Here is a 106,204-nt window from a genome sequence, read left to right as displayed (position 1 = left end):
CATCGATGAATGCTGCCCAAATCAATTATTTCATTGGCTTCTGCAAAATGGTGATTGTTCTAATTCTCCCATTCCTTCCAGTGTTTTTGGCCATGTCACACAGCTTGCGGGATCTTAGTTTCCCGAGCAGGGTTGGGGCCAGGGATCAAACCCAGGCCCCCTGCAGTGGAAGCGTGCAGTCCTAACCACTGGATCGCCAGGGACTTCTCTCCTTCCACATTTTTTAGCTGGCCTTCTTAGACTGTTTGGTGACCATGAAAAGTTACCACTGGGAAGGCAACATCGTGCCTAATTCCTTACTTTTAACTACCAACATTTTCGGAAAGGAGTTGGTTGAGAGCTACTTCCAATGGGTTAATAAGTGTGTGTGTGTTTTAACTTTCAAATCGAGGCATAACACATAAAGTGCACAGATTTTAAATGGAGAGCTCAGGGAATTTTTACGGCTATATACCCGTGCAACCACCACCAGATAAAAATATAGAGCATTTCTAATCCCACACTGCCTTCCCTGCCATTAAATTTTTTGTTTCTTTTTTTGTGGTACGCGGGCCTCTCACTGTTGTGGTCTCTCCCGTTGCGGAGCACAGGCTCCGGACGCACAGGCTCAGCGGCCATGGCTCACAGGTCCAGCTGCTCCGCGGCATGTGGGATCTTCCCGGACCGGGGCATGAACCCATGTCCCCTGCATCGGCAGGCGGACTCTCAACCACTGCGCCACCAGGGAAGCCCTATAATGAGTAATTTTAATTGAAGAAATGATTTCCAGGCTTGGCTGCACCCATCTTGGGGGGTCAAGGACTTCAGGAAGGTGGGGAAATGGGTGAGAAGTAAAAATAGGGCTTCTTGGCACTCCCCCACCCAACATGGCTGGCTCTGGCACCCAAACCTGTCTCACAGAAGTAGCTGCAAGGGTCAAGCGACTTGCTTTGCCAGTCAGGATTTATCCCAGGCACCTCCTGCCTGGAAGTCTCATTAATTCTTGGGGCTCAGCTAGCATTTCCAAGCAGAGGGGGTCTGCCCCTTCTAGTCTTCCATCGAGGGTCACACCCAGGGGCAGAAAAGCACACTGGCAAGTCCCAGAAAAGGAGACAGGCTGTCTGGGTTCTGCAGCCTTCAGTTACATGATCCTAGAGGAGGTACTTTCCCTTCTGAGCCTTTGTTTGCCCACCTGTCAAGTGGGGGGAATATTCCGCTTTGCTGGGTTCTTGGGAGGATTTCTGCAGAACCATCAGACTACCTTTACATTTCTGACCTCACCTCTTGGCACCTTCCTCTTTGCTAATTCCACCCCTGCCAGATGTTTGTTCCAGTCCCCAGGCCTTTGCTTCTGCAGTTCCCTCCACCTCCGTTTTGTGGGGCTTGCTTGCTTTCTACAACCCAGGCACAGTTCGAATGACCCCCTCCTCAGGTTACATGCGCTACAGTGGGCTCTCTTATCACACACACTCTAATGTTGCTTTTTTTTTTTTAAGAGTTTTTGTTGTTGTTGTTGTTGTTTTGCGGTACTCGGGCCGCTCACTGCTGTGGCATCCCCCGTTGCAGAGCACAGGCTCCGGACGCGCAGGCTCAGCGGCCATGGCTCACGGGCCCAGCCGCTCCGCAGCATGTGGGATCTTCCCGGACCAGGGCATGAACCTGCATCCCCTGCATCGGCAGGCGGACTCTCAACCACTGCGCCACCAGGGAAGCTCTGTTGTTGTTTTTTAAATTGAAGTATAGTTGATTTACAATGTTGTGTTAGTTTCAGGTGTAGAGCAAAGTTATTCAGATATATATATATATATATATATATATATATATACACTTTCTCAGATCCTTTTCCCTTATAGGTTATTACAAAATATTGAGTATAGTTTCCTGTGCTATATTATCAGTCCTTTCTGATTATTTTCTATATAGTAGCATCTCACAGCTCTTACGAACCTATCTTGAGTATTAATTTCACTGCTTATTGTGTCTCCTCCTGTAGTAGAATGCAGAGTCTAGGGACTTGTCTGCTTTTTTCACTTTTACAGGCAGGGCCTTGCACGAGGAAAGTGTAATGTTCGTTGAACTAGGAAACATAAGCCCAGAGAGGTGGAGCCACTTTCTCATTTGTCACACAGCAAAATCTGAATTAGAACTTTAGGCTCTGAGCCTTTGCTTTCTTTTCCCTCCCTCTTTGGTGGGGATTAGGACACAAAATTTAAGGGGTGTCAAAAAAATTAGTCATCAAGATATTTTTAAAAGTCAAAATTGGGAATTCCCTGGTGGTCCAGTGGTTAGGACTCTGCGCTTTCACTGCGGAGGGTCGGGGTTCAATCCCTGGTCTGGGAACTAAGATCCTGGTCAGCTGTGCCGCCGCCAGGAAAAAAAAAAAAAGTAGAAAGAAGCAAGCTGTGTGTCGCCGCCAGGAAAAAAAAAAAAGTAAAAATTAATGTCAACAAAAAGCAAAAGATAAGATTCGACCTTGCACTCGCATGACTCACCCCGCCCTAATCCCAGTCCTGACACATCCCGTCTTTATTTAAAATTTTGCTATTCTGTTCACCATGGATTTACTTTTTCCCCATTAATTTTGATATTTAAAAAATATTGCAATATTTCATTAGAATGTTATTCATCTTGATGATTGAGTTTTTCCACCCAAGACGCTCACCCTAGTACAAGCCCCGCTTCTGTCTCTTCTCCTCCCCTAGAGAAACTGAGGCACGGACGACTCGGGGAGGGATTCGGGGAAGGATGGGGGAGCTGTGTGGAGCCGGTTGAGCAACGCGAGCTGCCCCGGGAGGGGCTGGACGCTGACCTTTGCTTATCGTCCGCGGTAGAAGCAGCTAATTAAGTCTCCCCCGCCTGCGGGAGACCTTTCCCAGGTCGGCCCGCGCCTCCTGCAGGGCCGAGACAGCCGCCGTAGCCCCGGCAGCGGTGACCTTTCTGGGTCCAATGGGGCGGGGAGGCGGGAGAGAGCGGGATGGGTTTAGGCGGAAATGGTGGCGGGGGTGTCGCGCCCCTGGGATCGAACCCCGCCTCGGCCCACCACGTTCATCCTACCACCGTAGGGTGATGGGGGAGGGAAAGAGCGCCCGGTGACGTCATCGAACCCCGAGACCGGCCTCCGCCGCCAACGTCACAGACAAGAAGCGTAGCGTCACCGCATTCCTCCCGTGACGTCAGCGCGCAAGGCCAAGAACTGGTCCACAGGGGAAGGGAGAAGTCTGAAGGAAGAGATCTTTCCTTTCACGCACTTCGTATTTGGTAAGGCGTTTAAAGTACGCAAAACTGACTACCACTCCCATCTGGCCTTGCGTGCTGCGCATGAGCGCAGCTTCCAGCGAGAGAGGGCGGCAAACCTTTGGGCTAGATTGACGTCCCTTTAGTCGAACCAAAAGGCAAGTTTTACGGCCGCACACCAGTCCCGACCTTACAGGCCCCACCCCTTTATTCTTAGCCCGCAGCTTCCTTGAGGGAGTGACGGGCTCCTCTGCCTTTGAGGGCTTAGTTTCCCTTGATGGACATTCACACCAATGAATCAGAGCGCCGGGAAGTCGAGAGGATGTTGAAAGATGTGCCTTGGAGCCAATAGCTTAGCGGCAGGGCCTGGCGCCATCCAATCACTTTTCTCAGTGCCGCCAATCACCCTGGACCCCGCCCCCGGCGCGTGACGTAAGTAGGGTGGGTAGCAACAGTTGCCCCGGTGAGGGAAACGGAGGCGCCATAGCCACGGTAGTCGTGGCGACCAAGCAACCCGGCAACGCGAGTCAACAACAACAACCGACCGGCCGACCCCCACCCCCACCCCCCCGGCCCGGCCCGGGGACCCCGGCACGTTCTGTCCCCCTCCCAACATCGCCTCCGAGACCTGTGGAAAGCCCTTCCGCGGACAGAAGTAGGGAGAAGCCGAGGTAACCCGTGCAGCCCCAGGGTGGCGGTCCGGGCCGGGGAGGACAGCGAGGCCCGGGCGGCGGGTGTCTCTGTAATCATAATCTTGGGGGAAGGGGCGGGCGGTCAAAATGGCGGCGGCGACTGTCGGGGCCGTGGGGGAGGGGGCTGGGGCCCGGCCGGGGCTACACCACCCGCCCCCGGGCCCCGCAGCCCGGCCCCCGCGAGGGGCGGGCGCTCGCAGGCAGACGGCGAGTGGAGGTAGGCCGGCCAGCCGGGGCGGGGGGATTTTATATGTCGGGAGGTGCAAGGGGGCGGGACTGGGAGGGCTGGGCCAATGGGAACGAGGGAGGGGCGAGGCGGGACCGAAGTGGGTGGGCGGGACCAGGTCATAAGGTGTGGGCGGGACCGGCCGGTGCCCCGGGAACCGGGTGGGGCAGCTGCCCCCTAGGCATTCCTGCTCGCCTAAGCGATGGAACCTGTTCCTTGTCACTTTAGAACCTACCAGGACTCAAGTGTGTACCACATGTGAGGCCTCAGTTTTCTATCCTGTAAAGTGGGGAGAATCACTGCCACCGCTTCTTTTTTGCATTTCAGGGACTCCTAATTCCTAGGCATTTCTCTAGGGCTCATTCTTGAACTTTTTATTCCTATCTACTTTTTCTGACTTTTTTTTTATAGATTAACTGTTAGTCTTGATTTCAACATTGCTGTTCGCTCCTAAATCTGTCTTCTCTCTGAGAAGAGGTGAAGGTAGACAATTTCATGAAGCTGTGGGATAGGGGTATGGCTTTAGTCTGGACGATCTGGTTCGCAGAAAGCGAAGCCCATGGCAGAGAGGATTGATCTTGGGTGACTGAGTTAGAAGAACAGAAACTTGATTGCTTCTATGTGGGCAGCTCTAAGATCTAAGATCTCGTCTTGTCCCTGGGCAGGGTGCTTGTTCCCGGAGATGGGACCATTCCTAGCTGTTCTGCCCATTCTGGTCTTCCTTTGGGGAAGGAAGTAAATGATGCAGTAAAGGGCGCCTGAGGAAGTTTCTGACGCTGCTTCTCTTGGCTAGACACATGTTTTTGTGTCAGTCAAGTTGGTGTCAACTGGGTCACATGTCACTGAGGAGGTACCAGCTTCCAGAGCCACGTGGGCAGGGAGCCGGGACACCGAGGTCAGAGGGAAGGGGAAGTGTTCCACATTTGTTAGAGGAGAATCTGAGTGACTGCTTTGCCGGGAGACAAGATCTGCCAGCTTGGGGAAGATTTTTTTTTTTTTTTTAAATAGCAGCTGGGCCAAGTCCACTGTGCTTATTCTCCGTCTTGCTTTGGAGCTTGGCATCAGCAGAGCCGAGTGCATGCTGCAGCCGTTTTCTTTTAAAATCAATCAGTAAACTTCAGGGAGAAGGAACGTTTCAAGTTCTCCCACAGCTTTCCCTCAAGAATTTGAGATAAGGCTTGGGAGTGTCACTTCTCCAGGGACTTCTCCCAGGTCAGGAAATAACCTGATCTGGGAAATATTTCTAAAATCTAGAAATAACCAAGTTGCCAGGTCATCGGCACCTGTTAGAAAGGCGAGCTCTGAGCAGAAAGTGATCTAGTCTTGTTAACTGCCCCTCCCCCTTCTTATATCTTATGCATTTGAAAGGCCCAAGCCCAGAGGGGTTATTAGACTCCTGAAGGGAACACTGGCTTTGGTCACTTGTCCTTGAAACAATCAACTGCTTTCTAGCTGTATGCTCCTGGGCAAGTAACTTAACTTCTCTGGACCTTAGTTTCCTCCCATCTAAACTAGGGACAGTGATCACTGGTAATGATTTTAATCTCATATTACTGTGCTGTGGATCCCATAAAAGAATACATGCTGAGCATCAAATACATAGTAATTGCTCAAACTGTGTTGGCTACTACTGTTATTATGATGGTTGTTGCTTCCTGCTCAGCCTTTGGAATTATACCATTCGCATTTATTTTTATCATTTTGAATCGGGTGACAGCCTAGTGGCTTTAAGGCTTGACTCACTTGCTGTGTGGGCCGATGACTGGGATCCCGGGAAGCTGAGTGCTAGGACTCTAGTTTCTAGTGGGAAAGTGTCACTCTCCTAAGGCCCTTCTCCAGCTTTAGGAGTGTAGCCAGAAAGAAAATTTTTCCCTGCGCCCAGGCTCAGACTCAACCTTCCGGGAGGCAGCTGGATGAGCTGGGGCTGTGGGTGTCATGGGAAAGGTGGGGACCTGGGAAGGGTGTCTCTGGAGCTAAGGGTCTCTCCCTGCCCTTCCTGCCACACGCCCCAGCATTTTGGGGCTGAAGACAGGGGTTAGGCTAGGCAGGATCCACCCCCTCCCCATCACCACCTACTAGGGACACGGCCTCCAGATAGCAATCACACAGCGCCTAGTCTTCCTGGCCTAAGGGGCCTGTTCTGGACCAGAAGGCATCACCTGCCCCTGTAGCACAAGCTTGCTGCTGGCAGGAGGCAGTAACTTTTTTACAAGGTCTTACCAGTCTGTAGATTTGAACCGGCTTTTGACAGTCACTAGCGGTGTGTTCCCAGCATTGTGGACACTTATTTGACAGTAAAAGTTGAGCCCCAGCTGTGTGCTTGTCAGTGTTTTAGTAGCTGGGGATAGAGTCATGGGCAAGGCAGGTCACATCTCCACCCCTGGGGAAAGCTTACCTTTCTTGTCGTGGAGGGAAGAGGAAAATAAACAGGATACAGGGCCAGGAAAAAAAATAAAACAGGAGTATGTACTCCAGAGGGCTTGGAAGGGGGTTACTTGAGACCTGAGAAGGTGGCATATGAACTAGGACATGAGTGATAAGGAGCCAGCAGGTGGAGGTGAGGAGAGCATGCCAGTAGATGGAAAAGCTGGTGCAAAGGTCCTGAGGCAGGAGGAGGCCTGGAGCATTTGGGAAGCCACATTGTGGCTAGAACATTCAGAATGAGAAAGGGGAAAGGGCCAGATCCCACAGGGCCCTATGGGTCATGGGGAGGGCTCTGGATTTTATTCTCTGTGATGGGGAGCCTTAGAGCCTTCTCAATAGAGAAGTGACACGATAGGGTTTGTGTTTTCAAAGGATCTTATAGACTATACAGGCAAGAGTAAAGCCAGGAACCAGTGATGAGAGGGTCCAGGCAAGAGATGATGATGGCCCAGACTAGCATGGTATTGATAAAGATGGAGGGAAATGCCCAGCCTTAGGATCTATTTTGGAGGAATTATTGACAAGTCTTAAAAACTAAGTGGCTAGGGAATTCCCTGGCAGTCTAGTGGTGAGGACTCCATGCTTTCACTGCTGGGGCCTGGGTTTAACCCCTGGTTGGGGAACTAAGATCCTACAAGCTATGTGGTGTAGCCAAAACAAAAAACAAAAAAAAACTGGATATAGAGGATGAAGGAAACACACATTATTATATTTAATTTCCCCATTCCCCCAAAAGTTCATTTTTGAAGCCAGTCTACAAGTGAGGGAAGTGAGGTTTTCTTTCCATTTCCTTGGGAGGGCCTTGTCCAAGATGTAAACCATTCAGTTAAGTATCTGGCATCTAAAACAGTTGGCAAACTACAGCCTTCACCTGTTTTATATGGCCTGTGAGCTAAGACTGATTTTTACATTTTTAAGAATGATATTTTGTGGCATGATTAATATATCATGATATGTGAAAATTATGAAAATTCAAATCTAAGTATCTAGAAATAAACTTTATTGGCACACAGCCACACTTGCTTGTTTACATATTGTCCATGGCTACTTTAATACTCCAGTGGCAAAGTTGAGTCATTGCAATAGGCTGTCTGCCTTCAAAGCCAAAAGTGTTGACTGCACAGAAATTTGCCAGCCCCTGACCTAAAGAATTGATTCATACATGCTCCAAAAGCAGGTGTTGGCTTTGAAGATAGGTGCAGCCATTGGTGCTTTTTTTTTTTTTTTTTTTGGCAGTTTCGTTGCTAAGGAACAGATTTGCTGAGTCATGCTCAGATAGACCGGGGGGGGGGGGGGGGGATATATGCCTCATCCTGTATAAATATTTGTGACTTATTCCTCTCTAGGGAACACCCTACAGAACTCTGCTTAACCTAGTCTTCCACAAATGGCAAAAAAAAGGGTGAAATAATTATGGGAAATATGTCATTCTGTATCATTCTTCCTGGAGACTAACAATGACAGTGCTGAGAAGGTCTCCAACAGAGAAGTTGGTTTAACTGTTTTATCCATCTCCTCTTCCCCTTTTTGAGCTCAGCCTTTTAGTTGTCTCATCGCCACCTCCCCCTGCCCCTGAGGGGAAGGGAGGAGGCCTGCAGGGTTGGCACCTCGAGGAGGAGAAAGCACCAGTAAGTGTGGAGCTTTTAAAGCCCTTTGTGGTGGGAGGGGCCCCTAGGGGCCAGCTCTCCTAGGTCTGGGAAAGTCCAGGCCAGGGTTTCTCAGTGCCCCCAGAACCACCTGCCTCTGAATCATCCAGGGGACTAGCTCAAACAGTAGACTCCAGGGTCATCCCAGACTCTGGCAGTGGAGCCTAGGAACCTGCATTTAACTAACTCCCCAGGTGAGGCCGATGAACACCAGAGTCAGAATCCCCCTTGGCACCTCTTTCCAAGAGCTTGAGGATTGTGTCTCTCTCCCCCTTCCAGCCCCAACTGGCATGGATGTTTGTTGAATGAATAATAATAATAGCAACTTCCATTTCTCAGTGCTTATTGGGTGCTGGGCTGATCACATTGGATCTTTACAACAGCCTTATGAATCAGGTGTTCTCATCATCCCCAGGTGACGGATGCGAAAACTGAGGCCCAGAGGAAAGTCAGTTACATGTTTATGAATTAAGAGACAGGCCAGGGTTCATGTGGAGGTGGGTCTGATACTGGGCAGACAGGTGCTGATCAGCTGCAGTGACTTGAGCACCTGATCTGGGCCAGAGTTTGGACCCAATAGTATGAGACCTGAGGAGGTGGGCCTCTCTAATGCTGGCAGAAAAGAGTTTGGGAAGGGCAGGGGCTGGGGGAAGATGTCTTCTCTGTGTGCATGGCAGGCAGTAGCCTCTTCCCTCTCCCGGTGGGCAAGCTCCCCCTGCTGCCTGAGTCCCTGGCAGGCCACCCTTCCATCCTGCCCAGTGGGAAAGCCCAGAACAGCTCCCCTGGACCTGAACCAGGGCCCATTCCCCCTTGGCAAGAGAGACCATGTGCCTCACCCAGCTCCTGGGAGAGGGACCACAACCTTTTAGTAGCCACAAAAGCTGCCTCTGCCTGGTCAGGTGGGCCCCATTCTGAGGTCAGCGGCGGCTGCTGGGCCTGCGCTGTGGCCAGGACCTGTTCCCAGCCCAGCTGCCCCTGGTCCTAGAAGGCCACTTTCCTTGAGGAGCTCACATCTGGTGTCACCACCCATAACTGCCCTCACTTCTGTGGCAGCAAGCAGCTCAGGAGGCTTTTTGGACTCAAACAGCTTCCCTGTGTCTGGCACCCCACTGGGAATGATACTCAGCCAAGAATCCAAGCCCAGATGGCAGGCAATTAGGGAACTGGCACAGGTTGGCTGGGAGATAGCTTTCCCCATGACTTTCCTTTCTGGCAATTATCCAACTAGTCAAGTGCTTAGAATGCCCAGGGTTCAGACTCAGTCTTGCCACTTCCCTGCTGTGTGGCCTGGGGCAATCTCAACCTCTCTGAGCCTCACCTCCTCCCCGGGCAGAAGGAACCCAAATTCAGATGAGATTGTTGCAAAGTTTTAAATTAAGTAATGTAGGGGGACTTCCCTGGTGGTGCAGTGGTTAAGAATCTGCCTGCCAGGCTTCCCTGGTGGCACAGTGGTTGAGAGTCCGCCTGCTGATGCAGGGAACACGGGTTCATGCCCCGGTCCGGGAGGATCCCACATACCGCGGAGTGGCTGGGCCCGTGAGCCATGGCTGCTGAGCCTGCGCATCTGGAGCCTGTGCACCGCAACAGGAGAGGCCACAACAGTGAGAGGCCCGCATACAGCAAAAAAAAAAAAGAATCTGCCTGCCAGTGCAGGGGACACAGGTTCGAGCCCTAGTCCGGGAAGATCCCACATGCCGCGGAGCAACTAAGCCCGTGCGCCACGAGTACTGAGCCCACGTGCCGCAACTAATGAAGCCAGCGCGCCTAGAGCCCATGCTCCACCGCAATGAGAAGCCCAGGCACCGCTCGCCGCAACTAGAGAAAGCCCGTGTGCAGCAACAAAGACCCAATGCAGCCAAAAATAAATAAATTAATCAATTTTAAAAAAAGAAAACCACAAGCTTAAAAAAAAAAAAAGTCATGTAGGTACTTCCCTGGCGTGGCGGTCCAGTGGTTAAGACTCCATGCTTCCACTACAGGGGGCACGGGTTCAACCCCTGGTCAAGGTACTAAGATCCCATATGCCACGTGGTGCGGCCAAAAAAAAAAAAATTAAAATTAAAATTAAGTAACGTAAAGAAAGCACTCAGCACCAGTGCCCAGCCTGCAGGAGCCTGCAGGAGAACTGTATTATTTGTTTTGGGGTGAGAGCTGGAGCTCTCCCAGCACAGGGGTCCCCCAGGCGCTGGGGCCTAGGAAGGAAGAAGGCAAGAAACCTGGGCAGGGAGGAGTGGAAGAGGTGCAGACCAGCTCCGGTCCATACTCAGTTGCCCTGCAGTGATGGATTCGTTATATCTTGCCACCAGCCTCGGGATTTAATTAAGTTACTGATGAACTCAAATGTGTCTCTAGGGAGCCAGGAGCTGTCCCTGGTTTCCTCTGCCTGTAGATTAATTCTTGTTTTTCCTTCTTTTTTCTTCCTCCTCTTCTCCCCCGCCCCGCCCCACCTTTCTTCCCAAGCAAGCAAAAAAAAAAAAAAAAAAAAAAGAAAAGCCTTATTTATTATCATTTTCCCCACTGTTGGCATGGCAACACAGGCGTACGTTACTGAGCTACAGGCAGCCCCGCAACCATCCCAGCCGCCACAGGCCCCTCCACAGGCCCAGCCCCAGCCACCGCCACCACCCCCCTCAGCAGCACCCCAGCCCCCCCAGCCCCCCGCCACCACCGCCACCCCCCAGCCCCAGTATGTCACCGAGCTGCAGAGTCCGCAGCCTCAGGCACAGCCACCGGGCAGCCAGAAGCAGTACGTGACGGAGCTCCCGGCCACCCCCACGCCCTCGCAGCCGGCCGGCACACCCGCCCCATCCCCGGCGTCCCAGCAGTACATCGTGGTCACCGTCTCCGGTAAGTGGACACGTGCTCAGAGCCAGGGCATTCAGTGAACAACCCCAAAGGGAGTTTTGGGGAGCCTAGCATCCTGGATGTGGGGGCACCCTGGCGCCCTCTCATTGTCACTTATTATGCCTGTTACCAGGAGGGCAGCTTTTAAACTCTCTGGGGTTCCCAGGTGGGATCTGGAGGGCACCTCTGGGGAAGGAGTAGTCAGACCAAGCAGGGAGGCCTCTGTGCCCCCAAACTCCTCCCCACCGGGGCAGCTCTTAGAGCTGTTTCTGTCTCTATCCTCAAGTAAGGTGTCACTTGAAGAAAGGATTGGGCAGTGGAGTTAATTTGCAAACGCCTGCTGGAGATGGAGGGTGAGCACACAGCCATCATCCATAAAGGCATCATAACAGCTTCGAGCGCTCAGGGGCTGCGTGTGAGGTGCTCCCTGTGGCAGTTCAGGGAGGTCCGCTGGGAGGCCTGGAGGGACCACTTCCCCTCCCCTCCCATTTCATTTTTGGCAAGACTCAGGCCAAGCGGGGCTCTTGGCTGAGCGAGTCTGTGGGCATGTGATGCGGCCAAGGGCTCCTGTTTGTCACTGTGGCCGCCCCTTGAGGCTGCGGAGCAAATGACTAGGAAGCTTGGGTCATGGCACCCATGATTCCTGCCTAGAGCATCTTCCCCGTGCCCGGTTATTCTAGAATGGGGGTGGGCTGAGCAGAGGGAAGTGGGAGCACAGGGTCACGACAGGCAGTCTCTCCCCTAAGGGAGAATGTGGAGCTCCGAACAGGGCTCGGCGTCATTAGTGGTTTCTGATGTGCTCTGTGTAGAGGGGAGGATGCAGCGAAACCTCATGTTGAGGCTGGCTCTGGTCCTCCCAGAGTGGAAAAGGAAGTGGTGGGGATCCTAAGGGCATCCTGGGAGGCAGCGGAAGGAGCAGGTCAAGACTGCGTTTAGGACCATAGGACAATAAAGAGTCAAGATTTGGGGCAGTTGACATGGCCCCATAGGACCAGGACAGAAGCAGCTGGGCCCCGGCAGCATCCTGGAGGCTCCTGGCTGTGTCGGGGTCCCCAGGGAGGGCAAGGGGGCGGGGCACGCAGGGGCTCAGGACAGTGACTCTTTAACACACAGACTGGTGTGGAGGGATGGCACGCGAGAGTCAGCTGGGTGCAGAGTGAGGCCAGGCCAAGGATGTGGCCAGGGTCACCGGGCCACAGGTCTCCAGGGTGTTCTCGGTGCTGCACAGGGATCCTGCTACATTTCCTAGCCAGCATACCCATCACTGTCCGAGGAACCCACTCCCGCATCTCTCACCTCTGTCACCTCCCTCTCACTCTGTGCTTTTGACCCCTGACCCTGCTACTGACCTCACTGGGGACAAGGTATCATCACATGACAAGAAGGACCCCTTCTCCCACCCAGCCAGCCTCCCAGCACCCGGGGTCCATCTGCACCCACCAGCTCTGCCTTCTGGCTTCTGGAAGGGTGAATCGGTGCCCTGCCTGTTCCAGGCTGCCGCCTCCAAGACTTGCTTCTGCCATCCCGGCCCTTCACTTGGTCTCTCTCTTGCTGATCTTTTCCACCTGCTTGAAAAGATGCAACAGCTCCCATTTTAACTGGGCCCCCCCAGGCCCTGCACCCGCTTCAGCTGCTGCCCGATTCTCTTCCTTTTAAGTTAGAATTCCTCAAAGGATTCATGCTCCCTTCCTTAGTCTCTTCTCCCTCACCTCAGCCACTTGCACCTTCCCTCGCCATAGTCCTAGTCAGGGTCACCCATGGCCCCTATCTTGTCGATCCACTGGTCACTCTCTGTTCTTCTCTTCCTTGGCCTCTGGGCAGCGCCTGACACACTGGTCCCCCTCCTCCCAGAGGTGCCCTCCTGCCCTGGTCTCTGCCCACCTCCCTCCTTCCTCCTCATCTCCCTGACTTTGTCAGCAATGACCTCATCAGGCCTGAGGCTTCCTCTCTGCTCCCGTAAGTCTCCCTTCATGGTGGCCTTGTCCAGTGTCTCAGCTTGCGATGCCACCTCTTATGCTGACGGTGCCACATTGAGGTCTGCATCCTGGGCCTCAGCCCTGAGCCCTAGCTACCTGTGAGCCATCAAAGGGCCCTTTCAAACGAGCATGGCCAAATAGAAGTCTGGATTTTTTTCCTTCTTCAAGTCTGGCCTCCATTGAGACTTTCTTGTCCTTGTCCCAGACCCCAGGTCTGGGTCAACCTTGATTCCTGTCTTACCCATCCTTTTTTTTTTTTTCTGGCTGTACCGTGCGGCACGTCAGATCTTAGTTCCCTGACCAGGGATCGAAACCTTGCCCCTGAAGTGGGAGCACAGGGTCTTAACCACTGGACCGCCAAGGAAGTCCCCTGTCTTACCCACCCTTGAGCAAGCAAGATCTCTTGGCTCCACCTCCTAAATGCAGCCAGAACCCACCACCTCTCCCACCTCCACGGCCCCCTACCCTGGTCCAGCCTCTGCTCATACCCTTCACAGTCCTCCCCCCACAGCAACCAGAGGGAGCCTCTTGCCAGCTGTTGATTAGGTTCCATCATGTCCCAGCTCAACCCAGATTATTCCAAGGCAGGTGGCCCTGGGGGCACTCTCTGAGAAAACTTGGTCTGGCCTTTCTTGGCCCTAGGAGATCTGGCCCCCTGTGGCTCACAGGAAGGGGCTTAAAAAGCTCCACACTCCCTGTGCCCCTGCTGACAAATGTCCAACCTCCTGACTCTGGCCTTCAAGGCCTGCTGGCCACCCAGCCCTACCTGGTACTAACCTGCCCCCTAGCACACCTGCTTCAGCCCCACTGGTCTTCCTGTGGCTCCTCAAACCTTCCGGGCTTAGTTCGTCTCTGGGCCTTTGCACTCACGTTGCCCTCTGCCGGGAGCACTCCCATCCCAGACCTTCTGGTGGTTCATCCCTCGTGAATGCTGGCCTGACCCAGCTCAGCCCTCATACCCCATCAGCCCCTGGGCAGCCAAGAGCAGGTAGGAGGGCTTGTTTGTCACTGCTGGAGGACTTTTTGTAGCCTACAGGGTATCTTATTGGCCCTGAACCTCCTGAGTGCTGGCTTTTGCTGCTTCAGGTGTCCAGAGTCCCCAGAACAAGGGTCTGGAATGGATGCACATCTCCAGACCCCAGAACACCCCAAGTCCCAGCCTACCTCCTCTCTTCCCCTTGTCTTCTCCAGCTCCTCCTAGCGCTCTCCCCAGGGAGTCCCTGGTGCTTACAGGCCAAAGCCTTTGTTTCCCTCCTCCCCTGGTTCCCCCATCTTGCTGTGGGGCACTCAGTGTGGACGGGTTGCAGTGTTGGCGTGAATGGCTGTTGGCGTGAATCTTAGCCTCCCTTCTTTGGTCAGGCAGTGGCTTAATTGTCTTTCACAGTGGTCCTGGGGAATTTCATTTCCCTTCTGCTCCCAGTTCTGCCAGGAGCAAGCCTGTCCCCGGAAGGCTTACTGGGCAATGCTTCCTTGATTTGTTCTAAGAGGAGGTTGGGTTGCGCCCTGTCACTGAACTTGTGCTGCTCCGTTCACCCCTCCCCCATCCCCCTTGCTGTGATTTCCTAGGGTTCCTCCATAACCCTCTCCCAGTTTTAGTGTCCCTTTTAACTAAGGGTGGCCTTTGGGCCATGTGAGCCAGTCCTAGGGGTGGAGGTGTGTAACTGACACCAGCAAAGGCTGCAGCAAGGTGCCTGGGGTTCCTCCAGAGCCAGAAGCAATCTGAGCTGAGCAGGGACCCAGGGAGTGGCAGGGAGGAGGCAGGGAGGGGCCCTGGACCCAGACCTGGAGCCTAGACTGGAAGCCAGCCAGGAGCAGCACCAGAAGCAGCTCAACTAACCCGATCCTTGCAAGCTCTGCCCTAAGGTGACTTTGGAGGTGATGGGAAGGAAGCTCAAATTTCCCGGCTTAGGAACAATTCTCTAGATCCATAAATCCCTGTCCTCAGAGGGAACCGGACTCCCACCCAAAACCCGGGTGGAAGGAGGGCATTTTGGGTCCTGCCAGCTGTCCCTAGGAAAGTGAAAGTGAGCCTGTGGAAGGGGATAGGGCTGGGCTGAAGGAGGGACCATGTCCAGCCTCTCTTCCCTGCTTCTGACTTGGAGTCCTTGGGAGTCCAATAAGACTTGTGTCCAGGAGAGGGACATGGAGGGTGTTTGTCAGTGTCCCCAAGCAGATGGGGAAACCGGGGTCAGGGCAGACAAGGGACTCAGGACGCTGGGGGCAGCAGGAGTCCACAGGCCCCCCAAAGAACCTTTGACTGAAATCATCGGCAGGATGGGAGCAAAGGGTCAGGAGGGGGAGGGCCATGACCGCCCCATCTGTTGTCCGTGCTGAACTGGGTCCCAGCTTGGAGTCGAGCCTCTCAGGTTTCCCTCCGTCTTCCCCCAAGTAGCTCGTGACATTTGAGGCATGAGTAGGTCTCAGTGAGGAAGTGCAAGGTCCAGGGAGGAAGAGACACTCATCAGATTGAGGGACAGGAAATCAGCTGCCGCTTCCTGACTGGAGACCTGAGACAGCGGGGCCCTCTCTGGTCTGGTGCACATGCCCAGAATGGAGTTTGCAGACAGATGCAGATGCTTGCAGACTCAGTGACCCCCTACGCGCGCGCGTGCGCGTGCACACACACGCACACACGCACACACGCACACACACACACACAGCCAGGACTAGACACAATGGTAGGGAGCCTGCCCTTGCTACAGGCAGACAGGGGCTCACGCATGGGAAGCCCCTTGTCCAAAGAGTAGACTCTGGAACCTCACCTGCCCGGCATGCCCTCCTGGCCTGGCAAAGATGGGGATTCCGGCCTTTAGGGCTACCCCAGAGGCAGGAGATGGGCAACACTGGTTCCCAGGGCTTTCCTGTCCCAGGCAGATGCTTGATCTCAGCAAGTCCCCCGGCTTCCAACTGCTCAGGGTCCCGCTTAAGGATCAGCCTTGGCATTTTCATCAGAGCACCAGGGCCTAGGAGGTGGCTGGGGCCAGCCCCCCATTCGCTGCCCACCCTGAGCCAGGCTAAACCTGCCACGGGCCTCCTCTGTCAGGCACTATCCCTTGGGCTGTGCCTGTCTTCCTGTGCCTCATGGACACCCAGGTGTGCCGGGCCCCTCACATGACTTGGGGCTTTCTCAGGTTCCTCCCAGCGGGCCAGCTCAGTGAGGGCCTCCTCTTTTACCATTCAGGGAAGCCTAAGTACAATAGATGCGAGGGACAATTCCAGCAAAACATAGGAATCGGTGCCCCCTGGAACTGGTTGCAGAGGCAGCTGGCCAAGCAGGCCTGCGGTTCTACTGTCCGCCCCACATCTGGCTACCACTCCCCACACCCAACGTATATACATTCATGTGCTCTGCCCCTGAGGTCCTTGCTTCTACCTGGGGTGACCTTTCTGTCCCGGCCAGGCCCTTCTCCATGTCTCCCCACAGCAGCTGAGGCCCAGCTCCCCGCTTTGGAGGCTGAGCCCCAAAGGGACGCTCTGGACCTTGTGGTGTCCCCATAGGCCCCTGGCTCACTGTCCTCCGGTACCCACATGCCTGAGTCTGCACACCACTGCCTTTGGGCCCTCAGCCTGGGCCTGACCCTTGACTCTGGGTTCCACACATGGTGTGACATTCATATGGGCACAGACACGAGCCTGTGTTCTGGTCTGCCAGTTCCCGGCTGGGCGACCTCGGACAAGTTACTTCCTCTCTTCTGGTCTCTGTTGCCCTCTCTAAAAAAGGAGGTAATAAAAGTTCTTTCCGTTTCCAGCTGCCCAGGAAGACCCTACTGCAGTGCCTGGGGCACCGGAAGTGCTATAGTTACTCTTATTATTCCTTGCCCACTGCCCTCCAGTCCCACCAGAGGGCTCCCAGGGGATGGGACTGGGACCTTGGCTCCCTCTGGCAGCACACTGGAGGAAGGGCAGGCGCATGTGTGCCCCCAGCCCTACCCCACAACTGAAACTGCTGGGAGCAACCAGGCGACACAGAGCGGGTGGGGTGGATTGTGTCCCAGCTGGGGTGAGGGTCTCCCAACCAGTGCCTCTCAGCGACACTTGTGCTCCACGCCCCTCCCTCCCCCCCAGCTCGCCTGTTAATCACTTAGCGGGATGTGCATGAAACTCCACCCGTGCCTTCCTGATAGCATCTCTGGGTACCAGCCTCCCTCCTGACCCCACAGAGTGGCCCCAGCCCCACGAAGGCCCCACTCAGGCTCTGCCCGCTGGGAGGGAAGTGTGTTTATCCCAAGAGGACAGCCAGGAACTCTGCACCCAGTCGGGGGATTAGCTCCCCAAGGTTGCAGGTATAAAGCCGCCCGCACAGCCTGCTGTTCCCGAAGAGGTGGGCGAGGAGTGCCGGGCAGGCTCCCCGGGACAGACGGGGCGGTGGGGCAGGTGGGCACCATGTTCTATGATGGCCTCTTCTTGGCTGCCTGTCAGCGTGAGTACCCGCCTGCCCCCCCACCCCACCCCAGTGAGGACCAGGAAGCAGGGACGGTGGAGAGGGAGGGGGTGTTTGGCCGCAGGCCCGTGAGACCTTCTGGGGCGACTTCTCTGACCAGCTTCCATCCCTGGGAAGCCAGGGGTCATTTCAAGGAAGGTGGCCCCGACGCCTTGCAAGGCTGTGGGACCTGGTGGGGGGACGGGGGGCGGGGTCAGTCACGGTCCACAGTCCTGCCTGTTGGGCAGAGGCATCCATCCCTCCGAGCCTCCGCTGCATCATGGCTTCTCAGTCACCGCTTCTGGTCTGACTTCGGGACAGTGAGGGTAGGGGTGAGGAGGGAGGCTGCTTATAGGTGTTAGGGATTATAGGCCCTTGGGGCCCCCAGCCCACCCCAATGGGCAGTGTTGGGGCTGACCAGGGGCCAGGCAGAATTCTTGGAGAGCCTAGCCCCATCCAGAGCTGGCTTCAGGCTGCATCGTCGCATCCCAGCGGGCTCAGGCTCAGGGTGGGGGCAGTGGCAGCAGGCAGAGCTGACCTGGTGACCTTTCCCTACAGAAGGTGCCATGCGGGCCAGCGAGACTGTGTCAGAGGCCAGCCCGGGCTCCACGGCCAGCCAGACTGGAGTCCCCACTCAGGTGGTGCAGCAGGTGCAGGGCACCCAGCAGGTAGGACACACACCCCTCCCCCAGGGGTGTGTAGAGAGGGCACCTGAGGGGGGCAGCGAGGCTGAGGCCGTGGGTACCTTGCTTTCCCCCGGTCCTGCTGCCGGAACCATCTGCTCACCTGTTCTTATCAAGATGTTCACTGCTGCGGCCCCAACAAATCCCCCCCACAACCCCGCCCCGGGCCGGGCCTCCCTGGGGAAGCCAGTGTGGCTCAAGTCCTTCCTGCTTCTCCCGCAGCGGCTGCTGGTCCAGACGAGTGTGCAGGCCAAGCCGGGCCACGTGTCACCCCTCCAGCTCACCAACATCCCAGTGCCCCAACAGGTAAGCGCCCTGCATCCAGCCCCCACCCTCAGAGCCTCCCCAGGGTACAGAACCCACCCCTGTGGCCTGCTCTTACCTACCCTCACCAGCATCGAGGCTATGGGGCCTATCCAGGGGCTGCCCTACCTGTTGTCTCCAGCCAGTGAGGCTGTGTCAGTCAGGGCCCATTGGGGAAGGAAGAGCTGCAGGAGTCATCTTAACAGAGAGACCTGAGGATTGACAGTAAGGAACATGGCTGGTGGGTCCAGCCCCAGTGTCCCAAAGCAGAGAAGCCAAAGCCGGTTAGGAACCAAGAACCCATAGCCAGCACAGGGGCGTGACTGGATGGTGGTCTGTCACCTGGAAGGCTACACACCGGGTGCCGGCGTCCAGCGTGGACCGGGACAAAGTCCTGTCAGGTTTCAAGGGTGAGAGCACATTTCATGTGGCCTGTGGAGCCAGGCTCCCTGAACACAAACTCCAGCTCTGCTGCACATGGGCTCCAGGATCTCGGGCAAGTACTTTCACTGTCCTAAACCTCTGTGAAGTGGGGGAGCGACTGCAGCATCAGGACTGTCAGGGCGATTCTGTGAGCTAGCAGGCATGCAGCACTAGAACGGCGCCTGGCACGGCACGGGTGCTCATTAAAAACACACAGGCAGGGCTTCCCTGATGGCGCAGTGGTTGAGAGTCCGCCTGCTGATGCAGAGGACACGGGTTCGTGCCCCGGTCCGGGAAGATCCCACATGCCGCAGAGTGGCTGGGCCCGTGAGCCGTGGCCGCTGAGCCTGCGCGTCCGGAGCCTGTGCTCCGCAACGGGAGAGGCCACAACAGTGAGAGGCCCGTGTACCGCAAACAACAACAACAACAACAACAACAAAACACACAGGCCGTTGTCAGTGAACTGTGGTCCTTCTCCCTTCTGGCTCCAGGCTCTCCCCACACAGCGTCTGGTGGTGCAGAGCCCAGTCCCAGGCGGCAAGAGTGGCCAGGTCTCCCTGACGGTGCATGGCACGCAGCAGGTGCACTCACCTCCTGAGGTAGGTGGCGGCCCCTTTGGCCACCCTCCCCACCCCTCTCCCCAGAGGAGTCAGGACTCACTCTTCCCAAGTCCTCGTTGACCCTGGCTGGGGTGGCTCGGCCACCAGATCCTAGCCCTGCTGGCTCTGAGCTGAGCCCAGCTCCAGGAGGAGGAGGCAGCTTGTCCCCTGGGTCGAGATGGGCCTTGAAGCTCCAGCTCAGGGCACTGCATCCCAGGAGGCAAAGTGGGCCCCTCTTCCCTTGACAGGGTGGGTAGAGGTTCCTCCTCCGACCACAGGATGGAATCCAGGGACCCCTGAACACCAGTGAGGGTGTGGAGGCAGGCGAGCCGTGGGTGGCCGGGAGCATGGGTGTCAGCAATCAGAGCTCAAGGTCAGATCCCTGGTTCAGCCATTCAGTCCTGGGGACTCTGGGAAGGCCCTCAGAGCCTACTGAGCCCAGAGTTAGAAATGTGTAAAACAGTTAATGATACCCACTGTGACACAGCACGGCCCACAGCTATCGGGCTCTGCAGCCAGCCCACCTGGGGTCAGCACCTGGTGCCACCACTCACAACTATGTGGCCCTGCACACGTCCCTTCCCATCTGTGCATCAGCAAGTCATCTGGAAAGTAGGGGTGCCCTCACCTATCCTTTCTCACTTCAGGGCTGCAGCCCATCTGATGATGGAGGCAGCAAGTGGCCCATGAGCTGAGGCTAGAGTCCCAGCGCTCTTCGCTGGGGAAGATGGGTCTGAACTCTGAGCCTTGCATCTGGGATGACTGGGGCTGTGGGCTGTGGTGGGGACCAGGCATTTGGATGCAAAGGAAGGTTACCAGCTTAGGTGGTTAGATACGTCCCCTCTGGCTGCTGCCCTCCCCTAATAGCTCTCTGGACAGCCCTTTCGAGCAGGGTTTTGTCAGGCCCCGGCTGCTCCACACACACACCGTGTTTCCTTCCATTGCAGCGGTCGCCAGTGCAGGCCAATAGCTCCTCCAGCAAGACGGGCACGGTGCCTCAGCAGCTGCAAGTCCACGGCGTCCAGCAGAGTGTCCCCGTCACCCAAGAGGTGCCAGGCAAAGGCGGGCAGTGGCAGGGGCGAGGGTGCTGGCCAGGCGGCCTCTGCATCCTCCTTCAGTTGTCAGTGGGAGTTGCAGTGGGGAAGGCCTGTGAGAGACAAGCAGCTGGGGGTCCAGCCCCAGTCTGCCACCTAGGCCTTTGGCAAGCACCTCTGCTTCTCTCCAGACTCCGCGTTCTCACCTAAATAACAGCTCCTCCCCGAGGCCCTGGGAGCAGGGTGGTTGGGGCCGCCGTGAGGATGAAGCGCGTCCTCGTGGAAAGCACCTAACACTGAACAGGCACTGGAAACAGCTTTGAGAAACAGCCTTGGCCTCTCTGGGCCCATTTGCCTGGAGGAAACCCCAAGGCCAAGTCTTGGCTCGCCCCTAAGGGGCTCAGGGAGAGGCCTCAGCCTCCACTACCATGCCCGGTCTTCTGGAGGAGGCCTCACTCTGAGCTGCCAGCCACGGCAGCCAGAGCAGGTTAAGAGGCAAGGGCTGTCTGCCATCTGGTCGTTACCACTCAGGTTGGGAGGTTCCCAATCCCTCGGAGAACCAGATGAAAGCCATAGACCCTTTCCCTGGAGGAAAGCAGAAACCCCACCCTGAAGGATTCATAGATATTCTCCTGCCTGGCACCAGAGCCCCTCTGAACCTCTAGGCCTGGGTTCAAGTCCTGGCCCTATCACTCAGCAGCTTCCCGCCTCCCAGCCTCTGTCCCTCACTCTGTGCCCTGAGGATAATGCCGGCATCCCCTCCATAGCATGGAAGTAAGGACAGCCAGTATCATGGGCGTGTGGGACAACCCATGTAGGGAGTGGGGGTAGAGAGCAGGGAACCCCTCAGTCAGTCCCAAGTTCACCTCAGTACTACTTCCCATCAGCCTCACCTTGTTGAGCCTGGCTTCCACACCTGTAACGTGGCGCCCAGAGGCAACCTGGTAATGAACCTGGAAGGCACTTGGTGCAGGGCCAGCAGTGAAAAGCTGGAGAAAGGTGGCATCTTTCCTTATGGGGCTGCTGTGAGGCTTACATGAGTTCACGTGGGCAGGGGGTGGTGCTTAGGGGCAGGTGGGCAGCCATCATCGCCATCGTTACCATAGACTGACTTGCCTTTCCTTCCCCAGAGGTCCGTGGTCCAGGCCACTCCACAAGTGCCCAAAGCTGGCCCCGTGCAGCAGCTCACAGTGCAAGGTCTCCAGCCGGTCCACGTGGCTCAAGAGGTGTGTGTCTCCCCCACCTACCTCTGGGCAAACTGGAGCTAGGCCTGGGCTGAGCTGGGGAGGGGTGCAGGCCCCTCAGGCCGCAGGGAGGGAGTGGAGCTCCCCTGGGGGGATGTGGGTGGGTAGGTGGGGAGGCAGCTGGAGCCTTCAGAACCCCAGCCCCATCCTGGGCTCCACCTCTGGCCATGGGCTGCGGACCCGGTCCTGGAGCCTTACTCTTTCCGGGCACCTGGCAGTTTAAGGCCCAGGTTTTGCTGAGAGAGATCTCGGTTCTCCCTTCGCTCACACGGGGTGGGGATCTTCTGGTCGGGTTGCTGAGTGAGCTCAGCAGCCTCGTGGGCGGTGGAGGCCTGGAGCCCCACCCGCGGCCGCCCCCGGTGACCCCCCAGTGTCTCTGTTTGTCCTCCAGAGCTCAGGCAGTCAGTTTCCCGCTAGGAAGGCAGAGCAGCAGGAGCCCCGGCCCACGCCGCCACCGGAGCCGCCGCCCCGGCCGCCCACGCCTGGGCCCGGGCCTGGCGTGCTGGCCCCGGAACCGCCAGCGTGCAGCGGCGAGGCCCCGCAGCTAGGCAGCCCCGAGCCGCCGCCGCCCCATTACGAGACGGGCGCCGAGCAGTGGGTGGAGCTGGTGGGCGTGCTGCCCCCGCACCTGCTCCTGCAGCAGCAGAAAGTGGTCCTCGAGCCACTGCCCGGGCTCCCGGCCCGAGCCAGCCCCGACCAGAGGGTCAGGATCCAGAGAGTCCCCCAAGTGCTAGTGTTCGGCACGGCCGCCACGGCCCTCAAAGTAGGTGGCGGACGCATGGGCGGGGTGCAAGGGGCGGGCGGGGGCGGGATCCGCCGGCCCCGGCCCGCGCCCGGCCCCGCAGGCCCTGTAGACCCCACCTCCACCCAGCCAGTCTGGGGACCCGCCTCTGATTCCCCCTAAATCGGGCTCCAGGTCCCAGGCTCTGCCACTACAGACTGGGGTGGGGGATGGGGTGGGGAACTCAGGCCCCTTTTGTGGGCCCCACCCCTGGCCCCGGCTCCGCCCCTAGCATCCGGTTCAAGGTTTCTAGGCCCCGCCCCTGTAGACAGGGGTCTGTCCCTGATGTAGGCTCCAACTCTGAAGCCATGTCTGTAGTTCCAGGCTCCGGCTTTAGTGACAGCCTTGTACCAGGACTTGGCTCTGCCCCTGGGTTTCAACTTTCACGCCCACGGTAGGACCCTGCCTGGGGTCCCGCCTGCGCACCTCAGGCCCTACCTTTACTGTCCCCAGCCCAAGCAGAGAGTCCTGGCTTCTCCTGACACAGCTGTGCCTGATTCCCAGCCCTGGCCCCGTCCAGGGTATTCAGAGAGCCCAGAAGTGCAGCCTTCCAGCTGGGGAGCTGCCAGACTTTTAGAAGCAGAGGCGAGGAGCTGGCGCACCCCTGACCCTCTGTGTACCCTTCCTCCTGTGCCAGGTGCAGCAGCTCCAGCAGGTGCCAGTCCCACATGTGTACTCCAGCCAAGTGCAGTATGTGGAGGGCAGTGATGCCAGCTACACAGCCAGCGCCATGTGAGTGGGGAGGGGACTGGGGGAAGGGACAGGAGGAGGGGCATGGGTCTGCTCAGGACCCCCTGGGACTTGAGGCCCCAGCCCCCAGCGGACCAGCCAGCCTTCAAGGCCTCAAGTGGCGGTAAAGCAGAGCGGACCCTGGCAAGTTGGGAAGGGCATCCCAGCAAAGCATAAGAGCTTTGGAATCAGGTTGGTCTGGTTCTATGCAAAAAAACAGAAAACAAAAATGGAAAAAAAATTTTTTTTTAATTTCACAAGATAAAAATTTCTAAGGAATAAGGAATGTTAAACTGTGAAAAAAAAGTTTCCTTCACTCCTGACCCCCAACCCTGCCCCAGAGGGGATGCTGTGTCCCATTTCTTTGTTTCCTCCCAGAGGTACCTTGAGAATAGAAATTACCCCCTTTCTTTGTTCAGAAATAGAGGCAGCGTGTTCTGTCCCCTATCTCTTCCCCTGCCATGTAGCTCGAAGCTCTTTGACCATGTGGGTCCCAGTCACCCTCTTTAACCGCTGGGTGATACTCCACCATACAGTCGCAGCATGAAAGACATAGCCAGTCCCCACCCAGCCAACACGTAGGTGACTTCCACTCACTGGTGCTGCACACAGCTCAGCGTCAGCATGTGCCACATCAGGCAGATGTCAGCCCAAGGCCTGCCTTAACCCCGGCTCTGGCTCCTTGCTGGGGATGCTCCATATATATTACCATGGAGGAAGGATCTCCCTTTCTCCATGGTAATAATTTCAGGACTTATAGTCTCTAGTTGTTGTTTCAGTTTTTGGAAGCTTCATTTGGCTTTTTTTGTATTTGCCTGATTTTTTTTATGTCCCTGCCACCTGTTCTTGTGGGCATGACACTGGGGGTGGATTAGCTCCTGGAATGACTTGGTCTCTGGGTCCTGATGCTGTGGCTGACCCCAAAGGGTGTGACCCTGGCACCTGAGTCGCGGTCTACAGCATCCAGCTACCTCATAGTTCTGTTGATTTATTTCCAGTGCTGCCAGTCTCTCTTATCTGTGCAGTTGACCAGAGCTGGCAGGGACCACAGAGGACATTCCAAAGAGGAGCCGGGCTCCCGAGAGCCCCCAGGGGCTCTTCTGCCTCTCCTGGTCTGTCTTTTGCTTCTTCTTTTTTTTTTTTTTTTTTTTTTTAATAAAATTATTTATTTATTTATTTTTGGCTGCATTGGGTCTTTGTTGCTGCACATGGGCTTTCTCTAGTTGCGGTGAGCGGGGCCTATTCCTCGTTGTGGTGCACGGGCTTATTGCGGTGGCTTCTCTTGTTGCGGAGCATGGACTCTAGGCGCACGGGCTTCAGTAGTTGTGGCACACAGGCTCAGTAGTTGTGGCTCGCAGGCTCTAGAGCGCAGGCGCAGTAGCTGTGGCGCAAGGGCTTAGTTGCTCCGTGGCATGTGGAGTCTTCCCGGACCAGGGCTCGAACCCATGTCCCCTGCATTGGCAGGTGGATTCTTAACCACTGCGCCACCAGGGAAGTCCTGGTCTGTCTTTTGCTTCTGGTTCAGTTCTTCCTTCTGTGATTATGTGTTTGATCACCCGGAGTCCATTGTTGCCATCAGATTCTTCTGCTATGTGAAGTTTTTGAGGACACTGTATCTTGTCTCTCCCTCATAGTGGGTCATTACCATGTTCCCAGCCCTTTGCTGGTCCAGATCCCCACACTGACCAAAGCCACAGCCCTTGGGCCTCCGTCCCTGGCCCTGGCCCAGCTTGTGTCCAGAGATACACACATTCATTTATTCAGTCATTCAGCAGTTACCAAAGCAATGTTTTCTGGGAGCACATGTTGCTTGTAGGATGCTGGGCTGGTTTTGGCTCCTACCGAGGGGGGCATGGGCACTTACCAGTCCCTGCTCAGGTCACGCACTCTGGGTGTCACTCGTGCAGTAGATGTGAACTGATGCGAACCAGGGCACAGTGATCAAGAGCTGCATCCTGGTGTCTGATGGGCAATGCTGCGCACCTCAAGTGATCATATCCCCCACCCCAGTCCCTCTCCTTGCTGCCCGCAGAGGCCCCCAAGACTCCCTCCACTGCATCCTTCAGCACCTTCTGAGCCAGGCCACTCCTGACGGGCCTCCCTCCCTTTCTGGATTCTAAAAATTTAACTTATGTTTTTACATCAGTAATACATTGAGAGGGCTCAAAAATCAAAACTGTGTCCAGCCACGTTGGGTGAAGTGCCTGCCCCCAGTCCGCGGGCCCTCCACCCTCACAGGTGGCAGATATAGGTACGAAATGCCATGTAATCTCCCCCTTCTTCCCACCCTCTGCACCCTTCCCTGCCTCTTTTGTTCAACTAACCGAATGTTCTGGAGCTGGTTCTTTGGAAGGACCCCAAGACCCTCTTCCTCCTCCCTCACCCCTGTGTAGGATTCCATCACCTTTTAACTTGACATCCCACTAAAGATGGACCCCCCCCCCCCACCGCGAGTCATTTATACTCTCTTGCTACGATTTGCAGCCTTGAGCTCATGTGACCTGATGCAGATCCTGGGATAGCTGGAGAAGTCTCCGGGGTGGGGTGGGTTTCTGGGTCAAAGGGAAACACATCTGTACCCCGATAGTCATTGTTGACTAGCCCCTCAGGGTGACGGCTGCTGGATTTAGAAGTAGAGCCCCCGCTTCTCCAGTACCCTCTTCCTGCCTCATGTACCTTGGTGCGTACCACCTTCTGAAGTGCCCTCAGTTTACGTTTGCACTTGGCTTCTCCTCTGGCTTCCTCGCTAAGGCATTAACTCCCCTGTGGGGGACCTTTTCTCTCTCATCCACTGTTGGGTCCAGCGTACCTAGAACAGTGCCCAGCATACAGCAGGCACTCAATAGTTCTTTTTTTTTTTTTTTTTTTTTTTCCGGCTGCACTGAGTGGTTTGTGGGATTTTAGTTCCCTGACTAGGGATTGAACCCGGGCCCCTGGCAGTGAGAACGTGAGTCCTAACCGCTGAACCACCAGGGAATTCTCTCAGTAGTTCTTTTTATGATTGACTGAAGTGTGTAGCCAATTGCAAGTTACTTAGCTCTTCCAGTTCCACTTCCTCCCATCTGAAGTAGGGACTCCCAAGTCAGGGGGCCGCTTTGAGGATTAAGTGAAAATTTGCCCATCATGCACCTGGGGTGATGCACGGGGCTGTTGCTTCCTGCTCTTCTTCTCCCCCCGCTGCAGGGTCCCCCTCAGTCATGCCCCTGTGCCACCCAGCTCTTGTCCCCTGACTCCCTCGCTCTACTTTCGCAGCCGCTCCAGCACCTACCCCTACCCCGAGACGCCACTGTACACGCAGACGGCAGGCACCAGCTACTACGAGGCCGCGGGCACGGCTGCCCAGGTCAGCACACCTGCCACCTCCCAGGCGGTGGCCAGCAGTGGCTCTGTGCCCATGTACGTGTCCGGCAGCCAGGTCGTCGCCAGCTCCACCAGCAGTGGGAGTGGGGCCAGCAACAGCAACAGCGGCGGCAGTGGCAGTGGGGGAGGTGGTGGCGGTGGCGGTGGCAATGGCAGCAGCAGTGGCAGCGGAGCAGGCACCTACGTGATCCAAGGCGGCTACATGCTGGGCAGTGCCAGCCAGTCCTACTCCCACACCACCCGTGCCTCACCAGCCACTGTAAGTGCCAACCCAGGCCCAAGGGGAGGTGAGGGTGGGAGGGGGACCCTGGGTAGGAGTGCTGGGTGGTGGATGGTGGTTGCTGGCCACCGTCAACTGGAGCCTGGGTAGCCCGGTGTCAGGGTGCTCAGGTGAAGATGGCCTGGGGTTGAATCCTCGCTGTGTGGCCTCAGACAAGTTACTCAGCCTCTCTGGGCCTCAGCTAATATGCATGACGCTCTTGGAGCTATTACCCAAGAAGTGTCATCTACTCTGATAGTAACTGGTGTTGGCAGATAGATAGCAAGGGGAAGGAGATGCAGGCACCACCATGCAAGGAGCTGCCCCGAGCAAGGTTCTGTGTCCGTCCCGAAGGCAGGGAGATAACCTTCCTCTGCCTAGTGTGGCTCTGTGGAGCAGCCCTAGATCCTAATCCTTACTGGGCCCCTCACCAGCTCTGTGACTGTAGGTGGATTTTCCTGGGGTGGTCCCCGTCCCCTAGGAGCTTGGCGTCTGGAGCGATGGCTTCCCCTCTTTTTTTTTTTTTTAAATTCATTTATTTTTGGCTGCGTTGGGTCTTCATTGCTGTGCATGGGCTTTCTCTAGGTGAAGTGAGCAGGGGCTACTCTTTGTTGTGATGTGCTGGCTTCTCATTGCGGTGGCTTCTCTCATTGCAGAGCACGGGCTCTAGGCGGGTGGGCTTCAGTAGTTGTGGCGCATGGGCTTAGCTGCTCCGCGGCATATGGGATCTTCCCGGACCAGGGATAGAACCCATGTCGCCTCCAGTGGCAGGCAGATTCTTAACCACTGCACCACCAGGGAAGTCCCTTTCCCTCATTTTTAACTATCGCCCTCTCCCATGGCGACCCATTGTGGACCCCATAACCAAAACAGAAGGTTTCTCAGAAGACAGGACCTCCCTCATGCACCCATGCAGCCTGGCTTCTAAGTCTAATATTTGAATGCTGGTCATAACCCACATAACTGATTTCATGACTCCCTGATGGGTCCTGAAAACATGCTTCGCTAGACCAGTGCCGTCCGATAGAACATCCTCCAGTGATAAATATTTTCTCTCTGTGCTGCCTAGTGCAGGGGCCTCTGCCACATGAGGCTATTGAGCACTTGAAATGTGAGTTTCAAGGTCCCAGGAACTGAGTTGTTTTTTTAAAAAACTATTTTGAAAGAACTATTGTCACAGAAGCTGCACAATAGTACAGAGATCCCTGTGGACCCTTCACCCAGGTTACCCCACTAATTACATTTTATGTAACTGTAGTACATCATCTAGCTAGGAAACTGACATTGGTACAATGTGAGGGTGTCTACTTCTGTGTCTTTTTATCACATAGGTAGGTTTGGGAAACCACTATCACAGTCAAAATGCAGAACTGTTCCGTCACCACACACCCCTCCTGCTAACCCTTTTAGTCACCCTTGCCCTCCTCCCTCCCAGCATCCCTAACCCCCGGCACTCACGAGTCTGTTCCCCATTTCTCTAATGCTGTCATTTCAAGGATGTTCTATGAATGGACTCATACTTTACGTGACCTTTTGACATTGGCTTTTTCCATTCGGTGTAAATTAATTTATCAGCTCTGTGTGGCTGGTGGTGACTGATTTGGACAGTACAGTTCTAGAGAGTTCCACTGGATTTAGTTCCCATGGGTGATTGTGGTATGACACCCTCTCCAGTGTGGTTGTCAAGATCACAATCAGAAATAAATATAGAGAGCACTTAGCAACGAGCACTTGAGAAATGGAAGCAATTCTTAGCATTCTTCCATCCCTCCTCGGGCCCCAGGTCCAGTGGCTCCTGGACAACTATGAGACAGCCGAGGGCGTGAGCCTGCCTCGGAGCACCCTCTACTGCCACTACCTGCTGCACTGCCAGGAGCAGAAGCTGGAGCCCGTCAACGCCGCCTCCTTCGGCAAGCTCATCCGCTCTGTCTTCATGGGCCTGCGCACCCGACGTCTCGGCACCAGGTGGGACCACCTGCCCCTGACAGTCCCTAGCAGCCACAAGGCCCAACTTCACCCTAAGTTATCGAGGTCCTCAGCTCCCCTTGTCCCCTCACTCACTCCACTCCAGCCCCACTGACCTCTTCACAGCTCCTCTGACACTTGCATGCTCCTACCTCAGGGCCTTTGCACTGCTGTGCCTTCTGCCTCACGTACCTTTCCCCACCTCCTGACTCAAACGTCCCCTGACCCCCTTAACTAAAACTTCAGCCTCCCCTCACCTCCTTGGCCTCCACCCCGCTTACTTTATTCTCCTTAGCACTGAGCACCATCCAACATGCCTCTTACGTTACTTCTCCTTTCTGATCTGTCTTCCAATGCTGAAATGCACGTCCCTTGAGAGTGCAGGGGCTACACACAGTCAGTGCTTAATCAGGGCCTATGAGTCAGTGAATTCATGTAGGAAGGAGCAAGGAGCCCTCCCATGAACCCTCTCTTCCCTGCCTCTCCTTTGCAATCCCCCACACCTCTCCAGGCTGAGCCCCGCTCTTCTCTTGGTTCCAGCTCCCAGCTTAGGCCTTAGACATCACCTCATTCATGCATTCATGCATGTGTACATGCAGAACCTTGGGCAAAGTACTGCATGTCTCTGTGCCTCAGTTTCCTCAGCTGTCAATCTAGGATGCTAGGAGTACCCTTCATAGGGTAGGGATGAGGAACACGTGGATTCGAATATGCTAAGTGCTCAGAACAGTGCCTGGCAAATTGTTATGACTAGCAGGCAGCAAATACCTGCTAAGTGCCTGCCCCTGACTCTGGCCCTGTCTTCACAGAGCTCAGTCTGCAGTTGGGGGCCTCTCCTGGCACCCATAGACCCTGTGGCTTCCCCAGCCCAGCACCCCCAGCTCTGTGGAAATATGGGTCTCATCCCCTGGGCTCTGTTCAGCCCCCTAGCAGAGAGGAGGCAGGTGTGATGTGAAGCTCCCGGTGGACAATCGGTGACCACCCCCAGCCCAGCCCTCATCCTCTGCCTCCCTCCCAGGGGCAACTCCAAGTACCACTACTATGGCCTGCGCATCAAGGCCAGCTCACCCCTGCTGCGGCTGATGGAGGACCAGCAGCACATGGCCATGCGGGGTCAACCCTTCTCGCAAAAACAGAGGTAGGAGGGCAGGGCTGGCCTGGTGCTGGCGGGCAGGGAAAGGCATGGCAGCCCATCTCCACTCCAGTCCCCTGCCTATCCCTTCTCCAGGCTCAAACCCATCCAGAAGATGGAGGGCATGACCAACGGTGTGGCCGTGGGGCCACAGCAGGCCACTGGGCTGTCGGACATCAGCGCCCAGGTCCAGCAGTACCAGCAGTTTCTGGGTGAGGGCTCCCTGGACTCTGGGGTGGGCCCAGGGCAGGGTCTGTGGCCCCCGGAGAGTGTGCAGATGGTTCACTTGCCCTCTTGGAACCTCTTCGCCCCCAGTGCACATGGGGGAACTTCTGCTTGGTAGCAAAGTGGTGCCAACTTAGCAGGATCCCAGGATGAGGCTCGAGGGGGCAGGCAGCTGTGGGATGAAGGGGCTCACGGTGTCTCCTCTGCCCCCAGATGCCTCGAGGAGCCTTCCTGACTTCTCAGAGCTCGACCTCCAGGGCAAAGTGCTGCCCGAAGGCATCGGGCCTGGGGACATCAAGGCCTTCCAGGTCCTGTACCGGGAACACTGTGAGGTAGGGCATCTGGGCAGTGGGCAGGGGCGAGGGAGGACCATGCTGCCGCTCAGCCCCCTTGAGCATCCAGCCTCCCCAACAGGCCATCGTCGATGTCATGGTGAACCTGCAGTTCACCCTGGTAGAGACGCTGTGGAAAACCTTCTGGAGGTACAACCTGAGCCAGCCCAGCGAGGCACCGCCGCTGGCTGTGTGAGTGCCTTTGGGGGAGGGGGGAGGAAGGGAGGAGGTTGGGTACCATGTGAGTCGGCCCCCAAGGCTGGGGTGGCCAGACCTCAGGCTTCATGCAGGAGTGGGGGCTCCTCTCTACCCCTGCAGTTTGTGGGGTGCACATGGCCTTCTGAGCCCGCCTCCAGAGTGTGCATTGGTACCGGTCTGATGCTCGGTGTTTGGGATGGCGTGCCCCACTAAGCCATTTCCTCTCTGCGGTGGGCAGATGCCTGTGCCCTAATGTGCAGGGTGTTAAGATGCCTGTCTGACCCTGGGGGCAGTGGGGTCTGTGTCAGCCTGACCCCGGGGGTCTTCCAGAGACAGAGAGTACCTGCCTGACCCCAGGGTGGGGTGAGGGTGCTGTGCCCTTCTGACCCTGGGTACAGGACCATGGAATGTCCTCGTGACCCCCGGGTGGGGTGGGTGCCCACAGGCATGATGAGGCCGAGAAGCGGCTGCCCAAGGCCAGCCTGGTGCTCCTCTCCAAGTTCGAGCCCGTGCTCCAATGGACCAAGCACTGTGACAACGTGCTGTACCAGGGCCTGGTGGAGATCCTCATCCCCGATGTGCTGCGGCCCATCCCCAGTAAGTGCACGGCCCCCCGGTCCCCGCACCCCACCCCAGCCCTAAGTCCCGACCAGCCCCCCTACTGCCCACAGGTGCCTTGACCCAAGCGATCCGGAACTTTGCCAAGAGCCTGGAGAGCTGGCTTACCCACGCCATGGTGAACATACCTGAGGAGATGCTGCGGGTGAAGGTGAGGGCGTGAGGGGGGGCTGAGGGGCCAGCTTGGCCCACAGCCCGGGGCCTCCCTCCCGGCTGGGGCGGGGCTCGGGGCCTCGGTCTCTTCTGCCTGACAGAGGCGGTAAGATTTGTCCCCGTGTCTGTCCCCTCAGAGTGAGCTTTGGGCGTTGTCTTTACAAACCAGCTTCCTCAGGAGCCCACTTCTGAAACACAACCTGTGTGTGGTGTTTTTGTATGCAACACAGCATCTTAAAAAAATAAAAACCAAATGCACACTTGAAGTAGTTCTCTTCAGAGAGCTTCAACAGAAAGTGCTTTAGGTGTTCAGAAAGAGATAAAATCTTCAAAAAAACAAAAACATCTATAAGGAAACAGAATAGCCCTCTTTGTCAATGCTGCATTCACTAACTACCAAGATGTGAGGAATTAGATGGGGTGTGCTTGCTCTTGAGCAAAAGGAAAAAGAGAGAGAGAGAAAAAAAGTTTGTTTTCAAAGTCCTGAAAATGCCAACAGGACAGCTAAACAGAAAGGGATGTCTGAAGAATGACCCCTGGGTATGATGGACACAGGGCTGGGGTTGGGGGCCTGTGGAGAGAGTAGAAGCTGGATCCCGGGGGAGCCCTTCAGAACGGGCAAGACTTATGTATTCATTCATTTATTCCACACACATTTATTGAGCACCTGCTGTGTGCTCGGCATGGTTCTCAGTGCTGGGAGCACAGCAATGACCAAGATGCACAAAACTCCGGCCCTCCCGGAGCTGACATTCAAGGGAATAATAATACAAACAAAATGAAACCAAAGGTTATGGAAGCAGTGCCCTTTCTGGGCAATGCCCTCCGAGATTTACCTGTGTCCTTTGATGAAAACTAATAATGCTGTTCAGATACAATACATTGATTTTTTTTGGAGGCATTCTTTGGGTGGGTGGTCGCCCAAAGTTTGAAAACCCCGACCCTTTGATCTCCCAACGAAAGCAACAAGGTACATTCCTCCCTTTTAGGAGAAAGAAACAGGCTCAGAGAGGTCGCATTGGGTGGGGCAGGGGGCTGTGCGGGGTGGGTTCCGCCGAAGCCACAAGCCCTGGGCCCCACAGGTGGCAGCGGCGGGCGCCTTCGCACAGACCCTGCGGCGCTACACGTCGCTCAACCACCTGGCGCAGGCGGCGCGCGCTGTGCTGCAGAACACCGCGCAGATCAACCAGATGCTGAGCGATCTCAACCGCGTGGACTTCGCCAACGTGCAGGTGAGCGTGGCCGGGGCAGGCGAGCGCGGGAGGGCCCGGCGGTCCGGGCCCGGGGCGGCGGTTGAGCCCCGGGCACCCGCCCGCTGTGTCCCAGGAGCAGGCCTCGTGGGTATGCCGCTGCGAGGACCGCGTGGTGCAGCGGCTGGAGCAGGACTTCAAAGTAACTCTGCAGCAGCAGAACTCACTGGAGCAGTGGGCGGCCTGGCTGGACGGCGTCGTGAGCCAAGTGCTTAAGCCCTACCAGGGCAGCGCCGGCTTTCCCAAGGCCGCTAAGCTCTTCCTCCTCAAGTGGTCCTTCTACAGGTGCGCGCTGGCTGGGCGGGATGCGGGCGGGGAAGGGGCTGGGCGGGACCCAGAGAAGGCTCCTTTGCTTTGGGATCAGGCCAAAATGGGACCAGTGAAGGCCCCGCCTCTTCGAGGAGGGTGGGGCTGGATGAGGGCCCCAGCCCCACCCTCTCGGCTGGACCAGAGAAAGCCCCACCCCCTGGGGGACTCGGGTGCCTTTTAGGAAGTCGAGGGTCCTGCTGGTGGTGGGCGGGGCTCGGGCCCTCCTCCGTCTCTGAGGGACGCCTTTCCTCTCTGACCGGGAAGCCTGTGCGGGGCCGGGCGGTGGTAGCTGGGCTTGTTCGGGTCTGGGGTCCTTACGGCAGAGAAGAGGGGCGCGGGGCGGGTCTCGGCCTGAGGATTTCCTCTCTGTCGCCTCCCCCAGCTCCATGGTGATCCGGGACCTGACTCTGCGCAGCGCCGCCAGCTTCGGCTCCTTCCATCTCATACGGCTGCTCTACGATGAGTACATGTACTACCTGATCGAGCATCGCGTGGCCCAGGCCAAGGGCGAGACCCCCATTGCCGTCATGGGCGAGGTGCGCACGGCGGGTTCGCTGAGGGCACGGGCGCCCGGGCGCCCCTAGGCAGGACCCTCATTCCTTCTCCTCTCTCCTTCCAGTTCGCCAACCTGGCCACCACGCTGAACCCCCTGGACCCGGACAAAGGTAGGTAAAGCGTGCCCCTACCGAGGGCCAGAGTCCAGGGGGCGGCGTACAGCGAGGCTGGGGTGGAGGAGGCGGCGGTTGGGGCGCCATGTGGCGGCCTGGTGGCGCCGCCGCCCCGCGCTGAGCCAGGCTTGGTCCGTGTACCCCAGACGAGGAGGAGGAAGAGGAGGAGGAAAGCGAGGACGAGCTGCCGCAGGACATCTCGCTCACAGCCGGTGGCGAGTCGCCCGCGCTGGGCCCCGAGGCTCTGGAGCCACCAGCCAAGCTGGCGCGGACAGACGCACGCGGCCTCTTCGTGCAGGCGCTGCCCTCCAGCTAAGCCCGTGGCCTCCCCCCCCCCACCCCGCCGCCCCGCCCGCCCTACCCTGCTGCCCCTCCTCGCCAGGGTCCCCCACAGCTTCTGTGGCTTCGCTGTCACCGCTCCAGCCTCGGCCGGGGCCGGGAGGGGGCCTTCGAGACAGGGAAGGTAAAGGGGTCCCTGCCCCGGATGGGGCGGGCACAATCACAGGGCCGGGCGGAGCCGCAGCTGCAAACTCTGACACAAAAGACGTGCCTTAAGGAACCCGCCGACGTGCCCAGGTGCCCCCTGGGGCAGCCAGCTTGGCCCCTTGGCCCCGAAGGCCGCATCTCCCTCCCCCAGCCCCCCCCCCCCAGGGGGCAGGCAGGCAGGCCCCCTCCCTTGCGAAACTGTTAACTTATTCAGCTCGCTGGCTTTGCACAGCCTGTCCTAGGCCCAGCCCTGAGCCCCGGGTGGGCGCAGGTGGGCATCACCTGGGGACCCGCCACTGTCAGCAGCAGCCCCGGGATCCCTCCCCCAGCAGCCCCACCGCTTCCCACTCCTTGGTATAAGTGCAATTAAAGCTGTGGGTGTCGCATCTTCTCCAGAGCTGGGCCCTCCCTTGCCCCGCAGCCCTAGAGGGGCACTGCCCGGCCTGGATAGGGGGAGGGCAGAAGGGGCACCACCTCCAGCTTCCAAAGAGCAGCAGGCTGGACCGGGCGCCAAGCCCAGAGGGACCTGCTGCAGGCAGCGGGCCCAGAAGTGCCCATGCCTGCCCCAGCCAGGGCTGGGTGCTCCACTCGCTCAGATCCTGGACCCCGAGTCCTGGGCCCTCCTCGCCGCTGGTTTGTAATGGAATCTCTATGCTCCTACTCTCCCTGGAGACCGTGCTTCTCCTCCATGCGTGCGATCCCCACCCTCCACATGACTATTGTGCGATTTGTGAGCGCCGCCTGAGCGGAGTCGGTAACTTCTTGGGTTTTTTTCCAACCATCATGGCCTTATCTGTTCCGGTTTTCTCAGTGTTTTCAACCTGTGAGATAGATGTTTATGGCAAAAAGCGAAAAAAAGGAAAAGCAAACCTGATCTATTGTATAAAAATCACTATTTTGTGTGCTCCGTGTGCTACAGCTTTTGGGGTGGCTTGCCGACTCCCCCTCCCTACCCCTCGGGGCCTCCCTTCTCCTGGTGGTGAAAGTGTCCACGCGTGTGGTAGTCTAGTGTGCCGAGCTGTTTTCTACCTTTTTGTAGTCTTTCTTAAAACACAATAAATTCCGCTGTGATATTTGGCTACTGCTGACTTGCCGGGCCTTGGTGGGAACCTTGGGGCTGGGGGCTCCAGCTGGGCCCCGAGCACCTGAGTGGCAGGCAGTAAAGGGAACTCAGTGAGGTTCAGAAATAAAACATTTATTATGTGAAGAGGAACAACAGGGACGGGAAGGGGAGGTGTGATGGCCATGAGGTTCACCACCTCGGGTCGGGGGAGAGGCTGGGGGTGAACAGGGCAGGGGTATGGGATCCATCTGGCCTCCCTGGGGTGGGGGTAGGGGGGCAACGTCCACACCTGTAGCCGAGAAAAGGGGCAAACTCATGAGGAACGAGGGCCCATGCCCAGCTTAGGGTGAAGGTGGGCGCTCAAGGCTGGTGGGGCAGGGGGCTCCCTCCCTCTGCCCCTTTCCAACTTAAATAGGCATAAATAAGAAGCGTCCAGACTCTCAGGCCACCAGGGGCTGCCCCGCCCAGCCCCCTTCCCGCAGCCTAACACTAGTGCCGGTCATCGGTCGGTCGGTCGGCAGAGGCTGCCGGGAAGGCGGCCAGCTCCCAGGCCGCGGAGGTAGTTGGAGTCAGTGTCCAGGGCGGCCGGGCCCTCACAGCACAATCCACGTGTATCGCTCACTGTCTGCCAGAACCTTCAGTGAGCACCCTGCAGGGAAGGGTGGGGACAAAGCCTTGGAACCTTGGCCTGCCCAGGCTGTAGGAGAGGCCTCTTTCCCTGACTTGATATGGGCCCAAAAGGTTCTGGAAGGCAGGCACCCTGCAAAGTTATCTCTGCCTCCTGCCTGCAGCCTTTCAATAAAATGTCTGCTGAATGACTGAATGACTGGCTGGGGGCCCCCAGGTGCCACACCTGAGCTGGGCCCCTGGCCCTGGCCTGGGCTGCCCTCCCCTCACCCAGTGCCACAGTGTCCACTAGCTCAGCCAATGTGCTCCTCCATTCAGCAACACTTAGGAATCAGTGCATGCTCTGGGCCTGGCCTGGCCCCAGGATGAGGACCTCGGTCCTGGACTGTCGTCAGGTCACGGGGCCCACCTTTGTGCAGCGCCTCGTTGGTCATCCTGTTGACATAGCGGCCGCTGCTCTCAGGCACCAGCCACTTCATGACCATGTCCACGCAGCTCTTGCGGTATGAACTCCAGACGCTGCCGCTGAGGGAGAGGGGGTGAGCAGTTCTCCTCCCCCTGGCCCAGCCCACCCCCAGCCCTGGTCCCCGGCCCTGCCTTACCTGGTCTGCCCTTTGACCTCAGTGAGGTCGCCCACGCTGACTGTCACAAAGATGCCCGTGTTGAGGTCCCAAGCCACCTTGAGGCTGGTGTGATAGGTCTTTGGTCTACAGTGGGGAGGGATGGTGAGCAGAGGAGAAAGGGAGTCGGACCACAGGGTCCCTGAGCTTGAACCCAGGCTACCCAGAGGAGCCTTTATCTTTGGAGCAGTAATGGAGTGGCCAATCCAAGTTTTGGTGGGCAGGGGGAGTCTTCTCACATCCCCCCTTCCCCCCACTGAGAGGTCTTGAGTGCAGGACGCCGCTGGGCAAGGGTGAGGGTGGGGTCCCTGCCCACTCACCGGAGCTGGCCCTCCTCGGTGGGGGACGGGAATGCCAGGAGCAGCAGGCCAATGTTAATGAGCACCTGGTTGGTTTCTGGGCAGACCTGGGGGGCGGGGTGTGGATGGTGACACATACTGAGAGTGCTGCCCAGAGCTGGGAGGCCCTGGGCCTGCCCTGCCCGACGCCTGGGCCCACCTCCAGGATGACAATATCGTAGTCGCTGAAGGAACAGAACTGGTGACCCCAAGTGGCATCATGGCGGATGACCTCGTTGATGACATACTCGAAGTCCAGTGTGAGCTGCTCCACTGTCAGGTACTGACCCTGTGGACAGTGGGCAGAGGGGTAGGGGGAGGATTGCGCCAACTGCCATCCCAGCAGGTCCACCGGGAGCTGCCCCTTGGCCTGCCCGCTGCCAGCACCAACCTGGACGGCAGCCTGCTCCCGCATGGGCCGTAGGTTGCGGCCACGGAGATCAGTCACCACGAAGGGCAGGGAGATCTTGTCATCCTCCAACTCTGAGGGGGCAGGATGTGGGGGTAGGGGTGGCGGTAGGAGGCCTAGAGGCCCCTCCAGGCCAGCCTCCCACGCCTGGGACCCCACCAGGTGGGCTCCCCGCTCACCATCCTCTGGCTCCGTCCCCTCACCGGACCCCAACACATAATACAGCTTGGTGTAGTTGACGTATCCAGGCTCGGAGGCGGGCACCTCTGCTGCAAGGGGGCTGTCCCGGGGCACCGCCTCCCCACCTGGGGCTAGGGGCTCAGAGGGCAGGCGGCAGCGGCTGCTCGAGGGCCCCGGGCAGGGGGGTGGCCGGACTTCCTCCGAGGTCCCACCCTTGGCCTCTTTGGCCCTGCGGAAGATGTCAGCCACAAACTCCTTGGCTTTGGCGATGGCAGGCGAGTGCTCGGGGGCCCCAGAGGGCCGGGCTGGGGCCGCTTCGGGGCAGAGGGTGGGGAGGACAGGGGGCATCTCTGGGCTCTGGGGCCCAGGGGGGCTGGGAGGGGCCGGGGGGTAGGTGGTGTGGTCGTACAGGATTTGGCAGAAGCTGCTATCACCTGGAACATAAAGATAAAAAGTGATGGATGTGGGAAAGAGGTCAATAGATGAGTTCAAGTCCAGAATGCTCTTCCGACCTCCCTCATTATGCTGGGGGGTTCTTAGAAACCCACCATGAGGAGACCCCTCTAGAGATGTACATATTCTGAGATCAGTCTGAAACACCCAAAAGGGAAAAAGGACTTTTACACACACACACACACACACACACACACACACACACACACACACACACACACACACACACACACACACACACACACACACAATCATGTTCATTCAAACCTTACTCTTGAGCATCTGCTCTATGCCACATACTGAGGACTGAGGAGTGAACAAGACAGACAAAAATCCCTGCCCTTGGTAAGCTGACATGTCATCATCATACCAGATAAAAGCCACTTAAGTTTGACAGTTTACTACACAGCCCTCTGTCCTTCCCAACGCGAGCCAGACCAGCACAGGCACAGACTGCCCGAATCCCAGGCCTCTATGACTCCATCTGACTGGGAGGCAGATCCCCCTCTGGGGAATGTCAGTGTGGAGAACCCAACGCATTCACTGAGCAGCACCATGGCCAGGCCCTGGGCTCTGCCTGCCCTGCTTCATTTGGGCCCCCCTCAAGCAACCCTTGGAGAGGGGAACTGTCCTCCCAGTTCAGACTCGGGACTGAGGCTCAGAGAAGCTTGTCCAAGGTCACACTGAGAGATAATACAAGTCTGCCAACGAACTCCTGTCTGCCAGAGTGGTGGCACTTTTTCCGGAGGGGAGGGGGAATGAGCGGAAAATGTTCAAGTCAAAACTCCCCCTCTGTGTGAATACCCTCCTAGGGTGAGATGAGTGTTAAAACACTGATGACAATGCCCCTCACCTGGGCTGTGTGCACACAGGCTGAATCCTGTCCCATGTGGTCCTTCCTAACGGGGCAGGGGGTGGCAGCCCCATCCAGGCCTGGCTTCTTGGGGGCTCACGGCTTGGCGAGAAGCAGGGCCTTGCCCATGCCGGCACAGGTGGCCAGGGCAGGGGTGGGAGGCCCCTGGACAGGCCTGAGGACAAAGCACCCTGCCCCGTGCTGGTCTGTGGGCTTAGTTATATACATAGAATCCTCTTTTCATGTCCATTACCCTCCCACACCCCCAGGGACAACCATTTTAAATGCAGTTAGTGGGCATCTTTTTTTTTTTTTTTTTTTTGGCTGCACCGCGCAGCTTGCAGGATCTTAGTTCCCCGACCGGGGACTGAACCCAGGCCCTAAGTGAAACCACAGAGTCCTAACCACTGGACTACCAGGGAATTCCCAGTGGGCATCTTTACTTGCATTCTGGCAAAACTGGAACACGTTTTAAACTTAAATATAAGTGGTATCAGTATCAGGTGATAGATCTTCTTGTGTTTCTTCTGCACTTGAACATGTCTTTAAGGTACACTCTCCACAGATGTGCACGTTGGGGCTCTCCCTGCTGACCTAAGGGAAGTGCCCACCCTGTCCTACCTCCCCAAAGCCCAGCGATGGACACCAGGCAGCCCCTGGCTCCCGCCACCAAACCTTCAGACATGTCTGGGTGTAGCACTGCTGGGCCACAGGCACCTCTGTTGCCATAACGCCCTGGGAGAGCGGGAGAGCCCCTAGGGCCCCACGCTGCCACCAGCCAGTGGCACTATCCAGCTTTTTAACATCTGCCACTCTGCTGGGGGACATCACCTGATTTTCACTGGCATTTCCGCGATCATCAAAGATGTAAGAAGGCCGTTTGTCCGCTAACCATTCCCTGAAATTTTTAGTCTCTTTTTGCAGAGAAGAACGCATTGCACTGTCCAGCATGGTAGCCACAGATCGCATGCGACTACTTGAACTTAACATGACTAAAATTAAATTTAACAACTCAGTTCCTTGGTCACATGAGCCACGGTCAAGTGGCTACTGGTGGCAGCTATAACAGATACAGCAGATCTGGAACATCCCAGCCCTGTGGAAAGTTCTAGCGAACAGCGCTGGGGTGGGGAGTGGCTGGGTTTGGATCCCACATTCCCACTTCCTGGCTGTGTGACCATGGATGAGGGACTTTACCTCCCCAGGGCCCTGGTCTCCTCATCTGTGATGCGGGGTAGTGACAGCACCGAGCTCGCAGGGCCGCTTGGCCAAGTCATTAGGTCACAGGGCCCCGAGGCTGACAGCGCACGTGCGAAGGGCCTGTCCTCAGACATGGGGGCCTACCTGCCGAGTGGACCGAGACGGCGCAGGCCACCAGGGAGTAGCTGGTGTTGAGCAGCACCACCTGGTCCTTCTTGAGCTGGAAGGCGGGCTGGAAAGTGGGGAAGGGGTAGACCACCTGGTACTTGGTGTGCAGCATGAAGCCATGCCGCAGGCACTGCGCGCTCGGGTCACCTGCAGCGACACAGGCCATGCAGGCTCAGCTGTGGCCCCAGGGCGGGGAAGCAGGCAGCCTGCGCCCCAGGCCCCGGCCCCTCACCTGGGTGGGCGCGGCTGGCGTCCCGGCAGGCGGCACAGCGTCCTGGCGGCGGCACGGCCACGGTGCTGATGTAGATGTCCCGGTGGTTCTCATCGCTCATCATCATCATGTTCATGAGCATGCCGTTGGCTGAGCGAGTGCTGGGGGCCAGCACAGCCTCAGAGCCTGGCCCACGCGCCCGCCCCACCCACCCCTGACCACCCTATCCCTAAGTCTCACTTGAAGCCGAAGACAATGACCTTGGAGGCGTCACTGGGCCACTCGCACACGGTCAGGTACAGGTCACTGTAGATCTCCTCATCCTGGAAGAGCCGTACCTGCCGGACCTGAGAGGCATGTTCGGGTCGGGGGTCCGAGCGGGCCCAGGGCCCACCCGAGGCTGCACCAGCCAGCAGTACCAGGCCAGGGAGCCCCAAACAGCCCCCACCAGCACCCCTCTGCCTTCCTGAGGACAGGCTGAGGAGACTCACAAGCGTTTCCCCTCACAAGTGGGGGACACAGGGAGGCCGGGCCCAGGATAGGACACGGCCAAGGAGAGCCCTGCCCCAGCAGAGCGGGCTCAGCCAGACACATCGGTTCCAAGCCCAACCCACCCTGAAACCTGTTCACCTCTCTGAGCTCATGTGTAAACTGGGGTTAATGGCACTCACCTCCTGGGGTGGGGCATTTGAGGAGTCGAGGTCAGGGCTAAATTGGGTGTGGCAGCCTGCTCGTTCCTAACAAAGCTAATGGGTCCCTCCTGGCTTGAGCCATCAAACCATATGAAATTGCTGCCGTTTACCCATTTTCAACTCTAAAAATGGCAATTTCCTACACTTCGACCTAACACTTGGAGTCTCAACTGTTTTCATTTTGCGGACATGAAACCTGAGGCTCAGAGGGGTGCCGTGACCGGTGGGAGTCATGCTGATGCAAGGGACAGCCCAGCGTCAGGCTTGGCCCTACCAGCTTGAGCTTGCTGTGGACGTTGAACTCCCACCAGTACAGGTGGTAGATGTAGAAAGAGAAGTCGTCGTCCCCGCTGCTGCTGGTGTAGGAGAGAACATAACGGCCGCACTTGGAAAAGCCCAGGAAGATGTGTCTGTGTGGATGGGGGGAGGGGCAGAGTAACCAGGTCAGGGCCAGCCTGACGCCCCACCCAGCCAGCCCCCTGCCTGGCCCCAGCCTCACCCTGCATAGAGAAAGTCTTCATCCACAATGTTCTTGAGAGAGACGCAGACCCTGGGTGGCAGCTTCCGGAAGAGGCGAGGAGAGAGCTGCCCACTGATCTGAGGAAGGGGCAGCCAGGGCTCTTGAGGCACCACGTGGCGGAAACAGCCTGCAGCCCCCCAGTCCCCTCACCCAAGGCCGAGCAGCACCTTTGGGGTCCAGCCCAGCCATGCAGGCCTACTCCCTGCCAACCATAATGGTCCAGGGAGGTCCAAGCTCTGGAAGGTGCAAACGGCGTGAGACTGACTCTCCACCAGGGACCCGAGCCATCCTCCCACCTCCATAGCCTCAGGGTTCCTCTTGCCTAAGCCCCCAACCTTTGAGGACTAGGACTGGCATCACCTCCCCCAGTCACCCCTGGCCCACACTGGGCCATGGAGCTGCCTTCTTGAAGGCTGCCTCACTGCACAGTGAGCTGTGGGCATCGAGAACCGCTAAGAAGCCTGGGATGGGGGCTTGACCAACTACACTCACCTGTTCCCGACCCACTAGCCTATACACGGGGCACAGAGGCCCCTAGGGGGCCAGCTGAGGCAGACAGAAGGATAAACCTGACCAGTGACCTTCCAACTCCTGCCCGAGTCTCCCTTCCAACAGACTCCCTCATCCCAAAAACTTCACCAAGTACGGATTTGGGGGGCCAGGCAGGCACAAGTTGGGCACTGGGGGATCAGAGCACCTTGGACCCTGCTATCCAGTCTAATGGGGGAGATACAGCCCAGCCCTCAAGGAGATCCCAGGGTGGAACAGCCCTGTCAGCGAGGCCCAGGCTGCCGGGGAGACACAATCCCTGTCCAGGGAGCTTCCAAGCTAAGGGCGGAGCCACAGCCCAACCCAGGGAGCCGTCAAGCTGAGGGTGGAGACTGTCCCTGCCCAAGGAACTCCAGTCAAAAGGAGAAGCCACAGCCCTGCGTTCACAGAGTTCCCAGCCTAATGGACAAGGCACACTACTCCCGATCCATGGAGACACAGACCTGCCCCAGTTGCTGCTGACCTGACAGCAGACTGTCCGCCCTCCCAGAGCTCCCAAACTGATGGGGGAAAGATCCCAGCACACTGAGAGTTTACAGTCTCATGGCGAGACAGAGCCCGGCTCAGGTAGCTGAAGATCAGGCCTTCTCCAGGGAGCTCCCTCTCATTCAATGCGGGAGGCAGATGCAGTTACAGGAACTCTCAGCTCCCCTGTGTTCAGAGCTGGACAGAGAGAGGAACCCCAGGCGGAGGAATCCCAAAGCCGGTAGCAAGGGCTCTGCCAAGGGGGCGGTAAGGCTCCATAACGGAAGGGCCGTGGGAGCAGGGTTTTGAAAAATGAGTCTGACCCTGGATCGCCCCTTTCCTCCTTACTCCCCCAGCGGCCTCTAAGGCCCCCTCCATCCAAGCCCCCTTCACGGGGCCCCGCCCCCAGCCCCTCCATCCAAGCCCCATCCCCGGGACCCCGCCCCCAACCCCCTCCATCCAAGCTCCCGCAGCAGCCCCCCCAATCCAAGCCGTCTCCCCGGGGCCCCGCCCAACCCCTTCCTCAGAGCCCCCCTCCCCCGGGGCTCCGCCCCCCACCCCTCACCCCGCGAACGCCCTCCCTCCCTCCGCCTCCCTCGTCCCTCCTCCCCACCCTTCGACGCGCTCCTCCCAGACTCCAGGCCTCACCTTGACCCGCTCCAGTTGCTTGAGGACGTGCTCCCGCCGCCGCCCCGTTGCCCGCTTCCCCCCGGCGCCCCCGGGGCCGCCGCCGCCGCTCCCGGCCCCGCTGTTCCGCTCCGATTTCGAGCTGGGCGCCATTTTCACCCCCTCCCTCCACTTCCGGAGCAACCGGCCTCTTCGCCCCACCCCCGCCGCCTCTTCATTGGCCCTTTCTCGGCACTGCCGCCCGCGGGTTGGGTGAAAGCCCGCACTCAGGTCCTTTGCCCGCTACGCCTGTCCATCACAGCCACCTCGGCCCTTGATTGGTAGAGACGGTACAGTCCCCGCGGCCTGTCGCCGTATTCCCGCCTTCCCGCAAGGACGCCCCCGTCAGAGGCCCCATTTGCGCCCCTCGCCGAGATGACTTTGACTCAATAGGCAGAGGCGCCCATCAGTCTCCACGGCGTCACTCCCCCTTGTGGCTGGTGGGTTTCCATGGAGACCCAGGTGGTCCAGGCCTGTGGGCGGGGCGACGGGAGCCTGTCGTCCAGAAGGGCCAGAATTCCCAGCCCAGGGATCTCCGCGCCCCGTCCGGGTTCGCGGAGGCCTGGCGAGCATCCCGGGGCCACCGGGCCGGGCCGAAGGAAGGGATTTGCAAAATAAAAGGAAGAAATTCGATTAAAACATCTTTCAGATGGTCTGGGGGGCGGCCTGGCTGGATGATGATGATGGTAATAATGACAACACTAATCACTGGTATATCACTTTACACTTGCCAGAAACAGTTCTGAGCTTACGGTTCTATGTAGTAGGTCGCTGTTATGCCCCTTTTATAGATGATAGTAATAACAATTGTTTAATGTCTGTTATGAGTATCATCTTCCTGTGCTTTTAGCTCATTTAACTTTCAAAACCGTTTTGGAGATGGGCCCTTTTATTATCTTCATTTTACACATGATGAAACTGAGCCTTACAGTGTAGCGCTCCTGAATGGTACATATATACCCCAGATGCGAACTGTTACTATAATTAAAGAATCAAATGGATCTGGCTCTCATATTCTTCCAAGCCTCTCACATTCATTTATTCAACAAATACTTATTGAGCACCTACTATGTTCTAAGCGCTGGGGATACAGCACTAAACAAGACAGATAATAAACAAGGAAATTAATTTATGTTATCTAATGCCAGTTAGGATCAGAGAGGAAGGAAGAAGGCTGCTTAAACAGGGCAGTTAGTGAGGGGCCCTGTGAAGGTGAGGAGGAGGAATATTCCAGCAAAAACAAAGGTTTCAGGGTGGCAAGATTGAGAGACCATAAAAAGACCAGTTGGGCCAGAGCAGGAATAAGCAAGGAAGAAATTAAGAAAGGAAAACAGACAAGGACCAGGAAGCAGGTAGGGAGTGTATGAGGCTTCTAGGTAAGAAAGACACCTGGATTTCACTCTTAAGCATAGAATGAAGTCTCTGGAAGGTTTTTAATAGAAGATGATGGAATCTGAGATGAAATTTAAAAGATCATTGTGATCCAAAGAATTAAATACCCATGAGTCCATACTGGTATAAATAAATGATTGAATAAATCATTGAATAAATAACTGGGGGGAAGGGACCAACCTTCCTTATAGAAGATGAGGGATTAATAATAAAAGTAGGGGACTTCCCTGGTGGTCCAGTGGTTAAGAATCTGCCTTCCAATGCAGTGGACGCAGGTTCGATCCCTCTTGGGGGAACTAAGATCCCATATGCCATGGGGCAACTAAGCCTGCCCGCTCTAGAGCCCACGCGCCACAACTAGAGAGCCCTGGCACTCTGCAATTACTGAGCCCTCGCGCTCTGCAACTATTGAACCTGCATGCTCTAGAGCCTGTGCACCACAACTAGAGAGAAGCCCACACGCCACAACGAAGAGCCTGCGCTCCACAATGAAAGATCCTGCGTGCTGCAACGAAGATCCCGCAACTAAGACCTGACGCAGCCAAATAAATAAATAAACAAACAAACAAATAAATAAAAATAATAAAGGTAGAAGGAATGAGGGAGGGAAATAGAAAATCATCATCACACAATTACCACAGTAATCATTGCAGCAAGCAAGATCTACCAATGGATGCTAAAATTCATGGATGAAACTTGAAAGAGAAATGGGACTTTTGCCTACCCTAAAGGTATCTCTCCTAAAATATTTATTCAGTACTGGCAGTTTTAAAATATATGTCCACAAATTATTTGATGTGCCTCCTTCCAGGAGGTGGAGCTTAATTCCCCTCGTTGGGTGTAGGCTGGATTTAGTGACTCACTTATAAGGAAGAAAGAATGGAAAGGGGACAAGTAACCTGGCACTGAAGAAACCTGGCAGATACCACCTCAATCAAGTGATCAAGTTTACCATCATAGTGAAAAGTCACGTGCATGTCATGGTCTCTTGATGTGATGTGATGACACTCGCACCTCTCTGGCATCCTCTCCAAAACCCATAACCTCCCTCTAATGAGGAAACATCAAGTGATTGTCCCAAATGGAGGAACAGGACATTCTACAAAAGTCCTGACCAGTATACTTCAAAAGTGTTCAGGTCATGAGAAAGAATGACCAAGAAACTGGCACAGTTTAGAGGAGTCTAAGAAGACGTGATAACCAAATGAAATGTGATGTCCTAGATGGGATCCTGGACCAGAAAAGGACATCAGGGCTTCCCTGGTGGTGCAGTGGTTGAGAGTCCGCCTGCCGATGCAGGGGACACGGGTTCGTGCCCCGGTCTGGGAAGATCCCACATGCCGCGGAGCGGCTAGGCCCGTGAGCCATGGCTGCTGAGCCTGCACGCCCGGAGCCTGTGCTCCGCAACGGGAGAGGCCACAACAGTGAGAGGCCCGCGTACCACAAAAAGAAAAAAAAGGACATCAGAGTGTCCTTTTTTGGGGAAATTCATATTAAGTCTGTAGTTTGGTGAATAGTATTATACCAACAATCGTTAATCTCTTAGTTGTGACAAATGTGCCATGGCTAGGCAAGATGTTAACATTTGGGGCAGGTGGGTGAAGGGTAGACAAGAATTCTTTGTACCAACCACCTCTGCAAATTATCTTAGTCTGTTAGAGCTGCTATAACAAAAATACTATAGACTGGGTTGATTTACAACAAACATTTATTTCTCACAGTTCTGGAGGCTGAGAAGTCCAAGATCAAGGCGTTGGCAAATCTGGTGTCTGGTGAGGGCCCACTTCCTGGATTGTAGACAGCGCCTCCTTGCTGTACCCTCATATGGCAGAGAGACAGACAGACAGACAGACAGACAGAGAGCTTGAAAGCTCCCTTATAAGGGCACTGATCCCATTCATAAAGGTTCCATCTGCCTAACCTAATTATCTCCCAAAGGCCCCAACTCCTAATACCATCAAATTGTGGGGGGTTAGGGCTTCAACATTTGAATTTCAGGGGGACACAAGCACAGTCCATAGCACAGACCTGTAAATCAAAAAATTCTTCAAAATAAAAAGTTTTTAAGAGTTTAAAAGTTTTTAAAGAGTTTAAAAGTTTTTAAAGGGGGAAAGGTCATTATGGCTGTGATGGTGTCTTGAATTCAGATGGTAGCAGCAGAAAGAGAAAAGGGGTCATATGCAGAGATGAGGGGCGATGCTCATGGATTGGATATTGGGGTGGAGGAGAGAAGGGAGTTAAGTCAGTGACTTCCTTAAGCAAGATGAAGGAAACCAGACAGGGAGTCCCCCTCATCCCCTTTCCAGAGCCCCACCTACCCCAATGGAAGAGACCTTGTATCTGTTATCCATTGTTGTATAATAAATGACACCAAAAACAGTGGTATAAAATTACAATAATTATTTAGTATTATTATCTCTCAGTCCTAAGTGTCGATTGGGCTCAGCTGGGCAGTTCTCACTTGAGGTCGCTCATGTAGTCAGATGGTACCTGGAGCCAGAGTCACCTCGAAGGCTTTCTCATGCCTCATGCTGTCTGTCAGCAAATGCTGTTTGTCAGCCAGAACAGAACAGAGTGGTCTGTCCAAGTGTCTTGGGCTTCCTCACAGCATGGTGGAGGGGTTCCAAGGTCAAGTCCTATGAGAGAGAACTAGAAGCAATCTGTATCACCTTTCATGATCTAGGCTCAGAAATGGCATTGTATAACAACTACCAAACTCTATTGATTGCATTAGTCACAAAGGTTCACCCAGATTCAAGGGGACGGGACATAGAATCCACCTCTTAATGGGGGAATGGAAGGATATATTGTAAGAAAATCATGCGGTCCCAAAATTTAAATAACTATGCAGTAAAGTTTTAATATTTTTTCTAAAAGCACATGGCATTTGAGTTATTGTTATGGTCACTTTTGGAAATTACAATCTGCCATAGTCCTATTATCAAATGTTGATAAATGTGAATTATCAAATATTGAATATACAAAATAATAATTTTAAATACATGTATATGCCTTGTATAAGAATAAAAATTTTACCAATATCCTTGAAGATCCCATTATCTTTATTCCTCCTCAAGGTAACAATATTCTGGAATTTTGTTCTATCATTCTCATATGTTTCTATCCCTAAATAATATATTATTTATTTTGCCTGTTTTGTACTTTTATATAAATGGATTCATGATGGTGGGGGTCTCCTATGACTTGCTTTTTTCACTCAACAATATGCTCTTATGATTCATCCATATTGTGAGTAGTTGGGGACACTTTTATTTTCACTACCATATAGTGAATGCCCCATGATTTATTTATTCATTGTCCTGTTGGTGGAAAGTGCAGCTATTTCCAATTTGAGGGCTATCATGATCAGTGCTTCTATGAGCCTTTTTGTACATAGGGTTCCCAGGGAACCTGTGCAAGAGTTTATCTGAGGCTCATACATTGGAGTGGAGTTGCTGGTATGTGTCAAATTGTTTCTCCGAAGTGGTTGTGCCAATCTACACCTGTAGCAACAATGTATGAGCGTTCCAGTTGCTCTACAACTGCAGCGACACTTGACGTAGTCAGACTTCTTCAGATGTGTCCTTTACCAGGTCAGAAACACAGCACTGATGTGTCATTCGTCCCTGCTGGGAGCATCCCAATCAAGAAAGGTATCCATATTCTAGTTATAAAAAGGTGTAACCTCCCTTAGGAAGCCTCCTCCCCCAAGTTTGGTGCCCTCTCTGTGTTTCCTTCTCCCATAATGGCATTGTTACTGCTTCCATGGACTTGTGGTTGACACACATTTAAGATATGTAGATTTTACTGTATGTGTAGAACCCACAGAAAAACATGGTAGCTTCTGAGGAGGGGTCCACCTGCTGGGGTGGAGGCAAGCATGGGGTCAGAAGAAGGATACAAGATGCCCTCATGAAGCCACTATTAATTACTGTGGCCAAACCTGTATGCAAACTAATACAATATGTACATAACATTTCTTTTTAATAAATATAGACAATTTGTATACATATTGTATATAGTATATACACATTTCATATACATTTTGTATTCCAGTGTACTTAAGTTTTTTATATCTACATATATAAATACATTCGTTTCATTGTATTTAACTTGGTTTTTTTTAAACTTTTTGGCCACACCATGCAGTATGTGGGATCTTAGTTCCCCAACCAGGGATCAAAACTGTACCCCCTGCACTGGAAGTGTAGAGTCTTAACCACTGGACTGTCAGGGAGGTCTGTACTTAAATTGTATGTGTATGTGTATACATATATATTACACACAAATTTGTAACAAGTACAATTTATTAAAGAAACCACCATTTAAGCTTGCCTATTTGTAGTAAAAAAAATTTATCACATTTGAAAATTGTGGTAAAATGTATATAACATAAAATTTACCACCTTAGCCATTTTTAGGTGTACAATTCAGTGGCATTAAGTAAATTCATATCATTGTGCAACCATCACTACCTCCATCTCGAGAACTTTTTCATCACTCCAAACAGTTTCATCACTCTAAACATCCCTTCCCATTCCCCTCCCCCAGTCCCTGGCCACCACTGTTCTACTTTCTGTCTCTATGAATTTGGAACTCTAAGGACCTCAAATGAGTGGAATCATACAGTATTTGTTCTTTTGTGACTGGCTTATTTCACTTAACATAATGTCCTCTAGTTCCTCCATGTTGTAGCATGTGTCAGAATTTCCTTCCTTTTTAGGGCTGAATAATATTTCATTGTGTGAATATAGCACATTTTGTTTATCCATTCAGCCACCGATGGACACTTGACTATTGTGAATAGTGGTGTTATGAACATGGTGTGCAAATATCTGTTCGATTCCCTGTTTTGGTTTTTTTGGGTGTATACCCAAAAGTGGAATTGCTGGAACATAATTCTATGTTTAATTTTTTGAGGAACTGCCATACTGTTTTCCACAGCAGCTGTACCATTTTACATTCCTCCCAGTGCTCAAGTGCTGCAATTTCTCTACAAGCTCGTCAACACTTGCTATCTTCTGGTTTGTTTGTTTGATACAAGCCAACTTAATGGGTGTGATCATTTGATTTTTAATAAGTATTATATTCACACGATTGAAAATTCAGCAGGAGGAAGACATAGAATGGGCAGTAAGCACATAAAAAGTTACTCAACATTATTAGTCATTAAGGGAAAGCAAATAAAGTCACAATGATATACCACTACACATTCGCTAAAATGGCTAAAATTAACCAGACTGACTACACCAAGTGTTGGCAAGGATGTGGAGGAACTGGGACTCTCTTAGACTGCTGGTGGGAGTGGAAAATGACACAACCACTTTGGAAAACAGTTTGGCAGTTTCTTAAAAAGTTAAATGTACACTTACCATATGATCCAGCCATTTCACTCCTACATATTTACCGAAGTTTCTAAAAGACATATGTTTGGGACTTCTCTGGTAGTCCAGTGGCTAAGACTCTGTGCTCCCAATGCAGGGGGCCTGGGTTCCATCCCTGATCAGGGAACTAGATCCCACATGCTGTAACAAAGATCCCGCATGCTGCAACTAAGACCTGGCAAAGCCAAATAAATAAATATTTTTTAAAAAGACGTATGTTTACTCAAAGGCTCATATATGACTGTCCACAGCAGCTTTATTTGTATCATCCAAAAATGGGAAACAAGCCAAAAGTCCATCAACATGTGATTTAAAAAAAAAAAGTTGGTCTATCCATTCACTGGATACTATCAAGTAATAGAAAAGAACGAACTATGGTACACGTAAAACTATGTTTTATGTCAATTATATCCTAATTTAAAAAATAAAGATAATTTTTAAAAAACACTGTGGTTACATTTGACAACATGGATAAACCTCGAAACTGCTACCAAATGGAAGAAGTTAGACAACAAAAATTACACACTCTATGATTCCATTTATATTAATTTCTAGAAAATGCAACCTAATCTATGGTGACAGCAGACCAGTGGTTGCCTGGGGTGGGGAGTAAAGGGAGGGAGGGAGAGAAGGCTGACAAAGGGGCATGAAGATACTTTTGGGGGTGATGGAAATGTTCACTAAACCATGGTGATGGTTTCATCACAGGTGCATCCATGCTGAGTTTTGAAATGATGAGGTTTTTTTTAATTGAAGTATATTTGATTTACAATGTTGTGCTAATTACTGCTGTACAGCAAAGTGATTCAGTTATACATATATATATATATATATATACATTCTTTTTTTTTTTTTTTTTTTTTTTTTGCTGTACGTGGGCCTCTCACTGTTGTGGCCTCTCCCGTTGCGGAGCACAGGCTCCGGACGCGCAGGCTCAGCGGCCATGGCTCACGGGCCCAGCCGCTCCGTGGCATGTGGGATCCTCCCGGACTGGGGCACGAACCCGTGTCCCCTGCATCGGCAGGTGGACTCTCAACCACTGTGCCACCAGGGAAGCCCCTATATACATTCTTTTTTTAAATATTCTTTTTTATTATAGTTTATCACAGGATATTGAATATAGTTCTCTGTGCTCTACAGGAGGAACTTGTTGCTTATCCATTCTATATAAAAGCTTCCATCTGCTAACCCCAGCCTCCATTCCATCCCTCCTCCAACCCCGTCCCCCTTAGCAACCACTAGTCTGTTCTCTATGTCTGTGAGTCTGTTTGTGTTTCATAGATAGGTTCATTTGTGTCGTATTTTAGATTCCACATATAAGTGATATCATATGGTATTTGTCTTTCTCTTTCTGACTTACTTCACTTAGTATGATAATCTCCAGTGGCAGAAATGAGTTTTGACTCATGTATGCTTTAAATATTTTCATTTTTATTGTATGTCATCTATATCTCAATCCAATTTTTTATTCAACAGATATACAAGGATATTTGGTGGCAAGCCCCCTCTCCTCTCAGCACTAGCCACCCAGTTCTCCCCTCAGAGACAGCCAACTTATGAAAATGTTTAGTTTATGAAAATGATCGCTATTGTTAGCCTGGCCCTGCAACTTTTTTTCTTCACAAGATTAGCTCGACTCACACTAATCCATATAGTGGTTTGAATGGGGATCCACAAAAAGATGTGCTGACGTCCTAACCCCCAGAACATGTGAGTATGACCTTATTGGGAAAAAAAGATATGCTTAAATGAAGGATTCTGAGATTATCCTGGATTAACCGGGTGTGCCCTAAATCCAATGACCGGCGTCCTTAAAAGAGACAGAAGAGGAGAAACACAGACACACACACAGAGAGAAGAAAAGGCCACGTGGAAACTGAGGCAGAGATTTATTTGCGTGATGCAGCTACAAACCCAGGAACAGCAAAGATTGTCAGCAACCACTAGAAACTGGAAGAGAGACAAAGTAGTCTCTGAAAGGAACCAACCCTGCCAACACCTCAACTTCGGACTTCTAGCCTCCACAAGTCCAAATAAATAATTTGGACTTCTGAAATGAATCTGTTGATGTTGTTTAAAGCCATCCAGTTTGTGGTCATTGGTTACAATGGCCACAGGAAATGAATACAATATGTGTAGACAGAGTCCCTTGTGCGTCCTAGATCTTGCTGTCTATTATTTTAATAGGACACATTGGTTTTTTTGTCTGTTTATCTATTCCCCTCTTATGGGATTTTTTTCACTCGCTCACACAACACATGTTCATGGATCACCTGGTACTCAGGACGCACTGTTCTAGGTTTGGGGAAACATTGGTGCTCACCTCCATGCAGCTAATACTCAGGTGGGGGAGACGGCCAGTGGGCAGAAATATAAATTAGGATGTGAGAAATGCCAGGAAGAAAACTAAGGCAGTGAAGAGGAAACAGAGACAAAAAAATTGCTTCTGGGGCTCCCCTGGTGACTAATAAACATGACTTAATGACTTAATGACTAATAAACACCCTCACAGATGTGCCCAGAAAGAATGTTTAATCTGGGGGGTCCCATGACCCAATAAAATGTTATCATATGATTTTGTATTTGACACATTTAACCATCACCAACCAGTATGTGGCAGGCACATCTTCAGTTTTACCAGATACTTTCAGGTTCCTTTCTGACCCTCCTTCTCCATGGCCATCGCTGGCTTCCCTTCTGCCCACCCCTCAAGCATAAGCATCCCTCAGGGGTCTCCCTTGGACTCCCTTCTGTTTTCCTTCTAGACTTTCTCCTTGGTGAACATCATCCATGCTGTGGCTCTACAGTGAGGTAAGAGGAGGGGAGGAAATTCCCTGGTGGGCCAGTGGTTAGGACTCTGCGCTTCCACTGCAGGTAGTGTGGGTTCAATCCCTAGTCAGGCACAACCAAAAAAAAAAAAGAGAAAAAAGAAAAGAAAAGGGTGGTGGTGGGGAGAAGAAATAAAAGAGAGATGGGCTTCCCTGGTGGCGCAGTGGTTGAGAGTACGCCTGCCGATGCAGGGTACACGGGTTCGTGCCCCGGTCTGGGAAGATCCCACATGCCGCGGAGCGGCTGGGCCCGTGAGCCATGGCCGCTGAGCCTGTGCGTCCGGAGCCTGTGCTCCGCAGCGGGAGAGGCCACAACAGTGAGAGGCCCGCATACCGCAAAAAAAAGAAAAAAAAAAAAGAGAGAGAGAGAGAAATGGTGGCTTAAACAAGAGAGATACCTCTTTTTCACGCCTGGTCAAAATGACTGGTGCTGGTTGTTTGGAAAAGCCTGAAATTCCAGGGGCTGCTTTGATATCTTTGAGCCTCGTAGGGCCTCAAATGTCTAACTGTGTTTCCCTGCTTTTGTCAGATATGCATCCCCACCCCCAACCACCTGACTTGTTTCTGTATCAGCCAGACCAGCCACACTCCATGTGGTCCTCGACCTAATGGGTTTCACCTCTCTGCCAGATTGAGAAATTATTCAAACAAGACAATCACATCCTCTGATGGGAACCAGAGGTCACCCCTCCCTTTTGTCACTACCAAGCCCATCTCCCACAGCCCCTGCTTCTTGGTTCAGCTGCTCAGTGTACCCCCAACCATGTGGCTCAGTGCCCTCCTCCAATTCTGGCCTGTGAATGTGACTAACTAATCATCAGATGATCTCATCTATCCATATTAGGTGTCATGTGTTTGGCCATCTTGTACTATTTAGGGCATGTGATTCCTCTTTCACCAACGGGGTCAATAGGAGGTGATCAAAACACTGGTCAGTCCATGGGTAGCACAGCCTTCCACAGTATGTGAGACCCAGGTTCCTGCTATCTTGTTGCTCCACCATTCAAGGCCTCTAGTCCCAAGGCAATGTCATGGCCCAAAATGGCTGATGGAGTTCCAGCCATCACATGTGCATTCCATCAGTAGGAAACAGAAAAGCACCCCCCTTTCCTCAAAGTTGTACATACCACTTCTGCTTACATACGGCCACATCCACCTGCAAGGGAGCCTAGGAAATGTAGTTCTTTATTCTAGGCAGCCATACGCCTGGCTAAATATCAGTAATTTTATGGACTGGGTCCAGATCCTGAGGGGCTTGTGAGCCAGATGAAGGCTGACTGAGGACTTTGGCCTTAGCCTGTGTCTCAAGGCTGGATGCCATCATAGGATGAGGAGGGGCAGGCCCAAGGTGTACCTTGGGATCATTAACTGCTACTGAGTTAAGACCCCTCCTTTCCTCTTCTAATTGGGAAAAAACTACATGTTCCATCAGCTTCTTGCTCCCTCCTACATCAACCCTGCCTCTTCTTCCCACCAACCAAAATAAGAACAGACTGCAGCACTAGCTGCGCACAGTGTTACTGCAACCCGCTGACTCCACAGTCATCCCTACTCTGAGATCAGAGCCTCAGGGAAACCAAGAAACACGAACAGCCCCTCCCCATGCAAACTTCCCCACACGTACAGACACAATTCTACATGCATTTCATAAAGGTGTACTAAATGCTGATTCTGCCAGGCTCTACAATGGTGGACCATACTCCTTTGCTGTCCCTGCAGAACTCCCTCCTGGGCTGGGCAGGGCAGGGCAGTGGAGGACTGAGTTGGGCTGGGCAGAGCTGGGATGGGCTGAACTGGGCTGGGCACGGCAGAGTGTAGAGAAGAGAGTTTGTTGCAGGAAGATAAGGCCAGTGGGTCATTTACAAGAGTGGTGATTATGTTCCTAACCAATCAGCACATTCCATCTCTCTGTGGCCACAGGGACTGATTCCAGATGGACATGTGACCAAAGCTAGGCCAATGACATATAACCTTGGGGCTTTCAGCTGTACTAAAGCTGGAGATATCTTGGCACTGCACAGAGAATCTTGCCAGTAGAGCTGAGAGGTAGAGAGAGACTCCATCCTTAAGGTGTCATTTGAGTCCCTGGATCCAGCTATGCCTGAAGGACAGCCCCTCAACATTTCCATTCATGAGTTAATAAATACCCTTGTTTGTATTAGTTAGTTTGGCTTGGATTCTCTATCCTTTGCAACTTTAAGAGGCCTGTCAGAAACTCACACAGCTTGGTTCTCATTGCCACTTCCCTGGGGTTAGGATCAGTGCAGTAGTTCAGTAACTCTGTGGGGCTGGCCGCATTACTCTGTTAGGGAGACTAAGGGGCTTCTACACAATGTCCAAGCTAGTGGTGGCCAGTCCCACAGGGAGAGCTTGGAGTGGGGCCCATTGTTCTCTTCTGCTCGAAGCTAAGACACGTCTTCTGTCCTAGCCCTGAGGGACCCCTCTCCTGAGGCCACACAGTCCTGGGAAACGTGGTCAAATGCGTACATTTTTGGGTCCAAGTTTCCTCCTCTGTGGAAGAGGGATTAATAATACAGACACCCTCTGTCTCCATCATTCTCCCACATCTTAGTCCCTTCTTCCCGCCCACCTGATATACTTCACTTCCATCACCCCATGGCTTGACCCCCCCCCTCAAGCCCCCTGTAGTTGGTGCTGTCTGGGGCCTACCATGCCCCCACTCCGGCCTCACCAGCAGGCATGTAATATCTCTTTAGGGATGGAGTCTGCTCTACCCAAACTGCCAGGGAATTCAGATCCCTTGGGGGCAGCCCTCAACCAGTGACTGATGGAGGGAGTTGGAGGATCAACACCCCAGCTCTCTCACCCCTCAGGTGAGACGACTCTGATCCCCCAGGGTTCCCCAGTGGGACTGAGCCCCAGCTGCCTATAGTGAGAATTTGCTTAATTACAAGAGTGACCAAACTATCCCAATGTGACCAGGACTGAGGGTTCTCCAGATGCAGGATTTTGAGAACTAAAGTTGGCAAGTTCCAGGCAAGTTGATTACCCCAGTGATAACTCATCGATTCAGACTGCTCCCTTCCTTCTCTCTGCCACATCCCTGCTCCCCTACAGCTGCTGTCTCCCAGACAAATGCACTCAGTCCTCATCTCAGTCTGTTTCTGAGAGACCCCAATCTCCTTCATGCCCTTTGAGCAGCCCATCAGCCACTCCAACCCAAGCTGAGCACTTGTGGGGCAGATGCTGTGCTTGGAACTTTCTGCCCACTACCTGCCTTTGCCTTGTGACCGCCTTTTGAGGAGGGGTCTTCTGTCAGCTCCATTTTATGCGTGGGAAAGCTAAGGCTTGGCAGGAAAATGACTTGTCTGAAGTCTCGCGGGTAAGTGGCGTGTCTTGGGGGATCGGACCTGGGGCAGAGACGGGCTTCCTCACCCCTCAGCACACACTTCCGCTCTGCTGTTGAGGGCCTGGCATGTGCTGGGCACTGTCTCACCCCCTTCTTATGCATGATTTCATTTAATCCTTACACCACTCCCGGGAGGCGAGGCAACCATTCCCCCACTTTGCAGAGCGGGAAACCAAGGCCTGGAGAGGTGGCAGAGCCCAGGTTCAAGCCCAGGCAGGCTGCCACTGAGTGCACATCCTTAACCACCAGGCTGGTGCCTCAATATGTGTAATTTCCTTTTGGGCGGTGGCTGTGGCTATTTGGGGATGGGGGAGCCTGGCTGCCAGTGAGGCCAGCTGGCAGGGGGGAGGAGGGGCCCAGATGGCAGACCTGGCTGGGAGCCCACAGACCGGTGTCTGGAATGGCAGGCTGAGCCCAGGCCTGCCCTGACCCATCATTGCCAGCCCCGGTTCCTTAGGGACCCTCCTGTGCCCTGAAGCGTCCTCCACTCCTCTGCCCCCACCTCTACCCCTGCGGTTGGCCCAAATACCAGACAGGGCAAATCTCAGCTTTCCCCCAAACATTCCTCGCTCCTGTGGCCCGGCCCAGGCTGGCCGAGGTTACGCAAGCAGAGCTGGGGAGGTGGCGGGGGGGGGGGGGGCGCGGAGGATTGGGGAGAGGTGGGTGGGACCGAGGGGACAGGCTGGCCTGTCCTCATCACCCCATCCGGCGCCTGCCTGCCCTCCGCAGGGCGGGGAAAGGGTGGGCCAGCTCCCCTGAGCCCCTGGGAGAACAGGCTCGGGGGGGAGGGTGGCCAGTGCCAAGAGATGGGGGGCGGTGGCGGCCACAGCAGAACCTCCAGGAGGTGACCGCCTGCTTTCCATTAGGGAGCCCTGGTTAGCAGTTCCGGCAAGACGGCAGACCTGGGGCTGGCTATGGTAAGTTGGGGCAGGGGAGGGTCTGAGGGTGGGGCCTGCCTGCCCGCCCCCCTCCATGCGGGGATGCTCCTGTCGCCATGGTGACCCGGTGCCCAGCCTGGGGACACCCTGAGCCGTCCCTCAACTCCCAGTGGCTGAGCCTACTGCTGTTGCCCCTGCTGCTGCCCGGGCCCCCGCCCGCCCTTGGAATGGAGGACGCCTCATTCCCCCACCTGGGGGAGAGCTTGCAGCCCCCGCCCCGGGCCTGCCCACCACGCTGCTCCTGCCCCCGGGCTGACACAGTGGACTGTGCCGGCCTGGACCTTCGGGTGTTCCCGGACAACATCACCAGGGCAGCTCAACACCTCTCCCTGCAGGTGGGGCCTGGGGTGGGGGGGCAGGGTGGCTCCCAGGGGAAGCGGGGAGCCTGGGGAGTGGTTGGGTTGAGGGTGATGGGGTGTGGGGTCCACGTGCAGGGGTGAGGCATTGGGCGTGAGGGTCTTGGCACTGATGCGAGTTGGCCTTGAAGAGGGTGCAGGGCTCTGTGTGTCCGGTGAGAGGAGGTGGGGGCATAGATATTGGAAGTGGGAAGGGCTGAGGGTTTAGGGGTGTCGAGGAGGTCAAGGTCTGGTGATTACGGGGTTGCTTGGGGTCAGCGTGGCGGGGCATTTGAGATCAACTGTAGGGGTGCATGGGGCACTGGGGGCCACTCTCTTTTTGGTTACAGGGTTGTTCCGAGGTAATAAGGCATTTGGGATCAAGTAGAGGGTGATGGGGTGTCAGAGCTCACTGCTTAGGCTGATGGGAAGCTGAGAAGCAGGGCCCAGGGTCACGGGGGTCAGGGTGTGAGCACCCCCCTCCCTGCCCCACAGAACAACCAGCTCCAGGAGCTCCCCTACAACGAGCTGTCACGCCTCAGCGGCTTGCGGACCCTCAATCTCCACAACAACCTCATTTCCTCCGAGGGTGAGGGGGACAACGGGAGGCGGCCCCTCCCCACCACGGTCCCCGCTGCCCTCTCCCTCCCCAGCTCGGTCTGTGGGCAGGTCTGCGGCAGTTCCCAGCACTGTCCTTTGCTGAGCAGGATGGAAACTCAGGGGATGGGGGGCAGGGGCTGTGGCTTTTGAGGACGTGGGGGGCGGGGCCTGGAGGAGCCTCTGCCAGTCCCTGGCTGGGTGGGAGCACAGACTGCGCCCTGCCCCCACCCCACACCAGCGGTCCCCTCGCTGCCCACCTCATTCACAGGCCTGCCTGACGAGGCCTTTGAGTCCCTCACGCAGCTGCAGCACATCTACGTGGCCCACAACAAGGTGAGCCCCCCTCACACACACACAGGGGTGCAGCCGGGCTGGGGTCATATCGCACAGAGGGTAGATGGGACAGCGGGCGGTGGGGTGCAGGAGGGGGGCCACCAGGACCAGTGCGGCTCTGCTCCCACAGCTCTCTGTGGCCCCCCAGTTTCTGCCCCGCTCCCTCCGTGTTGCGGATCTGGCTGCTAACGAAGTGACGGAGATCTTCCCGCTCACCTTTGGGGAGAAGCCGGCGCTCAGGTAGTCCCTGGCCCAGCCCAGGCCCCAAGGGTCTCAGATATGCCTGAGGTCACTCCCCACCCTGGGGGGGTCTGGTGGGGAGACAGGGCCCTGGATGCTCTGTTTGGAGAACTCAAGACTGAAGAGAGGGCTTCCCTGGTGGCGCAGTGGTTGAGAGTCTGCCTGCCGATGCAGGGGACACGGGTTCGTGCCCCGATCCCGGAAGATCCCACATGCCGCGGAGCGGCTGGGCCCGCGAGCCATGGCCGCGGAGCCTGTGTGTCCGGAGCCTGTGCTCCGCAACGGGAGAGGCCACAGCAGTGAGAGGCCCGCGTACAGCAAAAAAAAAAAAAAAAAAAGACTGAAGAGAGCGCACACACACACACACACACACACTCACTCACTCACTCACTCACTCACTCACTCACTCACTCTGAAGGTGGCCCTGAGCTGGGGTGCGGGGCGGTGGGGAGGCCAGGGCGGGGCTGGTGGCCGGAGCCTGGCTCCCCTCAGGTCTGTGTACCTCCACAACAACCAGCTGAGCAACGCGGGCCTGCCCCCCGACGCCTTCCACGGCTCCCAGGCAGTCGTCACCCTCAGTCTCTCCAGCAACCGGTTCAGCTATGTGCCGCCCAGCCTGCCGTCCTCGCTGGAGCGGCTCCACCTGCAGGTGCCCCTCCTTCACCTCACCATCCCCGAGTCCCCACCTCCCTGGGCTCCCTGCACCTCTCTCCTGAGGGACCCCGCCACCTCCTTGTTATCCCAGTAGTCAGAAATGTCTCTGAGTCCCTTCCACTGGCACTGGCCGCTCACAAGCTGTCTGTGGGCAGCCTTGCTCAAGCTAGCTCCTCGTCCCTTACTCAAGAGCCCTCTGTGGCTCCCCACTGCCCTCTGTCCCGGACCCTCAGTCTCATGCTCGCCCCCCTTCCCAGAACAACCTCATCTCCAAGGTGCCCCGAGGAGCCCTGAGTCGCCAGACCCACCTCCGTGAGCTCTACCTTCAGCACAACCAGCTGACGGACAGCGGCCTGCATGCCACCACGTTCAGGTGGGGCCTGGGGACAGGGGGTTCGGGGGTGCGGCCTCGTGCCGGCAGTAGGGGCTGAGGATTCAGCATCTGGGGGCCCCAGGCCTCCATCCCCCACCTCTGTATGACTCCTAACTCAAGGCCTCACTTGGTGAGCGCCTACGATGGGCCAGGCTCAGCCAAGCACCTGGCAGCATCCCTGTCTCCAACCACCCTGGGCCTCGGTCCTACTACCCAACGACACGGCTGCCACATGAACATCTCAGACCCAGAGCTCTGTCCCGGTCACCCCTACATCTAACCCTCAGGCTGGAATCTTCCCTGATCACCCCCAGGGTTACCTCCTACCCAGATCTCTCAACTCATCACCCCCAAGTTGGAATCTCCAGCTTACGTCTCTCAGGACCAGTCCTTAACACCCCCCACCAAGATCCACCTGGCCCCCCACTCTGGGTGCCCAGCCCGACGCCGACCCTCTCTCTCCTGCCAGCAAGCTGCACTGCCTCGAGTACCTGGACCTGTCCCACAACCAGCTGGCCGCGGTGCCCGCCGGCCTGCCGCACACCCTGGCCGTGCTGCACCTGGGCCGCAACCGCATCCGCTGGGTGGAGGCGGCCCGGCTGCGTGGCCTGCGAGGGCTACGCTACCTGCTGCTGCAGCACAACCAGCTGGGGGCTGCAGGGCTGCCGGCCAGGGCACTGCGGCCGCTACGGGGCCTGCACACGCTGCACCTCTACGGCAACGGGCTGGACCGCGTGCCCCAGGCACTGCCCCGCCGCCTGCGGGCCCTGGTGCTGCCCCACAACCGCGTGACCACGCTGGGTGCCCGCGATCTGGCCGCCACGCCCAGCCTGGCTGAGCTCAACCTGGCCTATAACCGCCTGGCCAGCGCCTACGTGCACCGCCGGGCTTTCCACCGGCTGCGGGCCCTGCGCAGCCTCGATCTGGCCGGCAACCAGCTGACCCTGCTGCCCTCTGGCCTGCCCGCCAGCCTGCACACCCTGCGGCTGCAGCGAAACCAGCTGCGGGCCCTCGAGCCTGAGCCGCTGGCCGGCCTGGACCAGCTTCGGGAGCTCTGCCTGGCGCATAACCGGCTGCGTGTGGGTGACATCGGGCCTGGCACCTGGCATGAGCTGCAGGCCCTCCAGGTCAGGGGTGGGCTGCTTGGCCACACTGAATGCCCGCAGGTGTCCCCACGGCCCCTCCACTCCCCGGCCTGCCTGCCCAGCAACTCCCCTGCAAGGCCCTGAGATGCCAGAAAGAGAGTTCCCACTGCAGGCCAGCCCTGGGGTGGAGAAGACAGATCCAGCCCCCAGGCCTTTGCCTGTGCTGCCCCTGCCACCTGGTCCTCCACGACCACCCCTCCACCTCCCCAGCTTCTAGCTCTTTCTGAGCGCTGTTGATGCCACATAATTTAGGCCATCTGTGGGTGCCAGGCACTATTCTAGGTCCTGGAGATGCCACTGGGCACAGAAGGACACAGCTCCTGGACCCTGGCACAAACATCCTAGTTAGGGAGAAAGCAGTCAGCAACAATCATAAGCAAACAATTGTTAGAAGGTCACAAGGAGGTAAAGGAAGCACCATCTTTGTGAGGGATTAACTGAATCAACGGTTCCCACAGCAGGCAGGGACCCTGCCTGTCTGGGCCCCCACCACCTAGAACAGGGCCTGCCCCAGAGGGGACTCAGTTTACCTCCGTTGAGGGCAGGATTTGGCAGCCACAAAGTAGCTGAGGGAGGGGGCAGAAGCACCGGGCTGGGAGGAGAGCAGTTTGGGGCTTGGCTAAATGTGTGGCCCAGGGCCTGGGGCCGCCACGGCGCCATCTCTGCCCGCCTGCCCAGGTGCTGGACCTCAGCCACAACGAGCTGTCCTTCGTGCCCCCCGACCTGCCTGAGGCCCTTGAGGAGCTGCTCCTGCAGGGCAACCGCATCAGCCACGTGGGCCCCGAAGCCTTCCTCAGCACGCCCCGCCTACGTGCCCTCTTCCTCAGGTGCCCTGAGGGTGGCAGGGCCAGGTGGCTCCAGGTGGACAAGGGAGGGCTGTGGGGTACGTGAGCAGGCCTGGGGGGGCACCTCCCCTCAAAAACGCCCTCACGCCCACCTCTCGGTCCAGGGCCAACAGGCTTCACATGACCAGCATAGCACCCGAGGCCTTCCTGGGCCTCCCGCACCTTCGCGTGGTGGACACAACGGGTAACCCTGAGCCAGTCCTGGTCCAGCTGCCACCCACAGCCCCACGTCGGCCACGGACAGAGGGCCCCTGAGCCTGGAGGGGCCCAGTAGAGCAGCCCAGACACCTGGGGCTCTGCTGGGCTGTGGACTAAGGAGACAGCGCCCAACCCGGGGCCTCGAGCTGGCTCTCCCAGGCCTGGAGAGCTGGGCCCGCCTAACCCATGCTGGCCAGGATGCTGGGACAGGGGTGCCACCTCGACACACAAGGAGCCCAGGGAGAGACTGAAGCGTGCAGCTCGCACACTGGGTGTGCAGGCAACTCCGACCCTGCTGGACACTCCCCCACTGCCCGTGCAGATGGACACAGCAACAATAAAGCCTAGCCCGGGACCTCCCTCTCTGTCCAGTGGTTAAGACTCTGCGCTTCCACTGCAGGGGGCGCAGGTTCGATCCCTGGATGGGAAACTAAGATCCCACATGCCACACAGTGCAGCCGACAACAACAACAAAAAGCCTAGCCCTTTCAAGTGTTCACCACTGACCAGGTGCCCTTCAGCTTGTGGGAGGGGCTCTCATCTTCCCTGCGTCCAGCAGAGGCAGCTGAAGCTCTGGGATGCTAAGTGGGTCAGGCAATTTGGCCCAGGTCCTGTGGCCAGTGAGCGGCAGGGCTGGCTGTCAAGGCCCTGAGACACACACGGGTCACCAAGCAGCACCACGTATGACCTGACCACACATGTAAACCCAGATACGCCCAAGGCCACCAGCTGAAGAGACACTCGCAGATGCCCCCCAGGTGGGCCACAGACGCTCATGACACGTGCACAGGCCTTCACACACGTCCTCGCAGCAAGTGTGCGCGTAGCACACATCCTTCACGGGCACACCCCCTGCCAGCCTGCTCTTCTCGCAGGCACCTCTCCATCAGCCCGCAGGGGAGCTGTGAAGGAGACCCAGTCCAGGCACTGAGGGCAGGAGCAAGAAACAAAGGCAGGACAGAGTGAGCCAGGTATGGCCTGGCTGTTTATTCCGTGTGTCAGCCCTGGGGGCCCAGCTGGGCCAGGGCAACCCTCTGGGGAGCCAGCTGGGCTCTGGCTGGCCTCAGTGGCTTCTTTGGGGTATGGGTGGGTGTCAGGGTTAAGGCTGGGGACGGGCTGGAACTAAAGTGCTTGCAGGGGCCCTTGAGGTTTGGTCCTAGCTGCCCTCCCACCTCGGAGGCAGGCAAGGGGCCGCACACCCCTGGGCTGTGCAAACGGACTCTCAGGGGCCCACCCGGCCAGGCCTAGGTGAGGGGCACACACAGGCGGACGCCCCCAACGTCCCCTGCCAGGGAGGCTCCAGTCGTGCCAGGTGGGCCCAGCCGGGGGAACGTGTCCATCCAGAGCCGATTGTCCACTGATTGTCTGCTTGTCTGGTCTGAGGCTGTGGCCGTGTTAGCTCCTCCCAGCGCCGGGGCCTTGGACCCGCTCCCGGCTCTCCAGGGGCCGCCCGCCCCTTTGGCCCCTCACCTGCGGAGCCGCTGCAGCTGAGGGGAGAGGCCGCCGGGGTCAGGGTGGGGGGACGTGGCCACAGCTGCCCACCCTGTCCCCAATACCCAAGCCTCTCACCTCACTCTCGACCAGGTTCCGTCTATACAGTGCCTCCTTGGCAGCCTCCTGGGGGGCCAACAGGTGGTCAGTGGGCAGCCCCTGGCAGCCCTGGCCCCCCGGCCCCCCGATGCCCACCCGCCCGGCCCGCCTGCGGCTCACCCTGCTGCCATCATTGCCCAGGCGTCGGGCGGCCTCTGTGTAGAACTGCAGTTGCCGCTCCAGCTGGGCCATGTACTCTGAGGGAGGGAGGGGGTCACGATGGGGCCCCCTGCCTTGCCCCTCCCCCACCTACTCATCCCTGAGATCCTACCCCGCCGGATGCTGGGGCCCCCCTGCTCCAGCTGTGCCCTCTGCCACTGGCTGCGCTGTATGATGTCCTGGTACTGCTGGGCCACCTCGGGGGGCACCGGCCGCCGTGCCTGCCTGAAGGCCAGGATCTGGGGGGGGTGTGCAGAGGGAGTTGTGAGGGCCCTGCCCGGGCCTGCAGACCCCCAATCCTGCCCCACTGAGCCTTGCAGGATGGGTACCCACCTTCCGCTCCAGACGCTCTTGGTCGAAGGCCAGCACGCTGAGACTATGCAGGGGCCGGGCTGATCTATGGGGTTGGGGAGGGGTGAGGGGCTGCAGGGATCTCCCATCCCCGACCCCATTAATTCAACAGACACATTGGGCACTGGGGAACAGCGGGAGACAAGCCAGGCCCACCCCTGTGTTGCCGAGTCCGCAACCTAATAGGGACAATGGTTGTACACCCAGGCAACTGTGACGCCAGGTGTCAGGGAGGGCTTCCTGGAGGAGGTGAGAGCCAGGTTGGGACTCAAAGGAGTCAGAGTTGGGCAGAGGAGCAAGGAGATAGTGTGGGGATAGGGGTTGTAGGATAGGGATACAATGCTCAGGATATTGTAACCCAGAGAAGCCCAGAGGTCAGTGAAAACTAAGTGTATCCATGAACCAACAGGAGGAAGTGGGGAGAGAGAAGGCTGGACATATTGACGGAGATCACAAAAGGTCTTAAAGATCAAGCTGAGGAGTTTAAACTAGATGCTCCAGGAGAAGGGAAGCCAGGAAAGGTCTTGAAGCAGGGGAGAGACATGCTCCAATTTGTGCCTGATGGGAAGTTGTCCAGGACAGGCTGAGAGAAGAAGAAGGGGGTTCTCTCCAGCACAGCCGGGCCCAGCCACCTACCTGTTCCCTGGCTCCCTCGTAGGAGCAGGCACGGGAGGGGCTTTCCCTTTGGGCCCAGCAACCTGCTTCAGAGGACAGAACCAGTCTTGTGAGCCTTGGCCCCCTTGAACCAAGCCTCCCTCCTTCCCTGGGGCTGCCGATGGGCAGGGATCTCACTGTGGGCACAGCTGCTGGCACGGGGTCGATGACCAGCCACCTCTCAGTTGTCGTCTCCAACTGCTGGGCCGTCAGTGGCTCCCGAATCCGAACCATCACCTCCAGCCGCCCCCCTGTGGGCCTGCGACCATCCAGGACCTGGGTGGGAGTGAGGGGAGCCTGTTAGGAAGCAGCCAGTGGCTGGAGGCTCAGGGCTGGGCTCAGGGAGACCAAAGCAATTTCCAAAATACGAGTCCATGGGTATGGCTGACACACCAGTTGCTCATAATGGAGCAGGGTGCTGAGGGTATTTAAGGCTGGGTAGCAGGGAGGTCTGGGGCTCCCGGGGAGGGGCTGGGTCAGCAGAGGGGACCCTTGGGGGCTCAGGGCAGGCAGCACCTGGGCGGTGTTCCTGAGCGGCACGGCCATACCGGAGCGTTCAGACGAATGTCCACCTCTCACCTCAAGGATCTCCCGAACCTCGCATGCTGCCTCCAAGGCATCCAGCTTCAGCTGGGCTGTGCCCAGGACCCGGTCGGTCTTGAACAGCCCCCTGTGTGTGTGAGAGGGGACAGGATGGTTGGCCCAGGGAAGCTCCCCCTCCTCTAGAGCCCATGCAGCACCTGTGGCCCTAGCTTACCCCTTGTGGACCACTTCGAACTTGATGCCTTTGGTCTGGATGGCCCTTCGGAAGCCACGGTGGCTGCGGTTGATGCAGAGTTTGAACTGCTCCTTGAACTCTGCCCAGGGAAGGAGGGAGGGAGGAAAGAGGGGTCAGGCTATGGTCTCATGGGCTTTCGGAGGAGGGCTGCTTCCCGCCCAAGGCTCACCAGGGGAGTCTGTGTTCTTGATCACACTGGTCTTGTCTTTCTGAGCTTCTTCCTGTGACCAGACAGGAAGCGAAAAAGGTCAGGGGCTGAGGCTTGCCCTTGAACCCCCGCCAGACTCACTCCCGGGCCTGATGGGGCTTGAGCCCGTCCCTCCTCAGCTCCCCACATACCACATTGGGATAGGGGAAGTCGAACCGAACAAAGACATCCAGGTCACCGGGGGACAGCCCTGTGGGCAAATGAGGGTCAGAGCTGGGCAGAGGGGTGGATCCCACGGCCCCACCCCTGCCTGAAGCCCCCTCACCTGGAGGTGTGGGCAAGTTGATGCCCTTCACAATGAACAGGAGCATGTCGTTGCTGCTGAGGTCAGGGAAGATCCTTCCAGGAGGGCGGGCAAGAGACAGAGGCACCTCAGTGCCACTGCCTGCCCGCCTTCTCTGCCCTCCCCCCAGTCTCTTAGGGCTGTCTCAGCGCCTAGGCTTGAGTTTTAGGACCAGACAGAATTCTCTATCCAGGTCCACCACTGGCTACCTTTTGAGTCCTTTCTCCACTCTGCACGTACTTATTTGGGACTTACTCTGCACCAGCCAGTGGCCCTAGCTGCTGTGGGACCTTCTCTTTCTTTGACAGTATTTCTTGAGCATCTACTATATGCCAGCCAGTGTCTTCACTGCTGGGGATACAGAAGTAAATGAGGCAGACCCCATGCCTTTGCTCATGGAGCCGGGGCTAGAGCTGAGTGGACAGATGACCCATGAATGTATAAATAAGCAAACAAAAGAACAACAACTCTGCAGAGAATTGAAACAGGGGAGAGAGTGGAGTGTGCTCAGGAGGGGCTGCTTTAGACAGAGTGATCAGGGAGGGCCTCTCAGGGGAGGTAACATCACAGGTGACTCTGAATGTCAAGAAGAGGCCGCTACATGGTAACCCGCATGAGAGAGTCTGAGCAGAGGAAATAGCTGGTGCAAAGGCCCTGAGTGGGAACACGGCTGGTGTGTCTGATTGACCAAAAAGAGGTCTATGTTGCAGGAGGTGAGTGAAGTGGGGACAGTGGGAGGAAATGAAGTGATAGGGAGCCAGGCTATGCAGATGTAGGGGGGCCGGGGTAAGGGGTGTGGGTTATCCTAGATGGTGATCTTAGGTTATCCCAGTGCCTGCACCTAATCTCACCTACAAGTGGGAAAAAAAACAATCCCAACTCCCTGGGGTGTAAGAAGACTTAATAGGAGCAGGACCAAGATCACCATCCCACAGGCTTGCCCAGGCCTTTGGGACCAGGCACATGCCTGCAGTCACTAGATCATCCCCACTTCCAAGTGTGTCACTGTCAACACCCTATTGCCGTCCTTCACTCGCGTGTCACGTCTGCCGCAGGACCCCTGCACACATTGTGCTCCCACCAGCTCCCCAGACTCTACTCCAGAGGCAAATCCTCTGCTGGCTTCCGGGGAGCACAAACCCCTCTCCAAAGGGCTGGGGGGGTCCCAGGGGCCTTACTTGATGACGCTGAAGGTTCTCTGCTCAAAGCGAGCAGTGGGTGTGGGGAGACCCCGGGCAAAGGCCTGCTTCAGCGTCTCCATGCTCCGCTTACAGTCCTCCGCCAGCTTCTCAAATCTGCCGGCAAGAGGGCCCTGCTCAGGTCCCGGGTCCCAGAGGCGGGCTGGGGGTGCAGATGTCTAGTGGGGATGGGGGCGGGGCCTCTTACTTGCTGGTTTCAGCGATGTTGCCCAGGTGGGTGAACTGGTTAGAGTGGTTCAGGCACATCTGAGGGAGCAGAAGAAAGTGAGGGGAGGGTTGGGGGCCCATGCCCTTGTAGTGACTTGGGCAGGGAATCCCCCTTCACCTCGTGCTGCTGCCTTATGAGCTTGGTGAGTTCACCGTAGCGCCGGACAGACTCCTGAGAGAGACCTGGGCCGGGCCGCTGGACCAGGGCGAAGTCGTCCTTGTTGACAGGGGCGGGTGGCACCTGGGGAGGACGAGGCTCATGAGGTAGGGTCTGCTGGTCAGCAAGGAGCAGGCCCACCCAGGTCTCTGCCGAAACGTCACCCCTCCTTAAAGAGGCCTTTCCTGACTATGGCTTCATCCCCTCTCTCTGTTCTTCCTTCTTTCCCAAGGAGAAAAGTAATGCTCAAAGAGAAGTGGATGGTCCTGCCCCAAATGGCAGAATCTGTTATCCATTTTCCTCCAAGTCTGATCCCCATCCCCTCTTCCCTAGTAATGGAGTCCTGCCTGGGCACACAGCACACATGTAGTCTACATGTCCCAGTCTCTGCTGCAGCTAGGTGTGGCCGTGTGACTCAGTTCTGGCCAATGGGAGGCAAGCAGAAGTGATGACAATTCCATGTAACTTCTCATAGCCGGGATGCAGACAAGGCATCAAACCACTTTGACCATGTGGACAAGACCTAGGGTGCGGCAGAGCAACAAGATAAAAGAACCTGGGCCCTGAAGGGCTTTGCCTTTTAGAGACCAGAATGCCCTGAACGTTACATGCAAGAAACATAAATGTCTGTCTTGTTTCAGCCACTGTCTTGGGGAGGCCTATTTGTTTCAGCAGCTTAACCTGGATGCTGATTAATACACTCTAAGTCACATGGCTGCTAAGTGGCACGAGCCTGAAGGGTGAGTGCTTGGGAAGGTCCAGCAGGCCTAGAGGGTTCACCTTGGCGATGTCCACGGGCAGCCCGTTGCGTGAGGCCTCCAGCATGGGCTCCAGCCCCTTGGCCTGGCGCAGGTGCATCTTGGCACCCTCCACGTCATTCTTCTGCTTGGCTCGCAGCGCCGCCTGCAGGAGCTGCTTCCTGCGGCCCTCCAGGAAGGCCAGCTGCTGCTGGGCTGTGGGCACAGGGGCGTCTGCGGGTGCTGCCCAACCTGTGGTCAGGCAATAGGCAGCCCAGGTGGGGCAGGTGTACCTACCTCTGGTGGATGTGCCTTTGGGGGCTGCTTTGGCTGCTGGGGCTGATCCTGACTGGGGTGCCTTTGAAGGTGGGGCTTTGGGCTGGGCTGTGGGGGCTGCAGGGCTGTTGAGCTGCTGAGGGATAGAGAGGAAGTCAGAGCTTTCCCAGCACCTGTGATGAGTCCACTCCCCAAAGGGTCAGGGCCTGACACTGACAACACTGACCGTCTTAGTTTCCTCACACTGAACACAACACATGATCTTGTTCACACTGAATCTTTGCAACAGCCCTGGGAGGTCGGGACTATTACTGTGCTCAGTTTACAGAGGAGGAGCCCGAGGGTCGGAGAGCAAAACGACTTGCCCATGGCCACACAGCCAGAAGGCAGCAGGGCCCCGATGTGTAGCCGGTTCTTTCTGGCTCAAGGCCAGGACTGCTGGGGCTCGGCTTTGCTGCCACTCCCTTGCCTCACCCCAAGGCCCCGGCCCCTCACACCTTCTTAGGCTCCTCATCCTCTTCGTCCTCTGGGCCTTCATCCTGGTTGGCCAGCTTCACGGCAGTCTCTAGGACCCCCACCAGGCTCTGTTGGGTGGGTTCAGTGGCCTCCAGGCCCTGGATCGGGGGAAAGCCTGGGCGGCCAGTTGGGACCCAATCAGGAGGGAGAGGCCAACACCATAATGGTGGAGACTCAGGTTCCTCCCCCGATAAGGAGCCTCAGGCCATTGAGTCTACTTTGCATGTAAGAAAGGAGATGCTGCTGGTTGGGTGGAGATGGCCAGACCATTCCAACCTCCCTCTTGCCCTTCCTCTTGCCTGACCCCGACTGGGCCTTGACCAGACTCCAACAAGCAAGCACTGTGTGAGGTAGTGTGCTGGGCATAAGAGGTAGTCTTGGGCCTGGAGGGACTCCCACGGGACCAAGGTGAGACACATAATTGCTCTCATGGGGGACACACGGGCAGCTCTGAGATCCCAGAGGAAGCCTCCTACCCACTGGGGGGCGGATGGGAGGCTAAGCAGGGATCTGTAAAACTGAGAGCTGATGACTAGGAAGGAGTTGAGTCAAAACAAAGAAGAAATGGAGGGAGCAGGCAGTGGTGGGCTGGTGAACAGGCTCTCCAAATAAAACCTCCTGATTTTTAGTGCTTGCCAATTTCCGTGGTATAAACTCTCCCACTGTGACTGATTTTAAGCTACCAACTGTCTAACAAGCTTGCAGAATTTCTCAATGTGCAAGCCATTGGTTCCCTGAGACTACAGAGTCGGAAGGAATAGCACCTGCAAAGGCTCAGGGGTTAGAGGGGGAGGGGCCGGAGGCGGGGCCTACCTGGGGGCACAGGCAGCTCGGCCACATCCACAGCCCGGCCAGCCTTGTGGGCTCGGATGGCATCTTGGTATTGCTGCAGGGGACGCAGGTGTTAGGGCTTCCTGGGCAAGGTTTCGAGGGGCTGCCGACCCGCCCACTTGGTCTCCACACACCTTCACAATGCGCTCGTGCATGCGAGCCTTCCGCTGGTCCCCCTTGGTCTTTGCCTGAGCCGCGGCCACACAGTACCGCTCCATCCGCTGCTCCAGCGCCTCCAGGAGAGTCCTTGGGGGTGCAGGAACCTCTGGGCCAGACAAGGGGGTAGAGTTAAGAGTCTAGGGGTGGGGAGACTGTCTTGCTCTGGCTGGCCCACCTCACAGGGTCCCAGAAGCCTACCTGGCACGGAGGGCACGACGGCAGGAGTTGGAGGCTGTGTTGGCAGTGATGGTGGGTCTGGGGGCAGCTGGTCTGGGGGCAGAGAGGTCCAGTCCGATGGGGGGCTTGCTTGTGGCCGCCCTTTCCCCCACCAGGCTGGCCTGGCCTGAGGGTGGGGTCCCTGGGCCTGACCAACAGGGGCGGCAGCATTAGAAAGAACTTCGTGGAGGCCTCCAGCAGTCCTGGAGGGTGGGCAGGGTGGGGTCCTCACCAGCTGGAGGGGGCAGGCGTGACAGGTCCACAGGCTCCCCCCGGCTCAGGGCCTCCAAGACAGCGTCAAAGCTCTGGGAAAAGGAAGATCAGGGGAAGAGGCTGCAGCTGGGGGCCAGGACCCTGAGGGGAGTCCCTATGTCCTGCCCACAACAGAGGACTCCCCGCTCTGTCCCTTCCTTTGCAGCAACTTGCTCAAGCCTCTTCCAGACACTTATGCCCATTTCACAGAGAGGGTAAACTGAGCCTTCAAGAGGTGCAGCAAACTACAGCTACGGAGTGACCAGGATTCAAATCTGTCTGACTCCAGAGCCCCTGTTCTTCGCCATCACACAATGTCAGGAGCATCCTGTCCTCTCCCTCTGACCCTGTCCGTCAGTCTGGGCACACCTTGGCCACGCGGAAGTGTCTTGCGGCAGTGGCGGTATCTCCCTGCTGCTTGGCGCGGAGGGCGGCCAGCTTGTACTCGCGCTGGCGGCTCTGCAACTGGGCCAGGGGGCCAGGGCTGCAGGGACCTGGGAGGGGGAACAGCACGCAAACCATTTCTACTTAATTCTCACAACAAAGACTGTTCTTAGGCCCACCTTATAGATTTGAGAATTAAGGCTCAGAGAGGGGATACTGCCTCCCCAAGGTCACACAGCCTGAAGATGGCATGGTGGGGACTCAACCGCATGATTGTCAGTCTCTGGAGCCATTTCTGTTTTGCCCCCAAGAGAATTCTGGAAAACTTTATGTACCCTTACACATTCTTAAGTTGACATCGAAAACTTTTCATTTTAAGTTGAAAAAGTAGCAAGGGTTGTCATTCCCAGTGTCTCCAAATATTGACATTCGATAAAGAAAACCAACACACCACTCTTTTAAATCAAATGTATCCTAACTACTATGGTGATTTGAAACTCACCAATATTCCCTTTTTATTTTTTCAAATTGTGGTAAAATACACACAACATAAAATTTACCATCTTAACCCTTTTTAAGTGTACAGTTCCGTGGCATTAAGTACATTCACATTGTTGGGCAACGTTCCCCACCGTCCATCTCCAGAACTCTTTCATCTTCCCCAACTGAAACTCTGTCCCCATAAACACTAACTCCCTATCCCCTCTCCCCTCTCCCCTGGGAACCCCCATTCTACTTTCTGTCTCTACGAATTGGACTCCTTTAGGGACCTCCTGTAAGTGGAATCATATAGTATCTGTCCTTCTGTGACTGGCTTATTTCACTCAGTATAATGTCCCCAAGGTTCATCCATGTTGTAGCAGGTGTCAGAATTTCCTTCTTTTTTAAGGGTGAATACTATTCCATTGCATGAATGGACCACATCTGTTTATCTATTTACAAGCATACCTCTGAGATATTTCGGGTTTGGTTCCGGACCACCGCAATAAAGCAAATACCGTAATAAAGTGAGTCACTCAATTTTTTTGGTGTCCCAGTGCATACAAAAGTGACTACACTATACTGTAGTCTATAAAGTGTGCAATAGAATTATGTCTAAAAAACCAACGTACATACTTTAGTATAAAAATATTTTGTTAAAAAATGCTAACTACCAACAGAGCCTTTAGCAAATTGTAGCAGTAACATCAAAGATCACTGATCACAGATCCCCATAACAAATATAATAATGAAAAAGTTTGAAATACTGTGAGAATTGCCAAAATGTGACAGAGAGACACACAGTGAGTAAATGCTGTTGGAAAAATGGCGCCAACAGACTAGCTCAAAGCGCGGTTGCCACCACCCTTCAGTTTGTAAAAAACTGCAATATCTGTGAATCACAATAAAGCAAAAACTGGAAAAAACGAGGTGTGCCTGTATCCGTCAATAGATGCTGTGTTTCTTCTACCTTTTGGCTATTGTGGATAATACTGCTAAGAACACAAGTGTACAAATACCTTTCCACGTCCCTGCTTTCAATTCTTTTGACTATATACCAACACTTACTTTTTTTTTTTTTTTTTTGGCTTGGTAAAAATTTTTAATTTCTTATATAAAAAGTAGCAAAGTTAAAACTGACTGGGGAAAAATATATAGAAAAAGGTAAAAATTATTTTTTGCTATTTTATTAGTTTCCTGTTGCTGCTGTAACAAATTACTGCAAAGTCAGTGGGTTGAAACAACACAAACCAACATTTACTATTTAAATATGTGTCAGGGTTCACATTTAGCCATCAGGAATTTCAGATCTTCTTTTGACTATATACCAACAGTTACTATTTAAATATATGCCAGGGTTCACATTTAGCACTCGGGAATTTCAGATCTTCCCTTATTTACATCCACGTCTCCCACAGAACTGTATCATAACATGATATATGTGGGTACTTGAAAGGCTTTTTTTGACAACCCCATCGTACATTTAAATGTACATCTATGCACTGTATCAGCAAAGTTGGGAAACAGGATTAAATGGCTTATTAAACAGTATGTTAGTTACAGTTTCAAACAATATGCTCAGTTTTTAGGGGAAGTATCCCTAAATTGAAAACAATAGGTACAATTGTCAGTATATTAAAAAAAAATACAATAGATACACCACCCAGTGTCCAGAAATCCTAGAAACACCTGAAAAACAGCATGCATTGTACTTTTTCAGACTGACAACTGGACCCACTGCTTTAGTTTTGGAGGACTTGTCGGAAGAAGTGTCTAAAACACCTTAACGTTTTTTTAAAATTGAGGTATAATTAATTTACTACATTGTGTTAGTTTTAGGTGCACAGCAAACTGATTCAGTTATTTATATATATATATTTATTTATTTATTCTTTTTCAGATTCTTTTCCATTATAGGTTATTACAAGATACTGAGTACAGTTCCCTGTGCTATACGGTAGGTCTTTTTATTTACCTATTTTCTATTTTATATATAGTAGTGTGTATCTGTTAATCCCAAACTCCTAATTTATCTACCCCTCTCCCCAACACCTTGACATCTGATTGGCTTTGTTTACTGCCATCGCAAGTCTCTGTGTTATAGAATTTTTCTTCCAGGATAGAATTACTGTTACAATTATTATCAGCATGAAATTGAGCAAAGCCTAAATATATTGAGCTTTTTTGACAAATAATTTTTATATACTAAGAGTAAAATTTTATCGGCAAGGCAGCTCTTGCTGACACGGTGGTGGCTGGGTCCACCTCCTAAGATTTATCTCTGTTTCCTTGTTTATTCTTTTCCTACTTTCCTTTTTTTTTTTTTTTTTGTTTGTTTGTTTGTTTGTTTGTTTTTTCTTTTTGCGGTATGTGGGCCTCTCACTGTTGTGGCCTCTCCCGTTGCGGAGCACAGGCTCCGGATGCGCAGGCCCAGCGGCCATGGCTCACGGGCCCAGCCGCTCCGCGGCATATGGGATCTTCCCAGACCGGGGCACGAACCCGTATCCCCCGCATCGGCAGGCGGACTCCCAACCACTGCGCCACCAGGGAGGCCCCCCTTTTTTGTTTTTAATATGTAGAGAAACCTTCTCCACATCAACAAATAGAAGGAAAGAGACAGTCTTATTATTGTGATGTCACGTGATTCTCAGAGCCCCTGCCCAGCTACATACCAAAAACTCCATTATGAAAAATTATTGATGATTTCAGCTGAGAATCTCAGGTGATGATTTCTGATAGTCGTCCTTGAACTTTGCCAAAAACAAAAGCTTAGAAACCAGCCTGGCTGCAGAAGGATTTAGAGACCAGGGGTTCACTTTCTGAACCCCAGGCCAGTGTTTCAAGTATCTCTTTGGTTCCCACCAGGGCAGCGTTTGCCCCTGGGGCAGATCCCCATGTTCCTTTCCTAAAGGGGGAGAAGGGAGGTTGGGGGAAAGAAACTTCTTGGGAGGTGCATCCTCCAGCAGGTGAGTTTTATAGGAAAGACAGACAAGCTGAGGGCTTGGGAATTATTCACTCAAAACCCTATGTGCGGGAATCAAAAAATCTACAAACAATAAATGCTGGAGAGGGTGTGGAGAAAAGGGAACCCTCCTACACTGCTGGTGGGAATGTGAATTGGTACAGCCACTATGGAGAACAATACGGAGATTCCTTAAAAAACTAAAAATAGAGCTGCCATATGATCCAGCAATCCCACTCCTGGGCATACATCCGGATAAAACCATAATTTGAAAGGATACATGCTACAGGGTGAAGTAAGTCAGGAAGAGAAAAACAAATACCGTATGCTAACTCATATACATGGAATCTAAAAAAATGGTTCTGAAGAACGTAGGGGCAGGACAAGAATAAAGACACAGATGTAGAGAATGGACTTGAGGACATGCGGAGGGGAAGGGGAAGCTGGGACGAAGTGAGAGAGTGGTATGGACATATATACACTACCAAATGTAAAACAGATAGCTAGTGGGAAGCAGCTGCATAGCACAGGGAGATCAGCTCGGTGCTTTGTGACCACCTAGAGGGGTGAGATAGGGAGGGTGGGAGGGAGACGCAAGAGGGAGGGGATATGGGGATGTATGTATACATATAGCTGATTCACTTTATTATACAGCAGAAACTAACAAAACATTGTAAAGCAATTATACTCCAATAAAGATATTAAAAAAAAAAAAGGATACATACACCCACAACGTTCATTGTAGCACTATTTACCACAGCCAGGACATGGAAGCAACCTAAATGTCCATCAACAGAGGAATGGATAAAGAAGATGTGGTACAGGGACTTCCCTGGTGGCGCAGCGGTTCGAGCCCTGGTATGGGAGGATCCCACATGCCATGGAGCAACAATGAAGCCCGTGCACCACAACTACTGAGCCTGTGCTCTAGAGCCCACAAGCCACAACTACTGAGCCCATGTGCCACAACTACTGAAGCCCACACGCCCAGAGCCCATGCTCCACAACATGAGAAGCTATGGCAATGAGAAGCACGTGCACTGCAACAAAGAGTAGACCCTGCTCGCCACAACTAGAGAAAGCCTGCTCGCAGCAACAAAGACCCAACGCAGCCAAAAATAAATAAATAAATTAATTAATTAATTAATTTAAAAAAAGAAAAAAGAAGATGTGGTACATATATACAATGGAATATTACTCAGCCATAAAAGAGGACAAAATACTGCCATTTGCAGCGACATGGATGGACCTAGAGATTGTCATACTGAGTGAAGTAAGTCAGACAGAGAAGGACAAATATCATATGATATCAGTTATATGTGGAATCTAAAAAAAGAGTACAAATGAACCGATTTATAAAACAGAAATTGAGTCACAGATGTAGAAAACAAACTTACGGTTACCAGGGAGTAAGGCGGGGGAGGGGGGGAGGGATAAACTGGGAGATTGGGATTGACATATACACACTACTATATATAAAATAGATAACCAATAAGAACCTCCTGTAAATTAGCACAGGGAACTCTACTCAATACTCTGTAATGACCTGTATGGGAAAAGAATCTACAAGAGAGTGGATATATGAACATGCATAACTGACTCACTTTGCTGTACAGCAGAAACTAACAGAACATTGTAAATCAGCTATACTCCTATACAAAAAGTAAAAAAAAACCTAAAAGGTCTTGAGATTTTGAACATTGCCGATGTGAAAAAAAATAGAGGTCATGATTAAAATTACAGTGACTAATAAAATAATGTTGTGTTTCTGTAAGAAACAAACAAACCCCCCCCCAAAACCCTATGTGTGGGAATGTTACTCTGTCATAGAAAGGAATGGAGTTCTGACACACACACTGCAACATTATGCTAAGTGAAGGAAGCCAGACACAGGAGGGCAAAGAGTGGACTGACGATTCCACTTATGTGAAATGTCTACAGAGGCAAACCCATAGGGACAGAAAGTAGAATGGTGGTTACTAGGGGCTGGGAGAGAGAGAATGGGGAGTTAGCATTTAATGGAGACAGAGTTTCCGTTTGGGGTGAGGAAAAAGTTTTGAAAACAGAAGTGATGACTGAGCAATATTGTGAATAAGCCAAATGCCTCTCAATTGCACATTGAAACATGGTTAAATAGCAAATGTGTTGTTAAATATATTTTACTGCCACCACACACACAAAACCTCTCTGTGAGCTCATGTCCCCCCTGGAAAGTAGGCTCCGGGGAGGGAAGGGTGTTAAAAATATCTAACAGTCAGTGTCAGGCCGGCAACCCCGCAGAGCGCCCTACCACTGAATAAATACCCGGCCCATCCCACATCAGCCCAGCCCTGTCCTTGGCCTACCTGAGGGCAGCTGGGGCTTAGCAGAGACCAGGGACGAGGCTGGGGCAGTTGAAGGAGGACCCTCCACGATGACCCGGGAATCTGGGGCCGGTGGGTTCGCAGGGACCAGCTGGGTGGGTGCTGGGATGTGGCTGGGCGTAGCCACTGGGCCCTTCCCCACAGCCACAGGCGGCGGGATGTCCCCTTCATCGATGGCTTTCCCCTTCTGGACAGAGGCCAGCAGGTTTTCAAGTGTCTGGGAGAAGATGTGAATGTGGGTTTGGGAGGGGCCTGGAGCTGGGTGGTGAGGTCCCAGCACCCTCCCGTCTGCCCGCTCACCTTAAGCCCCCGGTCGTAGCGCCGCATCTTGGCACCATCTCCGGCTTGCCGGGCGCTTTCGATCGCTGTCTGGTAGAGGGTCAGCCTCTCCTGCAAGGTGGCCTCCAACCCTGGGCTGGGGGTTGTGGCCTTTGGCTGTGGGAGGGGCCGAGCACACAGTCTGGGCAGTGACCCCACTTGGGCCCGCCCTGACATCTTCCTTGGCTGAGTACCCACTGTATACCAGGCATGTTGCTACCCTAACCCCAAAGGGGCAGAAATCATCATCCCATTTCCCAGGGCAGAGAACTGGGGCTCAGTGGCATCCCGCCACCTGAGCGAGGTCCCATGGCTGAGAGGGGAAGAAGAAGGCCTTGAACCCCGGGCTGCAGGGACCAGTGTCTTCGGAGGTATACCTGGGCCACAGGAGGGTGGGACTCCAAAGCCTTCTGTTCCTCCCCAAGGACCTCATTCAGTTCCGCCTAGAGGGACACACAGCCAGGGGCCAGTCGTGAGGGCCTGCCAGACGGGGCAGCAATGGAAGGGAGGTCCCCTGTCCCATCCTGGGTGCTCACCAGCAGGTCATCATCAGCCTCCACATCCTCCTCGTCCGTCCCCTCCTCCTCATCCTTGTCCGGGTCTCTCATGCACAAGCTGGCCATCTTCTCAATGGCCTCCATGGGCAGGGGACCTAGAGGCAGGGGGAGGCCCCAGCTGGACCGGGATCCTTCAAGAGTCCCCAGTCTCCCATCCTGTTCACCCACGGCCCCAAAAAATAGGGTAGCAGGTGGTGGGGCAGCATGTCCCCTTCCTGGCCCTTCATGGCACCCCATTGCCCTCGGGCCAGCCAGGCATGATCCCCCTCCCCGCCAATCTCCCTGGTCTCATCTCTTCCTTATCCCGCCTGAGTTGGAATCCCAGATCTGCAACTTTCTCACTGTGGGACCTTGGGCAAGTCACTTCACCTCTCTGGGCCTTAGTCTTCACATCTGTTGGATGGGGACAACAATAGTCTCTCCCTCATAGGTAGCTTGTGGGGACTAAAGGTAAAAGAAGCTCTTAGAACAGCATACTGTCAGCATTTTGTTGTTCATGTTATTCTCGTTATCCGCAGTATCCATGTGCTATAAAGTTGCTGCAAACATGGAATGAGTGAATACTGAACCATTGTCCCTGGAGGAAATACAGCATTAGGTTCCCGTGAGCCTCTGGGGCACATTTTTGTCAACCAGCCAATACATAACCTTGTCTTATGTGTGCTTCTATTTAAAGATACCGTATTTAATATACACTGTTGATTCGCTAACATTGAACTCGAGGCCAACACCACTATAACTCATGCCTGAATGAAGCTTATATAGAAGGTACATCCCAGCCTTCTCACGCTTAGGAACAGGAGACAGTACTTCAGCACTATGCTTGGGGGCCATATGGATTCACAAAATCACCAACAAAAAGCACAAAAAAGAGAAAAATGTGGCATTAAACACACCAAAGAAAGGATACTTATTTATGCGCTGAGACAAGAAGGCGAGTGTCGCCTCAGCTGGGAACGTGCGCATCGGGTGACTCAAGTTTTCTGCAGCTCTGTACACTTCTGTGAATGACTGCCAAAGTACTACAAGCACTGATTTGGGGGTTACAAATAAATTTAAGCTAGTAAGTGAAATAACAAATTCAGAATCCATGAATAACGAGTATCAACTGCATTAGCTAGAAAATGTAAAGGCTCCGTCTGCCCCGAGCTCCAGCCCCACCTGACCACTGCAGAGTCCCCTGGCCCCTGCCATCTCCTCCAGGGCCTCTGCATGTGCTGTGACCCACCCTCCAGAAGCAGTCCCCCACTCTTCACCTGCTCTCCCCACTGCAGGTGCCTCCTCCGGGAATCCCAGTCCAGCTCACAGGTCTCCCCAGTTGCTCTGTGCCTTCCCTATACCAGCCCCGATCACGGAACAGTGGGTTGGAGGACATGACACATCCTATGTGAAGTGCCTGATGAACACTAGAAGATTAACTCCTGTGATGTAAGTGTGGTCATTATTCCCATTTTACAAACAGGGAAACAGAGGCCCACACAGATGCTGGAATTCATCAAGTCACACAGCCAGTAAGTTGCAAAGGTGGGATTCAAACCCTCATTCTGGGTCCAGAGTTGATTGCTTAACTCTTTTTTTTTTTTTTTTGCGGTATGCGGGCCTCTCACTGTTGTGGCCTCCCCCGTTGCGGAGCACAGGCTCCGGACGCGCAGGCTCCGGACGCGCAGGCTCAGCGGCCATGGCTCACGGGCCCAGCCGCTCCGCGGCATATGGGATCCTCCCAGACCGGGGCACGAACCCGTATCCCCTGCATCGGCAGGCGGACTCTCAACCACTTGCGCCACCAGGGAGGCCCGATTGCTTAACTCTTACCCAGACTGTGGATGCCAGAAGGGCAGGCACCTTCTCTGTTTCCATTTCACCATCGCCCCAGAGCCCAGCTCGAAGCCCCGCCCACAGAGGGAGCTCAGAAAATGTTCAGGGGTGTGTTGAGAGTCTTACCTTTGCCTTTAAGCTTCTCCAGGGCTTGGGGCTGGCCCCCCACCAAAGCCAGGAACTCAGCCTCCAGTTCCTGATCGCTAACTCCCTCCTCAGGGATCATCAGGCCATCTGGGGAGAGGTCAACTAGCAGGCCCAGCTGTGGGAACAATGGGGGTTCAGTCAGACCTTGGGATGCACCCCAGCTAGCTAGAGGCAGCCATGATGGACCTGGAGTCCCCTTGGAAGGAAGGGAACCCAGAGCTGGGGAAAGTCATTTCCCTGGGGAGTGCCAGGAGGCCAGAACAGGCCCAGAATACAACAGATGTCCCAAGGTGGGCAGGCCCTCTGGCACAGATCAACATGGGGCAAAGGGCAGCTAGAGAGACCCAACTGCCTGCTCTGAGCCCACACCCATGATGTGCTGCTAGCCAAGGTCAGTGGGGAAGGAAGGCCCCACACCCTGCCCCATGGCAAAGCCACTCTGCACACCTTCGTTTTTCCTTTCCAGCATCTTTTGCAGAGCGAGTCATGAAGGAAGGTTGGAGGCGTCAAGAGCAAATAGAAGCCCAGACAACGTAGAAGTTGGAATTGGGAGCTTTGCTGTGTAACATACCTGTCTTCCTATCCTATCCTGGTTAAGGACCAACCATGATGTGATGATATCAGGTTGAAGTACACAAAATTACCCCCCTTTCTTTGGATCAAAAATGGCCAAATATTGGCAATCATATATGTCTCCATCTAATAGTAATAATGATGATGAAAACACTTATTGAGTGCTATGTTCTAGTACTTTCCATAAACTATCTCAATGAATTTTCGTGACTATCCTGTGACATAAGGACTCTTAGGGGCTCCATTTTACAGATGAGGAAACTGAGGCTTAGAGTGGTGAAGCCAAGTGTCCAACGTGTAGAAGCCAGGAGGGAACTTCAGGTCACTCAGACTGTAATACCTGGGCACTAAGTTATGGCCTGAGCTCTTTCCATCAAAGCTGAGAAAAATCAAACTCTCCCAGTGCCTGGGGTAAAGGCAGTGAGGGAGGGAGAAGGGGCCCAACCACAGTTCAGTGGGCTCATGGCAGCAGTTCTGGATTTGTGCTTAGCTCTGGCCAAGCATTTAATCCTTATGACCTTGGGCAGGTGTCTTCACCTCTCTGGGTCTCAGTGTCCTCATCTGTACAATGGGGATAAAAGAGTCTGACCTGGCCAGGCTGATGCGAGGGTTCCACGAGTGATCAGGCCAGGAGACCCATAACTGTCTTTCTTACCCCAGGTCCGAGACCTTCCCCTCCGGGACTGGAGCTGCTGCGGCAACAGGTGGCCCTGAGCCCTGGGAGGGCGCTAGAAGCTGGGGAGCAGGGGCCAGTAGGCCGCACTTTGGGGGTCGAACTAACCAGGGGGGCGGGGACCGGGGCTCACCTGGGGTGGAGATCTGGCTCCCCTGGGGGTGGGGCCCTCCCTTGAATGTGTGACAAGGGTGGGAAGGGTCCCCTGGGCCGGGCCGTGGGGTACAGACTCACCTGGCGAGCGGTGGCGGCTCCTCGGCCCGGGGGTCCCGGGGGTCCCTTCCTCTTGTGCATCTTCCAGGTTGGATATTCGGACCACCGGACCCCTGGCCTGGCCTCCCCCGGGGCCTATGGCCGCGCACGAGCCCTTCCTGAATCCCACGCCCCTCGTTGGCGCCCCGCGACCGCCGACCTCGCGCCCTCGGCCCCCCGGGTGGCCGCCCCACTTCCGCCTCGGCCCTTGGGCTCCGCGGAACCCGAGCGCAGCCACCGGACTTGCAGGGCCCGCCGCATTGAAACTACAATTCCCGGCAGGCAGTGCGCGAGCGCGCAGGCGCGCTGCGGAGCGATGGGCGGTGCCGCGGGCTGCGCGGGAAAGAGGCGGAGCGTGCGCAAGTGCGAAGGGGCGGTGTTGGCGTTGCGCGTGCGCGCGACGAGGCCTCGAAGTGTGCGGGAGAGAGGTGGAGCGTTTTCGTGTGTGAGGGGTGGTGGTGGCCGCCAGGTTCGTCACCTGCGAGCTCCGGCCTCTCCTGGGGGTCCTGGTCTGGTCATTCCTCGCTTTTCAGTGGACGGGGTAGGGTTAGGGTGGGCCTGGTCACCGGAAGCCGGGTCCACAGTGGTCAGGCCTCAGACCCCCAGCTGCCTGGCCTCCGTGAGGGCCAACTTTGCCTTTTCTTACCTCAGAAAAATCCTACGCAGATTATTTAACCGAATTATCCCCCAACAGATCCAGGTAGATCTTCCCAGTTCCCGTTAAGGACAGAGGGACCTCGACAACTTCTCTGGCCCAGGTCGGGTTTGGCCTGTCTGGCCCCCTAGGCCGGAAGGAATTGACCTCTGGCGGCGACTCCTGCCTCCCCAAGACCCCAGGCATCCCCCGAAGGGCGCCCCACCCCTTGAAGGGTTCCCCGGTGGCCCCTCCAAAGTCCTCCGATGACCCTGAAGGGCCCCACGTGTCACCTCGAAAATCCTGCGTTGTCCCTAGAAGGGTCCTAGGTAGCCCAGCTTGGAGGGAGGGGGCTTCACACAGGCTGCCCCATCTTAGAGACTAGAGGGGGGCGGCCCAGGTGCTTTCAGACCCTGGACAGAAGATAGGCAGTTCCCTCTCTGCTCTCAGCAATATGGAGGAGTTTAAATTCTTAACTCGGCCATAGTCCAGGGTAGCCATGACTCCCACCCTGTGTCCTCTTGGGGCCCAAGTGACCCCTGGGGCAGCCAGATGGGCCCAGGTGGGGGTGGGGTGGCCTCAGCCAAGGCCACTGGGTCTGTACCCAGAGACAGGAACTGCTTGTAATGATGAGACTTGCTCCTTGTTTTCAGATTTCTCTAGAGAGGGATAAAATGAGTAAGAGGAAGAAGCTTCGGACCTCAGGTATTTGGACATTCAAGTTGACACCTCTTTATTGCTGCTTCTGCTTACAGGAGGAAGGTGGGCTTATTGCAGAAATGCTAACATGATCACACCAAGCTCCTTAAAATAACAACAATGACTTAATACAAGTGTAAATCATGGAGAAGTGCTTACAGTAAAAAGTGAAAGCTTTGTGGAGCTTCCCCCAGCCTCTAGTGGGATCCCACAGCCTTGGGGAGGCCCCCAGGCTTCAGGGCAGGGGTACAGCCTCTTTGCAGGCCCACTCTCAGAGACGACCCATGAATAGAGCTTGATGTGCTGGTGTGTGGCGAACTGCTTCACTCTCGAACCAAAAACCTGGGTTCATCTCACTGTGATGGCAGATGACTTACTGTGTGTCTCACTTTCCTCCTATTTGTAGGGGATAAGAGCACCTACGCTTTACTTTCGAACAGCGATTCTCAACCTGTTGTGGGGAGCAGTTTGACCTCCAGAGGACATTTGCCAGTGTCTAGACACATTTTTAGTTTTCACAACTGGTGTGTGGGCAGTGGCGGGAGTCGGGGGGGGCGGTGTTGGTACTGGCATTTAGTGGATCTAGGCCAGGGATGCTGCTCAAAATCATAGAATGAGGTGGACAGTCCCCACAACACAGAATGACCTGGCCCCAAATGTCAGTAGTGCCAAAGTAGAGAACTGTGCCCTAGAGCTCACATGTGGATTAGTGTTTGTAGAGCACGGAGAATAGATCCATGGTAGGACACAAATACATGCTGCTGTTATCATTACCCTTTCAGATTAAGAAGACATTTTTCATTCTGAAACAATTTTAAGCTTACAGAAAAGTTGTAAAAATAGTTCATTTCTGTTTGAATAAAAAAAAAAAAGAAATCAGGGACAGGGGCTAGCTTTGAGGGAGTTGTGCCTGGAAAAGAAACATGAGAGGAACTTCTTTGTTCCTGGAAATGTTTTGTTTCTTGATCTAGATGTAAAATACGCTGTTCATTTTATGAATTTGCAGTGAGTTGTACACCTATGCGAACTTCTCTGTTCTATATTATTTGTCATTAAAAAGCTAAAGAAAAAAAAGGAAAAAAAGTTCAGAGTTCTGTCTACCCTCCCCCCAGCTTCCCCTAATGTTAACATCCCCCTCAACCATAGGATGATGATCAACCGTATAGTGTAGCATAAAAAACAGGAAATGAACCTCAGTACACTACTTCTTCCAAACTTTTTCTTTGTATACACAAATACAGTGTTTTTATTGGAAAATAGAATCATCACACATACTGATCTGCAACCTCTGTTTTTCAGCTTCATGGTATTTCAAGACTGTCTTTACTTCTCAATATACGTGTAGAATTTCCTCATTCGAAAAGGAAAACACCCAGTGTTACATAGTATAGCTTCATTTTCCTGTCATTGGCTAAGGTAGTTTAAATTAAAAGTTTGGAAATGACCCCTTCACTTAGTGGTTAATGAACTTTGAGAGGAGTACTCATTTTTTTCCCAAGATGTGGGACAGGAAAGATGCAGATTGAAGATGTTTTGTGCAGAGATGAGTAACAAGCTGTTTGGAGGCACAGGAATTTTTCTGACCTTCGAGGGGGAAGCTGGGGCCAGCCAGGCCCACCCACAGCAGGTCATATGGGGCCTCTCTTCGCAGTGGACTCCCCTGCTCAGTGGACCCTGGGCTGGCCCAGGACAGCTCTTTCTGTGTGTCCTGGATGGCGTGGAGAGAAAGGAAGAAGATTCTGGCAGGTGGTGAAAGGAGCCCTTTGCCTTGTGATGTCTTTGGCCTCTGGTGTTGAACACAAGGTTCTGCCTTAGTTTTTCTTAAATTAATCCTGTGGGAACAGATCACAGGAAGGAAATGGGAACCTCTTCACTTCTGATATTTTTGCTTTTTATTTGGTACAAATAAATGTCCATTGGATGAGCAAAGCAAGCTAGTGTTTGGACATCTTAAAGAAACTAAATGAAGCTGCTGTATTTTTGCATTTTATGGCAGACCACAAGGTGGAATGTGTTTGTGTAAGAAACATTCATCGCAGCTTTGCTCTGGCTGCAGAGCTGGCATGGGCACCTGAGGTGGGGGGTGGGAGGCAGGGTGAAGATGAGATCAAGATGAGACTCAGTTCCTGCCCTTGACAGCTTCAAGGTCTAGTCAGGGGAAAAATAAAAATGTTTCTCACCGAGAGAGCTAATCAAATAACAGTGGGGTGAAGTTCAAATGGGCACACACGAACCGTAACTGACAGACTTGGGAAAAATTACAGGAAAGCCACTGTGGTCTTGTGAAGCCCCAAAAGCTGAATGGATGCTGAGGAGGACCCTAGCATTCAGTGTTGGAGAGAGGGGGCTCATTCAATGGTTTTACTTCAAGGTACGTAAGGAGCTGAGTTTGGAAAGGGTCTACGTGATTGACCTCCAAGAAAATCAGACCTGGGTCTGGTTTGTCTTTTTGTTTGCACTGCCTAGTCAGAGATGCAGTACATAGTAGGTGCTCAGTAAGTGCTCGAGTATACTTAGGTGTGGAGGTTCTGGAACTGGACTGCGTAGATTCTGTTGCATATTCCTCAGCCTCCCTGTACCTCAGCTGTCTCGTCCATAAGATGGGCCTAACATCAGGGCCCTGCCTGAAGTTTTGTCATAGCGCACCTGAGTTCTCAGGACAGTGTCTGGCATGGAACTCACTAGAGTCAACCGTTATTATTTGTTCATTGAATAAATGGTTCAATTGGGGCCAGATTTGGGGGAGGTTTTACAAGCCAGCCACTATTGGCAGTTTCTGTATAAGGGCATTTCCTTCATTCAACAAATAAATGTTAATCTGCACCTTTAGGCTCTAAATTGCTTTCAATGATGGGAAAGGTATCGTAGGGATACAACAGGGACCAAGAGGCAGCAGAGAAGTCACCTCCTTAGCACTCGATGACTCTGGGTCCTGGTTTTCCCAGGATGGATATTCTGCAAGCATCATGGAAAACCAGAGTGGTACATAATTTGGTATTGTCTGCATTTCCTGGGAGGTGATCTGGGTTTTCTTGTGCGTTTATTCAGTCATCTGCCAAGTATTTATTGAGCACCAACAGTTTATTAGATGCTCTTCTAGCTACTTGAGACCCAGCAGAGAGTGAGATAGATGAGGCCCCTCCTTGCATGGAACAGGTTGTAGTGGAGGAGACAGAAAATGACCCAGTGCATCGGATACTTGCAGAAAAGTTGTGAAGTGAGTAAAACAGAGCATGGGGCCAAGAGGAGTTGCTCTATAGAAAAGGCAAGGATGCCTCTGCAGGGACATTTGAGCTGAGACCCGAAGGAGCCAGCACACACCTCTCAGCACTTCCGCAGAGCGACAGTTGGCTGGGCCAGGTTGTCTCGTGTGGTTCCGAGCCAGGCCCGGTCACCTCAGGATTGAACGTCAGTCATGACCAGTCCATAGATTAAAAGCCTTTGGATCCCATGGCCATGTAAGCTCCTGGGTTCCACCTGGATGAAATTCCATCTCATCTCTCACTCTCCAGGCAAGCGTCAGAGCAGGGATTTCCTGCCCTTTGCACAAGCCTGCTCATGTTGCATCAGTGGCCCAGATGTGTTTGGTGGTCGGCCATGGCAGTGCATGCTCCCGCCATCCCCCTCCCCTTCATCTTCTTTTGTCTCTAAACCAGGAGGGAAAGGAAACCGTCCTCCAAAACTTCCAAAGAACCCAAGGTTAGGAGACTCTGACGGGGACCCCCAGAGTTCCAAGTTGGGCCATTGGCATCACCCTGAAGAGACAGAAAGCTCAGGACCCGCTCCCTCTGCAGAGCAGAGCAGGGAGGAACCAGGACAGGCAGCTTCCAGGTAGGTGGCTCAGAACATTCCAGCAAGCCTCTCCGCTGACAGTGGGCACAGCACAGTGGCCTAGTGGACAGGATGCAAAGGGGAGGGGGCCAGTCAACACGACCCATCCAGTGCCATGCATCCCCCACAGGGGCTCGGGGCCCTTGGATTGAGCCTCTCGAAGTTTTGCTCTGGGGACTCTCCTCTTCAGCGAGAAAGGTCGATATTTTAACCACGGGCAAGGAAGACCTTGAATTTTTCAAGGTCACGTAGTTACAGAATGCACCTTGTCCTGCCTGTTGGTCAAATCCATATTTATCCCACATTCCTTCTTAATCAAGAGGAGACTGAAGGAGTTGTGGGTCTGTGAAATAATAACCCATAAGAGAGAATAACGATCTTTATGTTCCAGGCAGCTCATGTTCTAATAATAAATACTTTACACGCATCAGCTCATTTAATCCTCATAGCACTATGACATGGGTTTATATCCCCATTTGGCATATGAGGACTCTGAGGCTTTGAGAGGTCAAATGACTTTCCCAAGGCCACTGAGCTGGTACAAGGCAGGCTGGGGTTCTGGCTGCGTCTGGTTCCTGTGCTCTTTACCACAGTGGTTTCCCAGTTCCCTTATTTTTTCAGGAAATATGTAATTAAGCACGGTGGGGGAAAGGAAGAAAGATCTGGAGAACCATTCAGTCTCCATGGGGTTAAACCATGTGTAGCTATAGCAGAGTAGAAAGGGTTAGCAGGAGTTAGGAGAAGGAAGGTTCCTGCTACCTGATGTCTTCAGAGAAAGTATCACGGATTGGACTAGCAACGTTTTCTGAGTGAAAAATTGAGGCATGCAGTCTGGCTGACAGAACCATTTTCTGGGGTGTGTGTCTCTCTGATCTCAGGTCTTTGCAATCTTAGGGCTAAAGGCTGTGTGTGTGATAGGAAGAGAGGGGCCATGTGTCACACCTAAGCTGTTCCCCCAGACAGACACAGTGATGTCACACTGTGCCCCTCCCCCTCGAGAGGCCATATCAGGGCTCGTGGGGTCACGGCTGCTGCCCACCCTGCTGTCCAAGACCATGAGAATAATCAGAACCCACAGAAGTGGGTTCCTACTCTTCTGTTTTTTAAATGTTTTATTAAGAAATACCACACGTGCAGAAATAGAACAGAAGAAAGCAACATAAAGCAATCCGTTTAACACATTTATGTTGAGAAATGAAACTTTGCCGGTACCCCAGAAGCTCCCCAAACAACCCATCCCAATGAAAAATTTTGAAACAGGCGGTTGCTATCAGTATCTAGAGTTACTCTGTCTCCATAACCTCCCTTGGCACGATTCAAGCCCATTAGTGTAGCTTCATGCGTTTTCCTGCTCCACTTCCAAAGTTGAAACCATGAAGTTTCAGTTCCAGATTTTGATCTTTTTTTTACAACATACATATCCACATTTATTTAGACATAACCATAAGTCTCACCACTTTTTTTAAAAAGAATTTATTTCTTTAGAGCAGTTTTAGGTTTACAGTAAAATTGAGAGGAAGGTACAGTGGTTTCCGATACACCTCCTGTCCCCACGCATGCACAGCCTCCCCCATTATCACCATGACTCACCAGAACGGTACATTTTTTAACCAAGGATGAACCTACATTGACACAGTCCACGGTTTCTTCAGAGTTCATTCTGTGTGTTGTACATTCTGTGGGTTGGCACAACAGTATAATAACATACATCCATCATTACAGTATCATACAGAGTCTTCTTATGGCCGTAAAAATCCTAGCCTATTCATCTCTCCCCCCAACCCCAGGTAACCACTGATCTTTTCACTGTCTCCATAGTTTGCTCTTTCCAGAATATCATATAGTTGGAGTCACACAGTACGTAGCCTTTTCAGATTGGCTTCTTTCACTTGGTAATATGCATTTAAGGTATCTCCACGTGTCTTCATGGCTTGAGAGCTCGATCTTTTTTTATAAAGCAGATGGCATGATTTTATTTTTTAAAATTTTTATTGGAGTGTAGTTGATTTACGATGTTGTGTTAGTTTCAGGTGTACAGCAAAGTGAATCAGTTATACATATACATATGTCCACTCTTTTTTAGATTCTTTTCTCACATAGGCCATTACAGAGTATTGATTAGAGGAGAGCTCGTTTCTTTTTAGCGCTGAATACCGTCCCATTGTCTGGATTACCACAGTTTATTTATCCACTCACCCGCTGAAGGCCATCTCGGTTGCTTCCGCATTTTGGCAGATATGAATACACCCGTTTTTTTTAGACACTGTGTTTTTTGTATCTACAACTTGTTTACTGTTTGCAGAGTTGGGGCCTGGAGTGTCAGTCAGTCCAAATGAGAATTCCTGTTCTTACTTCAGGAGCCAGTTCCTGGGATTATAAGAGTTTAAGTGCTGCCAGAGCAGGCAGCTTGGGTTCTAGATGTGGGACTCCACACCCTTCTTGGCAGTCACATGTCCCCTTCTCCATCCCACCCTCTCTAAGCAGGTGCTCCAGGGCGTCCCTTTTAGGAGACCCTGGGCGCTACTTTGCATTTGGATTTCATTCGCCGCTGTTTGTCTTACTATGCAAGTTAACAGCGTAGGAGGACTTGCGAACCTCCTCTTTTGTCTTTCTCCTCCCAGCTCTCCTTATGAGGAAGCAGGAGCTCCCTCCAGGCTCCTCGGGCAGCCAGAAAAAGAGCCAGTTCGCCTTCCTCCTTCCCAGGTGAGCCTGTTTTGCAGCCTGACATGTACAAAAGATGCTGCCTCCCTTCAGCTGGAGATCTTGTCTCTATTCCTCATCAATAACTGCTGGTGGGAGGGTGTGCTGGGGATGGAAGGCAAGGGACTTGAGAGTTTGAGATTGCAAGAGAGAAACTTGTTCTGGTGTCTGCTTGCTTGATTTCCGAGACATCATTCCTCCCTCATCTTTACTGCTGTTTTGTTCTTGTTGTATCTGGTTCACAGAACTCAGTCAGGAGGTTTGTCCCCCAGTTTACAAAACCCAGGAAGACAGTGACAGGACGAGCAGAGGGGAGGGAAGAGGACCCCAGGAGTGGGGCCTTCAGCTTGGTAAGGTCCTACCACTGACCTTCCTCTTGGCCCAACCTTGGCAGCCAAGTTCAGCCTTGATTTCCTTTGGCAGTGGCTAGCCCTGCATCTCTCCACACACACACCCCGTTTTTAGCACTATAGATGTCTGTGGATGGCAGGTGCCATGCCAGCAACTCGCAGGCCTGTGAGAGGCACTCAGGACAGCCGTGCCTGCACTGAAGCTCTCGAGGCCAGAGCTCTCTTCCCCAAGTTGCATGAAAGTAGTGAAACTCAGAAAGGCAGCCCACATTCCATCCCTGAATCCCTAAGCTTCTCAGAAGCTTTTGTGTGAGTCGGGGTGAGTGGGTCTTACAGCACACTCTCTTGTCCTTGCACCATGAGCTCCGGGGGTCATGATGTCTCTGGAACACACACACCTAAAAAAGTGAGTGGGGGCTTCCCTGGTGGCGCAGTGGTTCAGAGTCCGCCCGCCGATGCAGGGGACGCGGGTTCGTGCCCCAGTCTGGAGAGATCCCACATGCTGCGGAGCGGCTGGGCCCGTGAGCCATGGCCACTGAGCCTGTGCGTCCGGAGCCTGTGCTCCGCAACGGGAGAGGCCATAACAGTGAGAGGCCCGCCCACCGCAAAAAAAAAAAAAAAAAAAAAAAAAGTGAGTGGTGGGCATTCCCAGCAGCTTTGTTTGTAATTGCCCCCAACCGGGAACACCCCAGATGTCCTTCAGCTGGTGAATGGTTGAACAAATCATGGTCCATCCACACCATGGAACACAACCCAGCAATAAAAAAGGAACAAACAGGGCTTCCCTGGTGGTGCAGTGGTTGAGAGTTCGCCTGCCGATGCAGGGGACACGGGTTCGTGCCCCGGTCCCGGAAGATCCCACATGCCGCGGAGCGGCTGGGCCCGTGAGCCATGGCCGCTGAGCCTGCGCGTCCGGAGCCTGTGCTCCGCAGTGGGAGCGGCCACGACAGTGGGAGGCCCGCGTACCGCAAAAAAAACAAAAAAAAACAAAAAAAGGAACAAACAGGTGTGATACACATAACCACCTAGATGGATCTCCAGAGCATTATGTGGACTCAGAGGAGGTTGCAGAAGCAGTATGCTCAGCCATAAAAAGGAACGAAACTGGGTCATTTGTAGAGATGTGGATGAACCTAGAGACTGTCATACTGAGTGAAGTAAGTCAGAAAGAGAAAAACAAATACCGTATATTAACGCAAATATGTGGATCCTAGAAAAATGGTACAGATGAGCCGGTTTGCAGGGCAGAAACTGAGACACAGACGTAGAGATCAAACGTATGGACACCAAGGGGGGAAAGCGGCGGGGGGGTGGTGGTGTGATGAATTGGGAGACTGGGATTGACATGTGTACCCTAATATGTATAAAATGGATAATAACCTGCTGTATAAAAAAATAAAATTCAAAAATACAAAAGAAAAAAAACAGTATGGCTACAAATGTCCATCGATGGATGAATGGATAAACAAAATGTCGTATATCCATATGATGGAATGGATATTTGTGCATCCATGTTCACTGCAGCATTATTCACAGTAGCCAAAATGTGGGAGCACCCAAAGTATCCACCCAAAGATGAATGAACAAATAAAATATTGTATATTCACACAATGGAATGTTATTCAGCTTTAAAAAGAAATTTTTTTTTTTTGGCTGCACCATGCAGCATGTGGGATCTTAGTTGCCCAACCAGGGATCAAACCCGTGCCCCCTGCATTGGGAGCATGGAGTCTTAATAACTGGACCACCAAGGAAGTCCCAAGGAAGGGATTCTGACACATGCTACACCATGGATGAACCTGAAGGACATTACGCTAAGTGTAATAAGCTAGATACAAAGCAACAAATACTGTATGGTCCCACTTATACAAGGTCCCTAGAGTAGGCAAATTCTACTGATTCCACAGGAGGTAGAATGGGGGTTGCCAGGAGCTGGGAAAGTGGGGAGTTAGTGTTTCATGGGGACAGAGTTTCAGTTTGGGAAGATGAAAGAGTTCTGGAGATGGATGGTGGTGATGGTTGCCCGACCTTGTGAATGTACTTAATGCCACTGAACTATATACACTTTAAAATGATTAAAATAGTGGGAACTTCCCTGGTGGTCCAGTGGGACGCGGGTTCAATCCCTGGTCAGGGAACTGAGATCGCACATGCCGCGGGGCAACTAAGCCTGCACGCTGCAATTACAGAGCCTGTGCCACACTGAAAGGTCCCGCGTGCTGCAACTAAGACCCAATGCAGCCAAATAAATAAACATTTTTTTTGAAAAAGATCATTTCCTTCAAAAAGGATAAATAAAATGATTAAAATGGCCAATTTTAGGTTATGTGTATTTTACCAAAATTAAAAACAAAACAGCACAGAGAGGCCCCCGTGTGTCCTCCCCAAGCATCCCCTGGTGGTAGCATGTTATGTAACTGTAGTCCATTGGCAACACCAGGCAACTGACATTGACACTGGTGCGATCCACAGGACCTCCTTGATTTTTATATCCTTGATCTTCCCGAGAGCCTCCACGTGCCTGGTGCTGGTGGGGAGAAGGAGCTGGTAGAAAGGGGGGTTCCTGGGGCTTCCCTGGTGGTCCAGTGGTTAAGATTTTGCACTTCCACTGCAGGGGGTGGGGGTTCAATCCCTGGTTGGGGAAGTTCCACGTGACGTGAGGTGTGGCCAAAAAAAAGAGGGGTTCCTGTGCTTCCGGTTCCCCCTCTAGCCCCTGGCACAAAGCTCTGCCCGGCATTTGGACTGATCGCTATTTGGGTGCACCGTCATCCGTGCAGCATCTGAGACTTTGTGCAGGGGCAGTAATGACTAGAAAAATCCTCAGAGCGGTTGATTATTGAAGGCCCAAGGCTGACTCTTTTTCTCTCCACAGGAAACACTGCCAGAACCCAGTGCCCAGCAGCCCAGAAGCCAGCCTCAAGAGGAGTCCCCAGGGCTTGCCCTCCAGGAGACCAGGGACCCAGGAGACCAGACCCAGGCAGACAGCGCCTGCCCCGAGCCCAGCGGCCAAAACTCTGTTGCGCCTGTGCCTGGCGATGGGGATCCTCAGCCCTTGGCCTCCAGCATTGCCTCTCTGGAGTGGGGGACAGTGCCCTCGGCCTCAGAGAGGGCCAGCCAGGACCACCTGTCAAAGCATGGGACCAACGTGCCAGATGGTGGAAGCACGGAGGAGGGTTGGGTTCCAGGTGATCATGACCAGAAAGGGCACCTGCCAGGCAGTGATGCTGAAGAGGAGCCAGACCAAGGAGCCCCTCAGGAGGGAGGTGCCCGAGGGGAAGCAGGAGCTGAGCTGCCTGAGGAGCGCCAGGAGGAAGAAGATGGCATCCTGGGCCCAGAGCCCAGATCTGCAGCCCAGGGCCCTCCTGACCCTCTGCAGACACCCAGCTGGACTGGCGGGGGAGCAGAGTGGAGCTATAGCAGCCCAAGATGCTCCCGCCTTGGGGCTGTTGTCATCGCAGGTGTGAGCACAGACCCCACGGAGCCAGAACAGAGGGCTCTTGGGGTGGCTGGGCCAGATGGGACGGTCAACGCCAGGGTGACTGCCTCTCCCAGCGGGAAGGCTCCTGATGGAGGCCACAGCAGAGCCCTGCTCGGGTACATGCCTCGCAATGGGGAGACCACAGGAGGCAGAGAGGAGTCAAGGCGGGAAGACAAGCCCCCTGATGACGTCCCGGGGGGCCTTGCAGCCTCCCTGGCTCTGGCTCACGAGATCCAAGAGTGCACAATAGGTGTTGGGGATTCCAGCCCTTTAGCCTTGGAAATGGGTCCAGGTGTGGGTCAGACACAGGTACCAGGCCCGGATCAAGAAGGGCTGGGAGGTATGTGCTTGCTGCCTTTGCTATCGCAACCTGTGGCTAAAAAGGCAGCTGAGTTAGGGAGCCGTAGCCACAAACAAGACCTCAAGGGGCACAGTTTGTCCCTCAGAGCCTGTGTTCCACCAGTGTACAGAGAAGCAGTGGACAGCCCTCCCCAGGATGCTGGGGCACGTCAGGGCAGCCCAGATACCCACACGAGCCCGGCAGGCCAGCCTGAGCACCCTGCTGACTCTTCAGAGCAGGCTGTCTGGGAGGGGTCCCCAACCATGGAACTCTACTTCCTGCCGGACAGCCAGACACAGGATGCCCTGGAAGCCCTTGGTTTTGAAGCCCCACGTGAACAGGTAAGAGCTTCCTTGAGTTACAGCCAGATGTCCTAGTACAGGTGCCAAATGGCCACAAGCCCTCCCAAACCACCCGGTAGTGGGGGAGAGGTGGGCATGTGGCCATCTGTTTGTACAGCAGATGAGTCCAGGGGTCTGAATCACAGCTTTAGCAGCTGTGGAGTCTGTGATATTCTGGAAAGGATAGACCTGCCTTTCTATGAGGGGCCCATCTGTGTGAGAGCTGAAGAGCCCCGGGATGTGACACATGTATTTTGTCAGCCCAGGGAGAGCCCCCAGTGCACCTGCCGCCTCCACCCTTCAGTGCCCTGCTCCGGCCGGAGGTTCCCAAGGGGTGTATGGAGGGTGACAGACCAAACGGGGTGACCTAAAGAAGCCAGTGACCTCAAACCTGGGCCTGCGGGCGGGGACTTCATTCCCCCACTGGAAAGAACCTTTGCCCATCTTTAGGGTCATTTGGGGGCCCAGATACAATTCTTTTTCAGACACATACATGGAATTTCATTTGTCTGCTGGAATTTTAGGGGCTTTGCTTCCTTCAGGGATCTGCCTGCTGATCCTGTGCTGGCCGTTGGCGGTCACCTGTCAGGGCAGGTGGCAGTCCCTGCTTTGCCCCCCCCTCCCCCCCCCCCCCGGAAGCGCCACATCTCTGGCTGCTGGCGCACTTGAGCCTGAGCTAAGTGCTTTGCAGCCTCGCCCTGATAGGTAGGTGGTTCTCTTTCCACACACTGGGTGTGGCTGAGACGCTGAAGAAGGTTGGGCACCTGCCCCAGGTGAAGCAGCCAGGAGGGGAGGAGCCTGGGTCTGTGCCCAGGTTGGCCTGATTCTGCAGCTTTGCCTCAACTGTTCCGTCCTGGAACGAACACAGAGCCCATGTCGCTTCACAAACATGGCCTCCGTTTCTTTGGCTGTCCCTGTTTTAAAACTTCATTTTTTTGCTTGTTTGAAAATGTTTTTAAGATGTGAGAGTCCGCTCTATGCCAGGAGTGAACAGATCAGGCATGGTCCCTGCCCCCATGAGGTTTTCAGTAGCACCGTTCCCACCTGCCTCTCCCGGAGTGAGCATCTTGTACCCTGTCATCTCGGCACTTAAAGAGTCTTATCATACGACACAGCCCCCAAACAAGCAAAGGACGTCATCTGGTGCCCAGCCGAAGAAAGCCAGCTGTCCCCACTGCAGAGGGGGATGTGACTGGGTTGAGCTAATGTGGGTCTCAGGCGCTGCCTTCCCAAGGGATGGCCAGGGGTCATTTGTGACACAGGCCTACCCAGTGACTTTTCAGACCCGGCCCTGCCTGCCCCGGCCCGAATTCCTTGTACATTGCTGTGATCACCAGATGAGCAAGATCACAGAAATCGAGTCACACTGCGGTTTGGTCATAGTGTTTAAACATGATTGCCCAGGAGAGGTAGGCGCTCAGGTGCTGGGCAGAGCTGAAACTTTATAACTAAAGCTGCATCCCTTGAAAAATGCAAACCCCTCTCTTGGAAAGAAGAGCTAAGTCATCCCCAGTCTCTGGCTTCTTGGGCTGTGGCTGAGGGATAAGGCTGGGGAAGCAGTTGGGACCTTGAGTGGCGCCCAGAGGGCACAAAGGAGCAAGCCCTCCCAGACCTGCCACCAGTGAGTGCACTCTGAAATCACCGAGGAGCTGGCAGCCCCAGTGCGGGGGACCCAGCAGCAGCTGGGGTGGACAGCCCTGCTGGGAGTGGAGGCACTGCCCTGACAAGGCTGTGGGCGCCCAGGCACGTTTTGTTTTGACACTGGGCATTGCTGAACAAGTCGGGGCAACCCAGGCACAGGTTCTCATGGGAAGGTGCGGGAAGGCCCTGTGAGCAGGGACACATGGGAACAGCGCACAGGTGGACCGAGAGAGCAGCCCTCGACCTCACTGTGCCACAGCTGTGAGCACCGCTTCAGTGGAGGGGCCCTGGGGTCTCACAGCAGTGACAGACTGGCTTCAAACCCAGCTGCCCTCACAGGAACACTTGGTGTTTTCTTCTCATCGCGGCTCCCTGGGGACGTGGTGCTCACCCCAGGGCTGGTGGAGCCCTCCTCTGCCCACAAGCAGTGTCATTTAAAACACTGACTCCCAGGCCCCTCTCACAGTCCACAGGGGTGGTCCCCACACGTTCCATACAAGCACCACCTTTGTCATGACATTTACACAACCCCGGTGGGAGCCGTGGTACCTGTTGGGAAAGAGAGTATCCCTCATGACCAAGAGTGGTGCCGTGAGTTGGGTAAATCTGTGGCATCAAATTGTATTTTTTTTAAAATTTATTTTTGGCTGCTTTGGGTCTTCTTTGCAGTGCGCGGGCTTTCTCTAGTTGCAGCGAGCAGGGTCTACTCTTTGTTGTGGCACACAGGCTTCTCATTGCAGAGGCTTCTCCTGTTGCGGAGCACAGGCTCTAGGCATGCAGGCTTCAGTAGTTGTGGCACGCGGGCTCAGTAGTTGTGGCATGCTTGCTCTAGAGCACAGGCTCAGTAGTTGTGGCCCACGGGCTTAGTTGCTCCGCGGCATGTGGGATCTTTCCAGACTAGGGCTTGAACCTGTGTCCCCTGCATTGGCAGGCGGATTCTTAACCACTGCGCCACCAGGGAAGCCCTCAAATTGTATTTTAAGTCACAGAGTTGCCTCCGTGAAAGTCGGCCAGGCGCACAGGAGAAACTGTATCGTCTAGAGCAGGCTTCCCAACCTCGGCACTACTGGCGTTGGGGGCTGGATCACCATTCTGTGCACAGCAGAGGCTTGAGCAGTGTCCCTCGCCTCCACCCCCAGGTGCCAGGAGCACCCTCTCCCCGGGCATGACAACCAAAAGTGGTTTCGGACACTTAAGTGTCTTGGAGGCGGAGTCATCCCCACGTGAGAGCCGCCGGGCTGCAGCCAGTTCCTCACGTCTTCCTTTGGATTCGGGGACCCTTTGCAGGTCGAGCACAAGCCCTTCACCCCATCCACCACCCCAGGACTTTAGTCTCCTCAGAAAAGGCCCAACAGCCCTAGGCCGGCTGCTCCACTTCAGCCTCTTTGCCTCTTTTCAGAAGGACGTATGTCACCTCCATGACTGAGCCTGACATTTTCCATGAAAATTAAACCACCGTTGACATTTAGAAATTTAAGCTTCTCAGGGTTATCTGGCTCTCTCCCCTATTAATTATGAATTTTCCCTTCAAAATACATTTGCAAAATCTCTTCCTGACGTGAAACTCGTGGCCTATCCGGCCGACCTCTTTCCCTCCACGCCAGGTGCCCACCTCGCCGCAGTCGCCACCACTCAGGGTCTTCTCTGTACTCTTCTAGATACTGCAGGACAGGCTGGAGACAGCACCACTCCTCAGTTGTCAGGGACAGAGGACGTGTGGGTGGAGCCGCCCACCAGTACAAATCAGCCTGTCGGAAGGCGCAGGCCCAGGACGGGACCCCAGGGTCAGGCCCAGTATTGCCCTTCTGCTCTCTTTCCAAAGATGGAGGGTGAAAGCAGCCCGGGCTGGTGGCCCGTATGTCTGGCCATCATGGCATCTGTCCCCCACACCACTTTTCCTCTGCAGGAGTCCAGCCTCCGTGTTCCTGGCGTGGCAGAGGAGAAGCCAGACCTCCCCTGCCTGACTTTTCCTTCCCTATGCAGGGCTCACCCAGCTGGGCCGTTCACACGTGTGCGCGCTCTGTCTTTCCAGTTGTGTCCTGCAGGGAGCGGGCTGGACCCTTGCTGGCCTGGCACCAGCCCACGTGCCGATGGAGGCTCCCTTGCTGAGGCCCAGCCAAGGTAGGCAGGGTGGGAGACCACCCCAGAACGCTTTCCTTGACAGGAGTCCTCCTTTTGTCCCTGGGAGGGGAGAGAGTGGCTGCTTTCCTGGCACTAGAGCCCCCATGCTCTCCCTCCCCCCAGCCCTGTGAGCTCCCATTTTGTGGATGAGAGTGTCGGAGGTCGCCCTGGCTCTGCCTTGAGGGGCCTTACTTTCCTTGGTCCAGTAAGGTTGCTAAGCCCCGACTTTCAAACCACCCATGTCCCCTGTTCCCCGCGAGTGGAGAACTCATCAGCAATCTGCACCCAAGCCAGCATCTCTCCCAAGAACCCCTGGGATGATGCCCCCAGCTCAGTGGTTGTTTTAATGCACATTGTGCATTTTTCTGGAGAGAAGGTCCAGAGCTTTCCCTGAATCTCCATGGAGGGGGAGTGGACCCAGACAGGGCTAAGAACCATTGGCCCACAGGGGCCATCCCCTCTCTGGCACCCTCAGGCCCTCCAAAGTCTCTGACCTGTTCCATCTTATTTCCTGCTTGATTTTATTCCCCAAGGCAGCCCACCTTCTTTCCCTCCTGCAGGCACCAGGTGTGCTCTTCCTCCAGCCTGTGGAGTGTGTGTGAGTGTGTGTGTGAGTGTGTGTGTGTGAGTGTGTGTTGGGGGGGGTCCTCTCCCCCCACCCCAGAGCCTCTCACAGTCCATCACCTTTCCTGTCTTCCAGCCTTGCTGGTGGCTAGCATTGAGCGACAGTCCTCTCCCGTTACCTTGAACCTGAACTGGCCTCTCTGCAGAGTGGCGGCTTATCGATTATTTATGGCCAAGCTTCTGTTTCTGTCTGGCAAGTGTGGAGGAGGGTTAGGAAGTTTGTCTCTTTCCTCTTTCTCCTCCCCCTCAGGGAAGAGGGAGGCCGTGCTCCCACCTTCTGCCCTTACACACATCTGTAAATAGTACCTGTTGTACCACTTGTTGCCCCACCCCCTGTGCCCCCCTCCACGCACACACGCACGCCCTGCACAGGGACCAGAGGCAGTTTAGTCAAAGTGACCCCACTATTGTTTGAGCAAAGAGGAGGGAGATTCCTGGGTGAATCTCCGGCGGCCTCCGTGGATGGCTGGAAGCCCCCAGGTGGGTCCCAGGGTCTGGTTCTGTGGCCCATGGCTGAGGGAGAAAAGGCAAGAGACTGAGGCCCGGACTGGCCAGTCCTCTCAGGGTGACTGAGGCAGGTGGAGCAGAACCAGAGTCCCCATAGTGACAACCCAGGAGATGCTGCGAAGCTGGGCAACCCTCTGCCCACCACAGGCTGCACCCATTAGATACGGTGGTACGGAGGCACGTCCACCCCTTCCATAGACACTGACGCCCGCCAGTGCCGGCTCTTCCAGGAACTGCTCTGGGCACTGGGGAGGCTGCGTGGGACAAAACATGAAGCTTCTACCTATTGGGGGTCGGAGCAGGGGTGAGCGAGACACAGACAAATTAGGTGGTCAGATGGCAGAGTGTTGCGGAGAAAAAGACAGCAGGGCAGGGGTTAAAATTTTAACCTGTGGTGATGGAGAGTACTCCCTCCTCCCACCTTCTCCACCCCCCCATCCCCACCCCCGAAAGGAGGAGACATTTAGGAAAGAACATTCCAGAGCCCTAAGAAATGCTCAGGGAATGGCCAGGAATTCAGTGTGGCTGGAGCAGGAGGGAGGGGAGACGGGAGGGAGGGGCTGGGGTCTGGAGGTGCAGCAGATGGTGCAGGGCTTTGGGGAGGGGCTTTAGGCTGGCTTTCCATTGCCACGCCCTCCCCTGCCCCCCAGCCCACTGGGGGGACAGGCTGTAGGGGCAGGAGCTGGGGGTCAGGGAGGCTGTGGCAGCTGTCGGACAAGGGCCACGTCGGTGGGGAAGTGGCTGGATTCTGGGTGCGATTTCAGCAGTAGAGCCAGCTGGGTCGGCCATCAGGGCTGTGCCCAGGGTGGCCTCATGACTGTCAAAGGCGTTCATCTCTGGAGAAGACAGCTCGAGGACCAGCAGAGTCCCCCAGGGCAGAGTCTGGTGGAGCTGTCCAGTGAGGTCAGGCCTCTTGCCCTCCCTCCCTTCCCGCCAGGACCCGAATAGGGATCAAGACCTGTGAAGCCGCCAGAATGGAGGATGCAACAGACACCGTGCAAGGCCTCGTCATCGAGCTCTCCAACCTGAAGTAAGGGCTGGGCTCGGATCCACGGATCCACAAGTCCCTGGGATGGGTGGAGGGGATGGGGCCGCGGGAGGATGGTGGAGGGCCCAGTACAGCAGCAAACCTGGGGTGTCAGGGTGGGCCCCCCCACCGGGATCCCCAGCAGGGGGCCTCTGGGAAGCTCCACCGTTCCTGGGCCCCAGCTGGTTGTGTCATAAACCTGTCCTTCACAGAGTTGTTAGGTTCTGAAGAGGGGCTAGAAGGGTCACAACCTGCCCTGCAGCAGGCTGATTCTGATTATGCACGTGTGCATGCCTGTGTGTGTGTGACCTGTGAGTACACATGAGTGTGTGAGCCTGTGTGAGCAGGCTGGTGTGTGCCCGAGTGTGAGGCATGGTCCCACTCTGCCGCGAGGTGGAGCACAGCTCAGACCCTTTCCCACACAGCAGGCTGATCATGAGCGCCCACCGGGACCTGGAGGCCTTCAAGCGCCTCAACTACTACCAGAAAGCAAAGCCAGCAGGGAAGGCCCCTGCAGCCTACACACCAAAGGGGGCTGGGAATCCCCCTCGAGGGGAGCAGTCCTGGAGGGACTTGTAGGTGTGTGTGCTCGTACACGCTCACCAGCCCCAAGAAGTGCCTGATGTTCCTGCCAAACAGCTGGAAACAATCCCTCAGCAGACTCCGGAAAGCCTGCTGGCCCCTGTGTGCCCCTTGTTATTTTGTTACCATCTGAGATGCTCCAGCAAGTCCTGGTGGGCCCCAGAAACCTCCCCTCAGCTGACCTGGAAGTCACCTTCCCATGGGAAACACAAAAGGCCCTGCCGTCCTCAGCAGCCTCCCTCTGGAGTCGTGTGGGGGAGGGAACCTGCTCCTCCCGGTGGCAGAGGCCTGGAAGCTGGAGGCAGAGAGACGGGCTGGGGCCCCAGGAAGCTGTGGGTGGGGGCACAGAGCCGCCCAGATGTTTATCTGGGTTTGCAAATTTCAGCTCCTTAGCCCGAGGTTATGGAAGGTTCAGAATTTGTTTCTTTCCTGGAGGAGAAAAGGGCTCGCTTTGTTGGTTGTACCCTTGTTTTTCTCCGGATTTCCATTTTCTTTTAGGAAGCCCATTAATAAATGATTCCCTAGCCAGACCTCAGACCTCGTGACCTGTTGTTTGGGGTTTGAGGCATTTTCAGTTCCTTGATGTCTTGCCACAAACCTCCCTAACCATCTCTTTCTCCTTTGACTTCGACTTTTCATCTTCCCTGGGAAGACAAGTTCGGCTACTGATAGATCCAGGGGTCCCCCAAGCAGTACTGAGTGTGTCGGACTCAGGAGCAGGTGGCTGTGTGCACGAATTCAAGCACACACAGTATCTTGACTGATTGTCCAACTGGAGTTTGCGAGTCTGTATTCAGTGCTGAGATGGCTTCGCCTGTCCTCCGTGGGACAAGCTGCTTGGAGGCCTTGGCCCGGAAGGAGGCAACCCTGGGGGAATGTTACTGATGCAGACACAGCTACTGCCTGGAGGGTGCTGAGGGCAGGCCTTGCACACACCATCCCACCAAACCATACCGCAGCCCCAGTGATGTCAAATTGTCATAAGCAGTCCCGGGTGCTGCTGTCAAACCCATTTTGCAGAAGACGTGCTTCTATTAAATAGGTCACCACGAGATGGACCACACCCAATACTTTGTTTCTCTCTGCCTGTGGCTCCTGCACCCTAATTCCTACAGCCAAGGCAGGGCCCCCTCCCACCGCCTTTTTGTACCCTGGGATACCCCATTTGCGAGGGAGCAAGGGGGGTCAGGGTCCCCCAACTCTTCTGCCTGCTGGATGTGCAGCTACTTCCTTGAACCCTCCAGGATGTGCCCAGTCGCCCAGTTCCCTGTGTCTCAAGCCCCAGCGGCTCTGGCTTATACACTTAGCATTTGCAGGCACCTGGGGGTGGCTGGGGGATCCTGTCCCCCGACTCAATCTGAAACTCTTGGGGCTGCTAAAGAGGCCTCCTGTGTCTTCTTTCTCCTCCTTCCCTCTGCTCTTCAAGCCTGGGCAGCAGGCTGTCTTCAAGGGCCGTCTCCCATCCCTGGCTCACCCCAGCCCTCCTCCTGGGTGGCCTCAGGTCCCAGTTCAAGTGGAAAAGCCAAGGGCAAATCCAGGGAAGTCCAAATCCTGCCCCCACTCAACCCTGGGAGACCTTGTCAGCTGGGGGTGGAGACCGGGCCCTCAGGCCAGCCCTCAGATTGGGGGAGGAATGTGGACAGGCACTTGTCACCTGCTACCCCCAGGAGGCTGGGGGAACAAGATGTGGGGGTGCAGGAGGCAGACAGGGGATGGGGATCCCCCCAAGCACAGCTCCCCAGGAGGACCAGATCATACTTCCTGGGTGGGGATGGATGTCCATCCCCCCACCCACTCCTGCCTAAGCACAGCCAAATCACCTCAGTGGTGCCCCCTACCCATGGCCTCGCCTGGCCCAGCCCCCTCCGGACATACTCCTATTCCTTGCAGCTCCCCACCCCACCCCTGCCCCAGCCCAGAAGTCCTTCCCTTGCTCTGAAGGGCCTGCATGTGACTCCACGGCCCCCAGCTGTTGGGGCATCGATGGTGACCTAAACTTTCACTAAGAGCCTCCTAGGTGAGGACAGTGATGGGGAGGAACCTCTAACTGTCTCTCCATTGCCCCCTCAAGTCAGGCCCCCACCTCCAGGGTAGGGGATTCCATCTGACATGTCAATATGCAAGGGGTGGCTGGAAGGGTCTGCAAACACGAAGCGTCACAGAAACAGCCTCATGGCACCAACCCAGCAGCAAGTGCCCTGCTCAGAAGTGCCAGGCTGGGGTGACCCCTCAGAACCCCATAGCTGCCCTGTGGTGCCCACTCCCATTTCTCAGCACAAAGCAGCTCACCCCAAGGCCCCAGGGTAAACGGCAATCCAAACAACAGTTGGGGCATGTGGAGGTCAGAGTAACGTGGGGGTAAGGGATGAGCCAGGAGAGGAGGGTCCCCAGTCCCATCGGCTACCTTGTCCCAAGACCGGGCCTGCTATGACGCTGATCCATTCATAAACATTTATTGAGAGCTGACTGGGTGCCCAGCGCTGGGGAAGGAGGGCTGGGGTGCCGGAGAACCACCTCCTTCCGTGAGGTGGTCGGAGCGCCCTTTGGGCTGTGCTCCCAGACGGGGCTCCTTTGCCAGGCCCTCAGGCTGGGGGCAGGGCCTAGGGGCGGATCCTCGGAGGGTGAGTCTTCCCTGAAATCCAGCCTCCAGTGAGCCTGGGTCCCCAACCCCAGGTGAAGGCAGCATCCCCGTCCTGCCTGCTCCAGCCTCCTTAGGCAGAAGTGGAGGGACAGCAGGAGGAGGGGGTAGTTGCAGAAGGCTTCCCGGCACCTTTGGAACCTGGATTTTAAAAGCAGAAGGGGAGGAGAAAAACATTTAATAACAGGGATGATTCAATGCTCCGGAAGTACCGACTCAACCTGCAAGACTGCCATGGCTCTGGCGCCACCTGCAGGCTATTTCTGGAATAGCACCCCTGTGACATTCCCGGCCCAGGGCAGCCCCAGGTGGGACCCAGAGCCAGACACAAAGCGCAGAAACTCCAACTCAGTCCTGCCGTGCCGTCTCCTCGAGGCCGCAGGGCTCCGGGAACCCCGGGTTTGTTACACCCAGGTTACCTGGGAGGACGGCCTCAGGCAGCTTTTCTGTGCCAATATCCTGGTGAGGGCTTCCCCAACCCCCCCACGCCCGCGGAGGCAAGTTTTCCTGTTCTCTCGGACTTGAGGGGGAAAAATGAAGACTGAGACCATCATCTTTGCGTCCCTTCAGCTTCCCACCTCTCCCAGTTGGACCTCGTCAGACCTCATAGGGAATACTATCTTCTCCTGGAAGCAGTCTCTTCTAACAGATGTTCACTGCACAGCTGCCGGGATAGGGAGGGGTCCTCCCACCCGGTGACTTCCCCAGGGGCTCACAGTCTGATAGGAGAGGCAGTGCCCACACCGGGCACCCAAAGGGGTGGGGGTACCGCCCGGTCAGACCCGTCTCCTCTGTTGCTGACTTCCTCAAAGGCAATGAAAGTTACTAAAACGGATTTCTCTTTTAAAACCCTGCAGAAGCTGAGGTCTTTCTTGTCTGTAATAATAACTGTTGCCATTTAAGACGGAGCTACTCAAAGCCTGCCGGTCTGTGGCCTTGCAGTATGGCAGCGTCAGGGGGAGCTGGTTAGAAATGCAGATGCTCAAGCCTCACCCAGACCTGCAGAACTGGAATCCACATTTGATGAGCAAGATTGGTGGGGGGGAGCGCCCTATGTGGTGGGCCGTGCAGTGTGGGGAGAGCCCTTTAGACCTCAGGGAGGCTTCAGCCGTATTCTCTTCTAAACTTCAGCCCCAGCCAGTGGCTGATTAGCACACAGCAAACTCATGGTACTTCCCTCAAACTGACGTTTCCCCAGGCGCTGGGACTCTCCCTCTTCGCCGCCTTGAACACCTCTGCCTGGAGGACCAGCCTCTTCCAACGCCTTCACATCCGTTCCCACGGTCCAGCCCGTTAGCCACGGTCTAACACATTCACAGTCAAACACATGCAGACCTGCTCTTGTCCCTTCCTTGGCTCCCTAGTTCTCAAGTCCAAACCCTTTAAGGTGACCAGCAAGGACCTACAGGTCCTTTTGCCATCCCTGAAATCTCTGACACCTTCCCCTCCGACATACATGCACACACACTCTATCCCAGACACACCGAACTTCACTAAGTTCCTAAAGGAGCCCCATTGCCTGGGCTCCACTTCAGCGCTCCACCAAACTGAATTAGGCTTCCAGAAGTCACTTTCTCCAGGAAGACCTCCTGGACCCCTTCACCTGGATCAGGTGCTTCCTCTAGACTCCCCCATGCCTGTGTTTTAACTCTCACTCTCCCCATCTACCACGGCGGGCCAAGCCCAGCCCAGCGCTTGGCACCCGGCAAGCCTCAAAAACTATCTGGTGAATGAGTGAACAAGTGAGGCTCAGTTTCTCTAACTGAGCCACTTCCCTCTGGTCACACAGTTCCCACGTGCCAAGCCGGATTGGAGTCCCTGCTGTACCTATCCCCACACCCCACCGGTAGCCCCCACAGCCTCCCTGCTAGATCACACCGCGCCTGGAAAAGGACGGTGTTTCCCTTACGGGCCCAGGGAGGGAGAGTGCCTTGCCCAAGGCCACACAGGGAACCCCATCTCCAGCTTACCAGCGTAGGGCAACAGTTCTAGAATACTGCTCTAAGCTGTCTACATGGATTATCACCCCCCAACCCTCTGAAGTGGGTGACCCCAGGGGTTAACCCACTTCACAAAGGCCCCTAGGGGCTCAGCCCAGGGCAGACCCCCTCCTCGAGTTCCCCCAGCCACCTGCACAGGCACCTCCTCCTCCTCCTCGGTGGTGTCCGGAGTCCTGCGTCCTCGCCTTGTCCGAGCGGGCCAGCTTCCTGCCGGCCGAGTTGCGGGTGTTGTAGCTATAGACGGAGGTGTAGCCCTGGCTGGTGAGCGGGCAGAAGCGGCGGGTGTGGGCATGCTCGCGAGTGGCACCACACTGGGGGCACACGTAGTCTCGAAGGATGGGGCACAGCACCCGGCCCGCTTCGTCCTTGAGCACGTGGGACTGGTAGATGGCCCGGGACTCGCCGTTGTGCTTGCAGAAAGAGCACAGGCGTTCAGGAGCTGGTGAGGATTCCGGGCTGGGTGTCTGACCCTCCACCGGCTCTGGCACTGGTTCTGGCTGGGGGTCCAGCCTGGTCTCAGGCTCCTCTTCCCCACGCAGAGCCCCCACCAGGCGTGCCAAGCCCAGGTAATCTGTCCATAGATTGTAGGTCCCCATGGCTGGACACCGTGTGCCAGGCAGAGGGGCAGAGAGAAGAAACGCAGCCGCCCCAAAGCTTGTCTTTCTACACCTTCCTTCTTAACCCTCCCTTCCCCTCTCTGGAGCCGAGCAGTCTGGGCTGTCAGTTCCCTCCTTATACCTCCAAGGGGCTGTGAAGAGGGAGGGGCATGCTGTAGGAGGTGCCTTATTGTCACAGGGGGGGCTTGCTGCCGCTCCCCCAAAAATGCACCTGCCCAGGGGATGCATGGTCTCTGGGTGGGCTGGAGGCGAGGGGGGGGGTGATAAGACACAGGCTGCAGGGGGCACCAGTAATATGGAGCCACACACCCCACCCAGAGGGCATTGGGAGGGCGACCCCTCCTTAGAGTCTGCCTGCCTCTCCTGCCCCACAGGGTGATGGGGGTGGGAGGGTTGGAGGCCCCACCCGACAGACTAGCATTGATGTAACCAGTAACTTAGTAACTTCTTTCTTCCTTTTCCTGGGCTGGGGGAGGGGCCGAGTACCCCTGAGCTCTTTGGGAAGGGTTGGGGAGCTGCTGATGTTCCAACTGTCTTCGGAAGGAGAATGGGCCTGGCTTATGGGGTGGGGGGATAAGGACCAAGGCTCCCAGCTCTGGTCACCCTCAGGGAGCTTTCACACCCCTTTTCAGTGGATCCGCATTTAATGGATGAACAAACTGGGGTATGAAACCACCTGCCCCTGGGGTTATTCACAAAGACAAGCACAAAAGCCTGCCTCCCCACGCAGTTAGCAGTTACCACCGGAGCCTTAGGTGTTGGGGAGCCTTAGGTGTTGGAGAGCCTTAGGACCAGCTCGTCCTGGTCCTGGGGTGGAAAGGGGGTGAGGCAAAATGTTATGGGGGGCGGAGCAGAGCACAGGCACAAGTTGGGCTAATGGGGGGACCCCTAGCGCTCGCCAATGCCTTGATCTCCCCCTCAAATGAGAACTCAGCTCAGTCTCTGGAGGATAAGGTGTGCCCAGGAGTCACCCACGTGGGGCACACAGATGGGCAGGTGGAAGAATCAACTGGCGTCAAGGTGCTAGGTGGGCAACTGAAGGTAAAGCAGGGGTCTGCCGGTACCAGGCAAGGAGGGTGAGAAAGCTGGGCCCGGGACTTGAACGCAGAGAAGAGGTGCTATGCTACCTACCCACC

The 106,204-nt window shown here is 54.8% G+C and overlaps 6 protein-coding genes across 11 annotated transcripts; 3 read left to right on the top strand and 3 right to left on the bottom strand.

The window, feature by feature from the left end:
* The first annotated feature begins 10,672 nt into the window (after nucleotides 1-10,672).
* On the top strand, nucleotides 10,673-35,250 carry RFX1 (regulatory factor X1). The gene is made up of 20 exons (XM_060094044.1): nucleotides 10,673-11,048; nucleotides 18,000-18,109; nucleotides 18,347-18,430; nucleotides 19,342-19,449; nucleotides 20,397-20,498; nucleotides 21,614-21,709; nucleotides 23,146-23,240; nucleotides 26,490-26,856; nucleotides 28,640-28,821; nucleotides 29,840-29,959; nucleotides 30,050-30,165; nucleotides 30,392-30,510; nucleotides 30,593-30,702; nucleotides 31,154-31,305; nucleotides 31,380-31,477; nucleotides 32,562-32,711; nucleotides 32,806-33,014; nucleotides 33,421-33,574; nucleotides 33,658-33,703; nucleotides 33,853-35,250. Exons 1-20 carry the CDS (start codon nucleotides 10,727-10,729, stop codon nucleotides 34,020-34,022), a joined length of 2,910 nt encoding a protein of 969 aa, XP_059950027.1. The 5' UTR covers nucleotides 10,673-10,726; the 3' UTR covers nucleotides 34,023-35,250.
* Nucleotides 35,251-35,371: 121 nt separating this feature from the next.
* Nucleotides 35,372-43,320, bottom strand: DCAF15 (DDB1 and CUL4 associated factor 15). Its single transcript, XM_060094043.1, has 13 exons — nucleotides 43,189-43,320; nucleotides 41,506-41,603; nucleotides 41,281-41,416; nucleotides 40,555-40,661; nucleotides 40,336-40,475; nucleotides 40,080-40,250; nucleotides 37,429-37,863; nucleotides 37,232-37,323; nucleotides 37,001-37,129; nucleotides 36,823-36,908; nucleotides 36,485-36,589; nucleotides 36,292-36,407; nucleotides 35,372-35,904 (listed from the first exon to the last, which is right to left on the bottom strand). Exons 1-13 carry the CDS (start codon nucleotides 43,318-43,320, stop codon nucleotides 35,849-35,851), a joined length of 1,803 nt encoding a protein of 600 aa, XP_059950026.1. The 3' UTR covers nucleotides 35,372-35,848.
* A 13,552-nt stretch (nucleotides 43,321-56,872) lies between these two features.
* On the top strand, nucleotides 56,873-62,186 carry PODNL1 (podocan like 1). 2 transcript variants are annotated; one of them, XM_060092240.1, is made up of 11 exons: nucleotides 56,873-56,921; nucleotides 57,047-57,097; nucleotides 57,229-57,453; nucleotides 57,949-58,042; nucleotides 58,322-58,386; nucleotides 58,517-58,626; nucleotides 59,119-59,275; nucleotides 59,538-59,653; nucleotides 60,123-60,780; nucleotides 61,477-61,625; nucleotides 61,748-62,186. In XM_060092240.1, the coding sequence occupies exons 2-11, from the start codon at nucleotides 57,095-57,097 to the stop codon at nucleotides 61,896-61,898; spliced, it is 1,728 nt and encodes a 575-aa protein (XP_059948223.1). In that variant the 5' UTR covers nucleotides 56,873-56,921; nucleotides 57,047-57,094; the 3' UTR covers nucleotides 61,899-62,186. The 2 variants fall into 2 exon arrangements, with proteins under 2 accessions (XP_059948223.1, XP_059948222.1); XM_060092239.1 differs by lacking the exons at nucleotides 56,873-56,921; nucleotides 57,047-57,097 and having other exon boundaries at nucleotides 57,175-57,453.
* A 613-nt stretch (nucleotides 62,187-62,799) lies between these two features.
* On the bottom strand, nucleotides 62,800-81,200 carry CC2D1A (coiled-coil and C2 domain containing 1A). 4 transcript variants are annotated; one of them, XM_060094038.1, is made up of 29 exons: nucleotides 80,921-81,200; nucleotides 79,420-79,555; nucleotides 77,458-77,573; nucleotides 77,299-77,364; nucleotides 76,904-77,038; nucleotides 76,586-76,820; nucleotides 70,784-70,908; nucleotides 70,395-70,467; nucleotides 70,145-70,216; nucleotides 69,922-70,052; nucleotides 69,770-69,842; nucleotides 68,938-69,071; nucleotides 68,462-68,576; nucleotides 68,208-68,380; nucleotides 67,389-67,511; nucleotides 67,251-67,309; nucleotides 67,043-67,159; nucleotides 65,847-65,920; nucleotides 65,713-65,771; nucleotides 65,543-65,594; nucleotides 65,353-65,452; nucleotides 65,175-65,265; nucleotides 64,734-64,871; nucleotides 64,578-64,642; nucleotides 63,924-63,987; nucleotides 63,703-63,829; nucleotides 63,552-63,628; nucleotides 63,411-63,458; nucleotides 62,800-63,328 (listed from the first exon to the last, which is right to left on the bottom strand). In XM_060094038.1, exons 1-29 carry the CDS (start codon nucleotides 80,978-80,980, stop codon nucleotides 63,308-63,310), a joined length of 2,859 nt encoding a protein of 952 aa, XP_059950021.1. In that variant the 5' UTR covers nucleotides 80,981-81,200; the 3' UTR covers nucleotides 62,800-63,307. The 4 variants fall into 4 exon arrangements, with proteins under 4 accessions (XP_059950021.1, XP_059950023.1, XP_059950022.1 ...); XM_060094040.1 differs by having other exon boundaries at nucleotides 64,578-64,639; XM_060094039.1 differs by having other exon boundaries at nucleotides 68,462-68,573.
* A 1,006-nt stretch (nucleotides 81,201-82,206) lies between these two features.
* On the top strand, nucleotides 82,207-100,107 carry BRME1 (break repair meiotic recombinase recruitment factor 1). The gene is made up of 8 exons (XM_060094042.1): nucleotides 82,207-82,277; nucleotides 85,928-86,102; nucleotides 88,724-88,805; nucleotides 89,048-89,152; nucleotides 92,025-93,311; nucleotides 96,985-97,073; nucleotides 99,142-99,234; nucleotides 99,657-100,107. Exons 1-8 carry the CDS (start codon nucleotides 82,247-82,249, stop codon nucleotides 99,808-99,810), a joined length of 2,016 nt encoding a protein of 671 aa, XP_059950025.1. The 5' UTR covers nucleotides 82,207-82,246; the 3' UTR covers nucleotides 99,811-100,107.
* A 2,161-nt stretch (nucleotides 100,108-102,268) lies between these two features.
* Nucleotides 102,269-105,047, bottom strand: NANOS3 (nanos C2HC-type zinc finger 3). Of its 2 annotated transcripts, none has more exons than XM_060092237.1 (2): nucleotides 104,582-105,047; nucleotides 102,269-102,592 (listed from the first exon to the last, which is right to left on the bottom strand). In XM_060092237.1, the coding sequence occupies exons 1-2, from the start codon at nucleotides 105,045-105,047 to the stop codon at nucleotides 102,525-102,527; spliced, it is 534 nt and encodes a 177-aa protein (XP_059948220.1). In that variant the 3' UTR covers nucleotides 102,269-102,524. The 2 variants fall into 2 exon arrangements, with proteins under 2 accessions (XP_059948220.1, XP_059948221.1); XM_060092238.1 differs by having other exon boundaries at nucleotides 104,594-105,047.
* Nucleotides 105,048-106,204: the final 1,157 nt, after the last annotated feature.

This window comes from Mesoplodon densirostris, chromosome 3 (genome assembly GCF_025265405.1).
Source record: "Mesoplodon densirostris isolate mMesDen1 chromosome 3, mMesDen1 primary haplotype, whole genome shotgun sequence".
NCBI lineage: Eukaryota > Metazoa > Chordata > Mammalia > Artiodactyla > Ziphiidae > Mesoplodon > Mesoplodon densirostris.
The sequence above is the reverse complement of the archived record's forward strand: the minus strand, read 5'-3'. Positions and strand labels throughout refer to the sequence as shown.

Bases quoted from the DNA above. Each gene is read 5' to 3' on its own strand.
- RFX1 (XM_060094044.1), top strand. From the start codon at position 10,727: ATGGCAACACAGGCGTACGTTACTGAGCTACAGGCAGCCCCGCAACCA. The intron at 18,431-19,341 runs GTAAGCGCCCTG...TTCTGGCTCCAG, and splicing joins ACATCCCAGTGCCCCAACAG to GCTCTCCCCACACAGCGTCT. The intron at 23,241-26,489 runs GTGAGTGGGGAG...CTACTTTCGCAG, and splicing joins AGCTACACAGCCAGCGCCAT to CCGCTCCAGCACCTACCCCT.
- DCAF15 (XM_060094043.1), bottom strand. From the start codon at position 43,320: ATGGCGCCCAGCTCGAAATCGGAGCGGAACAGCGGGGCCGGGAGCGGC. The intron at 40,662-41,280 runs GTAGGGCCAAGC...CATGCCTCTCAG, and splicing joins TCCACAGCAAGCTCAAGCTG to GTCCGGCAGGTACGGCTCTT. The intron at 40,476-40,554 runs GTGAGACTTAGG...GCTGGCCCCCAG, and splicing joins GTCATTGTCTTCGGCTTCAA to CACTCGCTCAGCCAACGGCA.
- PODNL1 (XM_060092239.1), top strand. From the start codon at position 57,175: ATGGTGACCCGGTGCCCAGCCTGGGGACACCCTGAGCCGTCCCTCAAC. The intron at 59,654-60,122 runs GTGGGGCCTGGG...CTCTCCTGCCAG, and splicing joins CTGCATGCCACCACGTTCAG to CAAGCTGCACTGCCTCGAGT. The intron at 61,626-61,747 runs GTGCCCTGAGGG...CTCTCGGTCCAG, and splicing joins CTACGTGCCCTCTTCCTCAG to GGCCAACAGGCTTCACATGA.
- CC2D1A (XM_060094038.1), bottom strand. From the start codon at position 80,980: ATGCACAAGAGGAAGGGACCCCCGGGACCCCCGGGCCGAGGAGCCGCC. The intron at 77,574-79,419 runs GTAAGACTCTCA...CCCTGCCTCTAG, and splicing joins GGAGAAGCTTAAAGGCAAAG to GTCCCCTGCCCATGGAGGCC. The intron at 67,310-67,388 runs GTGAAGGGGGAT...CTGCTCCCTCAG, and splicing joins TCATAAGGCAGCAGCACGAG to ATGTGCCTGAACCACTCTAA.
- BRME1 (XM_060094042.1), top strand. From the start codon at position 82,247: ATGAGTAAGAGGAAGAAGCTTCGGACCTCAG. The intron at 82,278-85,927 runs GTATTTGGACAT...TCTCTAAACCAG, and splicing joins GAAGAAGCTTCGGACCTCAG to GAGGGAAAGGAAACCGTCCT. The intron at 99,235-99,656 runs GTAAGGGCTGGG...TTTCCCACACAG, and splicing joins ATCGAGCTCTCCAACCTGAA to CAGGCTGATCATGAGCGCCC.
- NANOS3 (XM_060092237.1), bottom strand. From the start codon at position 105,047: ATGGGGACCTACAATCTATGGACAGATTACCTGGGCTTGGCACGCCTG. The intron at 102,593-104,581 runs GTGGCTGGGGGA...TTTAAAATCCAG, and splicing joins AGGAGGAGGTGCCTGTGCAG to GTTCCAAAGGTGCCGGGAAG.